At 32.4% G+C, this 136,344-nt stretch overlaps 1 protein-coding gene across 1 annotated transcript; it reads right to left on the bottom strand.

Moving 5' to 3' along the window:
* Nucleotides 1-16,831: 16,831 nt before the first annotated feature.
* On the bottom strand, nt 16,832-95,071 carry LOC127730391 (calcitonin gene-related peptide type 1 receptor-like). Its single transcript, XM_052238771.1, has 12 exons — nt 94,917-95,071; nt 89,530-90,214; nt 39,720-39,817; nt 37,347-37,438; nt 34,320-34,467; nt 31,263-31,413; nt 30,529-30,595; nt 25,904-25,970; nt 23,404-23,486; nt 22,501-22,624; nt 20,496-20,537; nt 16,832-19,372 (listed from the first exon to the last, which is right to left on the bottom strand). Exons 2-12 carry the CDS (start codon nt 89,957-89,959, stop codon nt 19,169-19,171), a joined length of 1,506 nt encoding a protein of 501 aa, XP_052094731.1. The 5' UTR covers nt 89,960-90,214; nt 94,917-95,071; the 3' UTR covers nt 16,832-19,168.
* Between the last annotated feature and the right edge of the window lie 41,273 nt (nt 95,072-136,344).

Genomic DNA, 136,344 nt, shown 5'->3' with positions numbered 1-136,344 from the left:
TAACAATTTTACTAAGTTCTACGTATACGTCATTTGGTCTCTGGTGGAGAGTTGTCTCTTTGGCGATCAAGCCACATCTTCTTATTTTTCATATGTATTCCCAATTAACGTACCGAAGAGGAAATCCTGAACAATCATTAGTCTATTCTATGTTCTTTATGCATTTCAACCATATATGAAGAACTGGATCTTCCTTCCCTATACCCAAATTACTTAAGTGTCCTTAAAAATACCGTTATAACTGTACGATACAATTTCCAATATTATTAACATCTCTTTTATCGGTCACCAAGACCGGACTTCAGAGTTACTATTAAACTATTTTTTCTAGGGGAGATGTGAATCGTATAAGGATGATAAACAATTCTATAGATAATTATGAGTTCATACAATCTTAGTCTTTATTTCTCTCGTGAAAAGTATAAGAACATTTGACTTCTCTATACACAAGTATCTTAAACCTAAAGACATATTGAATGAATTAGACCGACTTTGTTCCATGAAAACGAATAACCAACGCAGATAGGAATCTTTTGTTTTAGGAACAGATAAATCATACTATGTTAAAAAAAAATAACCATCCTGATATAAACAAAAAATGTCTGAAACTGAAAGGCCATAACTTTTTCATAATCGGTTGTCCCGGTACTGGAAAAATGTTTACAATTCCTAATATTGTAAAAAGACTGACAATTCATGGTTAGAATATTGCTGTGACTGCATCGGACAACAAATGTTCTGAAATCTAAATTAACGGTTCCATAAATTAATCTTACAACTATTCATCGTTTTTGTGGAATACTGGATGGGCGATATGAAAACAATACATTTTTGAACCTTATACAGATCAACAAGGACATAATAAACAAAAAGGCCATTACTGAAACTGATATACTTATTGTTGGTGAGATAACAAAGCTTAGCAGGAGAACTTTTGAGCAAATTGAATTTTTGTTAGAAAAACATTTTGCCAATTGGAGGTATGCAAGTCATCCAATCAGGCGCTATGCTCCAACTTCCTCCAGTATTTAATAATGATACAAAATCCAATCGAATGAATGTTTTCATATCTTGGTTCTTACAGACAAGATAAACCAAATTCAGGCAATACGTGAAGCTTTTAGACGACCAAGCTGATAGTAGTTATACTAATAATAACACGTTTGCAACTGAAAAGGTTTTAATCTCTTTCACTAGTAACTTACAATTAAAAAAAAGGTGTCGGGGATGGGGTTGGGGGGTTATGAAATAAATAATCTGGGCTTGATAAAGGATAAATTTTATATGAATAAAATTCCTAAAGTGTTATTTTTGACAGCACTGGGTCGATACCACTGGTGATGGAGTTTCCGTCCCCGCGGGTATTATCAGCTCAGTAGTGAGTCTTCGGTACTGACATAATTTATAACAAACCTATCTTAAACTGTTCGTTTATAAATTTATGAATTATAAAGTAACTGAATTGAGGTCATATAGCTCTTCAACTGTTTTAGTTCCTAAACATCCTTGGCTTTTAAATTTTCGGCTTTGCGCGTTTCGGATGAAGGTAAATCCAGAAAAGCGCTTCGAACGCATGACATTTATGAAGTGTTGTTGTCATTTTTGACATCTTTTTATATTGATAGAAGGTCAATAAATTCATATTGAGTTGTATGATTGCTTAATTGTTGCTGTTTACTGTCCACTCCAGTGGAAATTATTCATGCCTATTCAGGAAGTATATTAAGTAATAGGTTCACATAAAGTCCTGTCAATATGAATGTTGAATTGTATGCTTATATGAATCAATGAGTGGTTACAAAATGTATACCAGATATGAATAAAAGTTTATTATGGGTATATGTCAATAAACCAGCTAGCCAGCGACAAAAATATATTAATACATATAAAATGCAGCATACAGTCTTCAACAAGAGACGGGTGTCTATACACTATGTCGAGCTCTTAATCATCCAAAGTATACAAAAAGAGTCTACTCTTATAACTACATGGTACACTCTTATATTTTTGCAGTATGTGACATCTTACGGTAAACTGCATTTCAAAGCATTCAATTTGAAATTGCTTGTAGATGCTAGGTTAACATGAACAATGTCTTAATGTTATCTACCTCATATCTATCACTTTTTTTTTCTAAAAACATGAAATTCGATCAAGATATATTTTGTAAGCTTCAAGTAAATATATGATTAAAATTGGGATAACAGTGTAAAAATGGTATGGTGCAAATATACATACATGACATACAATGGTCATTTTTCCCATAAAAACCGAATGACTGGTTTCATTATAATTCTAAACTGTGAACTTTTGAAATGAACCATGCAATCATTTCAGAATAATTTAACATAACTATTTGCCTTTAGTTTTTTTCCAGAGGAAAGATAAGCAGTCAAACTGAACACCTCTTAAATAGACCGAAACGAAATATGCCTCTAGGAGAGAAGTGAAATAAGTTGCTTCCTGTAAATGAGTAGAGCTTGTAACCCCCATAAACGGCTCTGTAAAGGTCTGTTTTTTAAACTTCAATTGTTTGGGTAAATACAATGTGTATGTATTGCTAAATGTATTAGTTTTTAAAGTATGATATGAAAAATTGAATATAGATATCAAAATGAAAAAAAAACCCATATAGTATAGTCGGCTATAAAAGACCCCGACATGAAAAATATGAAGCAATTCAATTGAGAAAACTAACGGCCAAAATAATTTACGAAAAATAAATATGACAGACATGAACCAACGACAACCACTGAACAACAGCCTCCTGACTTGGGACAGGCATATATAGAATGTGGCGGGATTAAACTGGTTTGCTGGCGCCAAACCCTCCCCTAGCCTGCAACAGTGTTGTAACTGTACAAAATAAGAACAAACTGCGTCTGTAATAAACATAAACTTTTAGCTACTTCTTTACAAGCAGAACCAAATACAATGAAAGTTCCAACTATGTACTTGCTTCCGAAGCTGCACAAAACACCTCACAAATATAGATTTATTTCGTCTTCAAGCCATTGTTCCACTACTAAGATGTCTATTCTACTTACTAGTACATTTGGTACAATCAAAACCCTGATAATAAAATGTTCAAATAAGGCCTTTGAAAAAAGTGAAATTAATTACTTTTGAAGTGTAAAAAATTCGTTGGAAGTACTTGATAAATTGCATGCTTATATTTTTGATTTTGAATCTGTTCATAGTTTAGATTTTTCTACCCTATATACCACTTTGCCTCATATTCTTATTAATAAAAAGTTCACACACCTAATTAAATGGGCATTTAAAAAGTCAGAATGCGAATATATATATATGTTCAAACTCTTTTAGGTCATTTTTTAGTAACAACAAACAAAAGAACTATATCAATTGGACATTCTTTCATACTATAACTGCTCTTGAATTTTTACTAGATAACATTTTTGTTCCGTATATCAGAATTCCAATGGGGACTAACTGTGCACCACTTATTGCGGACCTGTTTCTGTATTGTTATGAGTTACAATGTATGACTAAAATCAGCAAAGACCCATCGAAACAACATCTGATACAAAAATTTAATAATACTTTTAGATATTTGGATGATATATTGGCTCTCAATAATGACGACTTCAGTATGTACACTAAAGAGATTTATCCTGTTGAACTAACTTTAAATAAAGTTAATATTAAGAATGAACACTGCCCTTTCCTGGATCTTGATATCTATATCATTAACGGGAAGCTTAATACCAAAATTTATGATAAAAGAGATGATTTTTCATTTCTTATTGTTAATAATCCATTTTTAGATGGTGACGTTCCCTTGTCACCATCTTATGGTGTTTATATATATCTCAACTGGTACGATTCGCTCGTGTATGCAACAACGTATTAGATTTTAGCGAAAGAAATCTATGTATTACTGAAAAATTATTACACCAGGGTTTTCGATATCACAAACTAGTCAAAACATTTACTAAATTTTGTCATCGGTACAAGGACATCATTCGTAAATATAAATCAACATGCAGACATCTTATACGTTCAGGTATTTCACATCCAATCTTTTATGATTATATTCTTTACAAAGCACAAAAATGTCGGCATTCACCTCTAAAGCTAACAAAACCTTTAAACAGACTTATTAAGAAGGGATATAGTTACGATACTGTTGTCAGGTCATTAAAGATGGCATATTTTGACTTTAATATTGATTCACTTATAGGGTCTTTGCATCGGAAATAAAAACATTTTTTCTAAAACCAGTTGTTGGCATGCTACTGGTTATGTTCTTCTTATATATTTTATGATGGTATGATACTTAACCCCTAACGGGATCGGGGGATAGTGCTTGATATTCATATGATGAAGACATAATCTTTCAATCAGTTTAATTGAGGTCTGGGGCTGGCATGTCAGTAACTGCTAGTAGTCCTTTGTTAATTTATGTATCATTGTCATTTTGTTTAGTTTCTTTTATTACCTATTCTGACATCGGACTCGGGCTTCTTTTAAATTGAGTTTTACTGTGCGTATTGCTGTGTGTTTGTTTTTTCTACATTGGCTAGAGGTATAGGGGAGGGTGGAGATCTCAAAAAACATGTTTAACCCCGCCGCATTTTTGCGCCTGTCCCAAGTCAGGAGCCTCTGGCCTTTGTTAGTCTTGTATCATTTTTAATTTTAGTTTCTTTTTTATATTTCGGAGTTTAGTATGACGTCCAAAATGACTGAACTAGTACATATTTTTGTTCAGGGGCCAGCTGAAGCCCGCCTCCGGGTGCGGGATTTTCTCGCTGCATGGAAGACCCATTGGTGGCCTTCAGCTGTTTTCTGCTCTTTGGTCGAGTTGTTGTCTCTTTGACACATTCCCCATTTCCATTCTCAATTTTAAACTATAAAAATCGGTTGAAAGGGGCTTAACTCATCAGATCGATACAAAGCAGAAAACATCTAACGAAAACAAATGATGACAATGTATTTATTTTTTGAAACCATTAAAAAAAAAAAGTTTTCTTTCATTAATAACAGTCTTAAATTGAAGAGAGATATTGGCTGTAGAAAGCATATTTGCTATTGCAATAACAATACATAACATTCTTGGGGAGTCATTTGAATTCCTAAGGAAGCACATGCATTTTGAAAACTTTTAAGTCAGAAATTGATTATGTACATTTATTTTTGAAAGTGTGTACGAAGATGTTGATGATGTTGAACTTATCCAAAATGTTGTTAATTTTGAAAAATGTGCTAAATATACCGATAATAGATAAGAATTACCACACGGTTTCAACGTGATGACTATTTTAAATATGTTTGAATAACAGAATGAAGTCATTCAACAGCAGAAAATGAAGCCGTTTAATAATTGAAGGAAATCATTGAGGATATTAATTTTTTTACAGTATGTTTTGGCTGAGTTGTGTTTGATGTAGGATAAATATTTTTTAAAGGTCAGAAACTTGAAAATAGAATAATTCCATTGTTCGAAAGCATGGCAAATGAACCTAACTAAATGCTTGTTATGTATTTGTTTGGACATAATTTGTGAAAGGACCAATTCAATGTAACATTTAAACTGTCAACTAGAGTTCGAAAGGAAATACTGACGATTGAGGTTGAACCATTTAAAGTAAAATTAAGAGAAGAGTAAAGAAAAGACAGACTGAAAAGGGAACACTATTGTTTGGGTCAGAGGAAGAAATAGGGAAAATCAGGTACATTCTTAGTTGGTGTATCTCTAGGATTAAAACAAAAACCTAAACCCAGAATACTTAAGAACTTATATAAGACAAAGAACTGCTTTGGTTGAACAATTTATACTACAACAAAATATGATAGAAATTCTAGACGGAAATGAGACAGAATTGAAAAGATTATCAGCTATAAAGAATCCTTCCAAAAGATAAATAGGCGACAAAATAAAAAAAAGGACTTACACGTATAAGTCAATCCTATTTTGATTTTTTCCTGCATTTAGATAATAAAGTTAGAGAGATACAAAATGAAACAAAGCTTAATTTGTGTAGTTTTGACGTTTCAATGTATCTACAAAATCTATTCAAAGATGACAAAAACTTAACTGCTACATGTATGTGAATGCATTTATTTGCACACTAAGAGGTTCAAATAAGAGTGAAAAACAGTAAAAGTTTGCGATGGAATTCTTATTTGATCAGGTGATAAAAAAAAAACTCAATGATGAGTATTGTTCACATAAGACGTAAACTAAGTATCTGCACAAAATAAAATTAAAAAGCTTGAAGCAATTAGAAAACATGTGTATTGAAACTAAGCAAAAGTTATAGTTTGAGATCATGACAATAAAGAACGAGTAGTCGGATAAAAGAGATGGTTCGCATTAAGGTTGCAGTCAAATATAATTACTGATGAATGCTATTGAGAAAAAAGTGCAAGAAGGCATAACAAAATTGAAAACAACACGTTTAATAATTTCATGCGTCCTTTACCTTCATCAGGAACGTAACTGTTTTCCTCTATAATACTTATAATGTGAAAGCATACAAATCTATCCAATAAGAAAAAACATTGTAGAAAATCTAAAACCTGTTATTCTTACATGTATAACAAACATTATGCCCAAATATCAGCTTTCTAATTACACTGAAAGACCCATATCTGAAAATACATGTAGTTAAATATTGGAACCTAACCAAGGGTGCACTGCAGATGGCAGTAACAAAAAAGACACCTCAGAAACGGGAGCAAGTTCTTTAGGTTGTCATTTCTCTAAGGTTGAAGATATAGTGACAACACAATAAACCCATGTAAAAACCAGAAAAGACCACCAAAAATCAAAAGAGAAAATAAAAACAAAGGGAAAAGGAAAAAAGAACCAGTAATATAATGGACATGTGGTTTTTCAAGCAGGATGCAAGTTTTAATTCTGTTGGATGTGACGGCTGTGACACCTGGTTCTGTGGTGACTGTCGAATGAAGCTTGGTGGACTTCGGAATGAATGCTTTTTTCAAGCAAGCAAAAAAGATAGTGCAGCTGCTTATTTCACTTTCCAATTAACATTCATAGTATTCAATTTACATGTTTAGAGAGCAAGTATGATATCTTGCTAAAAATAACACCTTGATAGGGTCTTTCCTTACATGCCTATGATATTTTGCTAAAAATGAACACACTAATATGGTCTCCTTTACATACCCATGATATTTGTTAGAAGCCATAAACATTTCTTTTTCTATATTTGAATGATACATTTAAACTGCAACATATGTTGTCACACAAAAGGATTTGTTAGCAGTTATCTTTAACCTTATCTAATATAAAAAAGAAGATGTGGTATGATTGCCAATGAGACAACTCTCCACAAGAGACCAAATGACACAGAAATTAACAACTATAGGTCTTCGTACGACCTTCAACAATGAGCAAAGCCCATACCGCACAGTCAGCTATAAAAGGCCCCGAAATGACAATGTAAAACAATTCAAACGAGAAAACTAACGGCCTAATTTATGTACAAAAAAATTAACGAAAAACAAATATGTAACACATAAACAAACCACAACCACTGAATTACAGGCTCCTGACTTGGGACAGGCACATATATACAGAATGTGGTGGGGTTAAACATGTTAGCGGGATCCCAACCCTCCCCCAAACCTGGTACAGTGGTGTAACAGTACTACATAAGAACGAACTATAAAAATCAGTTGAAAGAGGCTTAACTCATCAGATGGATAAAAATACAAATACTACAATTACAAGTGGACGTGGCCGGGTACTTGTACATCCAAACAACAGAAAGACACTTAGTACAGACCTGAGAGTACTCGCAGTTACTGACAGCTAGTTCAAAGCCACTAACAACTTATAAAAAAAATCATGCATCTAAGACTAAATTATCAATCCGTACACATCCAGTGTAAAGACGTCATAAACAGTCAGAGAAAAACATGACCTTGTGCAATGCCAAGATACAGGTATCGACAGATTGTAGATCCATGAATGTGTATATGTTTATGCTTTTAATTTACTGATAACAAAATCAATATCAGTACAAAATGTACCAATAAAAACTAAGTCTACCTTCCAGCAGATGTTTTCCAGATTGAATTAAGCCAAAGAAAACAAATATGTGTCACTCAATTTCCCTATTTTTATCCACAACCTAGTGTTTCCATTAACAGTATTAACGTCAGAAATGCCTCCCAAATAGTCTCTATTTATAGGTAAAAAAGGGAATATTTAAGTAAAAGTCACTAATTTATTTTTGTCATTATGTGAAAATCAACACATATATTACTTTGCCTTAATAAATTCTGAATCATATTATTGTTACATATAGAAAATAAGGAGATGTGTTTAAATAGCAAAAAGAAAACTCTCTACCAAACATCACATGACATAAATGAAATCCAATATAGGTCATCATACGGCATTCAACAATGAGCAAAACAAATATTGTATAAGCTAAATGTACAAAAGGTATAGGCAATACAAAATGCAAAACAATTCAAACGAAAACCATTGGTCTGATTCTATCAATTATTTAATTACATCAATGGCCTCATTTATGATCGAACAATTTATAAAAAAAGAATACCTCTGATCTCAATCTTGACTAGCCACCAGAGCGGCAAGCAGAGATGTAAATCGATTCCAGCTATTGTTAACAGCGACCAAGATATTGTTCTTCTTGATACAACAATTTAAGCACAGAAACCTTAACCAGTTAAAAGGAGAATTCAGTTATGGAAAGAACCAACATACATGAAATCAAGAATGATGTTAGGTTATTTGCTGAAACCTTTAACCAGAAGAACTTTATTGATAATGAAAACATTTAAAAAAATATATCATAAATATTATTGATCAGAGAGTACCAAAAATCAAAAGAGAGTACCAACAAAGATGACAACTACAAAGTTCACCCACCCTTGGATCAATACCAATATCAAGCGTCTTATAAGAAGGAAACGAAAAGCTTACAAGAAATCAAGAAAAATAAAGAAAAAGAGATATAGACAGATATAAATACCTTCAACAACAAACACAAATGGAAATAAGAAAACCACACAAAGAATACATGAATGACATCAGCTGAATTTGGCAAAACATTTCGAAATTTTGGTTCTCAATGCTCTTAAACTATGTACTTTATTTGGACTTTTTCATTTTGTGATTCGAACGTCACTGATACGTCTTTTTAGACGAAACGCACGTCTGGCATATACAATTTTAATTCTGGTAACTATGATGAGTTTATAATGTATTTACAACCACTATGTCGATGCCATTGCGGATGGAGTTTCCTCCCTGAGGGTATCACTTGCCCAGTAGTCAGCACTTCTGTGTTGAAATGAACTATCATTGATAAGGTCATAATTTTGAATTAACTGTTTACAAAACTTTGATTGTTTTAAAACACTAAGGATGTTCTTCTTAATGAATAGATTACCTTAGCTGTATTTGGCAAAACATTTCCAAAGTTTCGGTTCTCAATGCTCTTTAACTTCGTTCTTTATTCGGACTTTTTTTCACTTTTAGATTAAAGCGTCACTGATGAGTTATTTTTTAGACGACACGCGCGTCTTTCGTATAAATAAGAGGGTGTAAGATTGACGGCAAACCGGATTTCCTCCATGAAAATTATATTTGAAAAATCTGGACACCCAAAGAGGATCGTGTGAAAATATTTTGTAAGGCCAAAATCAATCTTGACCTATTTATCATAAGTGACATAATATTGGAATTTAAAAGAGTATCTAAATACACACTTATTTGTTCAGCAGGGGTGGGTAGGCAGAAATCATGAAGTCAATGATGAAAAAAATATGTTCATGAGATTATAACCTTATTTAATATGAAACCATAGATTCTTGTGGTCACTTCAATAACTTTCCAGAAATCCACTTCCAAACGGTTGTTGTCTTGTAATATATACATGGTCGATGGAAGAATGATCGTGAAATTCAAACTTGACCTTATTTTAGTCACAGGAAACAACAGATCTAAATTTGAAAAGAAATCGTCAAAGCGTTTTCAAGCTATTGAAATTTAAAATTGAGAATGGAAATGGGGAATGTGTCAAAGAGACAACAACCCGACCATAGAGCAGACAACAGCTGAAGGCCACCAATGGGTCTTCAATGCAGCGAGAAACTCCCGCACCCGGAGGCGTCCTTCAGCTGTCCCCTAAACAAATATGTATACTAGTTCAGTGATAATGGACGTCATACTAAACTCCAAATTATACACAAGAAACTAAAATTAAAAATGATACAAGACTAACAAAGGCCAGAGGCTCCTGACTTGGGACAGGCGCAAAAATGCGGCGGGGTTAAACATGTTTTTTGAGATCTAAACCCTCCCCCTATACCTCTAGCCAATGTAGAAAAAACAAACGCACAGTAAAAATCAGTTCAAGAGAAGTCCGAGTCCGATGTCAGAATAGGAAACAAAAGAAAAGAAACAAAATGACAATAATACATAAATAACAACAGACTACTAGCAGTTTCTGACATGCCAGCTCCAGACCTCAATTATACTGATTGAAAGATCATGTCTTCATCATATGAATATCAGGCACAATCCCTCCTGTTAGGGGTTTAGTATTATACCATCATAAAATATATGAGAAGAACATAACCCGTGTCATGCCAACAACTGGTTTTAGAATAAATATGTTTAATTCCGATGCAAAGACCCTATAAGTGAATCAATATTAAAGCAAAAATATGCAATCTTTAATGACTTGACAATAGTATCGTAACTATATCCCTTCTTAATACGTCTGTTTAAAGGTTTGTTAGCTTTTGAGGTGAATACTGACATTTTTGTGCTTTGTAAAGAATATTACCATAAAAGATTGGATGTGAAATACCCGAACGTATAAGATGTCTGCATGTTGAGTTATATTTACGAATGATGTCCTTATACCGATGATAAAATTTAGTAAATGTTTTGACTAGTTTATGATATCGAAAACCCTGGTGTAATAATTTTTCAGTAATACATAAATTTCTCTCGCTAAAATCTAATACGTTCATTTGAATGTTTTAGTGACCAGCTGCTAATTAACGGTAAAATTATTGGTGAACATGCAACACATGTAATTCTCTTATTAAGTGTGTTACCAGTATTTCCCTTGCATCATCAGCTATTCCTGTCGATTTTAAGGATGATTGCATAAATGTGTCATGTTGACTTACAATTTAACAATATCAAATGTTTCCATAAGAGGTTAGTGCCTTCTTTAAGGCAATGGCATATGCCTTTCAGCGTCTCATGTAAACAAATATTTTGATTGAGCCTAAAAGGAGTGCTCCAGTCTCGTGCCAGTAATACATTCAACCAGCAAAAAATAATGTTAATCTAGAACCAAATGTTGATAACCAAGTATTTATAAAAGACAACTAACCTTCATTTCCATAATTCGCTCTGGTGTAAAAAGTAAAATTACAAAAATACCGAACTCCGAGGAAAATTCTAGACGGAAAGTCCCTAAGTAAATTCAAAAGCTCAAACACAACAAACGAGTGGATAACAACTGTCATATTCCTGACTTGGTACAGGCATTTTCTTATGTAGAAAATGGTGGATTAAACCTGGTTTTATAGCTGGCTAAACCTCTCACTTGTATGACAGTCGTATAAAATTCCATTATTTGACAACGATGTGTGAACAAAACAAACCGACATAACAGGTATAAATGTCAAAAATAGGGGTACAGCAGTCAGCATTGTGTTATAATCTTAATCACTACAAAAACAATCTTATATGTCAACAAAGACAAACAAAAAGGCATATTGACAAAGTGTCAAAGATGCAATCATTCATAAATCAGTCTTTCTAAGATAAAGTTCATCAATTTATGTATGTCTGTTTGATTTTATTGTTGCTGTTGCATACCCTACGTCGCCTTTTGAGCGGTTCAACGATTTACAGAAAAGAGCGACGATTTACAGAAAAGAACAGAAAAGGACCGAAAAGAACAGAAAAGGAACCGAAAAGAGCATACATATATTTATTTCATATTTATATACACACGGAATAAACAACCTGTGACCAAGAGACTGTATTATTCATGTAAGTACCAGATGCGACAAATTGTCATTAAATAAATAAACTGTAAACTTGATTTGTGACTATTAAATAAACTGTAAACTTGATTTTTGACTATTGAAAAGTATTATAGATTTGAAGAAAATGTTAGCGGAAATAGATCAGCCATATACGACCAATAAATATGTTAAGATATGCATTGTGTGCGATTTTTTCCCATGTACATTTACTCCATATCCTTTCATTTTCTAAGATAACTTAATTGGAAATCAACTCCTTAATATTAATTTCCTTAAATAATGAATTTTCTCCCTTTCTGCGTTTTTCGTTTTATTTTAAAACTATACAAGTGTGGACACAGATCAGTGTGGATAGTATATTTGGATGTTTGACAGTGTTTTCTGACAAAAATAGTTCTCGGTTTTTCCCATAGGGTTCTATGTTAAACCATGGAAGTATAATATTGACATATAATACTTCCATGGTTAAACTGTGTTGTACAGTGATAACCAACCTGTACCAAACACTAAAAATTAGCAGTGTCGTTTATTTAATATCTAGTTTTAATGTTCAAGACTCTCATGGAGGAGACACTTATTGCATGGATTACCAACAATTCTAATAAAATATGTTCCACAACTTTGATTTTGGATATTGCAGCAAAACTCATAATTAGGAGAGGAACACATTAGGTCATTTCTGCATGATGTGATTTTAATATGCGAGATGGTATCTGAGAACCTGCATGCATGTACTATGTATACAAAAGAAGATGTGGTATGAATGCCAATGAGACAACTCTCCACAAGAGACCAAATGACACAGAAGTTAAAAACTATAGGTCACCGTACGGCCTTCAACAATGAGCAAAGCCCATACCGCACAGTCAGCTATAAAAGGCCCCGAAATGACAATGTAAAACTATTCAAACGAGAAATATACGTATGGTTCTATTTATGTTCCTTTGTGATGGTCATTTCTTACTTGGGTTTGACCACAAAAACTGAAAATTAGTTAAGGATCTTCCCAGTATCATTAGTAAAAGATTTCGTTTAAATGTCGGAATTTTTTTCTTAGAAGATATCTAATGTTTTTTTTATATCCAATGGTTTTAAGTAATGACAATACTTGGCATGACCCTTAAGGCTAGATGAGCTAGAAAGTACACCTCTGTGTTATTTTAGTTCTTTCTTCGAAAATGTCTTCTCCAAGGCCTGGTCGAAGTTAAAAAATTAAAATTAGACCAGTATGATAAATTATCATTTATATTTTTTATCAAGGATTTTAATCTTATTATTAAAATATTTGTTCATATGCATATTATATTTTTTAAATAGCAATATCTTGTGCATGGCGATTATTAACAAATAAAAAAACCTGTGCGCAATTTAATGTAATTATATGTATATATATGTAAATAGTTCGTCTAAATATTTATAAGTTGAATGAGAAAGGGTGTCAGACAGATAGTAAGACGCATGAAGTAGAAAGAGAAATTAAACAAGAGATCTAAGGAGAATGAAAAAAGTGAGGAAATGCACATGGAGATAGAAAATTGATTAAGTCTATACAGATTGGAGAGGCAAAAAATCTACCAGATTAGGAAAGGGAAGAGAAAGCGGATGAAAGATGCAGTCGATATTGTTAAATACTTAAATAAATATAACATATAAATTAATGAGTGAGCTTTTTCAAAATTCATTTGAATAGCCCCTACTTGTAGTATATAAGATAGGCATCCGACCCTACCTGTAATAATAAGAGGGTATTTTTTCAATTGTAAGTTAGTCCTGTCGCAATATAAGGTTTCAAAACCTAATAAGAAAGTTTTTTGGGTAACTATCTTTTCATTTATAGACTTTAATGATTTTGCAATTTGCTAGTCTCCTTCGATTGCAAAAAAAAAAAAGTAGATTTCCTTTTCGGTTCTTTTCTATTCTTTTTGGTCCTTTTCGGTCCTTTTCTGTTCTTTTCTGTAAATCGTCGCTCTTTTTGTAAGTCGTCGGACCCCCTTTTGAGTACTATATCTGCTGCAGTCGTTACGACCCCTGTTTAGTAATAACACATATAAAAATACACTAATTGGACATGCTAAGACTTGATTGAAGCCGTAATTCTTCGTGATAATATTTATAGTCATTTTGGAGATAGAATATCCCCAAGTGATTAGTATTCCGATTTGGATTAACTGTTTCCTTCTTATTGCAGATTTATTCCTTTACTTTATGCGTCATAATTGAGCAATCCAAATATTCCAAAATGAAGTGTATCCATCTCAACCCACTGTTACTAAATCAAATATTAAGAACAACGTCCTGTTTATACCTTGATAATATAATTTCTAATTGTAATCCTCAATCCACAATTGCTAATAAATATTTTTAATATTTAGTTCTTGATGATGATGCTCCGTTGACTCCGTCTTATGTGATTAACATTTCTCAGTCGGTTTATATGTGTGTGTTTGCTGTGGGGTCTCAGATTTAAACAAACTAATATGCCATTACTCAAAAAGTACTCCACTACAACATGGATATACAATGTAGGTATTTGTTGCGGAAGTATGATTACAACTGCAGAAATTTAATGCACAGCTTGTTTTTCATGCCGAGGCAACTTTTTACAGTTTATTACAAAAAGCTAACAGGTTTAGGAATTGTCCTTCGGTACCGTACTTTTGTTTTGCCTAATTGACCTGTGTATAAGGGCTATTTTACTGTTGTGATTCAATCACCGAGTCTGTTTCTTTTGTTTTTCTGCATTCAAGGTCTGCAGTTTGTTTATGTACGTTTCATAAGATCGTGTCTATCTGTATATAAGTTGATGTATGAAATCTTCTATGAAGTACAGCCACTGATATTAAAGTGTAGGACGGCATAATTACATACCAACATGTTATTTTCATATCAGACGGAGTTTCTTCAGACACTTATAAAAAAAAAGATCAAAGAAGCTAGATCATGTAATTTCACATACAGGTATATTGATGATGTTCTTTCCATTAACAGTCCAATCTTTTGGGTCCCATTAATATATCCTCCTGATCTAGAGATAACAAAACCCACGGATACAGCTTCATCCGCCTCATTTCCAGACATATACATCAAATTTGACTGCAGCGGTCATCAGAACCAGAACCAGTACCAGAATATATGACAAATGGGATGATTTCAATTTGAAATTATACATTTTCCTAACCTTAGCAACAATATACCAACTTCACCTGTGCATGGAGTATACATTTCTCAACTCATATCAATTGAACGATATTCAAGAGCTTGCAGCTGCTACTCAGGTTTTGTAAAATGCCGTCTATGTCTAAACAAAAGATTAATGAGATAGGGTTTTGTCATAGAACGCAGGCTTTGTCTATATTTTATGTCCTTTTAGGTTTATAAGCTCATCAGTTTTTTTAACAAGTTTTGGATTTTCAAATATTTTGGCCTTGAGCACCACTGCAGAGATATTTGTTGTCTAAATGTGGATCTGGTACAGAAAAATTGGTACTGTTAATCTTATCTCATCCTTTTTCTCAAAAGTTAAGTGGAAATTACAAAGACCTATTAGATAAATATTCAGTGTCTACTTCACAAATACAAAAAAGATGGGTCTTGAATTAAAGATTCTAGGTACTGAAGTTCTGTATCTTTTTAGTTACTTTACAGTTTTCCCTTTGTTTGCGTTTGTGCTATTATGTTCTTTTTTGTCTTATGACTTGACGTGACTCGATATCTGTACATCGAGCCAGCTCTCATTTTATTTGCTTTAGGCTTTATCGTTCAAAGTGCAGGTGGGTCCAGAGGTGCCATTCGGACGAAAGAGGTTTCAACAGTGTTTTTTTATCATTTTGTTTACCCTTGTATGTATATTTTACTTAATTTGTACCTTTTTCGGGAAAGTTTTTACTAGTACGGCATTGTGTTTAATGTGTTATAAACCACACAATTTCGTGTTGGCGTCTTTGTCAGATTTACATGTACGATTGTTTAAAATTTTTATTCAGTTGTGTTGTGTGTCCGTGATGTATATTTACACAGTTTTGGCTGCTGGATGCCAATTATTGTCACATTAATCAACTATGTCTGTTTGGGGTGCTCACCACATTTTGTCATTATAACAGAACTATAAACAACTGTCATACAATTGGAAAGTTTAGCTAGCCATAAAACCAGGATTAACCCACCATTTTCTTCGGAAATGACTGTACCAAGTCCGGAATATGACAGTTAGTTTCCATTTGTTCCATCGGTTGATACAAACTTACGTTTGATTTTGTCACTTTTTATGGACTTCCCCTTTTTGAATTTACCTTGGAGTATTTTGTTCATACTTTTTGAATTACTTTGAGCTTGTTTTAAATGACTGAGAGGATTCTTTCATACGGTATTATATTGTTTGTTCTTGTTTTGTTTATATGTGTGTTTCTTTTATCTATTATACCGTTATTTTAGTGTTAAATGCTTTTCATATACTTATCTTTATTCTTTTGTGTAACTTTTCGTAGTCTACTGATTAAGATTAAAGGAGGAAGGGAGATTTAAAAATCTAACTTCGCTACATGTAAATGTGTCTGTCCTAAGTCGGAAACCTCGTTATTGGTTTCCTTTTGTCATATCCTAATTTACATATCATTTTGGAGCGTGACATATTGTACAACCATCTTTCTTTCCTTGAAAACCTTATTTTGACCTCTAAATGTCTATGGTATTTTTGCGTTGCTGAGGTGTTACCTCATTGGCGTATTCCCAACATGCCCTTTTATTTATATATATATATATATATATATAATATATATATTCATTCATGAACAACTAAAATGTCTAAATGATTTTAATATATATATGTAATGCATATCTTAACAAAATATATTGAAGGTTAAATAATCAAACAAAGTAAAGATGAAAGAAAATTTGAAAAATTATGTAATAATAAGTATATGTATACCTGTACATGTATAAGCTTGAAATCATAAGTCATATCAACTATGTACGCTGAAAGGTGACATTGTATAGACATTTGAAGAGAAAGCGATCTCCAGGACATCAATTGTTTCAAGCACTTTTAACTCCCCTATACTTGAAAACGTAAAAAGGCAAAAAACCAAAAGGATGTATAATACGAGCCATTATTTGGCCTTTATAATTGCAAAAATATACATTTATTTGATCCTTTCTTTCAAACTGTGTTATTACATTGATAGATTATGAACGTACAGTTTAATAAATTCTTGACACTTTAGTGCAAAAAGGTGTGATGTCTTAGACGTCGTAAACAAGTTGAAATTTACGTATTTGACCTAAATTGGCCATCTCAATATAGGTTTTATGGTCAAAAAATAAATATGAGCCACCACTTAACCCAGAAAAATATTTTACACACAATAACATGTTTGTAAAAAAAATGTTGCACTTAAATATCCTTTTGGGTAAAGTTGTTGCTCATATCTAAATATTAATGACACGATCCTAAAATGAGTCTAGTTTGGTAATTTTTCTGTTTTACACTAAATGTAATAAGTTTGAAGCTCTAATGCCAATGTGTAACACAAAATTCGTAAATATAGATACGAATGTCCGATACGCTAATGTCTGCCTATGAACATCCGAAGCGTGATATTTGGTAGATTTAAATTACTTTTGGATTTTTTCTGATATATTAGGTTAACCAACATTGTGTTAAAAGAAAGCGTTGAGCAACCTACTATCAAGCAGACATAGAAAAAAGTCAATGTCAGATTACGTCAAAGACTTCTTTCTTATATGTAGAATAATTAATTTTCATGTTAGGTGCTAAACAAATTACCTCTAAATGTATGACGATACAAGACGCCATATGTTTCATTGAACAAGTGTACAGATACTAGAACTGGTGATCTGTATTAATATTGATACAACGTTTTAGAAAAAAATAAAGAGGGGTGGTTTGAGTACTCACAACACTAATTAAACCATTCCACATGCTAATGTCAGAAACCATGCCAGTAATTGTTGATATTAGTATCGTAGTGTTTTTGTTAGTTTAGGATTTTGTTTGTTGATGACCAATTGTTATGTATCGACAGTTGCTACTTTAATAAGGACATTTATAGTGTTGGATACACATTTCCCTTCAATTGTAGAGTCAGAGTTTATTACCTCTCCTGGTACACACACACACACACACACACACACACATGTATAAAAGACGAACTGCATAATGTTACAACAGATATCCTGAATATTTGTGAAGGTCTTGTACATTTACTGTTTACATATAATTTTGCCAACAGACAATTATACAAAACTGCAGTCTATTTTAAAAATGTATAAGGCGTTTTACCTTTATTGTAAAGTTATTATTTGAAGTGATACAAAACTCATTCACAATCTAATGGACTGATCCATTGAACACAATTGTACCTTGCATTGTTAATTGAAAACTGCTAACATCGCCAACATTTGAAGATAAATAAAAATTCACAGGCAAAGATTATAAGAAAAGAAAAATAAGGCATGCATAACGATTGAAGGGTGGTTGAAATGTCTTATGATGTTTTGAGATTTTTTTAATGAAAAGTATACTCGTGTAGAGTGGTCAAAACTAGTCTTGTGTTTGTCTTCAGAGTTTTCTAAGGGACATCGCTCACCCATGTCCGACATATGTTCTCTCGCCTATGGAAAATAAAACTTATTTTATAGTTTTTTTTCCATTTTAAATCACAAAATTGGACTTCCTATTCAATTTTTCATTCATTAGGTTTTTAACCAGTGGTATTTTATTCTCGAGAAAGTGTATGATGTTTTAATTTTGACTGTTCCAAAGTTATAATAATTATTAGAGAAAAGAAAACAAGAAAGACGTTAATATGTTTTTCAGATTAATTTCTAATTAAAACTATGTTTTCTTCTGTCTATGATTGTCATCAGTGATTCAATAAACGTTCAAGTGTGCATGATCTTCAAAACGAAGCAAGCATTGACAATAAAACAAAAAAATATTTGCATACCAACAATAAAAGTGTTATAAATATTATGTAAACAGAATCAATACATAAAGGGGACGGAGCTTTCTTTCAGAAACTTTGTCAATATTTTGCACTGGTTCATTTGATTTAGCTATCCTGATGAAAAAATACTGGTAGATTTACTGAACTGATTTCATAACATTGCTTTATCCAACATGACCGTTTTGTCTTAGTTGATCGTCTGGTACTGTGTTGAGTGGGATATAGTGATCATTTTGTTGAGTTCCACGACGCCCTGACGACACGTGCGAGTACTGTGTTCCAGACACCGTGCTTTGAAATCGCCCAGGGTCATCTCTGAAGGCACTCGGCCATTTCTTTCGAAGGCAACTTTTTAAATGCGAGTGTACCTATAAATATAATGTGTATTTTATATAAAGAAATACGTTATACATTTTTATTAATAATTCTATAATTAAATACACGTTTTTTCGTGTCTGATATAATAATATATTATAGTTCTGCAGTAAAATTAACACTTTATATAAATATAATAGTGATGCTTTAGACAAGTGAAGTACGTCATATTTTAAGACATGAGACTGAAGAAACATATGTTGTGTTCGCCTATATACATGTATCATTAATATAACGTTTTCCAACAGCTAAAAAAATTCAAGCCAAACAAAATGATCTTAAAGCAGTGTATATTTACACTTGTATAAAGGTCTATAATTGATAGGAAGGACTCAGACATGTGAAAATATAGTTACTATCTTTTTAATTTTTAATTATTGAAACTATCTGATATCATAGAAGTCAAGGAGTATGGATTGCAACTAGAATATCATTGAAACATTTAATTTGAATGCGATGCCACACGGTTTATAATCACTTAAAATTACTATCTTTAGGGAAGATACAAGCTAATGGCGTGTTATCGTCAAAACCTTTTTTTTTTCTTTGAAGAAAATTTTTTTTGCAATGGAACATGAATTATAAATAATAAAGTTTTGATGAAGTGGACAATAAGCAACATTCTTTGTCTACTGATATAAAAGAAAAATTGTTTTTATAACTTAAAATATAATAATCAAACCTTTAAAACATGTTTTCAAAAAATAGAAGGGAAATAGAAGAATTTGAATAATTGTCATGCGTTCTTAATAAAAAAAAATATTTACAGTTCTAAAAAGGTTTTCAAATGACAGAAAAATTTCATAGAAGATTAGCGATCCAAACATATAGCATTTCATCATTCAATAATATTTGCTTTGATCCTTTAAGCGATTTCTCATAACCTTGCTTAAAAAAACAAATACATGTAGATACATTCATTTTAGAAGAAATTACTCGTAGTGTAATTCTTATCAAAGTAAACTACCTATCTTAAAAGATCAGAAAGGTTTAATTAATACACATCCAAGACAACAAAGTAATGACAACAATATATTGATAGTTATATATATACTTAAGCTATCTAGTATGATTACACAGATATTAGGAAGTTTGATTTTTACCCGTCATCCTTACCTCCCCGTTGAAGATGCAAAAAACAAGAGATACAATAGCACCCTGAAAAGATAGAAAAAACAACAACATGTATTAACAACCAAGTGTAAAACATACAAAGAGAGAGAAAAAAAAACTCTGTTGTATTGTCTGATCACAATCAACCATGCATTTAAAGTGTTTAAAGGGGTACAAGTGTAAAGCAAAATAATGTCCTATAAAATATTGCCCCCCCTGACAATATTTCGTGACTTTGTATCATGAAATTTTGTCCCCATCTATGAAATAATGTCTTTAGTTGGACAAATTTCCATATGGAATTTCGTCCATATACAGACAATATTTCATAGATAAATAGTATGAAATTGTGTCTTCATAAAGGGAAGTTATCCAAGGTTATATATTGTGAATATTGAGACAATATTCATAGATGGATTGTCATGAGATTTGGTGAGGAGGGGAGGTTGTAAACATTTAATATTTTGGATAATGATATCATTTAAGTTTTTATTTGATTGATAATAACCAACAAAATGCTTTATTAATTTATGCAGCAATTCATGGTAATACACATACTTTTTATGAAAAATATTTCAAAACAATTCCAGAAACACTCACAATTTCATGGCAGAGGATTTCTCAGGGAAGACATAACTTAAATTGAAAAATAATTTTCATGGACAGTATTTCACAGTGAAATATATTCATGGTTAGAATTTCACAGTGAAATATTGTCATGGACACTATTTGATAGTGAAATATTGGCTAGAAGGAGGTGACAAACTTTCATGGACAAGGACACTATTTCATTATGAAATATTGTCCTGGACAGTATTTCATTATGAAATAGTGTCCGCGGACTATATTTTATATGAATTATAGTCCGACGGACAATATTTCACGGGGAACATTATTGTATGTTACATAAGCTGTCAAATTCATGTTCATCGATTTGACTCAAATTCACATATTTAATCTATAACATACTAAAATGTGTATCCAATTAACGAAAAATCTAAAAGGAAACAACAAAGAATTCATGGACTTGTTATTTCGTTATAATGTATCAGCATTGTGTGCATGTGTATTTTAAACTAGATGCCATTTAATTATCCATCGGGATCACCTCCAACGGATGCTGAATAGTCATATGACCCGATACAACATAAATATTAACATATAGACAAGCACGTGAAATCTTAACCCGCGTAATTTAGCCCCTCCCCGTGATCGACTCTCCCATTCGTTAATTGGCCATATTACAACGACTGACTGCAATCGTTTAACCACAATTTTTCTACGTCTGTTTCATTTATGTCATAGATTAAAAAAATATGTACTGTAAATTCAGAAATTATAGCGTGCATTTATTATTGCCATTTTTATAGATTTGACAAAAATGCGAGATTAGTTATTGCGATTTTAGAAATATCTGCATACAGATATATGTATTAGACATCCGAATACGAGTTCTTATTATTGCAATAATCACCCAGTCGCATTATTCCCATTAAAAAAAAACCTCGCAATAATTTCTGAATTTACAGTAAATCATTGTTATAACTGTAAGAGAATAATTTTTTGTGTGCCAAATCAGTCAAAGAAGTTGTTCTTCACGAGTCTCTTTTGTTTCACTTTTCAACGTTGACATTCTTTTCTTTTAAATAACTAAAAAAAATTAGCACAGGCGTAACCCATCTCTAGCTGAGGGTCAACTTGAAGGTCGCATGAACATGGCCATGATTCAAATGAGTTTAATAACTTGAAAGCAAATAATAAATCTACGATGTTTTAGCTCATTCTGACTAAATTGAACCAAAGTGATCGCTTATAATAGTCAATATTCCTTTAGTCGTTCCATAGTGTAAATATGATATCTCATTCGATCTTTATGGCTTGTTATTATCATGGCTATAACTTAAATGGAATATGTACAAAAATGTAGAGCATCACGAAACAAATATATGACGTGATTGAGGAAAGCAAGTTAATATGTCAATTAAAATATCAAATTGAAAGTACAAACCTGTGTATACTGAACAATAATTCGTACTACCTCATACCACAATGTAAATCCTGGTCTGTGTATTACGAACCCCCACTGTATACCAAACAATGGGATCAAAACAAATGTAGCTTTTAATGCCCGCCTGCAAAGTAAATATGGTATCATATAGAAAGCACTCCAATTGAACTAAAGATAGCACCTGTCCTAAGTCAGGAACCTGATGTTCAGTTGTTGTCGTTTGTTGATGTGGTTCATAAGTGTTTCTCGTTTTTCGTTTTTTATATAGATTATACCATTGGTTTTCCTGTTTGAATGGTTTTACACTAGTCATTTTGGGGGCCCTTTATAGCTTGCTGTTCGGTGTGAGTCAAGGCTCCGTGTTGAAGGCCGTACTTTGACCTATAATGGTTTACTTTTACAAATTGTGACTTGGATGGAGAGTTGTCTCATTTGCATTCATACCACATCTTCTTATATCTATGGTATATATTATTTACGAAGAAGACAGTTAAACTTGTCCAACATGTCTCTAGACAACCATATTGTAGAGATGATAGGTATGCTTATTTGACTTCTTTCAGCACAATACATAAAAACAAAAGCATGCAAAACAAACTTCAATCTCATCATTTTGAGTGAAAAAAATAAAAGTTTGAAAATCTAGTAAATGTTCACGATGGAGTATAGTAAAAACAAATGTGTGGGTTGATGTCATGCAAATGTAGTGTGTCGTCTTTGGTAAATGTTATTATAAATCTATTTCAGTTTTACAAGATTTGCGTTACTATATTTATTTTTCTTACTGATACATTTGTCTAATACCAAGGATTTGTATCTTACTATACAAATCCTTGCTAATACGTATTAAAAGTATATACACTGAAATTAGATGTAACAAACGAAAATTCAGCCTTCACCTACCTGTAATTACTAGGCTCATTTGGATGAGATTGCAACTGCGTAAGCAGAATCCTCAATATGTTGACGAAAAATACCACATTCATCTTAAAAGAGAAGTTTTGATTGGTAATGAAAAACAAATTATTATTAATAAGACAATTTCCCTGGAGTAAATAATCTTAGGTTAAACGGGAACAGACAACATCATGAAGAAAGGATAAAGACAAACACTAAAGGCTGTAAAGACCATATGTCCCTAACCTAAATATATGTGCATCCTCATCAATGGCCACTTTCAAACATTGAAGACATTCAATTAATTTCTTGACTAAAATCGTTTTTGTTGATTTTGTATTGCTGATCGTTTATCTGTCTACAGTTAACGTCTATTTTGCATTATCATGATTTCCTTGGTAGAGGGCTGCTGGCTACAAAAGAAGCTATTAAACCAAGAATACCAAATGGTGAAGTTGAAATCATCCCTTCGAAAATTTTACGGACGCCATCACGAGTTGTATTACCGTTATGGAATATATGTTTCACAGAAGACGACGAATGTATTCCAATTGTCGTAACCACAATCCCGTCCTCTTTTCCTCGAATATGACCTACTGAATTAGACTCATCACCGAGTTTGTACTTACACGAGCAACACGACAAGAGCTACAAGTGGTGCAGGATCTGCTTACCCTTCCTGACCTCCTGAGATCACCACCGGTTTTTGGTGGTTTTCTTGTTGCTCAGTCTTTTGTTTTCTATGTTGTGCTTTGTTTACTGTTGTTTGTATGTTGTTGTTTTTCGTTTTTTTTTTTGCCATGGCATTGTCAGTTTGTTTTCGACTTTTGGGTTTGAATGTCCATTGGGTATCTATTGCCTCTCTTTTATCTGTTTGTTCTATATTTTAAAACAAAAAACACCAAAAGAAAAAATAAACAGCTGCGCCATGAGCGCATGATACGTTCGTCGTCTTGTGTGTGAATTTTTATGCAATAAGCATAAATAGTTTCTGACATACGGCGTGACATGCGAAAACCCCCCTTTTTTTTTTACAAAAAACTCAATATCTCTAAAATAAAATTTTGAATCAAAACCAAAAAGTATACAGATCTTTAGATTAATATAACTAAGAAGTGTGTAAAATTTTAAGCAATAATCATAAATCATTTTTGAGATACGGCGCGACATGTGAAAACCCCCCTTTAAAAAAAAAATCAATATCTCAAAAAATTAATTTTGAATCAAAACCAAAAGGTATACAGATCTTTAGATTAATATAACTAAGAAGTGTGTAAAATTTTAAGCAATAATCATAAATCGTTTTTGAGATACGGCGCGACATGTGAACCCCCCCCCCCCTTTTTTTTACAAAATACTTAATAACTCAAAAATAAAATTTTAAATCATCACCAAAAAGTATACAGATCATAAGGTTAATGTAACTAAGAAGTGTGTAAAGTTTTAAGCAATAATCATAAACTGTTTTTGAGATACGGCGCGACATGTGAAAAACCCCTCCCCCTTTTTTAACAAAATACTCAATATCTCTAAAATAAAATTTTTAAACATCACCAAAAAGTATACAGATCTTAAGATTAATATAACTAAGAAGTGTGTAAAGTTTTAAGCAATAATCATAGACTGTTTTTGAGATACGGCGCGACATGTGAAAAAAACACACACCTGTTTTAGTTACTAAGTCCCGTAACTCAAAAAGTTTTAATCTTATTTTCACCAAAAAGTATACAGATCGTTTGACCATCATAAGAAACAACTATGTTAAGTTTCATGAAATTTGGAAAAGTCGTTCTCAAGTTACGGTGCGACATGTTTACGCCGGACAGACAGACGGACAGACGGACAGACAGACGGACGGACGGACACCGGACATTTGTATACCATAATTCGTCCTGTCAAAAATTGACGGGCGTATAAAAAATGGGTCAAAGTCTCTAATGGCCAAGTTGCAATATTTGTGACTAATCAATGTAGAATGTTTACAATGTAGTTGCAAATACATAGAGGTTTTAAATTTTGTCGAAAAACAACTAAGTTTCAAAGTCTGTAAAAATGAGAAATATATCCTCAAACAATTTCATAAAAGCAGGCGCACAACTTAAAAAAGAAAATGCAATAAAGAGAACTTATACATAAGGACAACCTGTCTACAGATATTATAAAAACAATGTGGACGCTTACATGTACACATGGGGATCCTCTTTTAAATAGTTAATGTTGGTTGACATCGACCGGTTAGAGTGACTCCGGTCTATCTCAACTACTTTATGGGACTGCCTAAAACACTGGAAAGATGTCCTTAGTCTACTGGCATGTATTATAGTTACTCATCGGTGGTCTGGAGGTAATCGCACACTTAAGTGTCCTCATGCAATGAAATTATAGACCACCATTTAATTTAATAAGTGTACATAACCTACTCTTGAATAGCATCTTTACGCATATAAAAGTTGACAGAAAGGGATTTTATTGTCAAAATATTAATTCTATTAAATTAAAAACTTACAAAGAGGCACAATACATTTGGTATAAATATGATCCATTCGTAGTGGCCAGCATCAGTCACCCAACACCTGAAAATTTTGAGAAATTAAATTTAAATTTAAATTGAAAAGATTATATTCCTTAATTCCGTTAATTGATTTAATCAAAATAAATGTCCTTTCTTATACAATTCAAATTTAAAAAATTCAATTCATTTTACTCATCTCCTTAAATGCTATCAAGTAAATGAAATAAATAGACACTATACATGTAAATCAAGCCATATCACATGTAAACCATACCATAGCATATATCAAAATAAGAAGTGTATGATTGGCAATGGGCAACTCTCCTCCAGACACCAAATGACACAGAAGTTAACAACTATAGGTCACCGAATGGCCTTCAACAATGAGTAAAACCCATATAGCATAGTAATCTATAAAAGGGCCCGTAATGACAAATGTAAAACAATTCAAACGAGAAAACTAACGGCCTGATTTATGTACAAAACAATAAACGAAAAATAAATATGATATATAGTAACACATGACAACTACTGTATTACAGGCTCCTGTCACATGTAAATCAAACCATATCACATGTATATCACATGTAAATCAAACCATATCACATGTATATCACATGTAAATCAAACGATATCAAATGTAAATCAAACCATATGCGTTTTGAATCAAACCATATCAAAATGTAAATTAATAGACAGATATATGAGAGACATTCAAAATGGTCAACAAGAGGAGCGTTTGTTCGATTGGTACTCCGGCTTTCTCCACCAATACAAATAGCCATCTGTGATGAAAGTGGCGTGAAACACCAACAATCAATCAATAACCAATTGATGGATTAAATCATATTGTATTGTACTGATAATAAGACCATAAATGTTGGTATTCATGTTTAAGTAGCCTTATCAAAAAATATTTTCCGAATATATATCTGTTACACATATTTTGATGAAAGGCTGATGTTCACATCTAATACAAAAAAATTATATGTACAATAATTTTTTTGGTAAATTATAACATATTTATAACGTCATAGTGACAGCCGGAACAACATTTGTCTATAAACAGCAGATAAGGCTATACCGTCCAACTCATTTATCAATAAAAACTAACATAACTTTGAATGTTTAAAGAATTACATTTTTTTAAACGTATGCGTCGGAACATAAGGAACAGTGAGGTTAATAGAACTCTCATTTAAAAATGATGTTGAAAGAGCGAGGTTTTGATCCCCTTTTCACACTTTTCAGCGAAAAATGCAAAAAAATATTAGTATACCACATCTTTTCTTGGAAAATTCGCTTGGATTGACAATTCTCTTTCAATTTATTGTTTTACTATTCCAACAATTTTGCATTGAACCGCACCTTCTCAAAAGAATGTTCAGTCTCGTTATTGTAGTCCAAAAAAAGTCCATACATATATCATACTTCCCGTCTTTTGAGTATGGTAAAATACATTAATTATATTACTGGATTAGAAGGATGGTTGTTTATATTGTAAACAGTATGACCGTATTAATTAATAAGTCGGTGACAAGTTTTGAAAATCAAGGTGCCAAGATGAAAGCTTTTGTTTTTCAGTCTTAAACATGTTTCTGAAAGCAGCAGTTCGATATAAAATAGAAGGGAAAAATAACGTTTATTGCGAACCCAATGATATTTTTCCACAGATTCACCTGCAAGTTACCTGTCGATTTAAACTTTAGTAAGTTTTTTTGTCCCATCAAATAAATACAATAGTTATTGTTCTCTGTGTAGTTTATTTGATGGGACCTTTAAATTTCTTCAAAGAGAAATCTATCACTCACTGATTAATTTACCTGAACAAAAAATTGAACTGTCAATAATGAAAATACATGTACAAATACTAAATAAGGACTCAAAAAACTGCATGTGGTGTTGTATTTATTCAATATCAATAATTCATTTTTGATTCAAAAATTAAAAGTTGATTTCTGAACAAATTTTTAATATTTTCCCTAGCAAAATTTGCTTTTTTTTGTGTGTTTGACAAATAAAAACTTGAAAATTATTGTGTTTAAATTAAGGTCTTGATAAATCTATTCTATAACTGAACAAAATCAAAAACATGCAAATACAATGGAACAATACTAAAAATTTTGTCAGAAATAAACTTTTTATAATTAAATCAGTGTTTATATTGAACAGATTGAAAATATATTATTGATATTGATTAAATACAATATTGCATGGAGTTTATGCGAGTTTATACAACTATTTCCCCGAAAAAAGAAGATAATTTTTTGGTCAGGTAAATTAATCAATGAGTGATAGACTTCTCCTAGAAGAAATTTAAAGGTCCCAGTAAAAAAACTACACAGAGAACAATATCTATTGTATTTATTCAATAGGACAAGAGAATAGACAAAAGTTTAAATACCCTGGTCAAGAGCAGACGACTCTGTGGAAAACTTTCATTTGGTTCGCAAAAAATACTGAAAAAAAATCATGCGACATGGAAAGTCAGAAATCAAGAAAAGGGAATTTTTATGTGTCCTTAGTACATTGTAATAATTCAAGGTCATATCAGAACTTTGCAGCCTAGGTTAGACGTAAACAGTGGGCTTTTTCTCATAAATTTCCCTAATACTTCCTCGTGTAGAATGCGTTCAAGTGAGATTGTTAAATGACTATCAACAAACTTTACTAAAGTGAAAATCTAACATTTGTTTTTCACGTCAATCTACCGGAATTGGTTGCTTTTTAATGTTCAATACGGCATATAAGGACATTTGAATTACTAGAAACAGATGCATCAGCAAATAATGATCTTACAAAAAGTGTTTGCAGCTTACGAATTGTGGTTCAATTATCAATAGTGTCGTCAAAAAAGGACATTTAATTCAGCATATAATGTTTAATATGATAATTCAAATTTAGAATAACTCAGTCAACGTTGATTAAGTTTTAGCAGTACCTCCTGCTGTCTTGTTTCCATGTATTAATTAACAAGTTCTAGGTGAAAGCAAGCAGTCGTACTGTTTTCTAGATAATTCTCTGTGATCGTTTATGGTGAATAAAACAGGATTTGATGAGGCAGAAGACATTTTAATCCATGCAATCAAATTTTAAAAGGTAACGCAATTTTCTGTTGGATAACAGATTATTAACTGAATTCAAACAATAATTTCTAAAAAGCTTATATGAAGAAATTTTCAACGGTTTGTTTTAATCAAAATATGTTTATAATTAAAATTACGATTTTAAGACTAAATGTTCCACATCAACACATACATTGGAAGATTTTAATACTAAATCAAAGTACTGAAGTACTGAACATCGGATGACCACAAGTTCTTGTGGATGGTAAAAAGCACTTGTCTCAGAAAAAAATATGATAGTGCAATGCAAGTGCATGGCGGACACTTTTCTGTAAAAATTCGATTTTTCTAAAAGTTTGGATACGAGTAACCATTCATATTTTCCCGCAAATTATATTTATTCGAACCGGAAGTCCGCTTACGATATTGAGAATATTGTGTCAGGTTCCTAGACTATCGGTACGTGTGCATTGATATAATCAATGATTTTTTACTTATATATATATATATATATATATATATATATATATATATATATATATATATATACTACAAAACATTTTCATATTATTAATTAACAAAAATATTTTAATCAGTATTCATTGAAGAGATGTATTTATATCAAACGATAAGGAATGTTATTTTGCACTAGTTTATGTGCGCGTATTTATCATATTTATAGATCGGTTAAAATCCCAAAACTAATTTGCATAATGTATGCATTAATGGAAATTTAGGCGATAGCAATACATCGAAATGACCTCAAGGTCATCGCGATGTAAAAAGCACAATTATTTTTATAAATTTGATAAATGCAATTACAAAATGTCATTCTTCATTTATTTCCATTGACCAAGCAATTAACGAACTTGAAGTATATATAGTAAATGAATCATTCATATGAATACAAAAACATGCGGGATAAAAATAAACGGAAGCACAACTTTACAACTAAAGTTACTAATAATCAATATATACATGTCTTTTATAGTTTGTGTCGTTAAGTTTCTATCTCATTAATGTCCACAATATCTCGATTATTGGATGTAAGATATGGAGGCCACCATATTTTGTATATGTTGTTATAACTATGTTAAGTTAGTATTGCATGCCAACATGCTTAGCCGTTTAAAAATAAAAGATTTTAATTTAAATCTGTCAAATTTGATTATACAAATATTCTTTATGTAGTTTCCATCGTTTAAAAAATCACTTGACATTTTATTACTACCGTAACTGTTACAGACATATAACGTTGTTGAATACGAATACATACATTGGATAAATTACACGAACTGCACACGGAGTTTAGAAGTGTAAACATTCGTCTCGCAGTTGCATAGCATATCTTATGAGGTTGAGTTTTTTTTAATTCTTGGCTTTCATCGCAGTATTTAGATTTTTTTTAAAGCTATAGAGAAAGCAATGTACAAACATAACTGTATAGATATATGTTATAAATTAGGTAGAGGACTTTAAATAACCCAATAAAAATATAATAGAATAAATACTAGACGAATGTCTTCTCAATAATTAACAGGTTAATTTATATACCTTTCGTCCAAATCTTCATCTGTAGCTCTGATAATAGAATAAATTACCACAGGCACCCATGCAATACCTGTAATTTATAACAAAATCGACGTTAACCATCATGTCAATGCGAAAACCACCTAATAAAAAACACAATTCATTTTGTTCCATGCATTCTGTCCAGTTTCTTTGTTTCAAATACTACTCCAGAAAAGTGCTAATTTGATACAGCATATGTAACCACAACTTCATGGTAAACCACCTCAACCAATAACTTTAACATGAGAATGTTCTGATTTCACACAATCACATTTCTAAGTTGAGAAAACCGCGAATTCGAGGTCGAAACTGTAAATTTGCATATGATTTCAAAAGTTCACATTAAACATCTATACCAAGTTAAAGTTGATGTTACAACAATTTGATGGTAAATTAACTGAACAAATAACTAGCTTGATACGGCAGACATGGACGAACAGACCTTAAAACATAATGACACCTTACTATCTTTAGCGGAGATGAAAAACGGTATTCCGGGAGATTAATCACATTTAGACAAGTGCATGGTTACAAAAGGTTAGTTTCGGAAATTATTCTGTATATTTTACCAACTATCTTTTTATATATGTCCAAATTGTAAGATTTAAAATTCAATCAGCTTTCTTTGCATATCATATATTTGCATATCGTTTACATATGATATGATATATAAGTAACATTCACATATTATAAAAGTAAAGGGTTTAAATGCTTACCCCAACCCATAACATAATAGCCGAGCAGCCCTTTTGGTACTTTGAATGCATGTACAATAAGTCGATGGAGGTAAAATCCCTCACAAAACATCCAGAAATAATTAGATGTTTGTGTATATCGCAACAAGGCATTCAGTAACTTACAACCGCTCTGTAATTAAAAGAAGGTATATTGGTTAGTACAAAAAAAATGTAGCTGCGGTTTATAAGAAAAATAACTCGACCCAATATTCAAAGTTCATTTAGTATTGACAAAATCTGAGCATCAACAATAATATGATTTTACACAAAGTAAAGAAGTCTTACTATTAAAAGGTAATTGAGCACTATGACTAAACTATCTTTTTCATAAAAGACGTTTATTCGACAACATTTGCTAAATCAAAATATGCAAAATCGCATTTTTGATGCAGACACGAATTCACATCCTTTTCACACGATAATAGTTATTGTTTTAGGTCTGTTTATTTAACCAGTATTTTTATGACAGAAATAATTTTCTCATTAACGATGTGACGTCGAAGATCATCACTCACGACCCACGACATATCGATATTTCAATACGGACTTTTATTTTGTTGAAATATCATATTGTGAAGTGTTATGGACAATTAGATATTAATTCAAAGCATTCATCCTTACACTTTAATAGTTTTCAAAATGTGCAAAGTAATTAAAGTAATGTTAATTTTAACTATGTATTACATTCGCATAAAAAGGACATCAATGACGGTCAACAAAATAAGTATTTGTCGTTGATAGTACATACCGTATATAGTATACACTTTCTCGATAAAGTAAAAAATAAGTAAATATAAAATACTAGGATTAACAAAATAGAAACAACACTGTAAAAACCCTTGGTGTCCGAATCGCATCTCAGGACCCACCTGCACCAGGAATGCACAAAGTTAAAAAGTCAAAAAACCCGATGGTGGGATGCATAAATACCGAGTCACGTCAAAAGTCATAGGACCAAAAGAAACATAAAAGCACGAAGACAAATAACGGGGAAACTAAAAAGTAAAAAAAAAAATACACAACTTCAGCACCTAGAATCTATAACTTAAGAGCATCTTGTATTATTTGTGAAGTAGACACAATGTGGTGGTGATATGACGTAAACACTACACGGAAGTCCTCAAGGTTAAATTATACATTCAGCTACATTCAAGGCTGTACGCTCCGATGAGAGAATCAAATAGTAAATAATCATGTCACTACCACAGCTCCGCTTAAGCTAGGCCTCCTCTGAACATTTGAAGGTCCCCACTATGTATCGGTTACCTTAACTTAAAAAAATAGAAGTAAAATATCGTTTCATCTCGTCTCTAGTAAGTGTTCTACTACTAATATTTCAGCTGTTTTAAGGGATGAATAAATATCCTGCCACGTCCGGTCTGTGAGATGTTTTTTCTGCTTTGTATTGATCTGATGAGTTAAGCCCTTTTCATCTGATTTTTATAGTTTGTTCATGTGTTGTGCCGTTACATCACAGGGTTGTCGCCTTCGAATATATTAAACTCCGCCACATTCTATATGTGCCTGTCCCAAGTTAGGAGCCTGTAGTTCAGTGGTTGTCATTGGTTCATGTCTGTCATATTTGTTTTTCGTAAATTGTTTGTTATAAATTAATCCGTTAGTTTTCTCAATTGAATTGTTTCATATTTTTCATGTCAGGGACTTTTAGAGCAGACTATACAGTATGGGGTTTTCTCCTTTTTGAAGGCCGTACGCTTGCATATAATTGCTTACATACACTTCATTTGAACTTTGATAATCATACCATATCTCCTTATTTTTATACTGTATATTTATCTATTAGGTGATGGTACTTTCCGATGAACTTTTTGTGAAAAGAACGAGACGTTCTTTGACAAAACCCTGGTTCATCATTTTTTTTGCGCAGACACCGATAACATTTTACAAAGTCTGAGTAGCAGCTTCAAGCTCTTGAATATCGTATGAGTTGAAAATGTATACTTCATACGCGGGTGAAGTTGGTATATAGCTGCTAAGGAATCGTCTCGTTTGTCATATATTCTGATACTGAGATGACTGTTGTTATCGAATTCGAGGTAAATAGATATAGGAAGATGTGGTATGAGTGCAAATGAGACAACTCTCCATCCAAGTTACAATTTATAAAAGTAAACCATTATAGGTCAAGGTACGGCCTTCAACACGGAGCATTGGCTCACACCGAACAGCAAGCTATAAAGGGCCCCAAAAAAATACTAGTGTAAAACCATTCAAACGCAAAAACCAACGGTCTAATCTATATAAAAACGAGAAACGAGAAACACTTATGAACTACATAAACAGACGACAGCTACTGTAATCAGATTCCTGATTTAGGACAGGTGCAAACATTTGCAGCGGGATTAAACGTTTTAATGGTACCAACCCTTCTCCCTTTTCTGAAAAAATAGTATAACATCGCAACATAGAAAAACACACTATAAAATATCAATTGAAAGGCTCAACTCAATCAAAAAACGTAAATTAACACACAATGAACGAATAAATTTGACCTGTGACACCTGAATGCAAATACACAGTTAATAAAAAATTACAAGGGATAAATAATTAAAGTCAAAAGTAAATAAACAGGTTTAAACAAAGTTAAAGTATGATATCACTGTGAAATTTCAAACAATTTATAGAAAATCATCACTTTTGAAGAAACCTGCGTCATATTATACACAGGGAAATGAAAATAATTTTGTTGTTAAGTATACTTCTTCTTCTGTGTGTATAAAATCTTCCGTTTAGGAATACCAAGAAATTTCTTTAATATCAATAAAACTAATCTAACACTTGGTACATATGGGGTGAATATCAACAATAAACAATGTCTATTTATGATGCGGAGGAAGCTTTATCTGTGATCTGCTTGCTATGTACCCTTTCCACAGCAACTGGGTTGACCTAAATAAATGTTTTAGTCCGGTTCGAGTTTTATATTATTTATGTGTAATGATTTGTGGATCGTTGTCTTTTTTTATATATTGGCTGTGTTGTTTGTCCTTCAGACATATATGCATTTCAACTAACCGTATTCTTCTGAAGTGTGCTATCTGAACTTGTATTCAGTCTATTGAAATGGACAAGGAAATCCCACATTACAGCCACCACTGATACCAGTATAAAAGAGGTAAAGAAACATATGTGTAGTTTGATTCTGTGCTGGTTACGTAACTGTCTGAAATATAGAAAGAAAACATTTGAACTTAATACAATCTTTGATCCGCTGATATTTATAACAATTTTAAGATAAGTGCATGCCAAAATTAGTAATTTGAACAAATGAGATGCCAATTTTAAATATCTTTTTAAAGATTTATTTTCGCAATGTAAATGGATGAGTGATAAGTGATATTTTTGTTATACAATGGTAGAAAACTGGGGCGACATCGTGTTGTAAGGTCAATTTCAAGTTTATTGCTCACACAGGGAAAATCCGAAAGTAAAAAACACATCATGGCCCAACGGTCATGGCCCACTGGTATTTATACGTTATTTATATATTGCTGTTGAGGTAATTTTGATACAATGCATGTTTTTTTTTGTTTGTAAAACGTTATACAGCGAAGGACATCCTCAACCAACACGAATTAATTATCTTAAAGACAAAACATAACTTTCCTTGCAATAGATTTTTATTTTTATTTTGGTTAGGAATGTCTTTTCTGTTCGTTTTTACATCGGATGTGACCTTGAGAGGTCATACCGGTGTTATGTTGCCGCAGAAATTTCCTTGCGCTTTTGACTGATAACCGAACGTAAATTTCGTATAAATACGCGGACATTATCGAATGCAAAATAACATTCCTTATCGCTTGCTATAAATTCATTTCTTCAATGAATACTCATGAAAATATTTGTTAAGAACATAGATAAATGATATGAAAATGTTTTGTCGTGAGAAATATATATATATCAGTAACAAATCATGAATACCGAAAATTTGTATTAAAGCATGCGGAAGAATATCTCGAGAGATGATCTGCTATATACATGTATATAACTGTTATACTAATATTAATATAATATATAACAACAAACCAGATTATACTGATCACAAATGATTATATCTCTACAATATAATAATTATTACGGTGAGGTTAAATTCCCTGCCATTTATAATTCATCATCCACACAGGAACTTGTCTCAGAAAAAAATATATCTATGAACCTTAACCTAACTTTCAGGTATAGAGATATGATTTTTTCTGAGACCATCCACCAGAACTTGCGGTCATCCGATGTTCAGTTCTTCAGTACTTTGATTAAGATAGTTACTCAAAATTTGTCAAAATCTACCTATATTGCTGTTTTTTTTTTACATCTTTATATCTCCCTCGTGAAAATTCCCTGTCCGGATTTGGTTATAATTTATGTCCTTATTAGTTTTATCAGGTCTTCAACGTTTGCAATAGATTTTTCAAATATTTCGTCTTCGAACATCACCGAAGAGACAATAATTGTCGAATGCACATCTGGTTCAGTAACATTGGTACCGTAAGTGTTATTCAGGTATTTATAATTTGGAAACATGTTCAGAAATACACCATAATGATGTTGGAATCTCAAAGTACACACATAAAGCGTCATACTGTGAATTTCAGTAAAGATTGTAGGACTTTTCGGAAATTGCCCTGCTGTTGGGATCGACTACCTCTTTCAGAGAACTTTCTCACAAATATTGAGAAATTTCTCTTTTTACAGTACAAAATTCAAGTTTTATTTATCATTCGTTAATAATAAGTTCATTTAGAGTACCCGGTAAGTTTTTTTTCTACCAACCTGTACCATAATGCCATTTACATTAAATTGTTGTTAATCGAGGAAAAAATCAGGTGTTTTGCGTTTTTTATGTTGTTTTTGTAAAATAGAAATATTTAAATACAAACAGGGAATTTGTTTAAGGACCTTTTGGTTAAAATATTTCCAACGTTTTATTTAAGTGACGTCTTGACCTTAAGTCTAAAAAATAGTAAACGAACACGTTATAAATTTCATGCGTTCGAAGCGCTTTTCTGGATTTACCTTCATCAGGAACGATCCAAGCCGAAAATTTGAAAGCCAAGTCTCAGAAATATATTCCATAAGTACGTATGGTGTGAACCAATGAAAACTGTAAGTTTTTCTGACTACCAATGTGTTGATACCCTTGATGAAGACAGTTTATTCCGAGGGTAATATAAGCTTGATTTATATGAAATATTTTTGTAAATTTTTCTCTTTATAAATTATAAAATGCTCTTAAAACTAAAGCAACAACTCCCTAAAAGCTGACAAAAGACGGTTTAGGCTATTCTCCTTATGTCCTTTTAATTTTGCTGTTCACAACGATTTTGCTGCATGCTCACAGCGGTTTATGTAAAATTTGAATCTCAACGTTTTGTCTGGAGGGTATCTGATGTTGGATTTCATAAACACGTGTCTTGTGCACTGAAATTAGTTTATATTTCTTTTCATCTTTTTTTAGAACTTTCAAAGCATCTCAAAATGGAGTACCTGTATATATACATATCTCTTAGGTTTGAATTAGCTTCAGAATACATCAAAATATGTTGATATTGTCTTGCTGTTGACAAGAAAGCTACTTAACATTGGTCATTAAGGTAACGTAGGATATATGCCTATGAGAAAATATATGGTCTCCACATGGTGGTTAATTCTATTTCAAATAACATGATAGACACAATCTGTTTTTCTTCCCTCGTTATTGATTTATTGAAGCATTTTGACAGGTTTAACCTGACAGAATAAATTTAAAGGGGACAAAGTAGCCTTCATGATCACCTTGGCTTTATAAACCAATTTTAAGAAAATACCTTAGAAATAATCTGTGTCTTTAGCTATGGTAGAGACGGGACTCAGTTTTGAACAGGAATAACATATTCTAAGGGATTATAGTGTATTAAGAACCTTGCATGATCTATTCATATTGTCTTTATGATTTTTATTTTAGCTATGTAATTAGTTTTTTCAAGACTTTCGTAAACCATTATGGTCTCAATAAAATCAAAGATTTCTTCTGCAAAAAACTAAACTATATATATATTCTGTACTTACTTGAAAGCCAGAAATATAGCACAAGAAGGAACAAGTAGCAAAAGGCTAATTATGTTGCAAGCTAGACTAATGTACACTAGTATCATTGGGTGCTGAAAGGTAAAAAAACAACATGCTTAAGGTTTGTACAGATGTAAGACTATACCATTGTAATTTGTAAATTGTATTTTACATATATGCATTATACTAGTTTATAGTATTTCTCTAATATGTAAGTAATAGTAGACGGATGTATTTTTATATCCAGTTAGCAATCTTTCAACCAAATAAATCAGAATGAAAATATGTTTATGGGAAGCTTGTGTTATACTAAATCTAAACAAACAGTTTGAGTCCTATTATATAGTATGATAATTAACAAAGTAACAGTCAGAAAGACATACTTTTGGAGTGCAAAAGGACGAGTTTTGCTCGTAAAATGTGCAATCTTTGGTACAAATATCACGTCACACGACGATTACCGAGACGGTTAGACAAAAAGAATGTTAGTTTTAATATGTAAATTAAGAGAATTGTGAATAATATACTAGTAAAATGTTACAGAATAAATATTAGTAAGCGAAAACGATTTTTTTTTAATTTAAAGGAAATGAATATATCAATAAAGTTTTTAAAGTTTGATAAATAATTTCATATCTATAGAAAAAATAATTTTGTATTCATTTAAATTTGGATTGCGAACAGCCCAACGGCTACTAGTAATTCTCTTCAACAAAACACGCGGTCTACAGATTGTACAATGTCAGGCTTTTTGCACCAGTAATAGGGTATTTTGACATGTTCTTTCTTTCACCATTTGATACAACTTTAATAATTAACCAGCAGAACACCAGATTCTTAGTCCTCCCCAAATATCTGAATACAATCTCCGTATATAAACTCTGTATCAATATTATGTTCATGTATGAGACTGTAGTACATGTAGTCACAATGATATTACAGTGATATGTTATTTAAATGAAAGCCAATTGTAATAAGAGGATGGAAAAAAAGATAAATTTGTACAAATATTCATGTGAAGAATTATATGAAGAATTTGTACAAAACACAACTTGTACACGACATATACAAGACAAAAACAACAGAAGTGTGGAACGTACTGACACTTACGACATACACAACCAATCAGAATCCAGATAATAAAATGTGACCATGCAGTGACCTACAGTTGATAACCTTGAAGATGTCAGACCATCACTCCCTCCAATTTAAAACGTATGTAAAAGTAGCCCTACTCTGACACAAAATAGTGCTTTTGATTTCATTATTTACTAAAACCAACCAACAAATTTGCAGAAATGAAACTTTTGGTGAAAGAGAAATATATTTTGATCATTTTGAGCCAAAATTTACTTGTCTATGAGTTTGCATAAAAAATTGAGGATTAATGCGCTCCATAATATACTAATTTAAGATTTCCAGGACACCAGGGGTTATTTTTACTAGTACTTGTCTTCCCAAATGCAGTTCTTTCTTACAAGACTTTAAACATGGGTTGAAAATTGGCACATAGAAAGTTGATACATGTACAATTCAGGATATACCTGGTTTCTATGAAGTTAAACTTAAGGTAAAACATTAAGAAAGCTGTGAAAATTGCAAAATTTGGTTGAATAGATAGGGATTTTAAATTGGTGGTCTGACATATTCAACGCCATTTGATCTCCGTTTGAGAGTTGCCTCATACCACATCTTATTTTTATAGTAACGTTCGGAGTTTAATTTTTCAACCCGATGATTCTGATTGTAATGTCACACAATATGGGTGTTTTGTACAAATCACGATGATCAAATTCTTTTGCTATCCGTTAGGCGATATGAACCTGGCTGAAATTCGTTATTTTTCTCTCGATTTATTAGTTACCAGACAACTGGCATACTTTTGTATAGAAAAATGATGCGTAAAATGTTGTATTCAGATGTTTGTTATCTCTCAACGTTCCTGATGAAGGTAAATCAAGAAAAGCGCTTCGGACGCACGAAATTTATAACGTGTTGTTTTCATTTTTTACAGCACTGGGTCGATACCTCTGCTGGTGGACTATCAGTCTCCGAGGGTATCATCAGCCCAGTGGTCAGTACTTCGGTACTGACATGATTTATAACATAACAAGGTTTCACCTCCCTCAGGCAAAGTTGACCTTGCATGGATTTTTGGCTATTTTTCTAGGTATTTTTGGTAATATAGCTCTTCAACTGTTTCAGTTCTTATTAATCATTAGCTTTCAAATATTCGGCTTTGAGCGTTCCTGATGAAGGTAAATCCAGAAAAGTGCTTCGGACGCATGAAATTTATAACATTTTGTCTTTATTTTTTTTCTACAGTGTATTATATATATGACTATGTCTGTTCCGATACTACTTGACACTTACATCAATTGGCACACATGATCTGTAGTCTGTCCATGTCTTGTTTGTTTCTGGGTCAACATACCACGATCCATTGTCTGTGCAATCTTTAAATGCATGTGCTGAAATTATAGGTAATATTTTTTTTATTTTTGTTGATATCATTAAAATGGAAATCTTGTGACTATATTTTAGGTGAGCATATCAATCTATGAATCGGACAACAGTTGACATATTATTGATAGCCTACTAACATACAACACTGTTTGATATTTGAAGAAGTATATTACATATGAAATTGTGATTTCTTTTCAGGACGCATGAATTCTATAGAATGCACTGCAAAAAAAAAATGGCTAAATGATGAACAGAAATTTACGATTTTGAAAAAAGTATTATGTTTCTTGCACAAGCTGTTGTGGGAAATAATGAATATTGATATATTAAATACATTCATCTTTGGACTGTATTATAATTCTCAAAACCTGCATGACAACTCAAAAATTAAAGTAACCATTTTACAGCAAAAATTTATGTTTAAATCTGTGGATCAAATATATAAGACATAATTGGTTAAAAACAACAAAAGTACTGGTAAAATTATAGATTTAAATACATGATGACCATCTTACAACAATCACAAGTGTTCTTCCACAGGGAAGAGTCTATAAAGTTTTAGAATCTCAACAGCAATTCAATGTTGAGAACAGTGATAAAAATCATTTAGTTCAAAATTGAGTGACATAGTAACTTAAATATTTACACATTCCTTGTAATTTTCAAGATGCATGCATCAATCTGTTTTGCTTTAAATGAAATGTTGTCAATCTGATTGGATAGGAGCATGTATCTTGAAAAAAATATGTATATAAACTTCAAGTTATCTCTTTTCATTAGTAATCTTACTAATATGATTGTAGCTTGAAATAAACTTTGAACGTGCAAACAGATTTTAATGAAAAGAGATTTGAATTAGTTTGTTAACGTCTGTGAATGATATGCAACAACATAACAATTCAATTGTTGCCAATTAACATCAATTAACATAAGTTAGATATGCACAAACATTAATCATAAAATTTAAGGGGATGGTTTTTTTTCTGATGGAATTTTAAGTTAGTCTTTAACGTAATTTTGAACACATGTCAATGATTATCATCTGATCAAGTAACATCATTATGTCAGTAAAATTTTGTTTTTACATAGTAAATAACAACTGATTCTTCTACAAACATGTTGAGGGGATTTTATTTAATCCTAATTTGAAAGTAACATTAATTTAATGAAATTTTGCCAAAACCTTAAAATCTTTCTCTTTGAAAGATTTATTTTCTTGTAAAAAATATTATTCACCTTTATACGTTCTTGATATCTCAATGCTATTAACCATGCTTTAAGTGTCAAATCATTTTTAACACAAAATTTTTAAACGCATTTTTAAACTGTATTGCCATTTTCATAGTTGGAAGTTCTCATTTCAGTGCTTTGTTTATGTTGAAATAAACATTTTAAGATGTTTCTGATGAAGAATTTGAATCCCGTTCAGCAAGAAGTAAGTATAATGTTTCTTCCTTTTTAGTTAAGACATTTCATTGTTCATTAGAATAAAAATATGCCTGTATTGCGTCACAGAACAGTGTCAATCGACTATAAAGAACAACTGCACTTGTATCTTCTTAAAATCTCCTTCTGTAATTCACGTAACACCATTCACAAATTGAACTGAACATACGTACTTGTTAGTCTAGCTTTAAACATGTATGAGACAAAAGTGGTCAATAAAACTAAAATAAAATTTATTACGTACTCCTCCAGCTTATAACTTTCGTTTAAACAACTTAAGTAGAAATATGAAAACATAATTAAAAATTGTTTGGTAGAGTTTTAAAAGCTTTTTGAGTATCCCACTTAAATGGTTTATGAGCAATCGTCAATAGTAACATTTCTATTGCTAAATTTTATTTCTATTTGAGTTGCAATATATAAGTTTGACACAGTTTTCTAGAATAGCTCGTATTTCCTCTGACGTGACCTAGTTTGAAAATAATATTATACCCAAGTCGATACTTGAGAATGAAACCACTTGCAAGAAGTAATTGTTAAAATTTACCAGCGTCAGAGGAATATGCCTTAATACAGGTTTAACAGAAATAGTCCTAACAACTTTTTGTTAGTTTTTTAAGTTATACACCATGTTCATCATAAGTCGAAGAACACGTGTAGCATGCACTGAAATCTGCAACATACACATGGGCTTGTATTATATTTGCCTTCGGGTTTATATGATCCTTTCATCCTATTTCGACTCTTCAAAATTCAAGAGTCAATCCCAAATTGAGGTAAATTATATGGCCTTCCAAATACCGTTTCGATCCCTAACATCACTGAAGAGACATTAATTGTCGAAATCCGGATATGGTGTACAAATTTTTTCACCTCATATTTGCGGTATACCATCTTTTCCGCAAGTTTATTGTTTTCTGTTTGGTACTAAATTAATATAATTAAGATCCCTTGTGTTACATCTGTGATCCGATTATTTGACAATCGTCACAGCAGTCAGCAGAGTTTAAGAACATCCGTTGTTCAACCTGCTAGTCAAATGCGTTTTGTTAAAATATACTTTTTATTTTTTTTGGTCTTTTGGAAAATGTTGTTTGTGATGTATTTAGGCCCTCTACAAAGAAATTTGTTTTGCATGCACACGTATAAAAATTGCGGTTTTTATCCAACGCAATCATAGGTTTGAACGTTGTTTTCAACTTAGACTTGTTTATATTTTTTTCGTTTGGGCTTGCATTATATTTGCCTTCGGGTTTATATGATCCGTTCATCCTATTTCGACTCTTCAAAATTCAAGAGTCAATCCCAAATTGAGGTAAATTATATGGCCTTCCAAATACCGTTTCGATTCCTAACATCACTGAAGAGACATTAATTGTCGAAATCCGGATATGGTGTACAAATTTTGGCACCTCATATTTGCGGTATACCATCTTTTCCGCAAGTTTATTGTTTTCTGTTTGGTATTGAATTAATATAATTAAGATCCATTGTGTTACATCTGTGATCCGTTTATTTGGCAATCGCCATGGCAGTCAGCACGGTTTGAGAACATCCGTTGTTCGACCTGCTAGTCAAATGCGTTTTGTTAAAATATACTTTTTCACTTTTTTGGTCTTTTGGAAAATGTTGTTTGTGCTGTATTTAGGCCCCTCTACAAAGAAATTTGTTTTGCATGCACACGTATAAAAATTGCGGTTTTTATCCAACGCAATCATAGGTTTGAACGTTGTTTTCAATTTAGACTTGTTTATATTTTTTCGTTTGGGCTTGCATTATATTTGCCTTCGGGTTTATATGATCCGTTCATTCTATTTCGACTCTTCAAAATTCAAGAGTCAATCCCAAATTGAGGTAAATTATATGGCCTTCCAAATACCGTTTCGATTCCTAACATCACTGAAGAGACATTAATTGTCGAAATCCGGATATGGTGTACAAATTTTGGCACCTCATATTTGCGGTATACCATCTTTTCCGCAAGTTTATTGTTTTCTGTTTGGTATTGAATTAATATAATTAAGATCCATTGTGTTACATCTGTGATCCGTTTATTTGGCAATCGCCATGGCAGTCAGCACGGTTTGAGAACATCCGTTGTTCGACCTGCTAGTCAAATGCGTTTTGTTAAAATATACTTTTTCACTTTTTTGGTCTTTTGGAAAATGTTGTTTGTGCTGTATTTAGGCCCCTCTACAAAGAAATTTGTTTTGCATGCACACGTATAAAAATTGCGGTTTTTATCCAACGCAATCATAGGTTTGAACGTTGTTTTCAATTTAGACTTGTTTATATTTTTTCGTTTGGGCTTGCATTATATTTGCCTTCGGGTTTATATGATCCGTTCATTCTATCTCGACTCTTCAAAATTCAAGAGTCAATCCCAAATTGAGGTAAATTATATGGCCTTCCAAATACCGTTTCGATTCCTAACATCACTGAAGAGACATTAATTGTCGAAATCCGGATATAGTGTACAAATTTTTGCACCTCATATTTGCGGTATACCATCTTTTCCGCAAGTTTATTGTTTTCTGTTTGGTATTAAATTAATATAATTAAGATCCATTGTGTTACATCTGTGATCCGTTTATTTGGCAATCGCCACGGCAGTCAGCAGGGTTTAAGAACATCCGTTGTTCGACCTGCTAGTCAAATGCGTTTTGTTAAAATATACTTTTTCACTTTTTTGGTCTTTTGGAAAATGTTTGTGCTGTATTTAGGCCCCTCTACAATGAAATTTGTTTTGCATGCACACGTATAAAAATTGCGGTTTTTATCCAACGCAATCATAGGTTTGAACGTTGTTTTCAATTTAGACTTGCTAGTATAAAAAATTTATATCTTAAATCTTAGAGTGAGATATACAATCGAGGTTTCGGGAGGAAATGGAAGTTGGGGGTTACAAACTGCTGGCAAAAGCCTATGCACTCTACATTTCTCAACTTTGTAGAGTAAGACGTGAACTCGTGCAGTCGTAGGGATAGTTTTAAGTGATGTTAACACAAACGTCACCTGATAGATGTTTTATTTCTTAACAATATTGCTGTTTTCTGCTCTTAAGTCGGGTTGTTGTCTCTTTGACACATTCCCCATTTCCATTCTCAATTTTATTTAGACGAGATATTCTCTATAAATTATCTATATTTTTCTCCCAACTACACCAATGAACTGTTTATCCGCTTTCATTTAAGAATTGAATCTTCTTTTTGTAAATTTATTGGGGTGTAAAAGCGTTGACCGAAGTACACTTTGGATGAAGCGCGGAAACGCTTCATTCTACATTTTTTTGCTAGGATCATGAAAACACGATTTCTATCAAGTTTTTCTTTTATTTACCTGTGCACTTTATTGTGGAAGCTCATGTCATCATGAATGTTACATTTCCTTTTGAAATGCAGGTTAACTTCACAATGACGCGATATTGCTGTTAGCCAATCAAAATAACGTATTTTAATGAACCATACATGTAATGTAATTATTTATTCTTACTTAATCCGTTGTCAAAAGCGATCAAGATCCTTTTTCGGACTTTGATACACGTGGAAGAATTTTGCACGGGTGTTTTCATACAATAACTTAAGATAAACAGGAAAAAAATCGTTTTCTTCTGTTCAATTCCATGTTCTGTTCAGTTCCTCTTTTTATGGAGTCTTATATACATTTCTCGGTTGGTTCGGTTTGCGCATATTCAGCAATGTCTAAAAGAAGAAGCAGAATCAATTCCTGAATTCATTTCATTTTTTTTCTCTGAAAGTCCTTCAATCTTTTAATACTAAAATCCACAGTATCATAGTCGTATATTATATTGTGGTGTAATTGCAAATGAAAAAAAAAAAAAAAAAAAACCATTTCTTATACTAAAGGACAAAGATGAGAACAATTAAAGGTTAGCGTAATTATGGTCTTCAACAATGAGCAAAATCCCTACTGTATCGTAAGTTATAAAAAGGCCCTGGTATGACAAACGTTAAACAATTCAAAAGAGAAAATAAACGTATTGCACGTAATATTTGAATGTAAAGGCGATCTTTATAAATCTAATACACGAATCTTCAGAAAACAACAAAGCAGAAAAAAAACCAACCAATAAATATTGGGATGCCTGGAAACACCGATGCTACACTATAAATAGGAAATAAATACACAAGTCTTTGGAATTATGTTTCGATATCCATGTGAGATACATCTAATGATAATAAAATAATACAATTTTGAAAAATCTGTGAAGTCCCTTAAATTACTTTGAGGGTGCCATTATCCATGCCTGTTCATTTTGTGTTGAGACTTTTTAAAGTTAATAATACAATTGTACAAACAACATTCAACATTATAATAAATTAGAAATAAAGAACAATTATTAATCTATGTTCGTTCGTATATATATAGAAGCGATTTCTTTAACCTGCAGAATCTTTCAAGATCAATCCCATCATTCCAGCAATTGTTCTGATCAATTACAAGAACTTTATAGCGAATTAATTGAGAGTATGGTGGTTCGACAACTTAAAGTCATGGCTTTCTTAGATATTTTGCTTCCTAGTAACATCACTGTTGTGTCGTTGATGCGTTATTGAAATGTCTGCTTAGGCTAACACATATATTGAAATCCTAAGACGGAACCTTCTAGAAGGTAAAAAGTAAAACAAAAATACCGAACTCGGAAGAAAAATTAAAAACGGAAAGTCCCCCATCAAATGGCAAAATCAAAAGCTCAAACACATCAAACGAATGAAAAAAATAAATGTGTTATCTTTGTGCTTGTCACCACACGAACGGCATCCTCCACATCACTTCTCTACATGTACTTGTAATGCCACTACATGTACTTGTAATGCCACTACATGTACTTGTAATCCCACCGTACAAACTACAAATATTTTTGCAATGCATTCTGCAAACGTTTATGTCATTTGCAGTCAAGAATGTTCTGTGTGTGGCATCTAATATGTTGGCTAGTCTAAGCAGCAATTTCATAAACGTCTCAATATTATATATATATTTGTGTGTATGAAAATAATTAAGACGTTTGTTAATTGGTACTTTTTCTATTATATGTTGTGATATAATTTATGCTATGATATTCTTCGTCATACACATATTAATATTTTGAATAAAATTGACAAAATTTCTAGACGGTTATTTTCCATGAAACGTAGAATTTGTTTCAGGGTTAATTAAAGTAGTGCTTGATAAAAAAAAAACTTTTTATTTTACTAATAATAGTGTCAATGTAGGAAATACGGAGTTATTTTTAAAATATCTCAAGTTGATAAAGACCTTTAATGAAATTATATATAAAATTGGTTCGTGTGGTAGATTTGTATAATGAATAACGTATCCAACTTATGCTTAATTAATAATTACAGTGATTCGAGTAACAGAGAATTAAAGTTAAAGTTTAGATAAGAAAATAATATCCAAGTAGAAACGTTAGTAAATGAATAGCCTGACTGCCAATTATAACATCATGACATTAATGGTAACATCGACGAGGGGACCGTTCCAGATTCTTCAATTAGAAACTATATATATAAGGTTCCAACTCCATAAGGCAAAGTTGACCTGAGATGAATTTTGCCTGTCCCAAGTCAGGAGCCTGTTATTCAGTGGTTGTCGTTGGTTGCTGTATATCATATTTGGTTTTCGTTTATTGTTTTGTATATTTTGTGTTCTCGTTTGACTTTTTGACTTTTGTAATTTCGGGGCCTGTTATAGATTGCTATGCGGTATGGGTTTTGCTCATGGTTGAAGGCTGTGAGTTGACCTATATGGTTGCTAACTTCTACGTCATTTGTTGATAGTTGTCTCATTGGCAATCGTACCACATTTTCATAGTTTTATATCGGTTATTGTTTAGGTCCCTTTTTGTCATATAGATGTTCACGTTTTTAAGGTCGTATACATTCTTAGCTTTCAAATGTTTCGGTTTGAGCGTTCCTGGTTAAGTTTAATCCAGAAACAACGATTCGGACGCAAGAAGTAATAGTGTTATATTCAAGGAAAAATCTTTGCACATTTCTAGATGTCATGCCAAGCTAACATTGCACTCATTAAACCCCATTTATAGGAAGACAGTAGTGTTTGTGGACTCATACCTTCCAAACATATACGTCAAATTAAAATGGTGTAATGCAGGTCTGCACGATCCATCCCGAAGGAGTAAATACAGATCAAGGTAACGCAACAATACATAACTTTTATTATTTTTCAAATCACAGAATACACAAGAGAACCAAGGAAATCTTATTTAACGCTTTATATTGCCAAAGCATTTCATCAACTTCACAACAATTGTTTCTAAGCATGTCAATATGCCATTCAAAACTAACATGCAATGGAAAACACAGCATTTGTTCAAACTATGCGTGTGGCAGAATGTGTAGATTTTTATAATTCTATATCGACAAGTGATAAAGGCTTATTTTTAAAATTTACGTACAAATAGATCTAAATCTTGTGAATTTTAAGTACTGAATCACTTGCCCTTTGGTGAATGGTCCCCTAGTAGACTAAAAGGTTCCACCAAAAATTGAATACACAATGAAAAAGGAATCTACAAAGATATTGAACAGTACAACGAACCACACCAACCACCAACACCTGGCCGTATATGATCTCCCATAGGGTTCAGTGGAACCCATGTGTCATTATTGCTGCTAATTATGCATCTGATTAGTATACGACATGAGGATGTTTATTAAGGGACTCCGAATCATTATACCTAAAGTCCATAAAAGTTTGTGTCTTTAGAGAAGAAATTTGAAAATTGACGAAAGTTTTTTGCGATCTGGAAGAAAGGAAGTATGTTTTTAAATAAAATACCTTCCATGTATTATTTCTGGCATGTATGATCCAGCGATCAATTTCACAAAAATCTTACGAGAAAAAATACTCTTTAAGTAGTGAACATTTCAGTATAACTTACGATAATTGTTGTCGTAAGATTTTATGGGGAAAGAGCCCCAAATCATTCCTGTAGATCCACAAAAAAAAAGGATTATTTCAAATAAGGACCAATGGGAGTTCGCATGACAGCACTCAGTGGCGCTATATACACCATCAGATTAGTATGAAATGAAGATTTTTAATAGTGTTTGGTAAAATTATCCGTCTAGTTCAGAATAAAAGATGGTTCAATTGAAATTTAAGATCGTCAATGTCATCATGAGCCGACTGTGTTACATGGGCCAGATGAACTAAAACATCACTACAGGAATATCAATGAAAACTAACCATAATAAAACATTCAGCTTGTTCAATTACACAATGATAATCACCAATATTAGTGTAATAAAAAATAATATACCACGGGAGTGATATATCTTATTGACAAGTGCAAGTTACTATTTCCTCACATAAACTTATTTTACTTTAATGACCTTTAATTTGATGAAAAAAATAGTTTGTATTTTCACATGAATAAATTCACAATTCAAAAATGTAGTTCCCATAATTACAAGCACTACGATGTTATATTGCAGACTTTTAGCTACTTTAAATCTCACCTGGCCAAAAGGTCAAGCTTTACTCATCACTTGGCGTCCGTCGTCAGTCGTCGTCGTCCGTCGTCGTTAACTTTTACAAAAATCTTCTCCTCTGAAACTACTGGGCCAAATTTAACCAAACTTGGCCACAAGTTACATTATTGGGGAATGTAGTTAGAAAAATGTGTCCGATGACCCCGACCGCCAACCAAGATGGCCGACATGGCTAAAAATAGAACATAGGGGTAAAAAGCAAGTTTTGTCTATTCTTTTGAAAACTGTTATGATAGAGAAATTCTGACAGGGCAAAAATGTTTAGAATGTTGAGCTCTACCAATTGTTCATTGACGTCAAAACTGTCAACCGACTTCTTATAGGAGTTATTGCCCTTAAATGACAAATTTTACCTTTTTTTTATTTTGCCTTTTATCTTGAAAACTATAATAGATGGAGAGAAACTTTAAGTTGAAAAAATGATTAGCAAGACAAGATCTACGAATAAGTATGATGGTTGAAATCGTCAGTCGACTCCTGATTAGAGTTATTGCCCTTTGGTGACAATTTTTACCAATTTCTTTTCTTTTTGCCTTATATCTTAAAAATTATAATAGATAGATAGAAACTTAAATAAGCAAAAATGATCAGTAAGACACGATTTACATTTAAGACCAATGGAGGAAATTTTCCGACGACTCTTTATTGGAATCATTGACCTTTAATGACGATTTTTACATTTTTTTCGCATTTTGCCTTATATGATAAACATTATAATAGATAAATAGAAACTTTTAATAGCAAAAATGATCTGCAATGCAAGATCCACACACAAGTCAAATTTTGCCGTAGAGTTAGTAGACTGTCACTCATAGGAATGTTCGCCCTTAGATGAGGATTTCTTTACCCTCTTTTGTGTTTTGTATTTTGAGCAAAAACTAAAGAAGATAGAGAGAAACTAAACAGACAAAATGATCAGAAATTTTTGTCGTGGACTCTATTCTTGTCTACAATGTTTGAGAGAGTCTATTGTTGATTATGCACGACCTAGGTGAGAGACACAGGCTCTTTAGAGCCTCTAGTTTAACTTTCAAATGATAGGTCCGTTTGGTAACACCACAACTGTTGGTTGATAAATCAGTAAGGATAAGTTGCTTCTACTTCAAGCATACTCAGGACAAATAAGAAGTTTTATCATTAGAAGATTTATGATACAACATGTCTCTTGTGATTTCATAAGTTGTCTAAAATTATTTAGTATCCGTCTAACCTAGATGGTATTTGATGGAGTCATTAAACATCGAATTTCCGAAAAATTACATAATTTTGATTCAAGTGTCTATTAAATTTCAGTGCAAGCAATTTATCTTCTCTAAGTCCAAGTATTAAACTGGTCGTAACTTATTTTACAAGTATTTAACAAGTTTCTTTCATCCCACAGAATAAATAAAAACTCCTTTAATAACCTTAAGGATGAAAATAAAACTAAATAAATTAACACACAATCTGTTGTGACACTGATTCTTCTTATTCATCCAATCTTTGAATAAAAGTGAAATAGATGGAAATACCTCGTACTGAAAATGTAAACTAATTTACATGTAGTACTATATATGTACCTTACATAACATAAAATCTTCATAACATGAAATGCGTATGTTGCAACCGCGTTCTACAAAAAACAAGTATCAGTGATGCTACGGTTTAATGATAAATTTAATTTTTTATATCTAAATTCAATGATTTTATGTTTATTATAACAAAAAAGAATTTATTTGAATGTGTATACAATGAATTGTCAATATATCTTACAGTGTTCTGTAATATATCGTTGAAGTAACGTTTAATGGTTCAAAATGAAAAAAAAAAAAAACGATTTTACGTTTTTCTCTAAACTTCGGACATGTACGATTGCTCTACTAACATATTTATATTCACGCGAAATATCGAAACTAAGCACAAGCGCGGCATAACATAGAATGGAATTTTTTTCGTATTTGATTGAAATTATGCAGCATTTTATATAAAGCATTAGGCAAATAAACAGTAGAAACAGTGAAAGATATTATATATATTAAAACCAAATACAAGATGTACGTGAATGACCCATATTTCTTTCTTAAAGACATTCCTTACATTTGATGCATTTGATATATAGAAAATATGGTTATATATAAATTAAATTATATCCAATCATAAATCAAATAAAGTTAAAGTAAAACATAACAGTGATTTAATAGTAGTTATAACGTCTATAACTTCAAATGGGTGCAACAGCCGTAAACAAAGATAAATATTTACTGTACAATCATTCATACAGCTGCTATACGGCTTTTAATTTAGGACATTTCACTGGAAAATCGAAAGTTGTTCAAAGCTAGTAAAAAATATTTTTCAATATTGACAAAATACTCAGTAAAATACGGAAGCCCATTTAGGACCTCCCAAAAATATATATTTGAATTCGAAATCACGAATTGAAGAATTCATCAAAACAGATTAAATTTGTGATAACGAATTTCCGGAATTAGTTATAACAGTTTTTGTAATTCATAATAACGAATTAAATTCGTTATCACAATTTTTTGTAATTCGAGATAACGGATTAAAATCGTAATAACGAATTTTATAAATCGTGATAACGAATTGTATAAATCGTTATAACGGATTGAATTCGTTATCACAGATTCTTAGAACTTATTATCACATTTTTTTGGTAATTCGTGATTACGGATTAAAATTGTTATAACGAATTTCATAAATAGTTATAACGGATTAAATTCGTATCACAAATTCGAAGAAATAGTTATAACGAATTTAATCCGTTATCACAAATTATACAATTTGTTATACCGATTTTAAGCTGTTATCACGAATTACAATAATCTGTGATAACGAATTTATTCAGTAATCACGAATTACAAAAAAACTGTGATAACAAATTACATAAATTACGTGAGAACGATTTTAATCCGTAATAACGAATTATAAAGTTCGTTAATACGATTTTAATCCGTTATCTCGAATTACAAAAAATTGTGATAACGAATTTAATTCGTTATTACGAATTACAAAAACTGTTATAACTAATTTTGGAAATTCGTTATCACGAATTTAATCTGTTATAACGAATTCTTCAATTCGTGATAACGATTTAAATTCGTGATTTCGAATTCAAATATATATTTTTGGGAGGTCTTAAAAGGGCATCCGTAGTAAAACAATACGCAAACGTTTATATTTTTCAAAAACCCATACTAGTAATTCAATTGCAAACACACGGAAACAAATGCATTGACCAATCTGAAAGCCGAATGAAATTAATTTTGTTCATTCCTTACACTTTTAAAATTTTGTTATTTGATATTACACATTTTATTAAAGGTTATTTCGATATTATTTGACAATTACTCGTTTTTTTCCCAATGATCCACATTTTCTAGGTACAAATCATCCAATATCAGTGTTACCGTCTTACAGAGGGCATGCCTTGGACACACACAACTAGATTTGGAAGACATCAAAGGGACAATTAAAATCATAAGTCTAAGAAAATGGTGAAAAAGAACACGACAAAAATAGTCTTCAAAACACTCCATTGAAAACTAAAAACTGAGCAACTCGCACCCCACCATAAACCAGCGTAATTTCATGTGTTCCGGAAGAGTAAGCAGAACCTACTCCAATAGTTGTACACGTCGTGTTGCTGATGGATGGCAAGTGCAAATTTGATGAAAGGCGCATTCGGGGATGTCACAATCTACGGCAATTGAACTATTTTTTTTTGCAAATGAATGCAAACTGGTTGTGGTTAAAATTCAATGCAAAAATTCATATGTGAAAAACCCAAAGAAAAAAAACCCACGCAATCTGCAACATCTTTATTTCTTCAATTGTATTCAACGTCTATACGCCCTTTGACTTCGTGTTTATTATAAAACAGTCCGACGTTGAAGAATTTTAATAGCATATTTTTCTAGAATCTTTTATATTTCAATTTTTCAAAGTTTAATCAACTTTTCGAATATTCCACTGAAGTTAACAATGCTCTCTTTTAAAATAAGATATACATAGGCATTCATTTAATCTGAAATATCATGCATACAGCGAACAATTAGAAACCAGTTCTTAAAAGTCAGGCGTACAAGATGAGACGTGTAAATTCATAAAATATAATTTACATGGAATATTCATTGCGAACATAGTTCAATTAGTTTCCGGTGTTTTTATTTTTTTAAAAAAACAACATATTCAAATGAACAGGAAATATTGACTGATGTACTCAGTCAAATACTCCTTGATACAATTTTGGTCTCTGACATTTTATCGAAATTTCTGCTTTATATCAAATTTGAAAGGATTAGTTTTACAAAACCTGCGATACAATTATTTCTAAGAGAAATGTCAGTGACAACGAGAGCTCAATAACTTTACTAGTTGACAATTATTGCTTTGGATGCCAAATTTATCTTCCTTGTCTGTTGTAAATTACAATTATCTTTCATATTTCAGAAAGTACTTCATTTTTTATATCATATAAATATGTTAGACTTTTATTATGATTTAATTTCAAACATAGTAACATGATTTAAGGATTTCCTTTAAACATCTTCTTTGAACATTGTTGAACTTGATTCAGATCAAAACCTTCCCCACTTGAAAAGCTGTTTTCGTAAATTCAAACACTCGACCCGCAATCACCTTTACTTATAAATTCCTTTACTTTCGTTCAACTTCAATACCTGCACATTTTAAATCACCCTTTGTGTTTTATTAGCTATAAAAATACTGGAACAGAAACCCATTGATGATTCTAATTATTTGCAATAGGTTTATGACAATTTTATTACAACACATATTGATCAATCTCTTTTTAAGTCAGCTTTCTCTTTACTTATTGTTAAGTTTATATAGCATGTTAAGTCCATATAACTTAAATACTGTTCATATTTGTAACTTAATTACACAGCTGAAAATAATGCCTCCTCAGAAAACCAACAAAGATGCTAAAAATATTACCTTTATTGCCACTTGAACGTTGTGTCTATAAAATGTAGATTTATATAGCATCTCACATAAAGAAAAAATATAACCACATAGACATATAGATGTAACCACATAGACATATAGATATTTTGACTGTTTATGATACCACACGGGTAGTAATATTCAATAATATAGAAACTATATACAACACACTAGGGTTTTTTCACAAAATATCCATAGCCACATCCATATCTTAAACCGGTTGCACAGTCAAAAAGAGAAGGAATATAACCAAGGGACAGTCAAACTTTATAACTCATATGGAGATAGATATATTTGCAGAAGTGTATAATGTAAAGCCAAACATACTAGTTATTATAATTATTTCCAATTAAATTCAGTATTACATTTTGTTTGTTCTTTGAAATTCAAGAAAAAGGACTAAATTTAAAAAAAATAATTGATATTATTATATATACATACTGAATACGAATTTAAACGCAAAATCCCAAGCCCCCCTTTTTTGGTCTGTTTTTGAATAAAATTCAAAAATATTATTTCAATACGTTACTGAAACATTTGGTTACATGGTACTCTAACAGTTGAGTCTCGCATTGAACTTTTTTAGTTTAGAATCTTGCGATAAGTCAATCTGTGGTTAAAATTAAAACACACAAATTTTCTCACTGGACCAAATGCAAAAATCGTTTAAAATCTGCATTACTTTTTAAAAAAGCCTTGAAAGTTTGATAGATGGATTCAGTAGCCTCAATAGCCGAGTGGTTTAAGTAGTTAATCCACAGTGTGAGTTTTAACCCAATCCATGGCGAGATGTGTTCAACTTTGATGTTAATTTGTTATGGATTGCCAGTTTTCCTATCAAAGGTCGGTGGTTCTCTCCGATTACTCCGGCTTATTCCACCAATGAAAATTGTTCGCAATGATATAACCAAAGTAACTGAAAGTGGCACCCCCAAAAAAACTATAAAAAACAAGCATTCTGAGAGTATTGCATGGCAATACATAGTTCCCTACCGGTTAAAAATTCTTTGTACTGGAACAAAATGCTAATTTGATCTTTAACTTGTCATAGTGTTAACTATATAACAAATACCAAGTCTATATCTTCAAGCATGATGAAAAAAAGTGTGGAAAACTGCACAAAATCATCAGACCAGAACAAAATTCGAAGTTGATCTGTAACTTGTCATGATAAAACAATACACCAAATATCAAAGCAATATCTTCAAGGACAGACATACAGACGGATGAAGTGCAAACCTAAAGTCCCCCTCGACTTCGTCGATAGGGGACTAATAACCAAAACCACAAGGTCTATTAAAGTAGAAATGTGTCAAAAATGATAATGAGTTAAACTATGGAATTTGCAAACGTTAAAATCTGAAAATCGAAAATGTCTAAAACTTGCTGAAATGCTCTGTAGTCATATCATAAGTCTTTAAAATCTTAGAACACTTGATTGGTCGACTTTCAAAGAAAATCTGTGGTTCTATTCTTTTTACTAATCCTTTATATTTTATTGTATAAAAGATACTAGTCAACAATTGTAACAACACAATTGAACTCGAATATAGACAGCAACCCGACCAAAGAGCAAAAAACAGCCCAAGGCCACCAATTGGTCTCCAACACAGCGAGAAAATCCCACACCCGGAGACGGGCTTCAGCTGGCCCCTAAACAAAAATGTGTACTAGTTCAACCTCCTCCAAATATTTAAAAAAAAAATAGGTTTTTGCGTTTTTTAGCCGTTTCATGGCATTTGAAACATTCTACACCCCTCCCCCAGTCAAATGTAATATATGTATTGATATTGTTCAATACCTACGAGAACGTTGCATTTCTTGAATTTTATAAGCTGTAGTCAAATGGATTGATAAATACTAAAGTAAGGGTTCCAGTCCCGGTTGGAAAGGAAGCAAAAGTCCGATCTACTCTAAGCTGATTTCCTAGTTTTTGATGACTCACTTTAAAAAATGTCATTTTCATTTCGTAAAATCACTACATTCTTTTTTTTTTTTATTAATTAAAGATGTCAAACTTATCTTTCTTCGTTCAGGAAAGAAAAGAATTACTTACTTCGTTAAGGAAAAAAAAAGAATTCATGTTGAAAAGAACGATCACTATACAGGATAAATAAGTATTGTAGACAATGTCAGTAAAATCTGTTTTACAGTGAATTCCATAAGTTTACAGTCATCTTTTCGAAAGTTTAACGGACACCATCAATATTTTGGTTGGCATGAATTGAATATCTGCGACCACAGATATGTTCTTTTAGTCAAAGTCACAACAATAACAAGAAATTACTGATCCAAAGGTTCCAGAAACCAGAAACATAAGATAAAGCCTCAAAAAAGTTTTACGGGCGCCATTTTGACTTGGTTGAAAGCCACAGAATATCTTACTACGAATATGTTCCTTGGCTGTAACCATTCTACCAACTTCTTTTTCTCGTTCATGTCTATCATAATATTTTTAAATGCCATTTGCAAGATGAATGATGCCGTTAGTGAGAAGAAATCTCTAGCTCAGTGTTCCTGAGCACCCAAGTTTTGTGTCGTATTCTTTTCTCTGAAATGTTTTTATTCACTATACTGTTTGTCCGTCCTCAGAATTTCGAAAGTTTATTGTTCTTGATTTTTATCTATATTACTTGCCACTGCCTACGAATTTTAACCGATTTTGTATATTCTGAGCAATACAATGAGTGTCACAAGTGTAACAGAAACTGGTTACTCTTTTCTTACAAAAATAAAAGCTACATCCATATCGGGAATAATGAAAGTGAAAACCATGCTTAAAAATGTATTTACTAATACTAAAACTAATATTTAAGAAACGCAGCCCTTATTCAGTTACATGTAATTACAAGAACAATGGTAACATTTCCCAAACAGTGTTGTCGGTTAGGTATAACATGCCATTCGATTGTTTTATTTTACGCTACAATAACGATTATTCCATCACTTATCAACAGTTAATCATTCAAATTAAGCAATTATTTCCCTTTTAGAGAAGGATTCTAAATAACACGATGACATTTTTAGGTGAAACATTTTTCCAAGTTTTTTTTTCACATCGTTATATATAAAACATATTTTACTCTCTTCAATTCTGCTTATATTTTGTCTCAAATGCGTGTTGCAGTAAATATCAATTGACTGCTCTAAATGACGATTTGGAAATCATCATTTTAAATGTCATTGATTTACTAAACTTTGGTGAATGTACAAAAACAGCTTGTTATGTGATTTCATCTATACAATGGCCAGACACAATAGAAAACCCAGGTGTTCTGTCAATAAATGTAACATGTAGAAACAACTAATACATTAATTGATATGAAATACAAACAAAACGTCAAATTGATCTTAACTTGTCATTACTTTAATCTAATCTGAAATGCATTTCTAGTGTGCATTAAAACCTACATCTAAACATCAGAAGAATTTAACACTTTGTTTATATTAAATATGTAAACCTGTAGGAAGCAGAATGAATCTATCACTTATTGCATCTTTCACAAAATGTTTTAAAACCATTAAGGATTAAACATGTACTAGTCTTTAATCATTGTTACGTAAAACTGATTTAGAATAACCATGACTCAGCAATGCACTATCATTACTTACATACGTTAAAATGTATACTAAAAAGAAGTCAAAGGATACATTATACAGAATGGATCACTGAGTCTGTCAGTTTCTTTTTTTTTAGAACTTTTTTTATAGTTATATAAGCTTAAGTAATCTTGAGGTGAAATTCTAATTGTATAATATTATCAATAGTACTAGGTCAATAAATTACAATTTTTTTTTTGGAAGGACAATGAAAAGATGTATGGAGGGGCAAAAATATAGACATAACATATACCTATTCTTATTCGAAATCCAAGTTAAAACAGACCCAAAAGTTACAAACCAATCCTACTTCTACATACATGTGAACTACACAGAATATTGAGACTTGCAAATACACGGAACAGGTAGCAGGATAAACCAGCAGAAACATTTTCATATTTAACTACACCTTCTTTACAGATATAAAGATTTTCTCAGGTACGACCAGCGTAGAAGTCAATATCAAGGAATGGGAATAGGGACAAATCGAAAACATGACAACTAATTAGATCTTTGTCAATATCCTTAATGGCCCTGTAGATGCATTCATTCGAAAATTGTATTAATAAAAAATGTGTAAAAATGCTTTTAAAGTAACACGAAAGAACAAAATCGATGCAAAATGAAACATATTTTTAAAATGGCATTATGTAACAGTTTTACGACCATCTGAGGTAATATAAAAGTCAAAACGTCATTTATCGAAATAGGAGTTAGTAAATGACTATTTTCATGTTCTGTCTACACAAGTTTTAGAAAACCTTTATTCAAAAAAGAAAAGAAACAAATGTTAAGAAAAAAATTAACATGTTTCTAAGTCATAATGGAACAAGTTCAGGTGTATTTCAAACATTTTTAAGGGGAAACATGATTATGTTTCTACCAAAACATACGATCACAATAAGTCAAGTACCCCGTTTACCGGTATGTGTCAATAAACAGTAACAAACATCAAACGGAAAATTATCGAGCCAGTTGTAATAGGGAAAGAAAATTCCACACGAATTTCTATCGTCATGAATTTGTATTTAATCTCAGTACATGTACAAGGGATATGACATGCTACCGTAAGAATTTCAATTAAGCCAGTATGCTGTTGCATTATTATACCCCGCTCTAAAAAGATGGGGGTTTACTGTTTTACTTCTGTCTATCCGTCCGTCCATCCGTCCGTCCGTCCGAATATTTTTCGTCTCATCTTTCTCAGGGACTACATCAAAGGATTTCTGAAATTTGGTTTCAGTGTTTATATAAGTCAGCTATACCGTGTAATGCGTTTTCAGATTCATCACTCAACAACAAATGCATATTTGGGCTAGGGTATGATCAGCGAGCAGTAGCTCGCAGTTTCATTTGTTTAAATTCTGGTTAACCTTGGTCAAACAGAAATATTTGATCTTTGATAGAAATTTTTTTTGGAATACAAACTTCTAGGACTAAACAAGCTTTTTGACTAAGACGAGCCATTAGATAAAAAGTTGTTTCCTTTCACACTTCTTTATAAAGAAGAAATAATCTTTTTTTAAAAGTTAGCTACTGTCTTACTCGAAAAATTCAATCCATCTCCGTGTCCGATTCTCTGCAACACGCGAGGTTAACATAACCATCGTATCAGCTGAATATATATATTTTATCAAAGCTTTTAGATTATTTTCATCATAACGTATTTTACTAACCATCGATACATCTGACGTTTTATGTTTATTGAATTACTTTGACTGATTACTGTGCTACTAGTTCTAAATATATCAAAAGAGTGTCCGATTTTCCCTGAAAAATTGTCTTCGTTTAATTTTAAAATGAATTGTGATTTCCAGTGTTTTAACACATACATTGAGCAGTAAGCTGCTTTAATATAAAAATAAGGATATGTGTTATGATTGTCAATGAGACAACTATCCACCAAAGTTCAAATGAAGTGGATGTAAGCAATTATAGTCAACCGTGATGCCTTCAACTATGAGAAAACCCCATACTGTATGGTCGGCTTTAAAAGGCTCCGACATGAAAAATATGAAACAATTCAATTGAGAAAACTAACGGCCTAATTCATAACAAAACAACTTACGAAAAACAAATATGACAGACATGAACCAATGACAACCACTGAACTACTGACTTGGGACAGGCACATAAAAATGTGGCGGGGTTAAACATGTTTGTGAGTGCTCAATCCCCTCCTAAACCTGAGACAGTGGTGTAACAGTACAACATAAGAACAAAAGTTCATTGCATTTTTAAAACTTGATTAAAATGTATTTGACAATATCTTCTATTTTGTACCGAATTCCAGAATTTAAAGTAACGTGCAAAAATAAACAGCGGAAATTCGACTAGATAGGATTGATGTAAAGTATTTAAACATCATGGAACATTAAAAGGTTTTCAATTTCACTATCCAAAGCTTGATTCACTTAACGTTCGCTGAAATAACTCATTACAAAGCTATTGTGAACACAGTTTTTTTTATAGAAAAAAAGGATTGTTAGGACTGTTGAAATACAAAGTATAGCTGTCATTTTGCATTCTTGTCTCTTAATGGGGCAACGTTCGGTAACCGCCTTCAAAACATAATTTCCAGTAAAACACAGCAATACCCTAATCCTTAATAATTGTTTGGGATCATTTGTTACGACAGATTTCATAGCTTAGGGAATAATATAAGTTTGTTTTTATCGAACTTGAAACATCTGTGTTATACTACCGATTCGATCTTTAGTTATGCTTTTTGAAAAGGAACAGGAAAAACAAATCGTACTCACATTTGAAATACGATAGAAAAAGGTAACTAGTAGTTCGTTTTCAAGGATTACTCTACCAGTTCTAGTGACAAGTTTTATGGATGCCTTTTTTTTTCTTATCTGTACTTTAATTTCAAGTGATCTTAATTTTGACACGATTTAAAGGAAGATCGATACACAATGAGGCACATGCTCACATGATGAAAAGAAAACAACAGTGAAATGAAAGCTTGGGCAATATCAGATGCGCTTGATGGGTAAGCATACTCTACGGATGACACCCTGCCATCTGCCATTTAGTCAAATCCTTCAGTTATAATATCCGTATTTAGAAAGATTAAGTGCAAGAAAAAGTTACTTGTTTGAGAATGGTGTGTTGTATATTGAGTCAGTTGTCGGCAATATATATCAAATGTCCATTGGCAAGTCCAAATGCTCAGAAGGAATATGCAATTCTTTTATATATACTAATATAAGCGGGAGGTTTGGCTAGCCATAAAACCAGGTTCAACCCACCATTTTTTTCTTAAAATGTCCTGAACCAGGTCAGGAATATCGCAGTTGTTATCAAACAGTCCTTTTCTATGTATGTTGGCGTTTGTTTTTGTTGCAGTTCAGTGTGTCTGTTGTTCTGTTATTTTCCTCTTATAGTTGATGTGTTTCCTTCGGTTTTAATTTGTAACCCGGATTTGTTTTCTCTTCATCGATTAATGACTTTTGAACAGCGGTATACTACTGTTGCCTTTATCTATTACAAAATCGAAACAACTATTTACAAGGCAAGATACATACGAACCAAGCAACATTTTAAAAGAATCCTCGATGGTAACGCTTTATATTATTATATATATAGAATATCAACGTTTGCCGGTATAATCGAAGGAAAAGGCTTCTTACATCCAGTGACTAATATTACATTCACAATCCGGACAAGAACAAGTTTAACAATGAAAGTTCAGATATGATTAGGTACGAATAGAAATGGCTTGAATGCTTTACATACAACAAAGTAAACTATTTGGAGAAGAGTTCTGAATGTGGTTGCACTTGAAATCGAGCGGTATGTCAAATAGTTCAAAAGGCTTACAGCAGATGATTTACGAAAACATTGTACTCAAAACTAGTTTTAAGAGTTTTTCAAACGAGTCCACTGGGATTTGACTAAACGCTCCAAACGCGAGTCGGCAAAGAAATCGAAGATTACTATATTCCTCAGATTAAATGAAGCAACTCATTTAAACAGAAACAAGCATTTTTTTACGATTATAATAAGGTATTGTGGAAAAAAATATGAAAATTTCTTGTTTGACTATATTTTCATTACTAGTGCGATCGTGTAATGAAAATACGCCTTTTTACAAGTTAAAACGTCCCAAAGCACCAAATGATCAATAGTTTCATAACAAAAAAAGAATAAATTAAATTCCATGTGCAAGTTACATGTTTGAATTGTGAAAGACATTTATAAAAAAAAAATGTATTGTTTCTGAGACAACGAATGTTTTATTCATTTTTATTTTCTTTCAAACCCCATAAAGAAGTAATTGATACAATTCAAAATGTAATAACAAACAGACAAAGGGTAAATGCGTTAAAATTTCCATAACGTTAGCATAGTAATGGGAAAAGTTAATAACACATCTATTTGTTTATTGTCTGATGGAGAATTTTACAATAACAGCTACGAAGATTTGTCTACACCGTGGTAAAAATGCAACTGCTGCGCACATACATTTGTAAATGTCTAAAACATTCTTAAACCAGAAAGAAATACCCAAAAGGTTTTAAGGACCGTCTTGACATTGCTACATGTACAATGCATGAGGAGTGAATTTTCAACTCACCGTAAGAGCCCTTCCAGGAAGTAAATACATGAATAATAGAAATAAAAGAGCTATTCCTTAGATTTATTATTTATTTTTCTATATAAATAATGAGATGTGGGCTATACGTTAATCAGAAATCAGCTGAATTGCACAGACAATTCTCCTAAGATACTTGGTGTTTTATTAGATCTTTTGTCAAGTGTATATCCCCATATATTTCTTTTCCTTACCGAATATCTTTGGTTCGTTCTTTCTTCAAATAATAATAAAAATGACAACAATAGAAAAAAAAAGAAATATATATAGGTATTAATCACATATCATGAGGCGACGAATGACAGACAAAAGACAATCAAAAGTAAAGAGACGCAATGATTGGTCAACACGGATATCAGAACAAACCGCTACACTATTAACACTTGTCTTAACTGTTGCTTCTGACAAGCAATGAATCAGAGCCAAGCTACACTCGGCGATAAGTCATTTTCGGGATTGAGGCTATGACAATTGAACACACCCTTGGTTATGTGTGACACATGTATTGCTAATTGCTAAGAAAGTCCCGAGAACGGCCGTAAAACGTTTAAAAAGAAAGGAGTCTAACTTAAATATTACGAACCCTTTGATCAGTAGCTTCCTTGTATAGCAGCAACTCTCTATCACGGAAATGCTAAAAATAAACGTATGTAATGTTGCACCATCTTAGCTATGTTTCCCCTGTTTTCAGGTGCTGAAACGAATGTTGCTACGCAATAACTGACAGTAAACGACTGGAAAATTTTCAATCACGCTGTTGTCGTAAATTGGTTGTTTTAAAATATAAGCCACGATATAGAGCAGAGGCACAATTTGGATAATCGCAAACAAATGTGCAAACATACAACGTTTTCACATCAATAAGAATTACCAAATCTCTTTTAAACTAAAAAAACTAAAAAAAAAGATTTATCAATCCTTAGAATTACAGGAGTATACCAAAAACTACGAAATAATGAGTGATATCAAGCTTTAATAGATATAAGAAGATGTGGTATGAATGCCAATGAGACAACTCTCCATTCAAGTCACAATTTATAAAAGTAAACCATTATAGGCCAAAGCACGGTCTTCAACACGGAGCCTTGGCTCACACCGCACAGCAAGCTATAAAGGGCCCCAAAAATTACTAGTGTAAAACCATACAAACGGGAAAAACCACGGTCTAATCTATATAAAAAACGAGAAACACTTATGAACTACACCAACAAACGACAACTACTGAACATCAGATTTCGTGACTTAGGACAGGTGCAAACAATTGCAGCGTGTTTAAACGTTTTAATGGTACCAAACCTTCACCCTTATCTGAAACAATAGTGTAACATCACATCAATAGAAAGACACACTATAAAATATCAATTGAAATGGCCTAACTCAATCAAAAGACATATTAACACAAGTGAACGAATAAATTTGATCTATAATACTGTGAAATGTTAAACAATTTCAGAAAAACAACAATAACTTTAAACAAAAATCCGCCATTTACAATAATATCATACACAGGTAAATGAAAATAATTTTGTTGTTAGGTATACAGTTTAAAAGGAGAAAGGAAATATTTTTACAAAATAAATAATTTTGATGTTCATAGTTTGAAGAAGTGAAAATTTATAGTAATACCAAACACTTATCAAAGCTGGTAAATAGACCATATATAACCCTGAATAAGTAAACATTAAATAAAAAAAAAAACATTACAAATAGTATCAACAGGTCAAATTAACAAGAAAGTACGATTTGAGAGTACTCGCAGTTACTAACAGCTAGTTAAAAGCCAAATACAATTAATAATAAAAAAAAATCATGCATCAGAGACTAAAATCAACTAAAACACATCCCAGGGATTTAGTATTTTAACGTCATGAACAGTCAAAGAAGACATGACTTGTGCAATGCCAAAAATAAATGTATCGACAGGCAGTAGGATAGTTAGGAGTTGACCTCTTAATAGATACAAATGAACGTGGGTGTGTCTTTATACATCCCGTTTGAAAAGAATACAAATTTAATTATGTTTTAATTTGCTGTTGACAAAATCGATATTAGTGCCAACGTAAACTATATTCAAAGATCTAATTACAACATTGGTAAGATAACCTTAAGTTTGTATTGTTTAAAAAATGCCTTCGCATGAAGAGCACGTGCAATCATGGATGTTGCGTTTTATTGGGACACAAAACTTCACTTTCTAAACACCATGTGATTGTTGTCTCTCAGTCAAATGATGGAATGCAAATTAAACATCTAGGTAATGTTATTATATCGGTACAATTTTTTAAATGTAAAACAATTCATGAATGTTAAAAGTCCATTCTGAGTAATTAGTTCGTGATACGAAGGCACAAAAGCCTACAGAATTGACGTAGCGTTTAAATGGATTAAACATCCTGAATGATTTGAATCAATGGAAAGGAGATAGACATGGATCATTTAGACAAATGATTGTATTACTCAACCAGGGAAGAGGAAGTTATTGCGATAGTAGATATTTAACTATGGAATATGTATATAATGCGTTCAGCTCATTTGATTTTGATTTTTTTTATGTAATGTTCATTTAATTTTGTTAGGCTGAAAAAACAATCAAAATAAGTTACAAGTCGTTTAAGTTTTGACAGACATATGTATTACACATGATAAATGTTTATAAATAACCTGATAAATTTTGATAACAGAGATAAACAAGTAACATATAAGTTATTTGCTTTTTCAAAATACGTAAAACTTCCTAGGCATAATATCAGAATAGAAATTTTCCAAAATACTTCAGGGTTGACTGGGGTATAGAAATATGGTCATTCCTTTGACTTCCCCCGATCCGGCAGTAAAACCCTTGCTACAGTGGGGCGTTCATTTGGCTGTGCGGGATGTATGAATACGCAACCACGTCCGGTCTGAATGGGGACGTTAAATCCAATGCATGAAATATTAACCACTGGAAGTTGAGCAAAATATATTAATACTATGGTTTATATTGTTATTTTTTCTTCTCTAGTTCGTCTCTGTCGTTTGGTGGTGGCGTACTGTATATTTAGATACTTACGAATCGAAACATTTTTTTGTCAGGCAATTTTGGATATAATATTTATTATCTTAATTCTTAAACCATTTTTTTTTTATATTTTCCAAGGTACGTGGAAAAAAAGGAACGACAACAAGAGATGAACTAAGGTCGAACAGTTTATTTCTAACTGATTTATTAATGCCGTTGACAGTTATATAACCGTATAGAACTGTTACATTTCGAATTATTAATGGTGGATTCAGTTTTTTGTTCCAAAACAATTCCAGGGTTTTTGTTTGATATAAAAAAAATGATTGGCTGTGAAATTGTAACAGCTTTACTGCATGTTGATGGTCATACAGTGCCCTGTAATGGTTTTTCGCAGATATCATGTTAAGTTTTACTTTGTTGCTAGCTGATTAACTGCTTACATATTTATGATGCAGTGTCACAAAAATTGAATTAATGACAAGACTTTAAAAAGGAAGACACTCGATTTCCAAGAAAACAATCCCTCATAGACGAGGAATATATATAATTGATATGTTGTATGATAACGCTTATAATACACGTATTTTACATTCAGTGAAATATGTGCGAAAATGTGCATGCTGACGTATTTATCTTTGAGGTAACATCTCTTAATTATGTGTTAAAACTTCACCGTTTTTCTTTCCGTTGAACGTTTATTGATTTGTTCTGTAATCTATCCGAATTATGTTCACTATCTATACATTATTTTCAGTCAAATTATTTTCATGTTTCATGTTTCCCTTGATTTTCTAAATGTTTTTTATTGTTTATGTATTTTACCATTAAATTATCGTACAAATCAAGACAGAATTCTTAGATTTCTTCTTTATACCACTCAAGTTTTAATGCAACGACGAGAGGATTATCTATATCTAACACAGAATTCCATTCTATCACTCAAACCAGTGCTGGGAACCGTCTTAAAATTGCAATGTCATGAGATTTGTTCAAAGTTGAAAGCTTCACTGTGACTGTGAGATGAAGAACACATTTTGAACTGAATTCTGTCAAATATGTGTAGCATTTTTAGTCATAAATTCATACTTCATACTTTATTTGGTCTTTTTAACTTTTTTGATTCGGGCATCACTGACGAGTCTTTTGCAGACGAAAGGCGTGTCTGGCGTACAAAATGTTTATCCTGGTATCTTTGATGAGTTTATTTAATACATTACGATTTAAATATGTTTTTATGTTGAAAATATTTATTAAGGAAAAAAGTTAAATGTGTTTATCTATACATAAAACATATCGGTATTTCAACAATATAAAAATAAGGAGATGATTGCAAATGAGACAACTATCTCCAAAGTTCAAATAAAGTGGATGTAAGCAATTATAGGCAACCGTGATGCCTTCAACAATGAGAAAAACCCATACCGTATGGTCGGCTTTAAAAGGCTCCGACATGAAAAACATGAAACAAATCAATTGAGAAATTTAACGGCCTAATTTATAACAAAACACTATAAAAAAAACAAATATGACAGACATGAACCAACGACAACCACTGAACTACAGGCTCCTGACTTGGGACAGGCACATAAAGAATGTGGCGGTGGTTAATATAAATAAGAAGATGTGGTATGAGTGCCAATGAGACAACTATCCATCCAAGTCACAATGTGTAAAAAGTAAACAATTATAGGTCAAATTTCGGCCTTCGGAGCCTTGTCTCACATCGAACAGCAAGCTATAAAGGGCCCTAAAATGACTAGTGTTAAACCATTAAAACAGGAAAACCAACGGTCTAATCTATATAAAAAACGAGAAACGAGAAACACTTATGAACCACACCAACAAGCGACTATCACTGAACAACAGGCTCCTGACTTAGGACAGGAATATAAAAATGCAGCCGGTTTAAACGTTTCAACAGGCGCCAATCTTCACCCTAACCTGAAACAGTGAGGTAACATTACAACATAAAAAGACACACAATAAAATATCAATTGAAATGGCTGAACTCGACCAAAAAGACACAAAAACAAGTAAATATACACTGAACGAATAAGTTAGATCTATAACACAATATAAATAAAAAAGATGTATCAATGTCAAAAAGACAATTTTAACCTAGGACAACATGGCGTTAAATAAAGTAACGTACACAGGTATATAATAATTTTGTTGTTAGGAGTAGAGAAACATTTTTAAAAATAAATTTGTTGTTCATAGTACGAGTACAGAAGTGAAAATTTATCATTATACTAAATACTTATCAAAGGTGGTACATATTAAAAATAGTAATACGAGATATAACACAAAATAAGTAAACATTGAATAACAGAAATACATTACAAATTGTGTCAACAGGTCAAATTAACACGAAAGTACGATTTGAGAGTAAGAGTACTCGCAGTTACTGAAAGCTAGTTAAAAGCCAAAACCAATTAATAATAAACAATCATGCATCAGAGACTAAAATCAATTAAAACACATCCCAGGCAGTGATTTAATGTTTTAACGCCATGGACAGTCAAAGAAGACATGAATTGTGCAGCGCCAAAATTAAAGTAACGACAGGCAGTAGGATAGTTAGGATTTAACCTTATAATTAATATCTATGATGTTATATATAGATAAAACAATTTCTAAATAGAAAATAAACGTGGATGTGTATATAAACATCCCAAAAAAACTTTCGAAAAGAATACAAATTTAGTTATGTTTTAATTTGTGGATGACAAAATCAATGTTAGTGCCAATGAAAACAATATTCAAAGATCTTATTACAACATTAATAAGATAATCATGTTTGTGAGCGCTTATCCCTTCCCCTAACTTGGGACAGTTGTGTAACAGTACAACACTATAAACACTACAACACACTATAATAAAATGCTTCGCTGGGCGCAGCTTGATACGACCGCAGAGGTCGAACCCTGAACAGTTGGGGCAAGTATGGACACAACATTCAAGCTTGATACAGCTCTGAATTTGGATTGTGATTAAATATTTGACACAGCATAGGTTTCTGACACAGAAAGAATGTGGTCTAAGAACTTCAATTTTTTTAATTTACCTATTCTGGTCCAATGTCCAAAATCAAAATACATGGTTAGATTCAGCATATCAAAGAACCCCATATATTCAATTTTTGTTGAAATCAAACAAAGTTTAATTTTGGACCCCAACTTGGACAAACTTGAAAACTGGGCCCATAATCAAAAATCTAAACACATGTTTAGATTCAGCATATCAAAGTACCCCAAGAATTCAATTTTTGTTAAAATCAAACTAAGTTTAATTTTGGACCCTTTGGACCTTAATGTAGACCAATTTAAAAAACGGGACCCAAAATTAAAAGTCTAAAAACACGGTTAGATTTGGCATATCAAAGAACCCCAATAATTCAATTTTTGATGAAATCAAACAAAGTTTAATTTTGGACCCTTTTGACTCAATATGAACCAATTTGATAGCGGGCCCACAAAATAAAAAATCTAAATACATGGTAAGATTCAGCATATCAAAGAACCCCATATATTCAATTTTTGTTGAAATCAAACAAAGTTTAATTTTGGACCCCAATTTGGACCAACTTGAAAACTGGGCCAAAAATCTAAAATCTAAATACATGTTTAGATTCAGCATATCAAAGAACCCCATATATTCAATTTTTGTTGAAATCAAACAAAGTTTAATTTTGGACCCCAACTTGGACCAACTTGAAAACTGGTCCCATAATCAAAAATCTAAACACATGTTTAGATTCAGCATATCAAAGAACTCCAAAAATTCAATTTTTGTTAAAATCAAACTAAGTTTAATTTTGGACCCTTTGGACCTTAATGTAGACCAATTTAAAAAACGGGACCCAAAATTAAAAATCTAAATACACGGTTAGATTTGGCATATCAAAGAACCCCAATAATTAAATTTTTGATGAAATCAAACAAAGTTTAATTTTGGACCCTTTTGACCTCAATATGAACCAATTTGATAGCGGGCCCACAAATAAAAAATCTAAATACATGGTAAGATTCAGCATATCAAAGAACCCCATATATTCAATTTTTGTTGAAATCAAACAAAGTTTAATTTTGGACCCCAATTTGGACCAACTTGAAAACTGGGCCAAAAATCTAAAATCTAAATACGTGTTTAGATTCAGCATATCAAAGAACCCCATATATTCAATTTTTGTTGAAATCAAACAAAGTTTAATTTTGGACCCCAACTTGGACAAACTTGAAAACTGGGCCCATAATCAAAAATCTAAACACATGTTTAGATTCAGCATATCAAAGTACCCCAAGAATTCAATTTTTGTTAAAATCAAACTAAGTTTAATTTTGGACCCTTTGGACCTTAATGTAGACCAATTTAAAAAACGGGACCCAAAATTAAAAGTCTAAAAACACGGTTAGATTTGGCATATCAAAGAACCCCAATAATTCAATTTTTGATGAAATCAAACAAAGTTTAATTTTGGACCCTTTTGACTCAATATGAACCAATTTGATAGCGGGCCCACAAAATAAAAAATCTAAATACATGGTAAGATTCAGCATATCAAAGAACCCCATATATTCAATTTTTGTTGAAATCAAACAAAGTTTAATTTTGGACCCCAATTTGGACCAACTTGAAAACTGGGCCAAAAATCTAAAATCTAAATACATGTTTAGATTCAGCATATCAAAGAACCCCATATATTCAATTTTTGTTGAAATCAAACAAAGTTTAATTTTGGACCCCAACTTGGACCAACTTGAAAACTGGTCCCATAATCAAAAATCTAAACACATGTTTAGATTCAGCATATCAAAGAACTCCAAAAATTCAATTTTTGTTAAAATCAAACTAAGTTTAATTTTGGACCCTTTGGACCTTAATGTAGACCAATTTAAAAAACGGGACCCAAAATTAAAAATCTAAATACACGGTTAGATTTGGCATATCAAAGAACCCCAATAATTAAATTTTTGATGAAATCAAACAAAGTTTAATTTTGGACCCTTTTGACCTCAATATGAACCAATTTGATAGCGGGCCCACAAATAAAAAATCTAAATACATGGTAAGATTCAGCATATCAAAGAACCCCATATATTCAATTTTTGTTGAAATCAAACAAAGTTTAATTTTGGACCCCAATTTGGACCAACTTGAAAACTGGGCCAAAAATCTAAAATCTAAATACGTGTTTAGATTCAGCATATCAAAGAACCCCATATATTCAATTTTTGTTGAAATCAAACAAAGTTTAATTTTGGACCCCAACTTGGACCAACTTGAAAACTGGGCCCATAATCAAAAATCTAAACACATGTTTAGATTCAGCATATCAAAGAACCCCAAGAATTCAATTTTTGTTAAAATCAAACTAAGTTTAATTTTAGACCCTTTGGACCTCAATGTAGACCAATTTAAAAACGGGACCCAAAATTAAAAATCTAAATACACGGTTAGATTTGGCATATCAAAGAACCCCAATAATTCAATTTTTGATGAAATCAAACAAAGTTTAATTTTGGACCCTTTTGACCTCAATATGAACCAATTTGATAGCGGGTCCACAAATAAAAAATCTAAATACATGGTTAGATTCAGCATATCAAAGAACCCCAAGAATTCAATTTTTGATGAAATCAAACAAAGTTTAATTTTGGACCCTTTTGACCTCAATGTGGACAAAGTTGATAACGGGGCCCAAAAATCAAAAATCTAAATACATGGTTAGATTCAGCATATCAAAGAACCCCATATATTCAATTTTTGTTGAAATCAAACAAAGTTTAATTTTGGACCCCGATTTGGACCAACTTGAAAACTGGGCCCATAATCAAAAATCTAAATACATGTTTAGATTCAGCATATCAAAGAACCCTAAAAATTCAATTTTTGTTAAAATCAAACTAAGTTTAATTTTGGACCCTTTTGACCTTAATGTAGACCAATTTGAAAAAGGAACCAAAAATTAAGAATCTAAATACACGGTTAGATTCGGCATATCAAAGAACCCCAATAATTCAATTTTTGAAGAAATCAAACAAAGTTAAATTTTGGACCCTTTTGACCTCAATATGGACCAATTTAAAAACGGGGCCCAAAATCCAAAAACTTAATACTTGGTTAGATTCAGCATATTAAAGAACCCCAAGAATTCAAGAATAAAACCCCATTGAAATTGATCAAGAAATAAGCAATTTATACGAAGTATCTTCTTTTGCACAATACTGTGCAATTGAATATTTCTTGCTATTGTGCAATACTGTACAATTGACAATTTCTTGCTATTGCGCAATATTGTGCTATTGGATATTTCTTGCTATTGCGCAATACTGTGCAATTGAAGATTTCTTGCTATTGCGCAATACTGTGCAATTGAAGATTTCTTGCAATTGTGCAATACTGTGCAATTGAAAATTTCTTGCTATTGCACAATACTTATTATATAATAATTTACACATCCTGTTTGGTGTGTATCTCCTACCATATCATTATTATTTGCTTTTAAATATTAATCAGAAATAACCAACTTAAAATGGAAAATTTTAAAAGAAAAAAAAAAGGAAAAAAAGAAAAAAAAATTTTAAAAAAAAATCCCCCCCCCCCAAATTTTTTGAACCCCCTTATGATTCATCACCCCCAAACTCAATCCCAGCCTTCCCTTTGTGGTATGGTACCTTGCAGTACAATTTCAGAGAGATCCATACACTTGAACACAAGTTATTGTCTGGAAACTAGAAAAATGCTTATTTTTGGCCCCTTTTTGGCCCCCTATTCCTAAACGTTTCGGGCAATTACCCACAAACTCAATTCCAGCTTTCCCTTTGTGATATGGAACCTTGTAGTACAATTTCAGAAATATCCAAACACTTACACACAAGTTATTGTCATGAAACTAGAAAAATGCTTGTTTTTTGCCCCTTTTTTGGCCCCTAATTCCTAAAATTTTGAGGCAATTACCCCCAAAATCAATTACAGCCTTCCCTTTGTGATATGGAACCTTGTGGTACAATGTCAGAGAGATCCATACACTTACACACAAGTTATTGTCTGGAAGTTACAAAAATGCTTATTTTTGGCCCCTTTTTGGCCCCTAATTCCTTAACTGTTGGTACCATAACCCCCAAAATCAATCCCAACCTTCCTTTCATGGTATTGAACCTTATGGTAAAATTTCATGGAGATCCATTCACTTAAACTAAAGTTAGAGTGCGAAAACCAATGTGTCTTCGGACGACGCCGGACGACGCCAGACGACGACGACGACGACGACGACGACGACGACGCCAACGTCATACCAATATACGACCAAAAAATTTTCAATTTTTGCGGTCGTATAAAAATCAGTTGAAAAAGACTTAACTTATCAGATGTATACAAATAGAAATACTAGTACTGTACATCTAACAAAAACACAGAGTGGACATGGACGAGTACTTATACATCCCCACAACAACAAAAACCTGAGAGTACTCGCAGTTACTGACAGCTTGTTCAAAGCCAATAACTACTAATAAAAGAATAATGTATCTAAGACTAAACTATCAATCAGTACACATCCAGCATCCGATGGATTTAGTGTAAAGACGCCATTAACAGTCAGAGAAAAACATGACCTTGTGCAATGCCAAACTATAGGTATCGACAGATTGTAGTACCGTGAAAGTAAATATGTGTAATATTTAGTATGGTTTTAATTTACTGATAACAAAATCAATATTTATACCAATAAAACAATAGGTAACTGTTTAGAATAAATTTATTTTAAGGATTGATAAGTTTACCCGGATCGTATCTAAATTTCCGGGCTCGGTTTTTAACATCACCGTAAAATTTAAGATGTGTTATACCGTTTGAAATAAGTTTTCTACGGGTATAAAATTTGCAGACCAAATCTTTGTATCTATGGAAGAATTTAGTAAAGGTTTTAAGTAATTTGTGGTAACGAAATCCCTGACTTCATAATTTACTAGTATTGTATAGATTACATTCATAGAAATCCAAATCGTCACTACAGACACGAGCATATCGAACGAGTTGGGATATATAAACACCATAAGACGGTGCTAAAGGAACATCACCGTCCAAAAAGGGAAAAATTAACAATAGGAAAGAAAAATTATCCCTTTTGTCGTAAATTTTTGTGTAGAGTTTCTGGTTTAATACTGTAATATTTAAATATAGGAAAGGACAGATATTGCTGTTAATATTTGATTTATTTAAAGTAAGTTCCTTTGGGTAAATTTCAGCAGTATATATATAGAGAATTCTTGATTATTTAACGAAAAAATATCATCAAGATAACGGTAAGTGTTGTTGAATTTATCAATTAAATGGAATTTAGACGGTTCTTTACTGAGTTTGGCCATAAACTGTGATTCATAACAGTAAAGGAACAAGTCTGCTATTAAAGGGGAACAATTGGTGCCCATAGGAATACCTATAAACTGTCGATAAACTTTATTGCCGAAACGTACATAAATGTTGTCAAGGAGAAAATTTAGTGCTTTAATCATCTCATCACACCTCCAGTAAGTATATCTAGCACATTTACCTTTCTCATTAGAGAAAAAGGCTTTATATGAGTTGCAGCAAATAAATCTGCAATTAGATTTATCATACGACATTTAATTAGATAGGAAAACTTTCGTTTAATAATATTGTGTGGAAGTGTAGTATAAAGAGTGGAAAAGTCAAAACTGTCAACCGAATCAAAAGGACCATCAAAAGCATGTTATTTATCTAAAACATCCAAAAAAAATTTTACACTCCAAAAATGGTTAATTCCACTGTTTTCATATGTTTTATTTCAAAAATTAACGACAAGTTCTTTGATAGAAGTTCAGGAACTCGTTAAAAGCACTGAGAGATTAGTAGTAGAACACTTACTAGAGGCCGAGATGAAACGATATTTTACGGTTTTTTGTGTAGTTTAGGTAACCAATACATAGTGGGGACCTTCAAATGTTCAGAGTAGGCCTGAATCTGAGCTGTGATAGTGACATGATTATTCACTATATGACTCTCTGTGGGGCGTACGGCCTGGAATGTAGTTGAATGTATAATTTCATTCTTAAGGACTTCCGTGTAGTATTTACGTCGTACCACCACCACACTGTTGGCTGCTTTGTCGGCCAACACGAACACAAAACGCTTTGATAGTACTTGAATTTGTTTTTAATCCTAGAAATGGGCGTATTATACTTACTTTTTTTATTTATTTCTACATTATTCATTTATTAAAAAAAGGAATCAAGTGATTTTTTGTCAGATTCCTCCCGTTTACACCATTTTTTACAATACGATGAAAGAGCATCTTTAATAACCTGACGACACTCTTCCCAATATATTTTCGACGGTGGACGATATGTTGGTCCTTTTTTCAGAAAGTTTATAACCTGTCGGTCTTGAACGATGTTGAGGTCACCTATAATTACATGGACATAGGAATCATATCTTAACTTCGATGTTTCACAGTCTCATATTGAAGGAGTATTGACGTATAAGTAAAAAATAAACTTCTACTTTTTTTATACAAATAAGAAATTATAGGTGGCTCAATGTTATCAAAATATGGAGGTATAAAGTTTTGAACGATAGAGTCATGAAAAATACTAGACAAATTAATAAAATCAATACCTCTATTAATGTATTTTTATGATCTTCAGGTTTGTCAATTTGAGGGAACAGTTTATGGTGACAAAAAGCTGTAATAATCCGTGTACATTCATATTTTGGACTGAAAAACGATATTGTGTCACACTCGTTATAAATATTATGTAATTAACTGATTTGAATTTGACCCAGTTTGCATAATAATTGATGTCTACCATTTTTTTTAAATATAGATAAAAAATTATCAAGTGTAAAATTAGAACGATGTTTATTTCGTTGATTGCGGTTAATGCGATTACCATGAGACCTATGATTGCGTTGTTTTTTTATCAACAGCCATGATATCAATATAAAAAAGAAGATGTGGTATGATTGCAAATGAGACAACTCTTCACAACAGCCCAAATGACACAGAAATTAACAACTATAGGTCACCGTACGGCCATCAACAATGAGCAAAGCCCATACCGCATAGTCAGCTATAAAAGGCCCCGAAATGACAAATTAAAACCATTCAAACGAGAAAACTAACGGTCTAATTTATGTACAAAAAAATGTACGATCAAGTTTATTCATAATTTTTATATTATTTCTAATCCATGATGCATCCATCTAATTTTTGAAGAATTTAGAGGTAATCTCGCACATTTTGTTGAAACTCTTGCTTTAAATCAATTATAGTGTAAAAATACAAATAGCTTTTGACAAAAATTAAGTCACAAATACAGGTTTTTACAGATTTACTCTTCTACATGTCTGTATGGATAGTAATAAAAAAAAATTGTCCCTGATAACCAGGGAATTATTGTTTGACGTTTAATTGTAGTTTTTAGAAATAAATTTAAAAAAAAGTAAAACCGTAAGTAAAAAGGTTAACAAATCTGTGCATCAGAAAAAGTATAGAATTTACAATAAAGAGAAAAATCTGTACATATCAGCAACACAGGACGTAATCCGTAATTAAATTCAAAATAACTCTTGTGATCGTGTATTTACGTAGTGATTCCCACTCTCGTGATCGTGTTTTTACTTAGTGATTCCCACTCTCGTGATCGTGTATTTACGTAGTAATTCCCACTCTCGTGATCGTGTATTTAAGTAGTAATTCCCACTCTCGTGATCGTGATCGTGTATTTACGTAGTGATTCCCACTCTCGTGATCGTGTATTTACGTAGTGATTCCCACTCTCGTGATCGTGTATTTACGTAGTTATTCCCACTCTCGTGATCGTGTAATTACGTAGTTATATTCCGAATGGGTCAATCATTCAGACACAACAGGGATCCAGTGGAAATCAAGTATAAACCGCATCAATATGCAGATCAAACAATAATATATTCTTGTATTGTAATCCTATTTTACTGGAAAACAATTCCGTGGAAGCCAGTAAATACGTTATTCGGAGTACTATTAATGTTTAGATTTGTTTTTTTTTTAAATGTAAAACAAATAAAAATTGATACAGAATGTATATATTCTCATTATATAATTACATCTGATACCGCCTTCTTGAATACAGAGAAATAGAAAAATTATTTGACTAAAATTAGCCTTCTTGTCAAACACATTTAGTATCAACATTCTGTTAGTTGATTTTAGAGTAAATAATATTCATATAAAATAAGGAGATGTGGTATGATTGCCAATGAGACAACTATCAACCAAAGTTCAAATGAAGTTGATGTACGTAATTATAGGCAACCGTACGGCCTTCAACAATGAGAAAAAACCATACCGTATAGTCGGCTATAAAAGGCCCCGACATGAATATAATAAAAACAATCAATTGAGAAAACTAACGGCATAATTTATAACAAAACAAAGTACGAAAAACAAATATGACATACATGAACCAACGACAACCACTGAACTACAGGCTCCTGACTTGGGACAGTCACATAAAAAATGTGGCGCTCAACCCTCCCCGTGGCAGGGTATTTATACATTCTAAAAAACAAAACACATAGTACAGATTTGAGAGTACTCACAGTTACCGACAGCTAGTTCAAAGCCAAAAACAACTAATAAAAAAATCATGCATCTAAGACTAAGATATCAATCAGTATACATTCATGTTTTGTTTCATGTCTCACTGCTTATATACGGTATACATTTGTTTAACCGGTCTTTGACTGGTTGCAAAATCTATTTGGATTACTTGAAAATGTATTTGCATTGGTGCGATATCTACTATTATGCACTACATCATAGTCCACTTTAGTCCTAAATACTAGTTTAATAGATTAACTTCACTGACTTTAATGAACTGCATGTTAAAATAATACTCTGGTAAGTGACCAACCGATAATATGACATTAAACCAAATGCATCTTGAAAGTCACTCAGAGGAACTAAGTATAAAAAGTTTATTACATAAAAGATCCTTAACTGTAGTAGTTGTATTTTTTATAATGTAATCACAACAGAGGGACAACATGTTGTTAAAAGTTATGGATGACCTTAAACTTGATGGATGTTCCTTTGTGGTATAGAACCACTAATTCAGGCCTGGTCGGAAAGAACATACAAGAAAGTAGTACATATTTTAAACAAAATAGTTCCTACGCATAGCTGTATCTTTGTCAATAGTGGGAATATTTGGGTAGTTTTAGTATCAAATGAAAGCTTGGGGACTTGGGATCACTGTAGAACCCTTTTTGAAAGTTTTATTTGAATAATAAAGAAGTATATGAAATTTTAATAGGAGGGCTCATTTGGCCTGTTGTTCAGATCAGAAGTACCTGTTTTTGTACTACACAACTTTCGGGAACCAGTGTGCTCTAATATGCAATTAAAGGTATGTTGATTTTTTCAGCACAAGTCAGCATAAGGTACAGTTTTGACATGAAATAACTACCACTTTATTTAAACTTAAGACAAAGTAGCCATTTATGCTTGAAATTGCAAAATTTAACATAGAAAGCAATGGGGCTATGAATTAGTGGTTTTATACCTTGTCATAGTTTGGTTTTCTTCAATAGTCTATATGTAAAATTGAGAATGGAAATGGGGAATGTGTCAAAGAGACAACAACCGTGTTTAGATTGAGATACATCGTACATGACCTCACAACGCCATTTGAATGACCATTGCCAATTGGGACGGAAATGTGGCATTTTAGTTTTCCTACTGTCAATTTCCCCTTCCTGTTCATAAAACATTTACCTTCACCGGCTTGTGAACTTTATCTAACTTTTTATTCTGACTCACGTTTCAATTTTATCAATCGAATTATACAATACCTACTATTGTCAATACAGTCATGTATGTGTTGTATGAATCAACTTTAAAACCAAAATGAGATATCGAATAAACATCAATGGCATAACTGCCAAAATCACGGACTAGATTAAACCATGTCCAAATTGTTAGCATCTTCCATCTACTACAAAATGTATGGAAGGTATGTTATAAATAAACAAATTTTGAAAATCGTTTATACTAAAACGATCCGTATCCATTTTTCGAATTTCCCGTAACACGTCAATGAATGTTAACATTACAATCTTAATATTATACAAATATATTTTAATAAAAATCAAATGTATGATGGTACATAGTTTTGCTTAAGATTTAGTTAATGCCCATAACTCTAGACATCAGTAAGATTATTGCCTTGATAGATTAGGGGCGACATTGAAAAAATCTTCGGTGGTAAAATCAATTTAGAGTTTTAACACCCAAAACATGAGAAATGATATGACGTTCATTCCACACAACGGCATCCGTTGAAGTTTGGTCAGTACAAGATCACTTATGGGAGTACTTAAGTTGACACTTATTTTTATGTTTTTCTAAGAAGACATATTCGTCCAGCTTCTGAAAGAGTTAAGAAATTGTCTTTTATTTTTCATACTATGACAACTTCTGTCAAACTTGCAATTTATATGTCTAGACATATACAGAGTAGGCATACTTCATTTACTATATGTATCAATACGTGCAAATGGCCGTTTGTTTAAAGCGTGTCAGAAAGATCACAAAAGACATATTCTATGGTCAGGTTCGTATTCTCGCTTCATTTGTACAAAAATGTATATAATACCAACATTGGAAAAATCTATTAGTAATTTACGAAATCATTTCTGATCTTCTTAGAATTGGTCATCTATATTTGGAGGCCAATGAATTATTATAGGTAATCTGGGGAGAATTTATAAGACTTCTATCTATAACGGCCACTGTTATTATTTATAATAGAAAAAAATACATAATGAATTCAGTATCATTTCTGAGTCATTGTGTTATTAAGATGGATTCGATAAGAACAAAACAACATAGATTGATGACAGAACTTATTATACTATTTCCGTGCATAATAGAAACTATAAATAAAAGTAAGAAAATCGTATTCAAATTAATGTTTTAAATTCAATGAAACGACATGTTCATTGTTTTATTTATTCAAAAACGTAATACTCTTTGAGAATGAGGAGCGGACTTAATATTTTTGGTACTTAAGTATGTGAGTAAAAAAATATATAACATATATTGGAATTACATAGTACATCTGAGTTTTATGTTTACATATTGTACACATAAAATTAATATGTAAAATTTTATATCCTATTATGTTAACTAAATGTATTCAACCAATATTTTTCAGTCAGAGCAATACTACGGCTAAACTCGAATTATTAGATATAAATTATCACATTTACCCCCGCTTGCAGAAAAAAAACACCCTTAATGGTAAATGCTAAAACCAAAATTCAAGTTGACTGTGACCTGTATTTTATGTTTCATAACTATGTGTTAAAATCTAAAAAGATGTCATCAAAGGTACTTTCATTAGCATTTTAAGGTACCTCAGGGGAATAAATCTTTAACGTTAAATGTCAAAATCGTGAAAATTGAACTTGACCTGTTTTTTCATGATACTGAGATCAAAATTAAAAAAATTGGTCGAATGATACTTAAATTATTTTCCGGAAATTAGTTGTTATTTGTTAAAGTAATAAAGGGCATAACTATAAATGATTGATCGGCAAATGTATAAGTTATCAAAATCGAACTTAGTTTATGATTCATGACTTTGTGTTCAAATTTCAACAGATTTCGACAAGTGATACTTTAATTCTTATCCAGAAATTTAAAAAAATCTAATCTTTAAGGCAACTAAGGGATATTACTCTTAAAAAGTTAATGTCAAAACCATTAATGGCATTATAATCATTTTTTACCCGATTTTTATGATCCAGGTCAATGTGTTCAAATTTTAGAAAATTTGGTCTAGCGGTATTATCATTATGTTCTGGAAAACAAAGAAAACCCATATTTTATGGTAAGTAAGTGGGCATTATAACTCTTGAACGGTACATGTCAAATCCAGCAATATCGAATTCAACCTGTATTTTAATATGATCTGTGATATTGTGTTAATTGATACGTCAATCATCATCCGGAAACTAAACTTGTGACGGACGGACGGACGCGTGCATCACTTACTACCCCCCTTTTTTTGAGGCGGGGGTATAATAAATATTTTTTTTTAAATCAGCCAAATAAAATGTAAAATGTGCAGACTGTTCGTATTAACAAAATACAAATTGCATTTCAATATTATGTATATTGGGCATTGAGGAGCATTTTCATAAAAAAAAAACTATCCGGCAAAATTGTTTCTATTGAGCTTCAAAACTGCAAAAATCGTTTGTATATTTTCAATAGTTAGCATTCATTAATAAATATAAGTTTTGAACATGCATCGAAAAGCCCGTTTAGCAATTCAGCAACTGTCGATTCAGGAATGCTATCATTTTTATAAGCGTTGACGCCAGGATCGTTCTATTTATTTTTCTTTAAAATATGCAGTCAATGATGCAAAAGTTAATTTACGAAAAAAAAAATACGTGGGTTCAACGTCAATGAGACAGCATCCCAATGACACAAAAAACTAAAACAAGGAAACAATTACATGTACATGTAGTCTTCAACCATAGACAGGTGTCTGCTTTATCAATTTCATGTCAAAATAAAATTTTCTATTTTAAGTTTATCGCAATTATCTACGTAAATTATGGCGTTATTTTGTAGATGCATTTTTCAATGTTCACAATTGATCGCATCCGTATGGTTCACGTGCAGATCCCAAACCATTAACTCTTTCTTTTCAAACTAGTATCTTTAATTATTGAAAACAGAAATAAGCTGTTCAGATTCTCATCCCTAACCTATATACATAAATATATTTTTGTGAAACGATTCTGATAAAATATAAATATAACTCGTCTAACAATGTTAGATCTGCGCCATGTTTGCAGTAGTAAATTTTGGTTCTTCATCAGCATGCATGATTTGAACCCATGCTATTGTGACATCGTGACACCACCACCTGCACTGTGTCCATCGCCTTTTATGTTATTGACTTAAATAGTTAAAAGCTTCTTCCTTTCTCACATTTATTTTACAGAAGCCTTTTATAGCTTACTACATTTGTCCATAAATGACGACCGCGACACATATTGAACGTTGCAGATACAGTTGTCGCATTCTTATCATATCACACCATCGTGTTTTCGTATAGTTTATTATTTGTCCCACGAGATGAAATGAAACACAACAATAAACAATTAGTGCAGAACCATTGAAACACGACAAACTTTGAATAAATGTCTCAATATTGTTTATATTCGCATATCACATTTCGAGTAATACGCCCTTTCTAGGATTAAAAACAAAATTCAAGTATACTGGCAAAGCGTTTTGTGTTCGTATCGGCCGACAAAGAGACCAACAATGTGGTGGTGGTATGATGTAAATAGTACATGGGAGTCCTTAAGAATGAAATAAACATTCAACTACATTCAAGGCCGTACGTTCCACAGAGAGTCATATAGTAAATAATCATGTCACAACCTAAGCTCAGCTGGAAGTGTGACGAGATGATTACAGCCATAGATTTTCTCCTTGACAACATTTATGTACTTTTCGGCAATAAAGTTTATCGACATAGGTATTCCTATGGGCACCAATTGTTCCCCTTTAATATCAGACTTGTTCCTGTACTGTTATGAATCACAGTTTACGGCCAGAAAAGAGCAGTCTAGATTCCATTTATTTGATAAATTCAACAACACTTACCGTTATCTTGATGATATTTTTTCGTTAAATAATTAAGAATTCTCTATATATATACTGCCGAAATTCACCCACAGCAACTTACTTTAAATAAATCAAATATTAACAGCAATAAGTGTCCTTTCTTAGATTTAGATATTTCAGTTTTACACCAAAAACAACACAAAAATTTACGACAAAAGGGATGATTTTTTTTCCCTTATTGTTAATTTTCCTTTTTTTGGACGGTGATGTTCCTCTGGCACAATCTTACGGTGTTTATATATCCCAACTTGTTCGTTATGCCCGTGTCTGTAGTGACGTTTGGATTTCAATGAGCGTAATCTATGTATTACTGGTAAATTATTAAGTCAGGGATTTCGTTACCACAAATTACTTAAAACCTTTACTAAATTCTTCCATAGATACAAAGGTTAGGTTTGCAAGTTTGACTGTACCTGTAAAAAACTTATTTCAGGCGGAAAAGCACATCCTAAATTTTACGGTGATGTTGTTTACCGAGCCCGGTAATTTATATACGATCCGGGTAAACTTTAAATAAACTTATTCTCATAGGTTACCAATTCAACACTGTAATTAGATCTTTGAATATTTTTTTATTGGTATAAATATTAATTTTATTATCAGTAAAGTAAAATCATACTAAATAGTTTTGTTATACACATATGTACTTTAATTTTGGAATTGCACAAGGTCATGTTTTTCTGACTGTTGATGACGACTTTACACTAAATCCATTGGATGTTTGATGTGTACTTGTTATTGGCTTTGAACTAGCTGTCAGTAACTGCGAGTACTCTCAGATCTGTACTAAGTGTCCGTTTTGTTTTTAGGCATGAGGAATGGATAAATACCCTGCCACGTCCAGTCTGTGTTTATGTTTGATGTTTTCTTCTTTGTATTGATCTGATGAGTTAAGCCTTTTTCAACTGATTTTTATATATAGTTTGTTCTTATGTTGTGCTGTTACACCACTGTCCCAGGTTTGGGAGAGTTGAGCTCTCACAAACATGTTTAACCTCGCCACATTTTTTATGTGCCTGTCCCAAGTCAGGAGTCTGTAGTTCAGTGGTTGTCGTTGGTTCATGTCTGTCATGTTTGTATTTCGTTGTTTTGTTATAAATTAGGCCGTTAGTTTTCTCAATTGAATTGTTTCATATTTTTCATGTCGGGGCCTTTTATAGCCGACTATACGGTATGGGTTTTTCTCACTGTTGAAGGCCGTACGGTTGCCTATAATTGCCTACATCCACTTTATTTGAACGTTGGTGGATAGTTGTCTCATTGGCAATCATACCTCATCTCCTTATTTTTATATTTGTTGAGTGTAAACATTTACACACATTTAAGGGAAGGAAACACAAACGCATCTCTTTAGTTTTAAAGTTTTCTTTATAGGTTACTTAAGTACAATGTTGCAAGTCTTATATCGTGTACAAAGAAGCACTGAATATCGTTAACCATAACTAATTAATAAGAATGTTTAAAAGGTTTTTATGTTTTATTTTATTTTGATCATTATCATTTTTTTGTCTTTTTGATTCATATTAATTGAAATGCCCTCTTTGGGCTCTTTAGAATAATTTGGAATAAAAGATATTGATATTTTTTGTTATTGATCTACTTTTAACCAATTTAAAAAAAAATGCTTCAACTTATAAACTATTTCTAGTGTGTTGCCGAAATATTTGTCATATGCATAAATGTTTGATAATATTTCGACACAACTCTTTCACGTAAGAATAATTTGAATTTAAATGTGAATAGAATATCAACTCTAGTTACATGATACAGACACTTGAATGCCAAAGCATTATTTTTATCAGATGGATGTGGGCTAGGAGGCTGGTTTCTAAGAAAACTAACAGACTGAATTATGTAAAAAAAAACAATAAAAGAAATACAAATATGATATAAAACAACAAACGACAACCACTGAGTTCGGATAAGCACATACAGAATATGGCGGGATTAAACATGTTTGGGGTACCCAACCCTCATTTTACCTTGGACAGTGCTGCAACAGCACATCACAACAAAAAATGTTCAAAACAAATCAAGAAAAACAAAATTGATGAATAGCATCTAAAGACATATTAGATCACGACATTAATCTTCTTATATCTTATGCATAGAACAGGAGACTCATATAGTGGCCTTTCTTTCTACAAATATGCAAACAATATCGCTTTATGTAAAAAGTATGAACTCAGAGCTAATCTCACACAGATTAAAAAATGATGGTCGTAAAGAACCGAATATTCCTCTCGTCCAAAAGTATGATTCATGCTAATTTTAAAAGCAGACTGCTTAACCGTAGAGGATGTATAAATACGTAGTCACGTCGGGTCGGAATGCAATGATAAGTGTTGGGAGAGAATCACGTTTTCCTATCGCTTAAGGATGTACACCTCTGAGGAGCCAAACATTTCTAGAATTAAACTTTTTTCTTAACCTGATTTTGGGGTTTATATGACTGTAAAAAGATAATTGGTGAAGAAAAAAATCATATGGTGGTGCACTTTCTTTTTTTGCTACAACCATTTGAAAGTACCCAATTTTGAAGATTTACCCATTTTTCATCAATTTTTACCCATTTTTGGGCTATTATCATGAAAAAAATCACAGTTTTACAATTAAACTTTTTTTCATACTTCATTAAAGATGAAGTGGACCAATCTGAATAAATTTAAATTAAAAAAACTATGGTTAGGTGTTAATATAAGAAAGATTTATAAAATTTTGTTGCTTTTTCGTGTCAAATTTTCCATGTTGTCAATTTTGTCAATTTTGGATTTTTCTCTTTTTTTTAGGACCAAAAGCATATTATTTCAACTTCTTTGTTATAAATGATTTAAAAAATACATATCTCAGAAATTTGAAAAGAAAAAAATTGATATGGGATGTACATGTATCTGGTAAAATCATTTCTTGTACCCCTCACCCATTTTCTCAACATTTTGGCTATTGAGACTGACGTGATTGGTTATAAAATTTGAAAATTTTATTACTCAAATACTACTTATTGTAAATACACAATTTTTTCACAGAATTAAGTTTGATTATAATATTTTTTTAAAATTCATTGATATTTTTCACTTATATCACATGTTTTGGAAATAATTCCAGAACGCGATTTCAACGAGACTGAAACCTCAGAAGAATACATCCTTAAGGCCGAGAAAGAAAAAAATCTGTGTTTCCGGTAACCCGACCGACCCTGTTTTTTAGCCCCGACCCTAATTTTTTTATTGGATCTTCAAAAAAAAGGTATCAACCGACCCTGTTTTTGACACAGGCTTCTGTTAATCGACATAATTATTTATCTAACTTGCTTCTACTGGCAAAGAAAGCCAGTAAAACATTTTATTTATGTCAAAAGGTATTCCAAATAGGTTAAAATCCAAGAAATTTGCACAGCAGGTGCTTCAAAAACATTGCAAATGGCCGCACTTCCGGTATTTAAAACTAATTACGGACCCGGACTTGGAAAAAAAATGATAATTTTCCGGATTTCGTTTACAATGTCAGAAAAAAAAAAAAAAAAATCCAACCTACCGACCCTATTTTTCAAAATGATGTTACCGGAAACACAGATATTTTTTTTTTAGGCCTAACAAGTACGTCATTTTTTTTGTCACTTTTTTAGAACCGGATTGGGTAAGAATAATTAGTGGTCATACTTTTGAGCCTTAGAACGTTTCGTTTGAAGGTTATAATTTAGCAACATTAAAAAGATCAATTACAGCTATAAAAATTAAGTTCTCGAATCTTAACAAAAATACATGTAGTATTGCAATTCAAGTGTGACAATAAAATACCATTTGAATAAAATAATAACTTCTTAAAGATGTTTATTTTGCAGGTCAAAAATCATGTGTTGTACTGAATACCCTTCCAGATTACCCCTAGTTTTTTGTAGGGTTCATGTTGCTCAGTCCTTAGTCTTCTAAGTAATGTTTTGTGAACTTGTTTGTCTTTTCGTCGTTTTTCGTTTTTTATCATGGCGTTGTTGGTTTCACTCGACTTATGAGTTTTGAATGTCCCCTTTCTCAACTTTTTAAAATATAAATAAATTAATAAAACACAAATACAATAACTGCAATTGGTTTACATCAACATATTCTTTTCCCAAGAGGGTTCGAAAGTTGACTGACAATTAAAAGATTTTTTTCATTTACTGAAGTCGTAAAAAATTAATGGGGAATGTGTCCATGGGACACAGATGATGCCCCCGCTTGAATATAACGTTATAAAGGGACATAACTCAAGAACTGAAAAAGTGACGCTACACAAATTTGTACTTGATCTGAGTTTTGTGGTAATACGCATTTTTATAAGTTTCATAACATTTGGTTGAGGCAAACTAAAGTTAGAGAACAGAAACGAAAATTTCAGCAATTTTTCCATTTGTAAAGGGGCATAACTCTAGAACGGTAAAAGTCACGCCACCAAAATTCCTTGATCTGTGTTTTGTGGTAATAAGCATTGTGTATAAGTTTGATAACATTTGGTTGAGGCAAACTAAAGTTAGAGAATGGAAACGAAAAATTCAGCATTTTAATCATTTGTAAAGGCGCATAACTCTAGAACGGTGAAAGTGACGCCACCAAATTTCAAACTTGATCTGTGTCTTGTGGTAATAAGCATTGTGTATAAGTTTCATAACATTTGTTTGAGGCAAACTAAAGTTAGAGAATGGAAACGAAAAATTCAGCAATTTTTCCATTTGTAAAGGGGCATAACTCTATAACGGTAAAAGTGACGCCACCAAAATTAAAACTTGATCTGTGTTTTGTGGTAATAAGCCTTGTGTATAAGTTTCATAATATTTGGTTGAGGCAAACTAAAGTTAGAGAACGGAAACCAATTTTGGGACGTACGTACAGACGGACAAGGGTAAAACTTAATGCTACGGCGGGGGCATACAGAATTTGATTAAGTGATTAACTCTTAGACTATATGGTGGCCTATTGGGAGGGCACTTTTCGAAACTATCAAAGATATCTTCTTTTTCTAGTGTTAGTCCAAATTTTCCGCATAGTATCCTGTTCGATTCAGTTTGTAGATCCTGCCGATTGATTTGTTTTAAATTCGTTTCGTACTTAATGTGTATCAAACATTTGTCACTGGATGATAAGCAAATATTTGTAATTAAATAAAAAAAATCGTAAAAAAGCAAATACATTGATATGATATTACAGGATCGTTTCGAAACCATGATATGTTTTTATTATTCGTTTCATTTGGTAATTTGCTAAATATATTTTTTTGTATATTTCCAGAGGATTACAGTGCAAAAATCGAAAATATAAAGCAATTAAGCACGACTTCAAAGTCCCCGTGTTAATGCTATAAAATTGCAAAATAAAATCCCACTGCCAGTTCCTGGACACATATAATTTAACGTTAATAGCGCTTAGTGACCATTAATTTCCTATAACCGGTCATCATATAAGTAAGACCTAATAAAAGGTTTGTAACAGATCAAATCCATTTGTGTTGTGTTTCGTGAGATACCAAGTACATACAACTTTTATTTTCTTAATGGCTCTTCATTCATTTTGATTAGCGAAATCAAAATTCTGACAATTTATTATCCTTGAAAAGCGTAGCGACACACAAGAATAAATACGTAACTGCATCAGATAACATATCGAATTAATTAATACCTCTGCACCACGCAATCCTGTAATGATTTTCTTATTTAAGTTACTTTATAAGTTAACTTATATATTTCTGGTATCCTTAAGCTTGTCACGTCTATTAAGGCTCTATAAGGGCATACAAAGAAACAAGTTTTATTTAAAATCAATTTCAAATGCTAAATAAATTTTTGTAGAAGTTATTTTTCTATGTAAATGTATCATGTTTCTAATTTGTGATATAAAGGCTTTAATTTGAATAATAAACCTTGTTACACAACTGACCTTCATGTTCAATTGCACAAAAAGAGGTTTTTGATAAATAAGCAAACATAAATGTGCTTCATCTGACAGTTATATGTAAGATCATGTTTAACTCTTCTTATATATATTAAAAAAAAAGACTTAATACGAGATATTTGTTTGTATTTAACCACGGATAAGCCTAGTACGTTGTAAATTTATGTCAATGGAAGAGTAGACGAATGCTACCGACCACTTCATTCGATTTGTTTGATTAGTATTGTAAATAGTGTATACGTGTTGTTTACTTGTAAATATTAAATTTTGGGATATTTTTTTGTCCACAATCTTTTAACATATATATTTATTTATATTGGTACCTGTGTATGTACATTATACAGTGCATATTCTAGAAAAAAAGGTTTATATATATATATATATATATATATCCAAATACTAAGCATTACAATACTTGTTTGTTTTTCAAATCTAGCAAAATCGTATAATGCCAAAATTTTAATATCAAATGTTAACATACTTAAGATTTAGAAACTTAATGTACCCTTAAAATTTTAACATAGTTTATACAAACACGAAAAAGATCCAAAAGTAAATAATTAATAAAAGCTTATGTCACTCATATAACAGAGGTCGTGGTCAGGTTGATTGTCTTTTGTATTGGATATCTGCAAATCTCAAGGATTGTGATATTCTTAATACTACACCTCACTGTTATATTGACTTGCAAGCCAACGAAGTATTTGATAAAATATTTATATATTACATATAGCTTTGATATAACAACTAAAATGTTAGTCTTTTAAATTTAGATTGGGAAACCATTTATTTATTTATTAGTTGTAATTGGCTTTGATCTAGTAACTGTGGGTACCATCGTGTCTTTCCTCTTGATGTTAGTTGTTTTTGTGCTTCGTGCCAATCTGACGAGTCAAGCCATTTCCAACTGATTTTTACAGTGTGCTGTAACATCAATGTCCAATGTAAGGCGTATGGTAAAGCGCTCATAGACATGTTTAACCAGTCACATTCTTTAAGTGTTCAGGGGCTGTTGCTGTTTGCCCTATTTGTTTGTCATTTATTGTTTAATCATAAATTAGGGATTTCGGGTATGAGTTGTTTCACATTTTGTTTTCTTGTCGGAGCCTTTTAACGCTGACTATATTATATGGGTTTTGCTTCTTGTTGAAAGCTGTTCAATGACCATGTACATGCACGTCACCTGGACTCTCATGGATTGATGTCTTATTTGCAATCATACCACATCTCATTATTTTTATAAAGTATGTAATTTTACATTTTGGAGATAAAATTTGTTGGTCAGTCATTCAGTTTTACATAGCTTTGTTTGTATCTGCAACAACTGAACATCACGTTTTTGTCATTCATAAACATATGACTTGACTCCTGAATTTTGCACGAGTTCAAATTCTCCAGACCTCACTAAGTAAAAGTTAATAAAAGTTATGTTTTTTTTTTTATTTAAAATGATTCAATGTAGACCCCAAATGACTGGCAATCGAAATAAAAATCCTGACTTCAGTTTAACAGTTGTACACATCTTCATCATTTGAGGCGTACATGTTAAGTGTCACGAGGAAGTATTATATCATGAGAATGAAAGTTTTTTCGTTTACCACCATGTATTTAACATATTATAAAATTATATAAGAAGGTTAAACGTCTATGAAGATGTGACTATACAATAATGCTATGCTAAGTTATGGGAAAACTAGTTTTGGGAAATAGCAGTTTTTATTCCGTTTTAAAGAAATTTAATTCTGTATTTTGAATTTTTCATAGCTTCACAATTGCATAATACAAACTCATTCAATAACACGAGAACAGAAATTCACTTGGAAACTCTTGAATCAAAGAAATCGTTCCACGTGGCAACGGACAGAATACTCTGGAAAAAAATCAGCAGCAATGACAGATGTGTAAATATCTACTTACCATGTGTAACCCCATGTTCAATGTAAGAGGGGCACTGAATATATTCACGGACTCCGGGAAGAGTATCTTGGAAACAGCCATAACCATCCCAAATCCGAGGACAATGACTTGTGCCATTATAAAGAAAAGGCGCCGCAAGTTGATCCTTGCAACATTTGATTGCAGAGTAACAACAATCGGTCCATCTTTTACAGTCTCCTTCCGCTTCTAATGTCTTACAAACATTTTTTGCAAAAGTTGCGTTTGAGATATTTGCTAAAATTTGTGTCCCTTTTTTATACCTTGATTCACTTGTTGCCTCCAAGAATAATCCTCTCGACACTAGTTCTTTATTCGTTGGGAATAAATACTGGTAGCACATAGAACATGTAATGAAGTTAAAAAATTTCTGATTTAAGTAATGAAACCTAGTCTGACAATAGCCCTCCATAGTTCTAAGTCAGAAATTTAAATAACTTCTCCAAAATGAACTTTAACAGTAACAGTGATGTGTTTACTCTGTTTTTTTAAATATAGTTTCCTTTATCCACTGATAAGTTGAATTGAAATAATTTATTGACTCTCAAACGTATAAGCGATCCCGATTGGTTAAAAACACCATAAATCACGTTCGCTTGTTATAGTAGTCGTCTGCCTCTGATAACGAAATGATGACAGTGATGAAACACACGCAGGACCACAATTTCTGAAAAAAACATAAGTCAGTATAAACAAGTGTTTTATCAATACAAAGATAATAAATCGTTTGTTAACAAAGCGAAACAAAATTTTTCCAATAAATGAATTTTAAAGAGACAGTTATTGATTTCGTAAACTTTCATAGTAATTTATCAACCAACAGGTCATTCAAAGTTAAAAAGGTTTTGGTCATTTATACATCCCAAATGTTGTTAAATTACACCTTTCGTCGAAAAATAAAAAGGGGAAGCTTGCACAAAATATTAACCGAAAAGATACATTCTGATAGTTTCAGTTTTGTCATACAAACGGATGGCACTGTTATTTTATTCTAAGAATTAATGAAAAAAAAATGTGTTTAGTCTTTTTTTTTTAAATATAGTTGCCTTTATCAATTGATAAGTTGAAATAATTTATTGACTCTCTAACTGACAAAAGATCCCGATTGGCTGACTATACGGTATGGATTTTTATCATTGTTGAAGCCGTATGGTGACTTATAATTGCTTTTATCTTCCGAATCGTCATTTGAACTCCGGTGGATAGTTGTCTCATTGGCAATCATATCCACATCTTCTTATTTTTATATGTAACATAATATTATATAATACATGTTTAAAATTTGTCTGCTCCTTCAATTTAAAAAATATATATATATATTAAAAGGCTATCTTACCTTTATTGTGTAGTTGCATTCCTACTTTACATAATAATTCAAAGATAACAGAAAAATGTTAAAATGCATCTTGAAATTGCATGGAGTGAAAAGATAAAGCAGTCTCCACAAATAGCACGACTGAAATATTTCCCATTAATTTTAAATCTTATAATGCAACAAATACATAAAATTCGTCAATCAGAACGTCTATCATTTAACAAATTACACTCGATGATCGTGCAACAAATCGACTGACGATATTATAATCATTGTGGTCTGATATAGAAATAAGCTTAACAAACATACTTATTTTTTCCTTGTTGAATCCTTTGACTACTTGTTGCTAGGTTGGCATAAGTCATTTGATGATTTATTGTAATAAATAGATAAATGTGTTGATACTTGGACGTGAAAGGTTTCTTTTACCTTGCTGTGATAGATTCAATTAAAAGTAAAATATGTAGACATTTTACACTTGGAGTAAATTAATATTTAATCCCGAACTTTAATCGTTTGTACAATTTTGATTATCAAACTGTTGCTGTTAACTGATTTCAAGGCAACGAAAGTAATGACAAATGGGTAAAATATCTACAGTTTAAAAACCAAATTCCTCAGTATTAGTTATGATGTGCACTGATATTGAGTTTTATAATAAAACTTCTTCAGGTAGACGCCAAGTCAAAGGTTTTGAAAGCAAATCATACAAACTAAAGTCAACACAAAAGTTTTATCTTTGTTCATTAAGAATTATACCACAAGGAATGCAAAGATTATGTCGAAGCAAGCGATTCTACAGATTTTGCTTTTCCTATCAGATGATTTATTGATTGATTGTTGGTTGCTTAAAGTCCCTTCTATCAGTTGACATTAAGGAATAACCATAAAGGTTAATGTTTAGGCTTTTACTTTCAAACCACGGACAGTTTAAAACAGTTTTGCAAATCATTAAAGTGTGTCCTATCAGTCTCCGCATACATTACATGAGCACGAACCATAACTTATCATGGTAACAATTCTGTACTTGAAAATATCGTTCTTCTATTTTAATAAGTGTGTGTTTTGTATAAATATGCTGTCAATGATAAAAGGTTGATGGCCTACTTAGCTCCACTTCAAACACTGCTATAATTATATTTAGGTCGTGTAATATTTACTAAAAAAGATTTTTTTAGTGCAAATATAAACAGAGTTTTCATTTCACAATTTTTAAACTATGCGCTATATATCATCTGCAACAACCAAGAAACCAAAGTTTACAAATCTGATTAGCATTCATTCTACAACGCATCATTCGTATAGAGAAGCACACAGTTTGCTGGAGGTAATGAGTGAAAAACCTTGAAAATAGATTGGATATGCATAAAACCGGAAACCAAGAAAAACACTGCTTATAGGCAAGCTTTTTCACTAATTGAAAATGTTATCAGGTGTTCTTGAAAAGTGTTTGATTAAATTTAAAACAATAAGGAAATAAAACGCGTTTAATTAATTTGTAAGCAAAAGGAACATTATTGGCAACAGGATTGGATTGGTATATGATAATACGTGTTGATCGAATATCCCAAAAGTCGACAAAAAACCTTAATATTCTGAGAGTCGCAGTCAATTTAATGCCATTTCCTAACCCCAAATTAAATACCACCAAAAGATAAAAAATATTCTGATCCCCAATTTGATGAAAAAAAATATTCTGAATCCAGATTTTCCCCATACCATATAGTGTTAAATTTTGGGGAAAAAATAATTTGATAAATAGTGTCGAAAAACTAAAAAAAATATTTCTGACTCAGACAAAAAACCATACCCCACCCTTGAAGTTTAATGGTTGCTCCCTTAACACCACCATTCTTAAAGCCACAATGTCATGTAAATAATCAAAAGAGGCATATTTCACACGAGGGTCATTCTCAAAAAGTCTTTTCCTTTTTACTTGCATTTAAAATATCGATTCTTTGATTTTCTACAATGACTTATTTCAAAACATTTTCTAAATTATATAAACCCGAAGATAGCCAAATACAGCAGTGTTGGAATTTTTTTTAATATTTATCAAAAAATGTTTAAGAAGGTCTTAAACAAAGCCAACATTCTGTCATTAGTAAAATTATGCATGTACTGTGCTTTTGCAACAAATAGATTCATTTTGGGGAGTGACGTCCTTTGTTACAAAATTTTACAAACACATGCACAATTTCATGATTTTATTTTGAAGGAAAGTTCCTTCCGGACAGGAATTTGTAGCGCGAAATAACAATTTGTATTTATGGAAACATGTAAAATTGTTCGAAACGTTTAAAAATGTGATAGATTCTTTGATATTAAAATTCCAAGAGAATTTGACCACTTTAGATTTTTACCCTATGAGTAAATAATATTTAGGGAAATATTATCGAAATTGAATGAAAGTCATCAAATAGCAAGTATTTATGAATACTGTCTTAAGAAGTTAATGTTAATTTAATTAAAATGTAGTTCATTTCAAGTGATTAGTATGTCTTAATTCAGATTCATGATTTCAAAGTAAGCTTTGTGAAAGAGTTTGTTAATATATTTTTCTGCTCCACACGTGTGTCACATTATTATTATTATAATTATTATTATTGTTATTGTTATTGTTATTGTTATTGTTATTATTATTATTATTATTATTATTATCACATTTTGTATATGTTTGAATTTTTTTATTTCATATCATATGATTTTTTTTCTTTTAAAAATTTTGACTGACCTATTTTTAACTTAGTCTCATAGAACTTGAGCTGTCCTAAGCGATATTGTGTTTTTTTGGTATTAAATCTTGCAACGTGAATTTACAAATATTGTATGTTTTTTTCCGACCTGAATTACTTTAGAGTTGATCCGTTGTTAATAAATGCAGAATGTGTGGTTTCAGATCCTTTATAAGCTTTATTATGGTTGGCCTGCTTTTAAAGATACAGGAGGAAGGCGGGTCATCATTTAGCATCTGAAATTGCAAAAAATCTACAAGCATTTCAAAATAACTTAAGTATTATTTTGTTTGTTATTTAATTTTGACGATTTAGCACAAAAAAATGACCCTGCGGTAGAATTTCGTTTTTTAATTGCCTGATCTTTGTTTGCTTAACTACCAATTGCTTATATTTCATGCATGTTTAGGACGAGGAAACTTTTTATCAAATATGTAGGTAATGTAAGATGGATCAACTGTGATGAAACCTGAAAATTAGGACTGCATCTGGAAAAGAAAGAATTTTGAATCGGAGCAGAAATTTGGCCTTACATCACAGTTTAACATGAAGGGAGCTTGACACCAGGGTTATGAGATTTAACGTCTCCATTTCAACCAGACACATTGCGCAGTGCGCATTTGAGAAATCCTCAAAACTGGGAACATCCATTGATCCGTGGGGGAGGGGGATGTCTGTCCTCACTTGCCCCCGGAGTTTGTGTTTTGAAATCTGATAGAAACGTCTTTCAAAGCTTTAGATGCCAGGTGTGCAATAGAAACTCCCTTGATTTGCCAACTGAATTGTCGAATAATCGAATTGAAAAATGATCAATAGACTTTTTCAAGAAATTGTTTTGGACTGAATTAAATCAAAGTGTGCGTTAAATATACAATGAAAGTCATGCTGGTGAAAATAATGATCCTTAGTATTTACCTTCAGCGTAGTAAGAAGCAACCATCTGATTTTTAAGGATATCCTGGACATGGTTTTAGAACATGTGTACTTTCACAGTGGCGGATAAGGGTGTGTTAGTGTTATTTCTAAAAGAAGTCGGGGAAAGGAAACGTGCAACATCTGTTTATAACGAAGTTTAACAGGGTTTAAATCTTTTGCCCTTTTGTACATGAATTTGTTTTCTAAGGAAAAGTTTAACAACTGCACATATGCTATACATATACCTCTTATTGTATTTTAGATTTCATTTTCATTTTAAGTACATCCTGGTTGTTTGTAGTGTCCGCATGTTTTCTTTATGTATTATAAAAGTAATGTTCAAATTCACAACACTCATATCAATATGTAACGGTGGTCTAAAATGCATGGTTTATATAACTTACCTTGTTGTAAGTCAGTTAAAAGCTCACCATATAAAAACAACACATCTTATAACCTAAAGTATATACACATTTCCGAAACAGATACTTCAGATCGGAATTTAGATATATCATTATTTTCCTGTAGTAAATTATAAATAAACTGTCTGATATTTGTATCAAATGTGTGACATTATAATACTGATACTAGAATAATTACGTAAAGGTTCAATGTCCCTCATTATAGTAACAACGAGGGAAGAAAATGTTTTAAAGTGTTATGCAGATTCCTAGTATCAAGTACGTAAATAAAACATAGTTTTAAATTAACGCCAATTAAATAACACCAAAAAACAAACCATTCATTCGAAAACTTAAATAATCACTTAAAATTAGTCTTTTCTCAAATTCTTGTTCAAACCATGTAATGTATGTATCTCGAGGTATGTATATGCACGAATTATACATACCAATACAGCAACCTTCAATCAAATGTCATTTCTCAACACTATCAAAAACATGCACGAGTTATATGTCTATTCATGTGCAGATTTAGTGCTTTGAACTTTGACTTTTTTATTCAATTTTAGTTAAACCAAAGAGTGAACTGGTGTATAGATATAGTAATGCATGGACATATCAAATCCGCAAGCAAAACCGATGCAAAAGATGTGTGTCCGTTTGACTGTGTGGGATGTATAAATACACAGCTACGTTCAGTCGAACGGCGACATTTAATCCAAAACCTTGTGTATGGAGAGTGCGACGCGCTCTGTTGCCACAACAATTTGTATGTGACCTGTTGCAAGGCATAAGGTTTCCCCCTATCCAACATACCCTATTTTTCAGTGGCAGACACAAGTCTTGCACTTCATAAAAGTCGACACATGTTGCAGAGCCTACCTGCTGGATTTATTTTAAAATTTCGTCCTTATTATACATGAAGTATTTTACCACTTGGTAGTAACCCCCCAACAAAAGAAATATCAATCAATCATATATTTTAGAACATTGCAATATAAGGCAGAAAATATATCCAATTCGGACATCTAACCCATGAGTGCTTTCTGTCATCTGTAGTCAACCGACTACTTGTAACAACTTAAAAATGTATTCAATAATTATTACCAGTTTTCAGATAATGATATCAACACGTTTGATATAATTAACGTGCGTACAATAAATGTTTCTGGAATAACCAACATCAGATTTTCAAAAAAGTTTTCCGTAGCCAAAAATATAAATCGCTGAAGAGCTTAAAATGCAATAGCACCTTTAAAGAACGGCCAAAATAATCTAATGTCAGCTTTTACTGAGTGAGTTGTAACCATACTTTCAGTACAATTACATTAGTGCATGACCTGTAAATTTACGGACAATGTATATATCTTGAATTATGCAATATAGAAGCGCTATCAACTTGCTGGATGTTATCAACTGATACTGTTAGTCTACCAACAGCTGTTCACACCAAGTGGCATTCAAAAAAAATATGATATGAATGGTTAACGTGCAAGTTTGTAATCGCTTTATGATGATTTCATGTTAAATATAAGAAGATGTGGTATGAGTGCCAATGAGACAACTCTCCATCCAAGTCACAATTTATAAAAGTAAACCATTATAGGTTAAAGTACGGTCTTCAACACGGAGCCTTGGCTCACACCGCACAGCAAGCTATAAAGGGCCCCAAAAATTACTAGTGTAAAACCATTCAAACGGGAAAACCAACGGTCTAATCTATGTAAAAAACGAGAAACGAGAAACACTTATGAACATCAACAAACGACAACTACTGAACATCAGATTCCTGATTTAGGAAAGGTGCAAATAATTGCAGTAGCAGGTTTAGTACTTTGAGCTTGCTATAAGTCCAAGTATTTTTGATACGGTATTGTATATCATTAATTTCTTTTTGTAAGAACTTGTGTTTTTGTAATCTTTTATACCAATATTATGGAGTAAAATGCTTTTTTCTAGTCTGACTTTTCTAGTATGTCCTTTTTTGCACCAATTGTTACTCCACTGGTTGATATTAAAATGGTATACCGTATGTGCATGCGCTTGTCCAATGTCGATAGTGATTGTCTTTCGTTCAATCTTTATGTTGTTTTTTTGACACGAAGAGAATTTAGTTTTGATGGCAGATCTTTGAAAGTTTATAATTTATCCAAAGCATTTCTAGACTCAGGTAAATTCGAACTTGTTATTCTAATTAGACACTATTACTGATTGACCTTAGATTGACCTTCGGTTGTCTTTTTACATTGGATGTGACCCTGAGAGGTCATACCGGTGTTATGTTGCCGCAGACATTTCCTTGCCGTTTGACTGATATTATCGAGTGCAAAATAACATTCCTTATCGCTTGTTATATATTAATTTCATCAATGAATATTCATGAAAATAATTTTTAAGAACATAGATAAATGTATGAAAATGTTTTGTCGTAAGAAATATATATAGCAATAACAAATCATGGATACCGAAAATTTGTGTTTACGCATACGGAAAGATTTCTCGAGAACGTTTTGCAACAAAAGCGGGAAAATATGAATGCCTACTCAACTCCAATCTATTAGAAAAAACGAATTATTACAGAAGAATGTCCACCATACACTTGCACTGTACTATCATTAGAATAGTAGAATAGAAATATGATATATAAATGAATGAAAATTTGCCTGTAGAGTTATTAAGATGATCTGCTATATATATAACTGTTATACAAATATTAATATAATATATAACAAGAAACCAGAGTATACTGATAACAAATGATTATATCACTACAATATAATAATTATTACGGTGAGGTTGAATTACCTGTCATTTATTCATCATCCACACAGGAACTGTGTCCAAGAAAAAATATATCTATGTACCTTTACCTAACTTTCAGGTAGAGAGATGTTTTTTTCCGAGACAAGTGCTTGTGACCATCCACCAGAACTTGCGGTCATCCGATTTTCAGTACTTCAGTACTTTGATTGTTTTTTGTGTGGTTGGAATACTCAGTCTGTCTCACTAAGGGAGCTACCATTTGATATTTATGGGGGGGGGGGGGGGGGGGGGCTAGGATGACAAATTTTGTCCTGCATGTTTTTTAATTTGTAATCTCTGTCCTGCCTTTTTATTTTTCACTCTATTCGGTCCTGCCTTTTATTTTTAGTTTATCCTGACTTTTTTTTGCAAAGTGTCTCATCCTGCCTTTTTTTTTACTCAAAACTCCTGTCCTGCCTATTTTTTTCAAATTTCATCCTAGCCCCCTCCCCCCATAAAAATCAAATGGTAGCTCCCTAACGTAAACATCATTCCTAATATTAATACCTCATTGCGAGAGTATCGCTTTATACATAAAACCTTGTTCGGTTGATGATTTCACATTCCGATGCCAGATCTAGAACAGTATTTTCATGCATGTCACCAACCCCAAACTTGTTGACTTAGAAAGAAAAACGGGAATAAGTCGATATGTAGCATTCCTTTTTAATTTTCCATGAAAAATGTCCTTTAAATTGTTCTGTATATTTATTAAAAAAAAACAGATAAATGTATGTGGACTCAATATACTGTAATAGACAACGGATATCAATCTATTTTAAATTCGTTTAAATCAAAAGGTATTTATTTTCTTAATAAAACAACATGTATGCATATTTTGTAAGAATTTGCGAAAGCCTACTCAAGTTATAGTATAGGTCATATCATATATTGCATATTTATTTTTATAAATTGAAAATACAACTATATAACGATTTATCTGAAAATCATAAAATCGAGAAGGAACTTTAGTCTTCGTAGACCCTAACATTGAGTGAAGAGGAGGATGTATGAGAGTCAATATTAGTATCCCCTCCTTTGGTAAGAAATATATTAAGCTTACTTGAGGTATAGCGAGACGTGTCAAGACGGACAACAGTATACAACAATACAACCGTCTTCGATAGTATTAAAGCGCTTGCTATCAATGAGAATAAGACATACTATGGTTAACACAAGACAGTGTTTCAAAACTGACCGAGTTCAAATAAGAATGACCGATCATGTCAATAAATATGGATGTGATCGACAAAGAAATTTCCGATTTTTCTTATGTAAGTTTAGAAATACGATGATAAAGCAAATTAATATGGGTTAAAGGATATACGTATTCTTGTAAGAAGGAAATCACAAATCATTGTATGGTGAACTGTTTACTACTTATTTAGTTTTGGTAAATCGCCCTAAAATGTACAACTAAGGAAATTGGAAACTACATTTGCATACAACTATACCAAGTAGCATTAGTGAACTTACATTTCGACGATCTCTTGAATATGTACTTTTTATTTAACGTGTATGGTTTTGTGTATTATCAACGTGCAACACAAATCTCCTTTTTTTTATTTATATCACTATACAGTTGATGACCAAAAGATAGATGCAACATGATTACAGCTATAAGTGCACGAAGTTTTGATTTATACAACCATTATTTTTTTGGCAATTACAAGTTTTATTCAAATAAGGATAGTCGAGATTTTTTATTTGTTAAATTTTGATAATCTAAATAAATGCAAAATTCTGTGTACAAAATGGAATAAATTTTGTGTCATCTGAAATGTGTTTCTATGCAGTATACAGAACACCTCACATAATTATTTTAATACCGAATTACTGTCGCTCTCTTAGAAACTTTTACAATTGAAAAAAAAATGTTTTTCTTGCTTCAAGAAGAATTTGTTATAGGGTATCATATATTGAGAATACAAGTATTCCCGTCTGTAATATTAACATTTACTCGTGTGAAATATATACATATACAGATTCACTCTTCTTCCAACGAAAACGATAATGCAGAGGAAAAACAACGCTTAAAGATTCTCTAGAGTGTTATCTCAATTATTTCTACCCTTTGTGCAAGACCCACCATCGGGATTTTCACAAAAATATATGGTTTTGTGTCATTTCCATGTTTAAACCATCCTACGTAAAACAAGCACAAAAGGATTTGCACTGCTTTTCACTAAAATGGTTAACGTGTATAATCTCTTACACAAGGTGGCATTACATACTTGGTCAACAAGAAATATAAAGGATCGAAGTTATGTATGGGACAGAAGATAACTATATATTTTGCTGTCGTCAGTTTTTGCCTTTAGAAATTGTGGAAATTGGTCTGCCACTAAGGAATTTACATTACAATAATATAGAGTTGCATGAGTCAAAATTCACCAATGGGTTTTCAAAACAGCGAGAAAACCCCGCACCCAGAGGCGGGCTTCAGCTGACCCCTAAACAAAAATGACTAACAAAGGCCAGAAGCTCCTGACTTGGGACAGGCGCAAAAATGCGGCGGGGTTTACCACGTTTTGTGAGATCTCAACCCCCTATACCTCTAGACAATGTAGAATAAACAAACACACAGCAATGCGCACAGTAAAACTCAGTTTAAAAGAAGTCAGAGTCCTATGTTAGAATAGGTAACAGAAGAAACTAAGCAAAATGACAATTATACATACATTAACAAAGGACTACTAGCAGTTACTGACATGCCAGCTCCAGACCTCAATTAAACTGATTGAAAGATTATGTCTTCATCATATGAAAATCAACTACAATCCCTCCTGTTAGGGGTTTAGTATCATACCTTCATAATATATACGAGAAGAACATAACCCGTATCATGCCAACAACTGGTTTTAGAATAAAGGTATTTATTTCCGATGCAAAGACCCTATAAGTGAATCAATATTAATTCCACAAAATGCCATCTTTAATGACCTGACAACAGTATCGTAACTATATCCCTTCTGAATAAGTCTGTTTAAAGGTTTGGTTAGCTTTTGAGGTGAATGACGACATTTTTGAGCTTTGTATAGAATATTACCATAAAAGATTGGATGTGAAATACTTGAACGTTTAAGATATCTGCATGTTGATTTATATTTACGAATAATGTCCTTGTATCGATGATAAAATTTGAAAATGTTTTGACAAGTTTGTGATATTGAAAACCCTTGTGTAATAATTTTTAAGCAATACAGAGATTTCTTTCGCGAAAATCAAATACGTTGTTACATATACGAGCGAATCGAACACGTTGAGATATATAAAAACCATAAGATGGTGACATGGGAACGTAAAGTGCATGTTTGTTTTATATATTAAGTACACAATAAATGAATCAAAAGCATGTAATTTGCGTCTGTTACAAAGAAGTTATTGCAGTTCACTTTACTGCTATTTGATCCATCTTAAAAATAACTTTACGAAAGAGAGCTGTTACATTGTACGTGCAGTGTAAACATACACCCAGTTGATAATCCTGATGGAATCTCTTTCAGTTCGTTCGCCGTGATGAAATTTGGAGATAATTATTTCAAACTTCGCCAGATATGTATTTCTTCCTCACGTAACTATCACTGTGAAAATGTTCTACCATTTTTAGTGGATTTTGATGTCATTTGTTTAAAGGATTTTCCAAATAAAATTCAATTATATGTCCGTATTTTTACAGACTATTTGAATACCTTTTCAAAATATCCCTCAAAAGCTAAAAATAAAAGAAGAACTAGTGTATTTTCTCCGACCATAATGTAAAAAGTACTAGTAATTTAAACATTTATTGATTCGAACAAACATTCATCGATAACATTGTTTCCTATAAATTATGATCTTAGAATCGGACATTATAATTATAAAAGTCCAGTTTTGTGTGTGCCTAATACTCTACCAAATTTGTTATATGAAAACAATAAGACATCGACAAAATTCTCATATTACTAATAATATTATAATTGAAAAAATAAGACAATATACCATGAAAGCAATCAATATCATTAGTAAAAGTGGACAAACAACATCATGGCCAAAAGAAAGAAAAAAACATTAAAAAAAATATCCATCACATTAACCAGAGGGAAGCAAGAAAATCTGACATCATATTAGAATTTTCACCAATGAAGAACTGATGTCAAACGAACCTCACATATTTTTAATAATCAACCGGTCGGGAGAAGTATAAACCAGCTAAGAAATAGAAAAAAAAAGATATCCGACTATAAATGCGATTTCTTTTTATTAACTGAAGCTTTTCAATCCCTTTCGAAAAGTCAAGTATATGTTTTCGGACTAAAGAAGGAGACTGCCTAGGTCCATTTTCTCTTCCTCTGGTAATTTAATTTATTGTAACAGTAACACTTTTAACACAAGATTTATTTCTGTAATTTTTCTATACACTAATGCTTAGATGGCATATTATACTACAAAAGTTTGACCTATACAAAATACCCTCTATGTTCGGTCGAATAACTTTGCAGAACTTGCTAATTCGATTGATTGTTAAATTGCTCTTGTCCATAAAAGGAATGACATATTTGTCACTGGACGTTTAGCAAACAGCAATCAATCAATTAATCTAGTAATAGTCCAAATTGTATGTTCATGTAAGACACTCACCGTACGGGTTTACCACTTTTCAGAATCAGATAACTGTTACATTGTACACTGTTTCTTCTTTTGAAATGCACGACAAATTTTTCACTATATATATTATGAGCAATTAAACCATAAAGGATATTTATAAGTGTTAGCAGTATGTTTTTATAATATAAATATCCCTTATGGCCTAGGTCACACATTCACGGATTTGACGCCGGATTAGCTACGGATACGATCCGTCATCATTCGTGTCTCTGTATTAGTCCGTAGATTTCCGTATTGTAGCCGTAGTCATACGTAGTAGAACTTATATATCCTTGACAATTTTTAAACATGCGCAAAATTTGACCACGGATCAATCAACCTTAGTATATCCTTACTAAACCGTATAAGAACCTACTTATCCGTTTTAGTCCCTATCAAAACCGTATTAGTCCGTAATTATACGTAGGCCCGAATTATTTATACGGCTTGTTCCGGAGAACTACCTACTAGTACGGTTACACCACGTTTTTGTTAAGGATACAATAAGATTTGTCGCGAATTTGTCACGGAACGGCAGGATTACATTACGGATAGCTAGGGATAAGCCAGGGTTCTGAAAGTCTGTTACGGTTTACAACGTTACAACACGACAAAAAATGGAACGGTCCACGACAAACTGACATATAAGGCTTCTGTATAAATACTCCCTACTTATAGGACCCAACGTATGTGTGTCTTGCCGTTGAGTTAAACATAACATTATCCAACATGAATAATCTACAACTGCTGCTTGCAATTAATTGGCTGGAATTGGATATTGATATGGCACAAAATGTCAGGGCAGTGGTCGAGCTACTTGATGATAGGCGTAGAGGTGACCGGATGCAGAGTAGATGGTGAACTAGGGACTAACTTCCCTATCCATGGCCAGTACGAGCCCCTCATGACTGAATTTTGTGAAGATAGACGTAGAGGTGACCGGATGCAGAGTAGATGGTGAACTAGGGACTGACTTCCCTACCCATGGCCAGTATGAGCGCCTCATGACTGAATTTTGTGAAGAAAATCCAGCTACATTTAAGAACTTTGTAAGAATAGTCCCAAATATGTTTCAAGAACTGCTACATGTCGTTGGTTCGAGGATTACGAGGAACAACATATGGTACAGACAGAAAGATAAATAATTTATTAAACAAAACAAAACAAAATCTACGATTCACTGCCATAGAAGAAATTATAAATCACAACCTTAATTATAGAAATGATTAACGGCTTTTAGAAAATGTGGCGGTTCGTACTATTCCGTTTCAGACCGTTCTCATTCGTACTAACCCTTACTTATACCGTAGCAAACCGCTGTTTATCCGCATTACATACGCCCCGATACGTGTTGTAGCGTACTAAACCGTGTCATTTCCGTATTTAACCGTGTCTTACCGTAAACACCCGTATCACTCATGTCGCCATATGACCCCTGTCCTTCATTATTCGTGGTATTATCGTCAAAACCCGTCCTCATACCGTTGTGCATCCGTATTTGAACCGTATCAGATCCGTATCGGACTACGGAAACTGCATTTCCGGGATCATCCGTGTGATTTAATCCGTAGTGGATCCGGCGAGGTGATCCGTGAATGTGTGACCTAGGCATTATGAACATGTGTTTTGTTTCGAACAAACTCACAGCACTTTGAGAAATGATCTGCCTTTCGATGCAAATTAAAGAATCCGAACAAATATTTGCTGGGATCAGAAGGAGGTATATTACAAGAGTAAAATTTCTTCAAATACACTCTTGTTTTCCAATGGCAGTCAAAACTTTAAATTGGCGGTATGTTATAGTGTAACATAATCATTCAGTGAAACATGCATCGGGTCTTGTAATATTGTGCAAGTTGATCATGTGAAATAATCTGTAAAAATCTTTCGACTCAATGTGATAAAGTTGTAAACATTCTCTAGAGAGAGTTTTTATCAAAACATTCAGTATTGCTTCGATATTTAATAATGTTTCACACTTTGTTTGTCCTTAGATACATCTTTAACGACAGGTTAAGTGACTGCTAATCCAGTGGGAAGGATTAAACATGCTTTTGTAAATAGAACTTCATCGCTTCTAATCGAGAAATAAAAGTACGCAATATGATTATTTTATTCTAATAAAGAAGATGATTATAATGGATATTTTATGTAATATCTTTGAAATACTTTTCCATAAATTTATGTGTGAATCCGCATTGATTTCATTTATGATTCAGAGTTTTTTATTTGCTACATTTCGATATCTACAAACAAAATCTTTAAATGGGTACGACATTCTTTTAAAAGTGGCCACTATATATTTTCACAATATCGAAAATATAGTGATTGGCCCTATATAATTCGGTACCCCAAACCCTCTCAGCGTTTGAAACTTTTATGGTAAAGTCTAGTCTATGTTCTTTTAGACAGAACTTGTTCGATATTTTTCAAAACTAAACCACCTGTCTAGATATAAATAGTAATGTGCAAGCGATTGGTAACATGTCAGATTTTCATGGGATACGAATAAAAAAATATGTGGTCACAATTATGCTATAATAACAAAGAATGACGAATATTGGCAATTCAAAACCCAGTGAAACATACAGGGGGGTGTCCTCCGGAGCACGTGACAGCCTAATCTTCGACAGGTATAGGGTGGCCCCATCGTTGTCGCATTGGCAATTATACCTCATCTTGTTATATATAGTTGAAGCAGTGGCATTATTCTCATACACTGATCGTGTTACTTTTGCAATGTTCATTTCATCCCTTGACCACAGTTTTATATTCTGATGATTTTACTCGAATTTAGAGATTTAGTGATCACAAGTCTGTATAAGTAAACCAATTAATACAAAGATCGAATAGGTACATGTAATATAATGTAAAAACTTTACTGGCCAATAAATATTTAATTGTACATGTAAGCTCTATGTCTTATTCAACAATGTATAATACAACATAACTACGATATTTGTGGAATAAGTACTACATGTATAACATGTTCATTTCCTACGGGATATTGTTTCATCTTATTCGTCTACAAGTATCATTACACAAATCTTAACCTTGTAACAATGTATAGTTATATATAAATAAACATGAGTAACAAGAAAATATCCAACCAGCAAATTTATTAGGTAAAAATTGTCGAGAATAAATGATACTGCAAAAACAGGAAAAAACTAGCATATACGTCTAAAGATTTGAGGAACGATACCGATAAAAAAAATATGTAATCAAGTATTAGACTTGATAGGACAGAGGTCCTTGAACATTTATTCTCAGCAAATATAATCTTCTGCCTGATTTATAAAAAACGACTTTTTTGCTGCATTTTTTCTCAATAAGAAACTTTTAATTTTCTTGCGTATCGCCTGGTAAATTTTCAACAACTTCATCTGGATTGACCTCTAAATTCTTAGTCGAATTCCCATTACCATATGACATTAAGGCCTTCTTGTCCCATGGTTGCACCCATGAATGTTTAAAAAGACCTAGTTCACTATTTGCGTTCACACTCGCAGCTAGTCACATTCATGGTGAAAACAATTTTCGGTATAATAGCGTCGAAATTTTGATAGCAAAGTTTGTTAAATAGTTAGATACAGTAGACTTGTGTTTCAGAAAGAACTGAGCTTGCATTGTAAAAACTAGCTCTTAAGGCTGGGCAGGTCAGTGCTATTAAAGTGCACAAAATATTTAAAATTTCTCACATACAAAGCTCTAAACCGACTATTTGATCATAGTACCATATTCATTTAATTTTTGTAATTCATTTTTGTATAAAGTAAGGGGTTCTTCAGTCGTTTCGTTAGTTTATGAAACCTCAGTTGCAAACTTGTGGCGCATCTCATGCTCAATTTGTTTGCGGTATATATAGTATTAATCGTAATACAATAATACAATAACAAAATCCGTTGTTTGTTATATTGAAGCTTTTATTTGCGCCAATTGGCATTTCATTATGTCGTCACTGGAATACAAGTTAAAGCGTGCTAAAATGCCCGTAACCACAAGTACATGTATAGAAAGATATAAAACTCAATACTGAACACGCGTGTGTGTACTTATGCATCCTAAACTGTTAAAGTGTAATAGTACATACAATAACTATACAACCAAAGAATGCCATTGATCAATACATCCATAAAAAATTCTTTCTGTAAATGACTTATGAAAGAAGTAAATTAAGATCTTTTATCCAGAATCGTTCTTGATTCTCCCACTTGGTCTAAATCCAGTGAAAGTTTTGTTAAATCACTAGAACTTTTAGGCAGTTGAAACAATCGGATGACCTTGTTTAACTCAAGTCGTTTTCCTACTACACAAAAACTAGATAAAGTGACGGTACATTTGTTTTAGATTGCCCGAGTTACTTCCTTTGTACATGTAAAGTAATTTTCTAATAAAAAGAATAATACAAAAATCTGCATTTGTGGAAAAAAAAATCCGACCAATGATAAAAATCAAATAAAGGTAGTAATTAAAAAAAATCACGCATAGAAATTTCATTTCTGTTTCAAAAATTCGATAGTTTTCGTGAAATCTGCACTGATTTTTTGCAATCCAAGTTGGCAGAAGACTACAATACTTTGGAGAAGATGTTACTAAGATGAAAAACTTGAGTCTATAGAAATAAGAAGATGTCACGTGGTATTAGTGCCAATGAGACAACTCTCCCTCCAAGTAAGTAAACAATTTTAGGTCAAAGTACGGCCTTCAACACGGAGCCTTGGCTCACATCGAAGAACAGCAAACTATAAAGGGCCCAAAAATGACTAGTGTAAAACAATTCAAACAGGAAAAACAACGCTCTAATCTATATAAAAAACGAGAAACGAGAAACACTAAAGAAGCAACATCAACAAACGACAACCACTGAAACAGGTTCCTGACTAATCCGTTTGTCCTTTTTGAACAACAAAATATGTTTTAACTACAATACTACCCAAGATGAACAGATTGACCATAATCGACGAAACCCAGTTAAATATGAAGATAATTAGTGGATTACATTACTTTTAAAGAGAGTTTAATATTACAACTTTTACACATTTTCTAAAATGTTGCATCGAAACTGGTCCAAATTCAAAATGAATTGGTCCGGGGATACAGTTATCGTCCTTTTATTTTCATAGAGTCCCTAGTGTGGACAGTGTATAACATTTGCAATTTTTTTCATACACCTTCCAAATTTATTTCTTTATATTTAATGCATAAAATAGAAAGTAGGGTGATGAAATTACATGTAAAAAAAATTTGGGCCATGAATTTTAAGGTAAAGTAGTGATTTGGTCCAGTTTGAAAAGGTCAAAAATTAGTATGTCTGAAGCTGTCAAACTGAATTAAAAATTAACTCCATGACCATAACATTATCCATATTTCGAGTTAAAGCCGATAGACTTTTCTATAATTTTGATATAATTTGTCCCAAAAGTAGTATACTAACTGTAAAAATCTTTTTTGGATAGAGCAAGTCCGATTTTTTTAATTTGCGTTTTTTGCTTAAAAGAAATGCACTACGAAATAACTGTGTTCTCGGGCTAGTTAATTTGTATCTGAAGGACATTAGATTATCTTGGATAGAATTTTGGTTTTGGTTAAGACCGTCTGTCTGGAGGAAAAGACGAAAATTACAAATGTTTTATAACATTCAATATAAACAAGCTCCGGATTATCTATGCAATCTTGTTCCACCCTGTGTATATCCCTTGAGAAATGGCAATAATATCATTGTTCCTTTTTGTAGATTATCCCTTACTAAAGAATCTTTTACACCATCAACTATTAGACTATGGAATCATACCGATTTGTCCCTTTGAAATTCAGACTATATTTCAAAATTTAAATTCCAATTAAAAAAGCTAAATACTATAAATAAAGATGTACCTAGGCACTATTTATGTGGACCGTGGAAACTAAAAATAATTCTAACACAATTAAGATGCTACTCATCTTCTTGAATTATGACTTGTTCAGAGTCAATATAATTGCTGACCCATCTTGTCTTTACGAATGCAACATTGGGACTGTACACCATATCATTTTCGACTGTTCTTTATTTACAGACCAGAGAGAAATTCTGATGCATGAACAATCTAAGATGGCTCCCTGATGACCTTATATTGAATGTTAAGTTACTAACATCTGGTAATCCGAACCTCTCGTTAGAACAAAACGTCCATATATTTAAACATGTATTCGAGTTTATTAAAAGGTCATTTGATAATGAATAGTGTATCTGCGGTATTCGTAAAGTATTGTATATTTTGAAATATTGCATTCTCATATTAATATTGTATTGTTCTTTATTGTTATTCAGAGCGGACTTCATAAGTATGGTTTACTTGTGTCCAATCCATTTCCTTTGAATAAATAAAATATGTTTAAACTAAACTAAACTGTATATCTTGTTCAATCTATTGTTCAATCTATAGTGATTAAGATTATGACACAATGTTGACTGCTGTACCCCTATTTTTGACATTTTTCCTATTATGTCTGTTTGTTTTGTTCACACATTGTTGTCAATATAATGGAATTTTATGCGACTGTCATACAAGTGAGAGATTTAGCTAGCTATAAAACCAGGTAAATCCACCATTTTCTACATCAGAAAATGCCTGTATCAAGTCAGGAATATGACAGTTGTTATCCATTCGTTTGATCTGTTTGAGCTTTTGATTTTGCCATTTTATTAGGGATTTGCCGTTTTGAATTTTCATCAGAGTTCAGTATTTTTGTTATTTTTACTTTTTTGTACAAACAGTAGTGCTCCATTTACCGATTTTTTCACTGTTGTGGTTTCGAGGCATTTTTGAGCATTTATAATTTGATTGAAATACAAAACAAAAACAAAATATGTAAGCAAAAAGCATTACTTTATGCTGTTACACGTTTAAGAACTCGCATAAAGCCGTGATACTATAAATTTTAGTAAAGATTACAAGTATTTTTTAAATGGCTATAGTTCCAAGGGAAATTTGTCTTTTTCCTCTTTGTCTAATGATTCAATAACTTTGCTGATCTAATCAGGTATGGATTTGAATAACTGATATCATATTAAATTTGTTGAGCAATTAAAATGCGACATTATTGTATTGTAATAACAGAAAAATAGATGGCACAGCTCAGTGAATAAGACTATATATATATATATATATATATATATATATTTAAACATACGGTTTGAAATCTAACTTTTATATACAAGTGAGAAAATGTAGTTTAAAACATTTCTCCTTCATTTAAATCATTGTATCGATTTAACTTCTGTAGTAAACATTTGCAGTGTTTGGTTTTGCTGTTATGAACGATAAACTATTGGACAGATTAATGATAAGAAAACTGGAAAAGTACAAAGTCATTCAACGAGATTCTGTTCATGTTTTCTTAAACTTTATATTTTATTTATAAAACAACTCTTTGAAAGTTTGGATTCCTTGAAATATAACTAACTTGTTTAAAATTTCTTATGCTCTGGTAGTGCAAACCTTTTGAACGGTAGATAATCAATATTATAATGTATTAGAAAACTATGGAAATAAAAAGGTAATAGTTTGCACATGTTTATACAGATGAAGTAATATAATGTTCGTTTTATGAAAAATGATATTTTATTAGTATGAATAAAAAAGAGATATAGGTATATGACAATGAGACGGCAACCAAACAATACATAAAACCAAAAAGACATCTGTAAGAGTTCTGGTGTTAACTATTTAGGTACGAAAATACTGTTTTACCTATAAATTAGCATTTTGGCGAAATTTCAGTCGACCATGTAGAAAACTGCGCTTGCATTTAGATTTCAAACGTGTTTCTTTTTATATACAAACTAAAAAGAAAATTTATCACAAAGTGAGTTTTCAATTTTATATAATTCTTTAACAGAAGTTGGTAAATATGGCGACTATTTTTACAATATCAGTGTCCTCGTTTGAAAATTTTCTGATGAAAAATCTAAAATGTGAAAGATTTTGTAAGATAAATTTCACCAGAAATGCAAACCTTCTTTTAGAAATTTCAATGTAAAAGTTGAAAACTGTTGCAAAGGTCAGTTCCACAATATCTGTTGAAAAATGAAGCCGAAAAGTTCTGAAGTCTATGAGCCAAAACTCGAACACTTCAAAAAATAAAAATAAAAAACTACCGATTATTTCCATGATATCATACTTCAGTTTCTTTAAACATTAAAGGCAGTTTGGTGATTTATAACACATATGTACAGTTCTTTAAAGTTTAGTTGATGAATTTGGAAATTATTCAGAAACTAAGGTTCAAGCACCCTCAGACAAAGTTCACCTTATAGTATTAGTACATCATCGGATTTCAATTTTTTTTTTGGTTTTGAGCGTTCCCAATAAAGGTAAATCAAGAAAAACGTTTCGGAGGCATACATTTTTTTTCTTTTGAATACTTTTAAAGACCACCCTAGTCGTAAATTTCTTCTGAAAAATCCAATACTGACCATATCCGAAATTGAAAAAAATAAGTGAAAACGCTGTTACTCTACAATAAAACGCACAAATTGTGTCTGTTTGAAAACATCGTGGAAAGTTTCAAAGATCTGAGTTGAAAGAGGGCTTAATTCCATAACAGTCTATTAATCGCCATACTTTACTCCATTCTTTCCTTACTAACAAGGGTGTACAATAATTACGATGATTAGTCCGATTGTTATTAAAAATGTTAGGTTAAAGTCCAAAACAGTTAATTACGCAAAAAGGGAAAGAAAAAAAAGCTTTGTCATCTAATAATATAGACCACAAGACAATATGCACTTTCATTTAATTCCACTGTTAATGTGAAAAACTTTCAGTTTCCTAAAAAAAAGTGACATAGAACTATATTTCATACAATGAAGACCCATTTGGAACAAACTAATCATTAAATGATAAAAATCAAGATAAAGCATTAGGATCACTGCTTTTTTTGTTTACAGAAACAAAATAGGAAGTATAGAAGTTCAAATGGGAAGTGACCATCCGAACTTAAACCTACCTAATGTTTTGCAATTGTTTTTTTTTTGTGTAATAATATTAATAAAAAAATAATACGAGGAGCATCATATTGAACGAGGCCTACGCGATATAATACCAACTTCTTCAAGCTTTGATTGATTGAACTTCAACCTTATACTTAGTATATGAATTCAAAAATTCTCATGTTCATGTACCACAGCTGGAATATCATATAGCATGTTTATCTACTACGGTTTTTAAATCATATCTTTCGATTATGCTGCCCTATGTTTGTTTTTCTTAAGATAAAGTAAACTGACAAACGACTAGTTGACGTATTGTCAGAAATCTTCTCCATTCATCAGTACCAAACAAAACCATACTGTCTAATAGATATTTCAACAATATATAAGATTATATTTACACTTTAAATAATAAAGTTTTTCAAAAACAACCTGGATATATATAACTGACCTTACTTTTACTAAACACTTAAATAAAATAATGATCCCTATCTCTTTTAGCCGTGATATAAGAAGTATTTACGTACACAGATTTAAGACAAACGGAACGAATCTTTCTTTCTTACTTTCAACTTTCCTTTTCTTGATATTGTTATTATGCCGGTCCCTAATTATGGAGTCTGCGTCTTTCAGTTAGTTTTATACTAGATATGAACGATACATGTTTATTGATAAAATAAACATATGTAGGTTTAAAACCAAGTGGTACCTCGGATTGAGAAAACAGGGAAAGTTTAATACCGAAAAAAAAGTTTTATCCGATCAGATTATACCATATTCAAGTCGGAAACCTGATTAATGATTGACGTTTCTAAAAGTTGTTAGTCCATTTCATTTAGGAATTTGGTTGTGAAGGCAGATAATATGTTTATGTTGAATTCAAAACTTATTTAGACTTTCTGTAATTGGGAGCTTGATATTTAATGTGGAGGCTTGTATTTGTAATTGACAACCGTTTGTCGAGCTGTTATATTAGATACTTCTTTTGACTTTATTGTGCTGTCAAAGTGATGTATAATTAATGTTTTCCTCGCAGTTCTTTTTTAATATCAGTCACAAAGCATATATTTGTTACATAATAATTGTAAAGTTACTTGAAGGTGCGACACGAGGATTATTTTCTGACGTCCCAACGGACACTGACGTAATTGTAATTTCGCCAGAGATGTTGAACGTCAGATTTGTTGGTAATCTGAAACGTCAAAAGTTTGGCTGGAGCTATCGGAGTATAGTCAATGGGCATGTCACTTAAATATAGCATTATTAAGGTATCAGAACAAGTAAATGACCTTTGTCGTTAGTTTTAGCAATGGCGTAACTTCTATTGAGGCAGTGAACAAATATTTAATCACGAACAAAAGAATAGATGAGGATAAAAAGAGATAAATTTGTTACACGTATTCCTCATCATTAACTTAGGGCAGAGTAAGAGTAAAAGAATAAGTCCATCTCATTAAAAAGTACCAAAGAAGATAAAAACGCCTTGTTTAGGCGAACGGACAAATTATACTTTGTAAGAAAAGCATTGTTTCAAACAAGAGGTTAAAATTTTGAAAACTGATATGATGCTTGATTGTTTGTATCGACAACACATTTGTTACGCTTGGTAGACGGGTTTTTTCAACAGACAGTATAAGGAATCCTATTGGAACCAATTGTGCTCTTCTTTCCGACTTTAATCATATAAGGCAGACTTCATAGTTTCAAGTCAAAGAGGTCAAGACCTGTCTTAATTTAGATACCACTGTTTTACGATTAAATGTCACGAAACTTGATATTTCAGAAAATAATGTCAACTAATTATATGTTATACCACTGCAAAAATGTAATCTTTTATGATTATCAATATCTTTACTATGTGTACTGGGGTATATAATATTGGTCACCTGGACTTTTCCCGTCCGTCAATAAAAACTTGCTAAACGGAAGGGCGTCCGTTTGGCTGTGCCTGATGTATAAATACGCTGCTACTATTCCTGTTAACTAAATGCATCGCAATAATTTCTGTAGCATGTACTTAATGTTAAATGAAATTAAAAAAAAACGTAGAAAATTTCAGTGATAAATAGAAATGCGTCCAGGTTTATTCTTAACATTGTTGATTTATTTTTATGATTGTAGGCTTATCCCTCACAATTTAGAAAAAAAAACCCAATACTATTAAAAAAAAAAAAAAAGAAAGGTGAAAAAGCAGTCTAGTCTACAACTCCAAAGTTGCACTACAATCAATTTTAATGTTTCTAATAAAAGACATCTGAAGGAGTAGGATGATATTCTGGTAAACAAAGCAAATAGGTTAATGATTGCAGAACATTCAGGTCATGTCGTATGTAAGAACTAACAATAAAATCGAAGGAGTAAAGAGAACAATAATTAAGTCTAATTTAAGTATCTCAGGTTTCTACTGCAGTGACAGCTGTAAGCTCGAAATCCAATCACATGCTAGTCAGTTTTAATTAAAGGTTAAATTAGTGTCAGTTTTACTAGGAGTAAAATCACTTATTCCATATTTAAAGACAAATATTTTGCCATTGAAATCGTGTTTAAATCAGTAAAATGACACAATTCTCTCAATCACGATATCATAGAAAATCTGCAATAGTGTAATCTTCTTCAATTAAATTTGGCTTTGATAGCGATTTAAATTTGTTTCTTTCTATTTTTAAGATAATACTTCTATAATTTGGCATCATCTTACTGTAACAGATTTTAACTGCCTAAAACTTTTAAGATATTTTGAAATATTGAATCGCGTTATAATGAAAGCAGGAAAACTTTTTTTGTGTGTAATATGCAATTGATCTGGACAAATACTTGTAAAATGAATGTTGGAAAATATTTTTATAATTCGAGAAAACTTGGTAAAAGTCTTCCGTAATTATAAATATTAATACATGTATGCTATTCTCATCCACAAAGAAGGACAAGATTGAAAATTTAAATATCATTTGTATAACTGCTCGCCTGTTGTACATGTTAATCACCATATTTCCCAAACATTCATACAAATTAGAACATTTTTCAAACAAACAAAAAATACAAAAAAGGATTACCGTTTCGTTTTAGTTTGTGGTTTGTATGTTCAATCTCTCAGCTATTCAGAATTTTGAAATATTCACTTCGTAGTAGCTAAAAATTTCGTAAAGTTGTTATGATTGAAAGAGGTGGATGCTGAATCACATTTTGACTGAGCGCTATAGGCTCCAAATGCTATCAATTATATCTTGGAAGTCCGGTTAGTTAGAAAGGTTTCCTTTTTGCGTCGCAACACGGTGCGAAGCTATTAGTTTTATTCGATATTGACGCTAACTTGAAAATTATTTCCTATTAAACCGTGAAATATCGGTTCTGATTGGTTACTTTATGATCCTTTCTTAAGATTTGGTTGGCTAGATGAGATATACAATTGGGAACATGTCCCGGACAGGAGAAGATATCAAATACGTTAGATAATGAATGTTAGTATGAGGGTCTAGATGGGGTTTACAGAATAGAGAATAATGGACAAAATGCGCAGAATAAATGGGGAAAAAATAAAAAATAGATAAAAATAGGGCAAAAAAATAAAGAATAGAGAATAATGCGCAAAAAATATAAAAAATACAGATTAGACACCTAAAAATCAAAGAATACAGAAATGATGGACCCCCTCCAGACCCTGAAGTATTGGTATTCAAAACCCGATAAGGGTTATTGCTCCATATTGATGTAATTTATGATACTGTGAAGCACTGACTCCGTACCTTTTAGAAAGGTTAAACTGGTTTAAAATTAATTTTGGCGCATGCAAACATCCGGTAAAACTTCGTACTAGCAGACCTTATGATTTCATGCATTGCATTCGGGTTACACGGACTCTACGGTGCGTTCATTCGAATTTACGTTCAGCATTAAAAAACAAAACAAACAAAAATATGACAAGATTTCTTCTTTCGTTCTGATCGAATAAAACATTGCATTTATCAAAGTAATTCTAAGTTCTGGCAGGTGAACTTTTAGTTTAAATTCTGAAGTTACCAAACAAACTGATGGGAAAAGGTATTGTGAATCCTCTAAAGGTATATCCTATTTCTTGCGGATCAAGTGGCAAAACGTAAGGCAACAGTGAAATACTGATGCTCTTAAATTAGGTCCCCAAAAGGGTGACTGGGGAATAGAAATATGGTCACCATTGGTCTTCCTCCGACCGGCAGTAAAACCCTCGCCAAAGTGAGGCGTCCGTTTGGCTGTGCGGGATGTACAAGTTCGCAGCCACGTCCGGTCAGAATGGGGACGTTAAATCCGATGCCTCGTGTAAAGAGAGTGCCATGCTCTTTGAACGTTAAGAACCCTTGCAACAACTCTTTGAGGGGTCCGTAGGTGGACTGTTGCTAGGCTAAATTTCTGTCCCTATCCAATATACCCTAATTTCCCGTGGCAGTCCAAATTTCCCCGATCTTCATCCCGGACGGCCTCTATTGCATATGTATTTATTGTTAATTTGTTCTCGCCTTGAACATGCATGAAATATTTGCCACTGGACGTTAAGCAATCAACAATCAATCAATCAATCTTAAATTTAGGATAATTTGAAATCCCAATTTCATTAATTACTTTGGATGAAATAAGCTTATATCAACAAAATTGGCAGGGATGATGGATTTTCTTCGATGAGTATGAATGAGCTTGTTTTTATAGCAGTAGGTCTAGATAGCATGTTCGCACTTCAAGTTCTCTTCAATGAGTTATAAGCTAATTTTACAATGCAGATGATCAAGAAGTCAGGTGAGAAATGCATGTTCTCTTCAATGACTTTGAGCTAATTTTATATAGCAGTGGATCGAGAAGACATGTGAGCAATTCATGTTTTCTTGAGTGAGTTTGAGCTAGTTTTATAAGGCAGAGGATCTGGACGGAAGGTGAGTAATTCATATAAAAATAAGGAGAAGTGGTATGATTGCCAATGAAACTACCCACCAGAGTTCAAATGAAGAGGATGTAAGCAATTATGGATCATCGTATACGGCCTTCAAAAATGAGAAGAAAAAAAACATACCGTATACATACATAAGGAAATGTCTGTACCAAGTCAGGAATATGACAGTTGTTTTCCATTCGTTTGATGATGTTTGAGGTTTTGATTTTGCCATTTGATAAAGGGCTTTCCGTTTGGAATTTTCCTTGGAGCTCGATATTTTAGTTATATAACATTTTTTTTATATCCCGAAAAATTAGGTAAAATATTGTTGTTTAAATATTTGTAATGGGTTTCTAATTTTTGGTAGTTATTCGTCCCGAATACATCATTTTAAGATACCTAATACTATTGACAATAAAAAATATGCATATCTTTATAAATTTTGTTAACAAAGATCAGATCATTGAAGCATTATATTGATAGGAACTCCAACGAAAAATTATCACATGCCCATCTCACTAATTTCTTTAAGAAAATGAAAGGTTCCGACTCAGTTTGTCATGTACGTGATAACTCCTTTGTTGGGTATCTGCGATGCCGCCTTCTCCTGTTCTGTTAACTGAAGCTGGTCTTATTAGTAGGGTGTCCAATGTCCAAAAAGTCCTTTAGTTAACGAGTTTAAGTTAACCGATAACACACGATGCAAATTACATGCGTAAAATAAAAATCGTTTTGAAGAAACTAGCAATTAAAAACACAAATTAAGTCAACTGGCATTTTGGTATTGATTAAACACGGATTATCTCGTGCCATTAATCATTTTGTTGCTTACACTATTAGGTCATTAACAAGGACAGAGGTCACTCAAAACATTGGTCTTTTTTTGCTTGTTGTGTGCTTGATTTATTTGTTGTGAATAGCCAGCTAACTTTATAGATTGTCACTTTGTTCGGAGAAATCTGTTTTGTGTCTGTTTTTCAAAACTTTAAACTTTTTATTGAATACACATTTTGTTATAATTGTAGTATAAGAATCAAATCGGTCGGTTTTGTTTCACACCCGGAATATGGCACATCAAAAGTCTTGTATGATGTTTTCGACCTCCTACACATAGATCAAGTGACTTACTACATCACCTACACATAGATCAAGTGACTTACTACATCACATACACAAAGATCAAGTGACTTACTACATCACCTACACGAAGATCAAGTGTCTTACTACATCACCTACACATAGATCAAGTGACTTACTACATCACATACACAAAGATCAAGTGACTTTCTACATCACCTACACATAGATCAAGTGACTAACTACATCACCTACATATAGATCAAGTGACTTAATACATCACCTACAGAAAGATCAAGTGACTTACTGCATCACCTACACATAGATCAAGTGACTTACTACATCACCTACACATAGATCAAGTGACTTACTACATCACCTACACATAGATCAAGTGACTTATTACATCACCTACACGAAGATCAAGTGTCTTACTTCATCACCTACACATAGATCAAGCGACTTACTACATCACCTACACATAGATCAAGTGACTTTCTACATCACCTACATATAGATCAAGTGACTTACTACATCACATACACAAAGATCGAGTGACTTACTTCATCACCTACACATAGATCAAGTGACTTACTACATCACCTACAGAAAGATCAAGTGACTTACTGCATCACCTACACATAGATCAAGTGACTTACTACATCACCTACACATAGATCAAGTGACTTACTACATCACCTACACATAGATCAAGTGACTTACTACATCACCTACACGAGGATCAAGTGTCTTAATTCATCACCTACACATAGATCAAGTGACTTTCTACATCACACACACAAAGATCGAGTGACTTACTTCATCACCTACACATAGATCAAGTGACTTACTACGTCACCTACACAAAGATCAAGTGACTTACTACATCACTTACACGAAGATCAAGTTACTTACTACATCACCTACACATAGATCAAAGTGACTTACTACATCACCTACACATAAATCAAGTGACTTACTACATCACCTACACATAGATCAAGTGACTTACTACATCACCTACACATAGATCAAGTGACTTACTACATCACCTACACATAGATAAAAGTGACTTACTACATCACCTACACATAGATCAAGTGACTTACTACATCACCTACACATAGATCAAGTGACTTACTACATCACCTACACATAGATCAAGTGACTTACTACATCACCTACACATAGATCAAGTGACTTACTACATCACCTACACATAAATCAAGTGACTTACTACATCACCTACACATAGATCAAGTGACTTACTACATCACCTACACAAAAATCAAGTGACTTACTACATCACCTTCACAAAGATCAAGTGCAACGGTTCGAACCTTGTCTGTCTTGAGTATTAATGTGTGTATTACCGTTAGCCGGTTGTAAAAGTCTACATTTGGTCTGAACTATGTCATATCACATTTATAAATCAATATATTTTTAATATGTCTATTTGCTAATTATAATACTATTTGTTTTTGTAACTCCGAAAATACAATATTTTCCCACTTTTTGACCAGATTTCCTGTTTTAATACATTCTAAAGTCTATTTCCTTCTGGTAAACGCTGACCACATCCTTTGACCTTTTTGATTGAGTGTTTGTTGAAATTAATAAAGTGAAATTAAAAAACAAAACAAAAAACGCTTGAACCAATAATGACCTTCAATGAACTTAATTTTTTATTTACATGATCCTATGTCCAAGGCTATGCTTGATAAAAAAAAATGCTCGAGACAGACATTATTGTATATAAATTGAAATGATTTCAAGGTTAATGTTGCGTACCAGTCGATGATCTTAATATTAGTTATTATCAAAAGTTTTCAATATACCACTTCTGTCAATCAACATAATTCGGAAGCCTAACAACTATACAATACACAACATCTTATACAAGAATTTACACAAATAATGAAATCCAAAATAAAAAAGAATAGTTTCTAGAAAAAAGAAACCTATGAATCACTAACAGTTTTTTTTGTGGATTAAACTAAATGGCTAATTTTTATTACAAAACACGTGTACGTAAACTATATTTACAGAAAATCCTCTATTTTATCCAATTTAAGTCTTCCGGACAATAATTCGCCCAAAGCGTTTTTCGTAATCATTGACATTCACATTACACCTTTCATGGGAAATGTGGCAATCGCACACCGCAAGAGCGAAAGGAATCAAAGTAATGAAGTACTGAACATCGGATGACCGCAAGTTGTGGTGGATAGTCACAGGCACTTTTCTCAGAAAAAATAAAATATATCTATGCCTGAACGTTAGGTTAAGGTTTTTTTTCTGAGACAAGCTTCTGTGTGGATGATGAATAAATGACAGAGAATTTAACCTCACCGTAATAATTATTATATTGTAGTGATATAATCATGGGACAATAAGTTGTTATCAGTATAATCTGGTTTGTTGTTATATATTATATTAATATTTGTACAACAGTTATATATATAGCAGATCATCTTAATAACTCAACCGGCAAATTTTCATCCATTTATACCATCATTCTATTCTACTATTCTAATGATAGTGCAGTGCAAGTGCATGGTGGACACTCTTCTGTAATAATTCGTTTTTCTAATAGGTTTCATTTGAGTAGGCATTCGTATTTCTCCCGCTAATGAATATGTATTGATGAAAATAATATATAACAAACGATAAGAGATATTCATCCGCAAACACAATTTTTCGGTACGTGTGCATAGATATTAATGATTTTTTCACTTATATATATATATATATATATTTCTCACGACAAAACATCTTCATATTATTTATTAATGTTATAAAAAAATATTTTCATGAGTATTTATTGAAGAAATGAATTTATAACAAGCGATAAGGAATGTTATTTTGCACTCGATAATATCCGCGTATTTATACGAAATACGGTCGAACGGTTATCAGTCAAAAATGCAAGTCACGCGGGTAGAAATGTCTGAGGCAACATAACACCGGAATGCCCTCAAAGTCATCCGCTGTAAAAACCGTATTGGTTTAAAACGTTAACAGACGCGAAAGAAAGAAAGTATTAACGATTATAAAAAGAAAAGTTATAATAAACCCAAATCATTTAATAACTATTAAATCAAAAGATAATTAACAAACGGGAACGCATCGAAAATATGAAGAAGAAAAAAAAACATATAAACATCGCTCTATAATCTCACATAAATACTCATGCTCTCCTTGCTCAATATCTATGAATCTGTGTTAATCTTTATGCCCCCGCCGTCACCGGAGGGAGCATTAAGTGTTACAATTGTTCGTCCGTTCGTCCGTCCGTCCGTAAGTACGTACGTTCCGAAATTGGTTTCCCCAAATGTTCTGAAACTTATACAGAATGCTAACTACCACAAAACACAGATTGAGTTCAAATTTGGGTGGCGTCACCTTTACCGTTCTAGAGTTATGCCCCTTTAAAACGTAATATGCAAGCGGGGGCATCATCAGTGTCCCAAGGACACATTCTCCATTTTTTTTTATCAAGGTCACGATCGGTAAACCTCGGCAACAAAACCCCAAAATTAATTTACAGCCACAGTTTTTTTCGATCAACAATGATTGAATGAAATATTTTTCGTCCATTATACGATTTGTAATGAATAAAAAAAACGTGCACAGAGAACCTAGAATAATATATATGCCTGCATTGGTTCAATATTGAACTTTCTTAACATTAACATTATAATTACTAGAAACTCATTTCATATGACATTAAATCGAATAGGTAATAATGGAAGCCAACAAATGCCGAAGTCTCTGTGATACATTGTCAGAGAACAGTGATGAAATTGTTTTACTTATGTTCGTATTCTTGTTTTGGCATTGTCTTTTATTTAAATATCCTTTCTGTTCATTTTTTTTAATTAATCAATTCTAGCAGTTGGCTTTTAAAGACTTTTTATTTGTAAAAAAAATGTATCTGCGCTGCTTTCATTATACCATAAAATATAATGTTATTTTGGTCAAAATTGTTCAAATGTTTCATATGTAAAGCACTCATTTATCTGTCTCAAGTCAGATTAAACCCTTTTTTATCCATCTACACATTAATTTGTCCATCTCAAGTTAGGTTTAACCCCGCTACATATTAATTTATCTGCCAAAGTCAGGAACCTCGTTAGTTAACACCGTTACACATTTATGTATATGTGCTAAGTCAGGAACCTCGTTGTTTACCATCGCTTCACAATAATGTATCTGCCAAAGTCAGGAACCACGGGGTTCGACACCCGCTACACCATGTATATGTCCCGAATTGGGTTTAACCCTGCTTCATATTAATTTATCTGTACATGTACCAAGTCAGGAACTTCGTTGTTTAACACCACGACACATTAATGTATCTGTCCCAAGTCAGGAACCTCGTTGTTCAACACCGCTATACAAATATGTATCTGTCCAAATGTCAGGAACCACGGGGTTCGACACCCGCTACACCATGAGTATGTCCCGATTTGTGATTAACCCTGCGCCATATTAATGTATCTGTACATGTCTAAAGTCAGAAACCTCGTTGTTTAACACCGTTAATCATTAATGTATCTGTTCCAAGTCAGCAACCTCGTTGTTTAACACCGCTACACATTAAAGTATCTGTCCCACGTCAGGAACCTCGTTGTTTAACACCGTTACACATTAATGTATCTGTCCCAAGTCAGGAACCTCGTTGTTTAACATCGCTTCACATTAATGTATCTGTCCTAAGATAGTAACCTCGTTGTTTAATACCGTTTCTCATTAATGTATCTGTCCTAAGTCAGTAACCTCGTTGTTTAACATCGCTTCAAATTAATGTATCTGCCAAAGTTAGGAACCCCGGAGTTCGACACCCGCTACACCATGTATATTTCCCGAGTCGGGTTTAAACCTGCTTCATATTTATGTATTTGTACATGTCCCAAGTAAGGAACCTCGTTGTTTAACACCGCGACACATTAATGTATCTGTCCCAAGTCAGGAACCTCGTTGTTTAACACCGCGACACATTAATGTATCTGTCCCAAGTAAGGAACCTCGATGTTTAACACCGCTACACATGTATGTATATGTGCTAAGTCAAGAACCTCGTTGTTTAACACCGCTTCACAATAATGTATCTGCCCAAGTCAGGAACCACGGGTTCGACACCCGCTACACCATGTATATGTCCCGAGTTGGGTTTAACCCTGCTTCATATTAATTTATCTGTACATGTCCCAAGTCAGGAACTTCGTTGTTTAACACCACGACACATTAATTTATGTATCTGTCCAAAAGTCGGGAACCACGGGGTTCGACACCCGCTACACCATGAGTATGTCCCGATTTGTGATTAACCCTGCGCCATATTAATGTATCTGTACATGTCTAAGGTCAGGAACCTCGTTGTTTAAAACCGCTACACATTAATGTATCTGTCCCAAGTCAGGAACCTCGTTGTTTAACACCGTTATACATAAATGTATCTGTCCCAAATCAGGAACCTCGCTGTTTAACACCGCTTCACAATTAAGTATCTGTCCCAAGTCAGGAATCTCGTTGTTTAACACCGCGACACATTAATGTGTCTGTCCCAAGTCAGGAACCTCGTTGTTTAACACCGTTACACATTAATGTATCTGTCAGAAGTCAGGAACCTCGTTGTTTAACACCGTTACACATTAATGTATTTGTCCAAAGTTAGGAACCTCGTTGTTTAACACCGCTACACATTGAAGTATCTGTCCCAAGTCAGGAACCTCGTTGTCTAACACCGCGACACATTAATGTATCTGTTCAAAGTCAGGAACCTCGTTGTTTAACACCGCGACACAATAGTGTATCTATCCTAAGTAAGGAACCTCGTTGTTTAACACCGCTTCACAATTAGGTATCTGTCCCAAGTCAGGAACCTCGTTGTTTAACACCGCGACACATTAATGTATCTGTCCCAAGTCAGGAACCTCGTTGTTTAACACCGTTATACATTAATGTATCTATCCCAAGTCAGGAACCTCGTTGTTTAACACCGCTTCACAATTAAGTATCTGTCCCAAGTCAGGAACCTCGTTGTTTAACACCGCGACACATCAATGTGTCTGTCCCAAGTCAGGAACCTCGTTGTTTAACACCGTTACACATTAATGTATCTGTCCAAAGTTAGGAACCTCGTTGTTTAACACCGCTACACATTAAAGTATCTGTCCCAAGTCAGGAACCTCGTTGTTTAACACCGCGACACATCAATGTGTCTGTCCCAAGTCAGGAACCTCGTTGTTTAACACCGTTACACATTAATGTATATGTCCCAAGTCAGGAACCTCGTTGTTTAACAACACGACACATCAATGTGTCTGTCCCAAGTCAGGAAACTCGTTGTTTAACACCGTTACACATTAATGTATCTGTCACAAGTCAGGAACCTCGTTGTTTAACACCGTTACACATTAATGTATGTCCAAAGTTAGGAACCTCGTTTTTTAACACCGCTTCACATTAAAGTATCTGTCCCAAGTTAGGAACCTCGTTGTTTGACACCGTTTCTCATTAATGTATCTGTCCTAAGTCAGGAACCTCGTCGTTTAACATCGCTTCACATCAATGTATCTGCCAAAGTTAGGAACCCCGGAGTTCGACACCCGCTACACCATGTATATTTCCCGAGTCGGGTTTAACCCTGCTTCATAGTTATGTATTTGTACATGTCCCAAGTCAGGAACCTCGTTGTTTAACACCGCGACACATTAATGTATCTGTTCAAAGTCAGGAACCTCGTTGTTTAACACCGCGACACATTAATGTATCTATCCTAAGTAAGGAACATCGTTGTTTAACACCGTTACACATTAATGTATTTGTCCAAAGTTAGGAACCTCGTTGTTTAACATCGCTACACCGTTAAGTATCTGTCACAAGTCAGGAACCTCGTTGTTTAACACCGTTACACATTAATGTATCTGTCGAGAGTTAGGAACCTCGTTGTTTAACACCGCTACACATTAAAGTATCTGTCCCAAGTCAGGAACCTCGTTGTTTAACACCGTTACACATTAATGTATCTGTCCCAAGTCAGGAACCTCGTTGTTTAACACCGCTTCACATTAATGTATCTTCCAAAGTTGGGAACCCGGTCTTCGACACCCGCTACACCATGTATATTTCCCGAGTCGGGTTTAACCCTGCTTCATATTAATGATTTTGTACATGTCCCAAGTAAGGAACCTCGTTGTTTAACACCGCCACACATTAATGTATCTGTCCCAAGTCAGGAACCTCGTTGTTTAACACCGCGACACATTAATGTATCTGTCCCAAGTCAGGAACCTCGTTGTTTAACACCGTTTACTCATTAATGTATCTGTCCCAAGTCAGGAACCTCGTTGTATAACACCGTTACACATTAATGTATCTGTTCCAAGTCAGCAAACTCGTTGTTTAACACCGCTACACATTAATGTATCTGTCACAAGTCAGGAACCTCGTTGTTTAACACCGTTTCTCATTTATGTATCTGTCCCAAGTTAGGAACCTCGTTGTTTAACACCGTTACACATTAATGTATATGTCCCAAGTTAGGAACCTCGTTGTTTAACACCGCTACACAATTAAGTATATGTCCCAAGTCAGGGACCTCGTTGTTTAACACCGTTACACAATTAAGTATCTGTCCCAAGTCAGGAACCTCGTTGTTTAACACCGCTACACAATTAAGTATATGTCCCAAGTCAGGGACCTCGTTGTTTAACACCGCTACACAATTAATTATCTGTCACAAGTCAGGATCCTCGTTGTTTAACACCGTTACACATTAATGTATCTGTTCCAAGTCAGCAACCTCGTTGTTTAACACCGCTACACATTAAAGTATCTGTCCCAAGTCAGGAACCTCGTTGTTTAACACCGTTACACATTAATGTATCTGTCACAAGTCAGGAACCTCGTTGTTTAACACCGTTTCTCATTAATGTATCTGTCCCAAGTTAGGAACCTCGTTGTTTAACACCGTTACACATTAATGTATATGTCCCAAGTTAGGAACCTCGTTGTTTAACACCGCTACACAATTAAGTATATGTCCCAAGTCAGGGACCTCGTTGTTTAATACCGCTACACAATTAAGTATCTGTCCCAAGTCAGGAACCTCGTTGTTTAACACCGCTACACAATTAAGTATATGTCCCAAGTCAGGGACCTCGTTGTTTAACACCGCTACACAATTAATTATCTGTCACAAGTCAGGATCCTCGTTGTTTAACACCGTTACACATTAATGTATCTGTTCCAAGTCAGCAACCTCGTTGTTTAACACCGCTACACAGTAAAGTATCTGTCCCAAGTCAGGAACCTCGTTGTTTAACACCGTTACACATTAATGTATCTGTCACAAGTCAGGAACCTCGTTGTTTAACACCGTTTCTCATTAATGTATCTGTTCCAAGTTAGGAACCTCGTTGTTTAACACCGTTACACATTAATGTATATGTCCCAAGTTAGGAACCTCGTTGTTTAACACCGCTACACAATTAAGTATATGTCCCAAGTCAGGGACCTCGTTGTTTAACACCGCTACACAATTAAGTATCTGTCCCAAGTCAGGAACCTCGTTGTTTAACACCGCTACACAATTAAGTATATGTCCCAAGTCAGGGACCTCGTTGTTTAACACCGCTACACAATTAATTATCTGTCACAAGTCAGGATCCTCGTTGTTTAACACCGCAACACATTAGCATGATGAATGTATCTGTCCCAGGTCACGAACCTCGATCATCAATGGGTGTTATTTTTGTATATCTCGTTGATTGTTTGTCTTTTACAAGAGTTTAGTACCGAGATCTTTATTAGCCACTGTTAACTTGATATATTAACAATTTGTCTAGACTCGGGACGATATGAAGTTTAACATATTGTCTATAATAGAATATTGTCTGCTGTTGAAGACTTATGTCTCCCTTTAGATATCTTTAATTGGTTTTATTGTATATTATGTTTACTGTTTCACTGACGTGTAACCAACATAATGGAAACGGAAGGACTGCTTATGTAAAATTTTATTGTCAGTTATACCTAAAACAATATATCATGATGAAGAAACGGAGTTTCTTAAACACTACCCACAACTGGACAAAAATGTGATGTAAGTAACATCAATAAAAGCATCAGAGATAAAATGCAGTATTTGAATAAATTATATTTTGTCTTAAAAAGTAAAATAACAAAAATACCGAACTCCAAGGAAAATTCAAAACGGAAAGTCCCTTATGAAATGGCAAAATCAAAAGCTCAAACACATCAAGGGATTGGAAAACAACTGTCATATTCCTGACTTGGTACAGGCATTTCCTTATGTAGAAAATGGTTGATTAAACCTGGTCTTATAGCTAGCTAAACCTCTTACTTGTATGACAGTCGTATAAAATTCCATTATATTGACAACAATATGTGAACAAAACAAACAGACCTAATAGGTAAAAATGTCAAAAATAGAGGTACAGCAGTCAACATTGTGTTATAATCCTAATCACTATAAAACAAAGAAAAACAAAATGGCATATAATAGACAAAGCACACAAGCAAAAATGAAAGGCAAGAATACAAAAAAGACCTTAGTACTATAACATAATGGCGGGATGTATAAGGACCGAGCCACGCCAAAAGGATATTATCAAAAATGGACTATAAAAAAATGGACTATAATGGTTTACTTTTATAAATTGTAACTTGGATGGAGAGTTGTCTCATTGACACTCATACCACATCTTCCTATATCTATAAACAGTAAAGGTTGATAATTTACAAAGACAAATAAAAGAACACTATAACACGTAATTAAGATGATAAAAAACGTCAGTACCTAGAATCTATACTTCAAGACCATCATGTATTATTTGTAAAGTTGATACGAAATATTCATCAACAAGGTCTTGGTATCTTCCGATGAACTTTTAAAAAAAAAAGGGACGAGACGGTCTTTGACATAACCCTGGTTCATCAATTTTTGCACAGACACTGGTGACGTTTAATTAAGTCTGAGTAGCAGCTGCAAGCTCTTGAATACCGAATGTTTTGGGAAATGTATATCCCATATGCAGGTGAAGTTGGTATATTGCTACTTAGGTTGGGGAAATTGATAATTTCAAAATTAAAATCGTCTCGTTTGTAATAGATTCTGGTACTGAGACGACCGCTTATGTCAAATTCGAGGTACAAGTCTAAAAAGGAGGCGGAGGAAGCCGTGTCTGTTGTTTCTATAATTTCTAGTTCTGGAGGATATATTAATGGAACCCAATCAGAAAAGTTTGGATTGTTAATGGAAAGAACATCATCAATATATCTGAATGTGAAATTAAATGATCTGGCCTTTTTGATCTTCTTGTTTTGACAAGTGTCTGAAGGAACTACGACTCATATGAAAATAAGAAGAGGTCGGCAAGGAGAGGCGCACAGTTCGTTTCCATAGGAATGCCGACAATTTGTTAAAAAAAGTCTACCTCCAAATTCAACAAATATGTTGTCAAGAAGAACTCCATCATACTGTTCACTTGTTCCTCTGTTTAGCATGTTTTACCATTTTGTACACTGTTAACAGAATATGCCGTATGGTATCCCAAAGTAATAAATTTATAGCGTATGCTACCATTTTTATATTGAAAAGCATTGTGGATTATTTCTTTTAGACGATTTTTCAATTTCATATGGGGAATAGTGGTATACAGGATTGAAAAATCAAAAGTTTTGATAGAATTAATTTCAGAGAAAGATTGAGATTTAAATTATTCAGAAGTCTTTAGAGTTTTTTTAGAATCCACATATGGTTATTACCACTACGCGAGTAAACAGTTTCACAGTATTTCTGAAGACCCTCTTTCACTGCGGACATAATTTTTGTCAATCTAATGGACAATTCGTTTGTAGAACATGCAGATGAGTCGGCAATGTGCCGTTGTTTGTAAGGAATTTTGTGAAGCTTAGGTATCCAATACAAACAAGGTAAGTCCACAGATTTGCTGTTCAATGTAATGTTTATTGAAGCCATGAAGGACTTATGATTCGCCAAAATCTCATCCTTGTCAAATGATATGTTTTTGTATGTGGGATTACCTGTGTGCTCATTTATTCCTAATTCTTTTACAAGACACTCGTAGTAGTACGACTACATACGAAGACAATATTATTTGAAGCTTTGTTCGCAGGAACAACAACATATTTATCGTGAAGAGATGATAGACATTTCACAGCTTCTTTGTCTCTGAAAACGGACTTTGGTCGATCATACACACATATTTTCAACAGAGACTTGATTGTTCTGACCCATTCTGACAAAATGTCCAGTTCAAATTCTTCTAGTTTAGCCCATGCTCTGGCGTAGTCCTCAATAAAATCCATAACTATTTTGAAGTTATGGTTCCAATTGATGTGTTGAGGTTCTCTGAACTTAGGACCATGAGATATGACCTTTCAGAGATGTTCATGTTGAATTATTTTTAGATCCCCAGTAATATCATGGCCAGAGGGGCTGTAAATATAAAGCGAGTGGGAATAGTCACATGTCAGAGACTTTGTTTTAGGTATTCTTCTAAATCAAGGTCCTGCAATGCTTGCTTATAGTTAAATAATTTAGGTGCAATGGTTTTGGTGTAACTGTGGGATACGATAGGAACAGTCTGATTTTGAAAATAAAGTGGAATTTTAGATGTTACATCCTTGTGATGAAGAACGTTGCTGATGTTGATTGCACCAATTCCTTTATTAGAAAACTGAACTGGAAGGAATTTCCTCTTTTCATCATGTAAAGGTTACGATCTTACTGCTTTAAAAAGACGGAAAAGAGCTACATCACGAATTATACTGACCTGTCTGTATATTGGAGAAAATGTATTTATGCATCCCTTGTCAAGTGCAGAGTCTCTCAAACGTTTTAGAAAATTAATAGGCATCGAAAAAAGAATAGTTCTTATGTAATGTAACAATAGCGGATGATGAAGATGCGAAAGAAGGTCATCAAAGCTCCCAGAGGGCGATCTAGATTTGGAAGACTTTTTTACATTGGGCCGATTGTAATGTTTTTGCCCATGAATACGCTGGTGTCTTAAAGTATTACATTTACATCACTGCAGGCTGGACTTGACAAATTTCCTACTCCTTTGATGTTATCATTGCAACCATATGACATTGCAGTACCTAGTTCCCTTATCCAGAAATGTTCTCCATCTTTTCGGAAAGGAGTACTTAGTATAGGGCTATTGGTGTGGTGATAAATTTTCTCGATGGTGCGTACTTTCATAGGTAAAGAAGGATCACGGTCCGGTTGATTAAAATGGTTGTAAAAGAACCCTGGATTGCGGATCTTTAAAAAACACCCTTTTAACCAGCATGGCTTGCTTCTGAAACATTACATTCTTCGTTTTGGCAATACATTATATGATTGCAATCCTACATTTAACAATTTGTAATGAAAATATTATAAAATGCAAATTAAAACTACGAATTAAAACACAAAACTGTATACGATCGATGGTGATTCGTACATAATATATGAAGATTATTTATTGATATTTATTAGATGATGAAAATACAGATGAAATATACCCCAGTACAAAACAATAGATATGTAAAGATTGTAAAAAAAATATTTTTCAGTATTTCTGTCGATTTAAATATTTTCAACTATAGAATACATAATTATGCTTTTTGCAAATATTGCATAAATATTTACACATGGCAGTCAGAATAAGATATAACGTTTAACTTTTATAAAAATTATAACATAAAAATACTTACCATGATTAATCTGTTTCATAATATGAATGTGGCTCTAAAATTCCTGTAAATCAAACTAATTGAAATCTGTTCCCATTTAAATTTTTGACTACCTTTTCCCTCTAATTGCTTTCCATTTTAAGTTCCATTTATCATACGCGATAAGATATGTTTACATCTTGTGATAGACTAAAGCTTACACACTGCGACTATATTGTAGTATAAACGGTCAACACAGACGCAGCGGTATGCCTGCTTTATTATACTTTGTATATAGTTTTCGTTGAATACTGAAAGCTTTATCGAATGTAAATCAAAAAGTCATTTATAACTAGCAATTAGTGGAAAAGCTTTACTATTTTATTTGGCTAGTGATTATATCGTTTATTTGATATTCTAGGTAGTTTATAAAAAAAGTATACATACTAAATGACTTTCTTTTTATAACTGATGCAGCTGAACAGTAAAGTCATAGAGTTATATTTATATTGTTGATATTTGTAAACTGAAAAAGGAAAACAGTGGTTATCTGGAGGAAAGGTTTTGAATTACGAAAATCTATCTTCTTTTTGAAAGTAGTTATCCGGAAAATGACACTGGACATAGGATATATTAACATTTAAAATCTCGTTGTGACTTACTTACAACCAAAGGAAAATATAAATGGGACGTTGCTTTTTGTTACGTCTGTTCAACGTTCGCGTTTAATTTTTAAAAATATATCATAAAACGGTAAATTCTTAAAAATTGTAATTAACTAAAATAGAATTGGTTTGCTTTCAAGATCTTGTGTTTATTTTATCTGTTATGATGAAAATACTATTACAGAGCTTAGTGATCTTCCAGTACTGGATTTTATTTTTACGTTATTTTATACTGCAACTGTGCTATTTTCGTAGTCAAAATGCATTGACCGTATTTATTAAAACGATGGCGTTATCAGTGTTTGTAATGTGCGAATCCTGAAATGTCATTTTCACTGTATCCGTGATGAATTTCTGATGTAGAATGATAAATAAACAGACGACAAATTCATGATTTTTTAATTAAATAACAGATAATATATGATGTGTACTGTTTTTTTAAATTCATGATATAGGTATGAGATGCGGACGGGTTTTCACCGCGTCTGTACAGCCATCCAGGTGCAAAATTGATACACAAATAGATAAATATTAAGAATAGTTCACAAACTGAGCGTGCAAGAGATTTCAAAGTAGTAGTTAAGTTTCATTTGTAGAAAAATGTACCTTTTAACATAATTATTAATGTTGTATAACTTTAAACAGGTTTTGTTATTCAGTTTCTTGATATTGAATCAAATTCCACTATGCTGTTTTCGTTATGCGATTCATGTTTACTGTCGAATAATGATACTGGACTTTCATTTTCACTGTGGGGCGATTCATTTCTATTGTACATGCGATGCATTTTCACAGAAGGAAATTAATTAATTTTCATTATATAAAGTCTTAATTCAGCCGATTCTCTAACAAAATTTATGAAATCAGAAGGATTGATTATATATGCATACCTAGTGAGTGAAAGTCTGAGGTTATATATCAATAAATTCCTTAAAAATAGCATTTATTGCTAATATAGTCAATTCTATGTTCTCTAATAATTTGCCCAGATCCAGATCTATATGTAGGATAAAATTTATCCTTTCCTATGACACGCCATCTTATATATCTTGGAAAGTTAAGCCAATCCACGTCACCGAAAAAGCAACGTTTCTGTTTCGGTCTAAATCTACATCGCATACTAATAAATTAAACGTTATTAGAGCTATTTCCTAATGCTTGTAGTTTACAGGTGTGGTTGGCTTGCTTGCTTTGTTTGTATAATTAAGATTGAGCAAACAGTTATACAAACAAACAAAGCAAACAAGCCAACCAAACCTTTAAACTACAAGAAGTAGGAAAATAGCTCCTATTGATGCATTTTAGATAACAAAGGGCATTCACAAAACGATCTTTATTTCATGATTAAATGAGTGGAAACGTTTTCATCTTGTACAAACAATTGACGCTTTGGTGACTGGATAATTGATCTTTATCGTGAAATTGTGTATACATCTAATACAGTAAAGAAAGTTCGAGCAACAGTCGATTCACCTTAATTTATGTTTGAATTTCTTATAAGTTGGTGTTACAAATAAGCAAATACGCAGTTGTAAGAATACAAGGAAATATTGACAACAGTCAGTTATTGTTACATGTTTGAATGGTTCTATACTACGTGGTATAACCGCCGTACAGTTGATTCCAGACGTTAATCGCTACATCGCGAAGCGATGTTGGTAGATTGACTGTTCTTATATTTTCACTAAAGACTAATTGACGTAATGTTCAGTTAAGTATTCAATATTTATTAAAACAAAGTTTACTGCTCCTGACATCATTGTATATTATTTATACTACATGAACACTATGTGACTATTTTGAATAGACAGGTCTGTGAATTACTTGTAAACATCGCGAAACAAACACTCTGTGTAACTCAAACTTGATACTAAACCCCTAACGGGAGGGATTGTACTTGATTTTCATATGATGAAGACATAATCTTTCAATCAGTTTAATTGAGGTCTGGAGCTGGCATGTCAGTAACTGCAAGTAGTCCTTTATTAATTTATGTATCATTATCATTTTGCTTAATTTCTTTTGTTACCTATTCTGAATTCGGACTCGGACTTCTTTTAAACTGAGTTTTACTGTGCGTATTGCTATGTGTTTCTTTATTCTACATTGGCTAGAGGTATAGTGGGAGGGTTGAGATCTCACAAAACATGTTAAACCCCGCCGCATTTTTGCGCCTGTCCCAAGTCAGGAGCCTCTGTCCTTTGTTAATCTTTGTATGATTTTTAATTTTATTTCATTTATATGTTTTGGAGTTTAGTGTGTCGTCCATTTTCACGGAACTAGTACACAATTTTATTTAGGGGCCAGCTGAGGACCACCTCCGGGTGCGGGATTTTCTCGCTGCGTTGAAGACCCATTGGTGGCCTTCGGCTGTTGTCTGATCTTTGGTCGGGTTGTTGTCTCTTTGACATATTCCCCATTTTCATTCTCAATTTTATTGATTAAACTACAAATAGAGCATACTATTAGTTGGTTGGCTCTTACACTAAATGCGACCGTGTATTTTGTGATTTGTTGTTGCTAAAAATACATAATGCGAATGCGAAACCCGTTGTTTTAATTATTTTTGAAGACATTTACTTGCAAAATTGACCTCAGAATTTTGGCACTGTACGATTCATTCTCTTTGTAGTTTGTTTACTTTCTTTAGCACCATTCGTTGTACATTATTGTACTGTTCGTTGTGAAAAAGCCTATCAATAGGGTAGAAATACGAATGACACGGCGTGACAAATTTTCAAAGCTATTTTAAGCAAGTTCTAAAACTTTTAAATGAAAATTCTCCGTAGGAATACGTTATATTCATGAATGTTCTGCTCCAGTAAATTTTCGGATCCATGACAAGCTTATAGCAAACTCACCAACAATATTTGAATATACATGATATGAACGTGGTTATACCCGTGTTTATTCAAGTAAGCATCTACGACTAGCTTGCATTTCAAATTGTAAATATCATCAATATTAAAGTCATTTAAAAACTATTTTCAGTTGTTGTATGTCGAATACATATAAAAAAACAACAATGAAAATTCATCGCACCTCCAAAAATTCCACATCAGAAATGATTGCACTTACACTGATAATTCATCGCATCTATATTTAAAATGAATCGCATTCAGTAATCAATAATATGGATTCTGCTGCTTTAATTACACTTTTGGACTTAAATCCTGTTATTAAACATTAAAAAGTTATATTCTAATGAAATTGTGTTAAAACATACATACAAATCAATTATTGTGTATTTTCAAAAAGTAAACAAACGCAGTTTTCCCCATCATCCTTTATTCTATAATAGACATACTCGCATACAACAGTGAAAATGAACTAACTGGATTCGCACTGAATATACACTGGTTATACAGTCACCGACCGTGTAAAAATACATGATAATGTGCACGTGTGTTCACAGAATTTTATCTTTGACGTCGCCGACATGTTACGTTTAACAGCAATTTGTTTATTCAGATATTTATACCAATGTTGTTAATTCTACTGAATATTCTCCATGGATATTTAGTAGTAAATTTAGCAGGGATACTTGATGGAATGATGTACACCAAGTTTTATTGTTAAAACAGCAATATGTGCAATAAAGAATCAATTTGAGTGTTAAAAAAAAAGAATTGTTACGTTTAAATTCAAAATTGGTGATTTCTATACTGTACAAAACATATAAAGGGTCATTTATTATATATTGAAATTCAATAGATGTAGTTGATATCAAGCGATATCCAAATTTCAATACTGGTAATTATGAAACCTATAAATAATGTATAATACCTCTCATTGAGCCTGCGTTTTATGAGTTCTAAAATAAATCCTGTTTTATAACGGTTTTACATAAACATTTCACAATATCATTTAAATTCTTATAATTAGCACTGGAATCATTATATTAATCAAAGCTTTTGAGAACATTACGACAGATGTAGCATGCAGAGAAAAGAGGACGGCACATTTGGGGTCACATTTGTTATGGATTTAAAATTCCGATATAAGGCAGAATTACCAGCTTTCATTAAAAAGAAGATTTTAAGGAGAAATTATCGTGGATTACAAGTCCCAAATATATTGTTTTACCAGTCAATAGATATTCGCGAAATACGCACACTGTGTGATTATTGGGTTGTGATACAGTATATCATTTCTTTGTCAACGATTAATAATTCATTTTATTGTGTAATTTGATATTTTTCGTTGTTGATTGTCGTGTAATAGATGCATAAACAGCGAAGAACAAATTTAAACAAAAATATCTATGTTTTGTGGCATATGTATTTTCAATATTTATAAAACCGTTAATTGGAGTTTTTTTTTGTGTATTACGGCCTATATTATTTGCATCTAAATCTACCCAAAATTCTTTTCCTGCATACCGTTCTACCTGATATAATTCCCGGTATATATATGGAGGCTCTTTCTTTCAAGCATCAGTGTTCAGCACTGTCTAACATTTGGTCGTTTTAAAATTAGTTAATATTTGGATCTTTCAATTCAGAAAAGCAAATGTCTCAGTATTCAATTTTATTCCAAAATCGAAACTCTTGCAACCAAAAAGTAAGTGACATTTATCTACATCTCTTTATCATGAAGATATTTGACAAACAAAAATATCTACCGAATGTGTTGCTATATAACAATAAGAAGATGTGGTGTGATTGCCAAAGAAACAACTCTCCACCAGAGACCAAATGACATAGAAGTTTACAACTATAGGTCACCGCACGGCTTTCAACAATGAGCAAAACCTAAACCGCATAGTCAGCTATAAAAGGCCACGAAATGTAAAACAATTCAAACGAGAAACTAACGGCTTGATTTATGTACACGAGAATGAACAAAAACAAATATGATATACAAGTACAAACGACAACCACTTGATATTACAGGCTCCTAGATTACTTGGGACAGGCACATACAAAACGTGTAGGGGTTAAACAACAAAATCAATATTTATACCAATAAAACAATATTCAAAGATCTAATTACAGTGTTGAATTGGTAACCTTTCAGAATAAATTTATTTAAAGGATCGATAAGTTTACCCGGATCGTATCTAAATTTCCCGGCTCGATAAACAACATCTCCGTAAAAATAGGATGTGCTATCCCGTTTGAAATAAGTTTTCTACAGGTACAGCCAAACTTCCAAACCAAATCTTTGTATCTATGGAAGAATTTAGTAAAGGTTTTAAGTAATTTGTGGTAAAGAAATCCCTGACTTAATAATTTACCCTGTAAAACATAGATTACGGTCATTGAAATCTAAAACGTCACAACAGACACGGGCATAGCGAACGAGTTGTGATATTTAAATACTGTAAGATAGTGCCAAAGGAACATCACTGTCTAATAAAGTAAAATGAACAACAGGGAACGAAAAATCGTCCCTTTTGTGTCGTAAATTTTTGTGTAGAGTTTTGTGGTCATACGTATTACTATACTATAATATTTTGAGACATTTGCCTTTCGGACTTTGGTTTCGGGAAGGAAAATTTAACGAAAATGAGATGATTCCGACTTTGTTGAAATACCTCTAGATTCTTTTATATAGGTACTTTTAACATGGGGAGTTGGAGATAAATTTACCAATTTTTGACTGAATTACAAATCTTTGTTATATTTTCAATATGCCGCATGTGCAATGATTCGAGTATGGAAACATTTAGCT

The sequence above is a fragment of the Mytilus californianus genome, unplaced genomic scaffold, assembly GCF_021869535.1.
Source record: "Mytilus californianus isolate M0D057914Y unplaced genomic scaffold, xbMytCali1.0.p SCAF_2, whole genome shotgun sequence".
Taxonomy (NCBI): Eukaryota; Metazoa; Mollusca; class Bivalvia; order Mytilida; family Mytilidae; genus Mytilus; species Mytilus californianus.
This window is presented reverse-complemented; position numbering and strand designations above follow the sequence as displayed.

Bases quoted from the DNA above. Each gene is read 5' to 3' on its own strand.
- LOC127730391 (XM_052238771.1), bottom strand. From the start codon at position 89,959: ATGGAGGGCTATTGTCAGACTAGGTTTCATTACTTAAATCAGAAATTT. The intron at 34,468-37,346 runs GTAAGTACAGAA...TCTATATTTCAG, and splicing joins GCTATATTTCTGGCTTTCAA to ACAGTTACGTAACCAGCACA. The intron at 23,487-25,903 runs GTAAGTTTTTAA...TTCTCTTTTAAG, and splicing joins CAAATGTATTGTGCCTCTTT to ATGAATGTGGTATTTTTCGT.